The sequence below is a fragment of the Camelus dromedarius genome, chromosome 16, assembly GCF_036321535.1.
Source record: "Camelus dromedarius isolate mCamDro1 chromosome 16, mCamDro1.pat, whole genome shotgun sequence".
NCBI lineage: Eukaryota > Metazoa > Chordata > Mammalia > Artiodactyla > Camelidae > Camelus > Camelus dromedarius.
In genome coordinates, this window is record NC_087451.1 from 19,531,157 (window position 1) to 19,653,052 (window position 121,896).

General features: G+C 53.4%; 8 protein-coding genes, 1 long non-coding RNA gene, 7 other non-coding genes and 1 pseudogene across 32 annotated transcripts in view; 9 read left to right on the plus strand and 8 right to left on the minus strand.

The window, feature by feature from the left end:
- The window catches only part of GUCY2D (guanylate cyclase 2D, retinal), a 15,749-nt gene extending 7,974 nt beyond the window's left edge, over window positions 1-7,775 (plus strand). Inside the window, exons 8-19 of the mRNA XM_031467696.2 lie at window positions 1-94; window positions 193-349; window positions 862-1,011; window positions 1,631-1,779; window positions 2,330-2,493; window positions 2,587-2,779; window positions 3,039-3,213; window positions 3,481-3,579; window positions 3,668-3,762; window positions 3,895-3,980; window positions 4,161-4,271; window positions 4,818-7,775. The exon at window positions 1-94 is cut by the window's left edge and continues 113 nt beyond it. Of these exons, the coding sequence (XP_031323556.2) occupies window positions 1-94; window positions 193-349; window positions 862-1,011; window positions 1,631-1,779; window positions 2,330-2,493; window positions 2,587-2,779; window positions 3,039-3,213; window positions 3,481-3,579; window positions 3,668-3,762; window positions 3,895-3,980; window positions 4,161-4,254 (1,456 nt within the window). The 3' untranslated portion in view covers window positions 4,255-4,271; window positions 4,818-7,775. The remainder of the gene's footprint in view (window positions 95-192; window positions 350-861; window positions 1,012-1,630; window positions 1,780-2,329; window positions 2,494-2,586; window positions 2,780-3,038; window positions 3,214-3,480; window positions 3,580-3,667; window positions 3,763-3,894; window positions 3,981-4,160; window positions 4,272-4,817) is intronic.
- Window positions 7,776-10,232: 2,457 nt separating this feature from the next.
- Window positions 10,233-13,939, plus strand: LOC116157681 (uncharacterized). Its single transcript, XR_010384482.1, has 2 exons — window positions 10,233-10,683; window positions 13,564-13,939. It is a non-coding gene; the product is annotated as an uncharacterized LOC116157681 (long non-coding RNA).
- A 4,983-nt stretch (window positions 13,940-18,922) lies between these two features.
- Window positions 18,923-29,534, plus strand: ALOX15B (arachidonate 15-lipoxygenase type B). Its single transcript, XM_031467695.2, is given in 14 exon segments — window positions 18,923-20,273; window positions 20,360-20,549; window positions 20,851-20,932; window positions 23,435-23,557; window positions 23,824-23,927; window positions 25,177-25,349; window positions 25,575-25,721; window positions 25,822-26,025; window positions 27,074-27,160; window positions 27,304-27,473; window positions 27,663-27,784; window positions 27,881-27,981; window positions 28,059-28,229; window positions 28,610-29,534. Coding segments are annotated over 14 exon segments (2,007 nt in total). The 5' UTR covers window positions 18,923-20,120; the 3' UTR covers window positions 28,790-29,534.
- Window positions 29,535-33,029: 3,495 nt separating this feature from the next.
- Window positions 33,030-41,831, plus strand: LOC105103065 (polyunsaturated fatty acid lipoxygenase ALOX8). 7 transcript variants are annotated; one of them, XM_064495225.1, is made up of 6 exons: window positions 33,030-33,349; window positions 33,612-33,807; window positions 34,855-36,564; window positions 37,984-38,359; window positions 38,475-38,644; window positions 40,069-41,368. In XM_064495225.1, exons 3-5 carry the CDS (start codon window positions 36,397-36,399, stop codon window positions 38,570-38,572), a joined length of 642 nt encoding a protein of 213 aa, XP_064351295.1. In that variant the 5' UTR covers window positions 33,030-33,349; window positions 33,612-33,807; window positions 34,855-36,396; the 3' UTR covers window positions 38,573-38,644; window positions 40,069-41,368. The 7 variants fall into 7 exon arrangements, with proteins under 7 accessions (XP_064351295.1, XP_064351297.1, XP_064351300.1 ...); XM_064495227.1 differs by lacking the exon at window positions 33,612-33,807 and having other exon boundaries at window positions 33,030-33,403; window positions 40,285-41,368; XM_064495230.1 differs by lacking the exons at window positions 33,612-33,807; window positions 40,069-41,368 and adding an exon at window positions 41,740-41,831 and having other exon boundaries at window positions 33,031-33,403; window positions 38,273-38,359.
- On the minus strand, window positions 41,413-53,452 carry ALOX12B (arachidonate 12-lipoxygenase, 12R type). Its single transcript, XM_031467691.2, has 15 exons — window positions 53,306-53,452; window positions 52,042-52,246; window positions 48,581-48,662; window positions 48,380-48,466; window positions 48,144-48,266; window positions 47,714-47,817; window positions 47,223-47,395; window positions 46,845-46,988; window positions 45,462-45,665; window positions 45,127-45,213; window positions 44,636-44,805; window positions 44,070-44,191; window positions 42,176-42,276; window positions 41,802-41,972; window positions 41,413-41,622 (listed from the first exon to the last, which is right to left on the minus strand). Exons 1-15 carry the CDS (start codon window positions 53,450-53,452, stop codon window positions 41,443-41,445), a joined length of 2,100 nt encoding a protein of 699 aa, XP_031323551.2. The 3' UTR covers window positions 41,413-41,442.
- A 6,246-nt stretch (window positions 53,453-59,698) lies between these two features.
- On the minus strand, window positions 59,699-79,625 carry ALOXE3 (arachidonate lipoxygenase 3). Its single transcript, XM_031467680.2, has 15 exons — window positions 79,368-79,625; window positions 78,531-78,735; window positions 77,336-77,417; window positions 76,679-76,798; window positions 76,253-76,378; window positions 73,669-73,772; window positions 72,946-73,118; window positions 72,096-72,239; window positions 71,788-71,991; window positions 71,609-71,695; window positions 70,982-71,151; window positions 70,306-70,427; window positions 66,262-66,362; window positions 65,517-65,687; window positions 59,699-60,593 (listed from the first exon to the last, which is right to left on the minus strand). The coding sequence occupies exons 1-15, from the start codon at window positions 79,512-79,514 to the stop codon at window positions 60,414-60,416; spliced, it is 2,136 nt and encodes a 711-aa protein (XP_031323540.1). The 5' UTR covers window positions 79,515-79,625; the 3' UTR covers window positions 59,699-60,413.
- Window positions 79,626-80,715: 1,090 nt separating this feature from the next.
- TRNAK-UUU (transfer RNA lysine (anticodon UUU)) lies at window positions 80,716-80,788 on the plus strand. Its single transcript has one exon. It is a non-coding gene; the product is annotated as a tRNA-Lys (tRNA).
- A 573-nt stretch (window positions 80,789-81,361) lies between these two features.
- On the plus strand, window positions 81,362-81,433 carry TRNAQ-CUG (transfer RNA glutamine (anticodon CUG)). The gene has a single exon. It is a non-coding gene; the product is annotated as a tRNA-Gln (tRNA).
- Window positions 81,434-81,849: 416 nt separating this feature from the next.
- TRNAL-UAG (transfer RNA leucine (anticodon UAG)) lies at window positions 81,850-81,931 on the minus strand. Its single transcript has one exon. It is a non-coding gene; the product is annotated as a tRNA-Leu (tRNA).
- A 150-nt stretch (window positions 81,932-82,081) lies between these two features.
- Window positions 82,082-88,116, minus strand: HES7 (hes family bHLH transcription factor 7). 4 transcript variants are annotated; one of them, XM_031467686.2, is made up of 5 exons: window positions 87,532-88,116; window positions 86,559-86,625; window positions 84,499-84,594; window positions 83,843-83,930; window positions 82,082-83,522 (listed from the first exon to the last, which is right to left on the minus strand). In XM_031467686.2, exons 1-5 carry the CDS (start codon window positions 87,981-87,983, stop codon window positions 83,080-83,082), a joined length of 1,146 nt encoding a protein of 381 aa, XP_031323546.2. In that variant the 5' UTR covers window positions 87,984-88,116; the 3' UTR covers window positions 82,082-83,079. The 4 variants fall into 4 exon arrangements, with proteins under 4 accessions (XP_031323546.2, XP_031323547.2, XP_031323548.2 ...); XM_031467687.2 differs by having other exon boundaries at window positions 86,992-87,674; XM_031467688.2 differs by lacking the exons at window positions 86,559-86,625; window positions 87,532-88,116 and adding an exon at window positions 85,487-86,444.
- On the plus strand, window positions 82,436-82,522 carry TRNAR-UCU (transfer RNA arginine (anticodon UCU)). The gene is given in 2 exon segments: window positions 82,436-82,472; window positions 82,487-82,522. It is a non-coding gene; the product is annotated as a tRNA-Arg (tRNA).
- TRNAG-GCC (transfer RNA glycine (anticodon GCC)) lies at window positions 87,232-87,302 on the plus strand. The gene has a single exon. It is a non-coding gene; the product is annotated as a tRNA-Gly (tRNA).
- Window positions 88,117-94,299: 6,183 nt separating the features above from the next.
- Window positions 94,300-94,381, minus strand: TRNAS-CGA (transfer RNA serine (anticodon CGA)). Its single transcript has one exon. It is a non-coding gene; the product is annotated as a tRNA-Ser (tRNA).
- Window positions 94,382-94,817: 436 nt separating this feature from the next.
- On the minus strand, window positions 94,818-94,891 carry TRNAT-AGU (transfer RNA threonine (anticodon AGU)). Its single transcript has one exon. It is a non-coding gene; the product is annotated as a tRNA-Thr (tRNA).
- Window positions 94,892-95,513: 622 nt separating this feature from the next.
- Window positions 95,514-110,290, minus strand: PER1 (period circadian regulator 1). 6 transcript variants are annotated; one of them, XM_031467677.2, is made up of 23 exons: window positions 110,210-110,290; window positions 104,502-104,921; window positions 104,283-104,381; window positions 104,040-104,194; window positions 103,832-103,953; window positions 103,541-103,742; window positions 103,336-103,387; window positions 103,112-103,254; window positions 102,652-102,730; window positions 102,468-102,574; window positions 102,139-102,292; window positions 101,945-102,053; window positions 101,727-101,858; window positions 101,398-101,503; window positions 101,139-101,304; window positions 100,921-101,051; window positions 100,547-100,723; window positions 99,694-99,927; window positions 98,292-98,902; window positions 97,657-97,843; window positions 97,271-97,460; window positions 96,786-96,936; window positions 95,514-96,378 (listed from the first exon to the last, which is right to left on the minus strand). In XM_031467677.2, exons 2-23 carry the CDS (start codon window positions 104,774-104,776, stop codon window positions 96,115-96,117), a joined length of 3,846 nt encoding a protein of 1,281 aa, XP_031323537.1. In that variant the 5' UTR covers window positions 104,777-104,921; window positions 110,210-110,290; the 3' UTR covers window positions 95,514-96,114. The 6 variants fall into 6 exon arrangements, with proteins under 6 accessions (XP_031323537.1, XP_010994795.1, XP_031323535.1 ...); XM_010996493.3 differs by having other exon boundaries at window positions 101,139-101,310; XM_031467675.2 differs by lacking the exon at window positions 110,210-110,290 and adding an exon at window positions 106,406-110,169 and having other exon boundaries at window positions 101,139-101,310.
- A 1,890-nt stretch (window positions 110,291-112,180) lies between these two features.
- On the minus strand, window positions 112,181-116,013 carry VAMP2 (vesicle associated membrane protein 2). 3 transcript variants are annotated; one of them, XM_031467690.2, is made up of 5 exons: window positions 115,890-116,013; window positions 115,260-115,380; window positions 114,631-114,789; window positions 114,484-114,535; window positions 112,181-113,871 (listed from the first exon to the last, which is right to left on the minus strand). In XM_031467690.2, coding segments are annotated over exons 1-5 (351 nt in total). In that variant the 5' UTR covers window positions 115,892-116,013; the 3' UTR covers window positions 112,181-113,854. The 3 variants fall into 3 exon arrangements, with proteins under 3 accessions (XP_031323550.2, XP_031323549.2, XP_064351306.1); XM_031467689.2 differs by having other exon boundaries at window positions 112,181-114,016; XM_064495236.1 differs by lacking the exon at window positions 112,181-113,871 and adding an exon at window positions 113,879-114,384.
- Window positions 116,014-121,270: 5,257 nt separating this feature from the next.
- On the plus strand, window positions 121,271-121,471 carry LOC116157678 (NADH dehydrogenase [ubiquinone] 1 beta subcomplex subunit 1-like; annotated as a pseudogene).
- The last annotated feature ends 425 nt before the right edge of the window (window positions 121,472-121,896 follow it).

A 121,896-nucleotide genomic window follows, 5' to 3' on the forward strand; every position in this document is an offset into this window, starting at 1 on the left:
CTGTGCCCGCGGCTCCCTCCAAGACCTTCTCGCCCAGAGAGACATAAAGCTGGACTGGATGTTCAAGTCCTCCCTCCTGCTAGACCTCATCAAGGTGTGCGTGTGGGGGTGGGACTGGGGTGGGATGCAGGGGGGAGGAGCCGGCAGGGGAACCACGTGGGCTGGGGCTGCCTCTTACGCCACCCTTTCCAGGGAATAAGATATCTGCACCATCGAGGCGTGGCTCACGGGCGGCTGAAGTCACGGAACTGCGTGGTGGACGGAAGGTTCGTGCTTAAGATCACGGACCATGGTCATGGGCGACTGCTGGAAGCGCAGAGGGTGCTACCGGAGCCTCCCAGCGCGGAGGGTAGGATTCCCCGGCTGCCTCCTGCGCAGACGAGCGTCCCCCGCATCCCCATTATTTCAAGGGCCTCTCCTTTCCTCCTTCCCTCGCACTCTCTCCATCCCACATCCACTGAACTCGACTCCTGCCGCGGAAAAGGTCTTGTGACCTCTGAGATGAGGAGGGTGGGGTCTTTGACTGGGGGGCGGGGACTTGTTAGGGGGCGGGAGTTGTGCCTGAGGGGTGGAGTTCCTGCCCTTGAAGGGGGTCTGCTCTTGCTAGGTCTTGTGCCCAAGAGGCTGAGTCTTCTCTGGGCTCTGCTTTGTCTAGAAGGTGGGGCCTATTTGTAAGGGTCCTGCTTTGTGAGATCTGTTTTGGATTTCTGGCAGATTCTCCTGAGGATAACTGCGGGAGGGAGGTCCAGACTCAGGTTAGGGGTTGAGCCGTGTGAGCCTGGGTTTTCTGGTGAGAGTGGGAGTCTGTCCCCAGCACCCCCATGGCCATCCGCGTGCCCATGCCCCCTTTCCCAACCCCAGACCAGCTATGGACAGCCCCGGAGCTGCTTCGGGACCCAGCCCTGGAGCGCCGGGGAACGCTGGCCGGCGACGTCTTCAGCCTGGGCATCATCATGCAGGAGGTGGTGTGCCGCAGCGCCCCCTACGCCATGCTGGAGCTGACCCCCGAGGGTACGGTCGCCCCTCGCTGGCGTCTGGGCTGGAAAGACACCCTGCTGTTAGGCAGCACCGGGCCAGACCCAGCCTCACTCCCTGCTGAGGCTTCTGTGGACCTCCCTTAAAGCTGGGGTCTGAAGGGTCAGGGCGGTGGGGAGCCAAGCATCAGGACGGGTGGGGGTTGCTTTTCAGCACCCAGACATTGGTGGTTTCCTCTGTCCTGACCCTGGACCCAACCTGTTTCCCCAACCATCAGAGGAAACTCCTCTCTGGTTCTTATGGGCCCCAGGGAGGCAGCAGGATGGGAGGAAGTGGGAAAGAGAGCTTGATCTAGTTCAGATCTATATTACTTATCATCTATAGACCTCAGCAAGCTACCCGATCACTCTAACCATCACTTTTCTTATGTGCAATAAATGTCAGTATTTTTGCCTGTCACCTCTTACTGCCCCTGCCCCTCAGGGTTCAGGGTCCTCAGCAACCACCTCCCACATTACACTTCCTACACCTACTGAAACTCTTATTTAAAGGACCCCCTTCCAGTCCACTCATCTTGAGCTTCAGCAGTCAGGCCAGAGTCAGAGGTGGCTTCTGTTCTGTCACATCCCCTCTCTTGGTCTCTTCATGCCTCCAGAAGTGGTGAAGAGGGTGCAGAGCCCCCCTCCATTGTGTCGGCCCTCAGTATCCATGGACCAGGCGCCCATGGAGTGCATCCAGCTGATGAAACAGTGCTGGGCAGAGCAGCCGGAACTTCGGCCCTCCATGGACCGCACCTTCGACCTGGTTAGGAGCTGGGATTGGGCAAGGGCTGGGCTGGGCTGGCCACTTGCCAGCAACCTGGGCCAAGGGGGTAGGGTGGGTGCTGCAGGAAGGCAGGCTGGTGGAATCTCTGAACTTCCAGGCTACTTCCTAAGGCGGTAGCCTGAGGATGAGGGGTTTGGTCAGGGCAGAGATAGAATGCGGGATATGGAGGCTTTTGGAGTGGGAGTTGGAGATCTGGTTGGGAGAAATATTTAATTCAATTCAAATAGCATTTATTGAGTTTGTGTTTGGCCTAGTGTAGCAGAAAGACCCTTGGCCTGGGAATGCAAAGACTGGGCCAGTTCCGGTACCTTGTCAACTACTAACAGAACAGCTGACCTCTTGGAACCCCCATTTCCCATGGGCTTTCTAATAATGTGGGGAAACACTGTGCCTGGCACTGGGTGGCAGAGGCTTGGTGAGCACAAGATGAATGGGGGTAGGGGCAGAGGATCAGGCATAATATGGCCTCACGAGAGGGACATGGCAGCCCACAGCCTCAGCTGCCCCACCAGCTTCCTCCTCCTACTAGTTCAAGAGCATCAACAAGGGCCGGAAGATGAACATCATTGACTCAATGCTGCGGATGCTGGAACAGTACTCCAGTAACCTGGAGGACCTGATTCGAGAGCGCACAGAGGAGCTGGAGCTGGAAAAGCAGAAGACAGACCGGCTGCTCACACAGATGCTGCCTCCGTGGGTGCCAATGTGGAGAGGTGGGTGGGGAGGACAGCTGGAGTCCAGGCAGACTGGTGGCCTCCAGGTAACCTTCCCACCTGCCATCCCCAGGTCTGTGGCTGAGGCTCTGAAGATGGGGACACCTGTGGAGCCCGAGTATTTTGAGGAGGTGACACTTTACTTCAGTGACATCGTGGGTTTCACCACCATCTCAGCCATGAGTGAGCCCATTGAAGTGGTGGACCTGCTCAACGACCTCTACACGCTCTTTGATGCCATCATTGGCTCCCACGATGTCTACAAGGTGCGGTGTGTAGGGGGCAAGCCCTCTTTTAGCTTCACTGTCTTCCAGCGCTTCCTACTCAGCCCCCAGAGCCCTTGCCCCAGGCCACCAGCACAATCCTCTTTCTCAGCCCTCCTGTCCCTTATGTCTTCTGCTGGTGCCCAGCTCAGCCCCACAGCTGGAAGGCTCCCCAAGATCTCTGCACTAACCCCAGTTTAGGCCCCCTGACAAGGGACAGTCACATCTGTGGGGGGTGCTGAGTACTGACTTCGCTCCTCAGGTGGAGACAATTGGGGACGCCTATATGGTGGCCTCCGGGCTGCCCCAGCGGAACGGGCAGCGACATGCAGCAGAGATCGCCAACATGGCTCTGGACATCCTCAGTGCCGTGGGCTCCTTCCGAATGCGCCACATGCCGGAGGTGCCTGTGCGCATCCGCATCGGCCTGCACTCGGGTAACTCCCCGCCCTCCCAGGTTCCCCAGCCCATCTCCCTCTTTAGGGCAAACTCGTGGAGTGATGGGGCGGGGGCTGGTCTTGAAGCCGCCTTTGCCCACCAGGCACTCCTGTGTAACTAGGAAGGTGTGCTTGAGAATGTTTCTTTGGGGAGTTGGTGGGGCTTATGGGGTGCTAGAGCCCCCCTGAGCCCCAGGTGCCAGCCTAGCCGCCGGCACGGCCGGCTGCAGCGCGGGCCGCGCCCGCCAACCCCGCGCGTCTCCGCAGGCCCGTGCGTGGCGGGCGTGGTGGGCCTCACCATGCCGCGGTACTGCCTGTTTGGGGACACGGTCAACACCGCCTCGCGCATGGAGTCCACCGGACTGCGTGAGTAGGGCCGGGCGGGGCGACGTCGCGGGCCGAGCCGGGCGCGGGAGTGGCGTCCCCAGCTCACACGGTCCCCCTGCCGTCCCAGCTTACCGCATCCACGTGAACATAAGCACCGTGAGGATTCTGTGCGCACTAAATGAGGGCTTCCAGACTGAGGTGCGGGGCCGCACGGAGCTGAAGGTGAGGCCCGGCTGGAAGACACAGCTCGCCCCGCGCCACCCGGGGTCTCCCGCTTGCTTCCACTTAGACCTCGAGACCCACCCGCCCTCGCCCCGGCCCGCCTAAGCCCTCTGCTCCCCCGTGTCTCCCCAGGGCAAGGGCGCCGAGGACACGTACTGGCTGGTGGGCAGACGCGGCTTCAACAAGCCCATCCCCAAACCGCCCGACCTGCAACCCGGGTGAGGATCCGGCATCCCAGGCCGCCGAGTTACAAGCGATGATGGATCCATCCGAGTTGGTCCCTCCATCCCCTCTTTCCTCCTCCCTGCCGCACCTGACCCCGCCAAAGCGGGATAACCTGGGCCCTGCCCTCCTGCTGTGTGTTCTCCCTCCCTGAGGCCGCTGTCCTTTTGTCACAGGGCCAGCAACCACGGCATCAGCCTGCAGGAGATCCCTGCTGAGCGGCGCCAGAAGCTGGAGAAGGCGAGGCCGGGCCAGTTTTCCGGAAAGTGAAGCCCGGCCTGGGACAGGTACTACCCACTCTGCTCCCACACCCAGCTGCCCATCTCCCCTTACGCTTCCTGGAAGACAGGCGCCCCTTCCCCAGCCTGAGGACCTAACCCTGCCTGTGGAGCTTCTGATTTAAAACAGGTGTCCCTATCCCTGTCTGAGTTAGTGAGCCCAGGCTGGTTCCTAAACCCAGGGATTTCCCCTGGGAGGGAAGCACCAACTGCAGGGATTCTGGCTCAGCAGGTCTGGGGTGGTCCAGGAAACCAGACCTGAGATGCCGGTAAACATGACCTTCTGGGACGTCTCTGACCCCCTCCCCCCACTGCATTAACCAGTCCCCCACCCACCCCACGCCCTGTGGGCCGGGCCCTGCATGAGAGACTGAACTCTAGGGAGCAACTTGCACCAGAGGACGAGTTGAATGCTGCCCTTAGAGTTCTGTTACAGCAGAAACCCTGCCCTCTGCCCTCCTTCAAGAAACTCTGATCCATGATTCTTCCCTACAGAAGTGAACCCCCATGACCCCTTTCCACAATTTCCCTCTGAGACACTCCTCTTTCCCTCAGGATTATTCTAGAAGATCCTTTTCCTGAAAGTTGCTGCTATAGGTGACCAAGAGTCTGGCTAATACCAGTGACTTCTGTCCAGCTCGGCCTCAAAGGATTCTGGGCCTTTACAAGAGTTGGTTGCGAGTCAGCTGTATGACCTTGGGAAAGCCTCACGCACTCTCTCGGCTTGGGTTCCCATCCATGCTGCAGTGAAGAGTGGCCTAGGTGGTTTCCACACCCCCTTGACTCTGACAGCTGAGCTTCAGAATGGTTGGCCTTGGGATATGGGGCACTGGGCATGTGGCCTTCAGCCCCAGTGACCCTGAGCCCATCAGGGGATGTTGGGGTGGGGGATTCTCCACTTTGCAGGGCCTCTCAAGGCCCCAGGAGGGAGGATCTGGGATTGGATGCCCCAACCCCAGAGAAGGTGGAGATCTCGTGTTCCACCAGAGCAGCTGTTGTCATGTGGCCTGTGGATTCGAGGGTTTCTGTTTAGCCACAAGCATCCTTCCCTTCTCCATCCCCCACCAGTTAGAAACTGGCTCCTTCGCCTGGGGTATAACCACATAACTGGCCCAAGTGCAGAGAAAACTTGCTTCAAGGCTTTGGGGAAAGAAAGGGAAACAAATCGCACCAAACCTCTACTAACCAGAACACCCAGGAGTGGTAGTGTTCTCTGTTGAACTGGGCGCTGCTGAGCAGGCAGTTGGACAGAAAATCCTCCCTGCTTAGATCTTTGCCACAAGCGTCAGCCCCTCCCAACCTGGTAAGTCCCCAGCTGAAGTTTCTTTTGTGGACCTCTGATGTTCCAGAGCCTGGACCTTGGCATGTTGAACTCCAGGTGTCCTTCACCATTGCTGCAGACCCTGGCAGAACTTAGCAGCAGCTGCAGCCACCCAGGCTGCCACTCGAGATAGTGAGCCTCCAGTCCCTGGAGGTGTGCAGGCAGGACTGGAGACATCTTTGAGCAGGGATAGAACCATCAGAGGGAATTCTAGGTGGAAGGATGAACTAAATCCTCATCTTGCCAAATGTGTTCGTGGGCCAGCAGCAGCAACGTCAGATGGGAGCTTGTTAGAAATGCAGAATCTCAGGCCTAGATGTATTATGTCAGAATCTGCATTTTAACAAGTTCCCTCAGAGTACTTATATGCACATTACAGCTTCCAGATCACGGAACTAAATGATCCCAGGATCCCTAAATCTCAGAATCACTAAGATTTCATACAAACCAGGCGAGAAACTAGCCCTGAGACTTGTTTTCTATGGTCAACAGGGTGGTTTGGGTTTGGGGTTGAGCTAGCAGTTAAAAATCAAGAAATAACACATTTTAAAAATGTCTACCAAGTTCCCGTCTTCTCTGAAATCAAAAACCCCACACAGGGGCAACTGCTGACTTCGCGCTGGAGCTAAAGATGGACCATCCCCTCATCCCCTCTCTCCAGGGTTTCACTCTTCCATTCTCACAGTGCCCACCACTTCCCTTGGACTCCAAGACACCAAGATCTTCTTAATATCCCTTATGTAACAGTCTGGCATCTGTAGGCATTGGAGCTCAGGACTCTGGACTGGCTGATGTTAGGATTACAGGCGCTCCTGGAGGTTGCTTTGCCTGACTCATGAATTCTGCAAGCTTATAGTGGTCTTCCCCTCCTTCATAAAGGCAGAGAAAGAACATAAGAAAACCTAAAATCCAGCACTTGTAGGTTCTGGTTACTTAAGGTGGTGCTGCTATAGTGAGTAATATAGTACAATTTATAAAAAAAACATTTTTCACCGAGTTTGGAGATGATGAATTAAAGATTTTTTTTAAAACCCTGATGTGCGCGCACACACAGACACACAATTTATTTTTTAAAGTATGTACATTCTTAACCATCTCTCTTCAGATTTTTCTCTGTACTTAGGTCCTAGGGATTGAGGGCAGGCTGCACTGTGGGCACTGGACCTGACAGCCTTTTCCCTCCTTCCTTCTCCTCCCTGGCCCCGCCCTTTCCTCTCCTTCCCTCCCTGCCTGCGAGGGGCCTCTGGTAGTTAATGGCCTTGATTGAGGGGCGCTTCAGGAAAGAGTTGTGCTGGAGGATTAGCGTGAACTGGCTGGGGCAGGGCACCCCCCAGAGGGCAGGAGGAGGAGCTGGGGCCCAAACTCAGTCTGGGGCAGAGGTGGGGCAGGCAGGGCTGAGGGGGTCTCTTCTCACCCTCAGCTCCGCCTTGTTCCCAGGACTCCATCTCAGATAAGCATGTGATGTGACTGGGGGAGAAGCTGGTAAAGGAGGCTGTCCTCCTCCCCCGCTGGGAGAACTCAGGGCCGCCCACCCCAGAGCTTACAGAGCTGGCAGGAGAAGAGAAGGGAAGTCATTCAGCCTCAGTCTCCTCTCTGCCCCTGGTCTCTCCCTGCCCCGCAGTTTCTCCCTGCCTTTCTCCTCCTTTTCCATGGAACCTGTTTTCCTAGGCCCCAATCTCCTAGAGCCCTGCTGCCCAAGTCCTCTCCACCTCGTCACCCTGCTGTTCCTGGGACCCAGGCAACTCCCAGCTCAGAGAGCACCTGACTTGGCCACTAGGCACTCCTCACCCTCGGATGTGTTTACACTGCCTCTGCCTGCTGGCCAGTGCCAGGAGCCCACGCTTGGGGCTGTCCCTGCCTTCGGGATGGCCCTCTAGCAGGGCCCAGGGACGGCCAAAGCAGGAACCTCTCACAGCTGCTGCTGCTGCTTTCATCCCAAAGCAGGGACGCCACAGCAGGTCCCGGGGCTCCTCTGGAGCCTTTTGTCTGTGCTGCTCCTCAGGGTCTGGGCCCTACTCCCCATCCCCATCTGCAGGGGATCCCAGGCACCCCGACTGGGGAATCTGTGATGCTGTGTTGTGGGGCTGTGTCCACCGGGCTCTTCTGGACTGTGCCCTGTGGACACCAGGCCGTGTGCCATGGTGTTGGGTCCTGGTGGGGTGGGGGCTGAAATAAAGGTCTGCTTTCTTCCATTTCGTGATATGTGTGTTTTGTTTTGGTTTTTTTTTTTTGGCCCCAGGGGGTCTGAACACCCCCATCCCTGGAATGTTTGAACCTGGCATTGCTAGGGAGGGCTTCAGATAGGGGTGAACCTAGAGATGACCTAAGCAGGGGGAGGTGAGCTGGGGTCAACAACCCCCAAGGAAGCCCTCTGCTCAGGGGGTCTGCTCTGAGAGAACCAAGCAGGGAGGCCACAGACTTTTTAGGCTTTTAGAAAAGACCAGGGTGTCTGAGGCTCCAGAAATGCGTGGTGTGGCCTCATCCCTTGGTCGTAGGCAGGAGAGAGGAAGGTAGAAAGGCAGAGCTCCTCTTTGGGCCTGGCCATGACCCAGGACCCATGGAAGACTGAAGGAATGGGGCCCCCAAATGGAGAAGGTAAGGTCCACTAGTCTCTGAGCAAGACCTCACCAACAACCCTCAATCCAACTCTAACCCTTCAAGAGTCTGCCACTGGGCCAGCAGAACAGGAAAGACCATCCCAAAGCCACCCATGGGTGACCAGCTCGTTGGTTATCCATTGTCTGCGAGCCCAGGTATCCTGCCCCAGGCTCAGTGTTTCTGACGTGATGACTCGTGCATGTTGGAGACTCTGCCTTACTAGCATCCCTCCTGCTCAGTGCTGGGCAACCATCCCTGCCCCACTCTCAGTCCCCAGGAAACTGAGTGGAACTGACCCCCAGACCTCCCCCTCCAGGCCTGCCCAGTCACTCCATACCTCTGGCCACAGGGATTGCCTCAAGGACAGGCAGGTGACCCAGGCCAGGCAAACAAGTCTTAGTGTTGAGAAGCTAGAAGCCGAGGGAAGAAGGTGTGTCTTTTCTCTGGGGTTGCTGAGAGGATGGGTCGCTGGGTGGTCTCATCGCCAGAAAGACAAAGAGCAGAACTGACAGATGGGCAGAGACTAATCTTGTGGCCACTTATTTTAGCTGCTACACCTTGCTGGGCCGAAACAGAGCCAGCTGTTTGAGTGCCACAGGTTGGCAAGTCGTTTTCCTTGCTTAAGCCAGATTGAATTGGGTTTTCTCTTCTTTGCAGTCAAAAGTATCCTGATAGACACTTCTCAAGAGGATTATGGAAAGCGGTGGGGGTTAGACTGGTTTAACAGGAACAAAAGGCGGGGGATGCTGGCTTGGGAGAGAGGAGGGACTAAAGGATGAGTGTGGGAGGAAAACAGTCTCTCTCCAAGCCCTGACTCCACCGAGAGTCAGCCAGGGCCCTTCCCTGCGGTATGAGTGTTCCTGAAAATTCCGTTTACAGGGAACCTCACTGGGGAAGAGGTTAGGACCTGGGACGAGAAGATGCGCAGTCTTGGAGCCTTGTCAGGACTCTGGTGCTGACTCAGCATTTAGAAGGTAGTGGAATCTTTCAGGTCCTGCCCCAGAGGAGATAATGCGAGGGGGACCGAACTAAGCTCAGGGTGGCACTGCCCGGCGACATCTTTACCAGTTAGTGACTCGACCTTGACAAGGAGATGAGAATGGGACAGATGGCCCTCCTCGCTCCCGGAGGGGGAAGGGAGTAGAGAAACTGGGGAGAAGGACATGTTGTCACCTCCAACAGAGACATTCCACTTTACCACCCACCCCTGAGCCTGGGTCATTGGTCCTGGACTGAGAGAGGGACAAGCCATTCAGGCATTTACTCATCCTGTCACAGGGAATATTGACCCTGCCATCTAAAAAGATCCCCATACACTGTCTCTAATCCCTGTGCTCGCTGGGTGGCCTGGGCCATGGGCAGTGGGAGTATAGATTATGGCTGGGCCAAGTTCCACAGACTCTCAAAGTCCTTGGGATGGGGGTGCAGACGGGGTTAGTGGAGCTGTTTGTTGGTTTCTCTCTTTAGGACGTGGGGTACTAGGACTTAATTCATGCTTTCAGCCGAGGGCCCAGTTCTAATTCCCTGGCAACAGGAAAAGTTTCACTCAACACCTGGCTACAGCAGAGTTAACATGCACTTTATGAATGGGTTACACAATCAGCATTTTTTAATGCCAAACAAAATTACCTTCTGTTATATACCACCAAACTCTCACAATTTTTTCATCATGATGAAATGTTGGTCTCTTTGATTAAAATGTGCTCATGATGGCAAGTTCAACAAAGGGCTTTCCTTTCTGCTCTACCTCATCACCCAAACCACCAAGCTAAGCTAATAAACGTTCAGAGTCATCCAGCTGATGGTCTGACTGCACCACCGTTCTCTGTCATCAGCCCGCCCAGCAGCACATCATCTCCTCAGGCTGCTCTCTCTGTTCTGACCAGCCCTCCTGAGCCCTGTGCCTCCTGCAGAAGTTCCCTGTTACTACCGTCAATGTCCTGTCTGATTTAGGGCCATGTGGGTTCTCATGCATGACGTTGGCAGGTCCTCCGCTTTTGTCCCTGAAGTCACCCCTCCACCCCCATGGTTTAGCCTTTATCCCAGAAGGAATGGGCACCCAGAGCTCTTGCCACACTCTCTGCCAGGGTGGGTGGTGCCCCAGTTGAAATAAGGCCTTCAAGCCAGTAGTGGCATGGGGCCTGCGTGGAAGACTCGGGATCAGCTTCAGCAGACACTGAAAGGGGAAGAGGAGGGGCCAGTACTGAGGACTTCACCCTCAGCACTGCCCCCAAGGAACAGAGGTCTTCCTGGCCCTTGGAAAATAGGCCCCTATCTGGTCTCCACCCTGGTGGGCTCCTGGGGCCCTGGGACCAGGCTCAGGGCAACGGCCACGTACACTGAGGTGGTTGAACTGGATGATCATGGATGAGCCCAAGACCAGAGCTGACCCTTGAAACTGGTCCTTCCAGCAGTCGGAGCCTTCCAGAGAAGGCCAGAGGACACACCGCGTGATGACGCAGCTGTACAAAGTGTTCCTCCAGGAGCCAGAAAGGAAGCAGGGTAGGTGGAGTTTTGTGTTTCTTTCTTTGAAGAAGGGAGAGATTTTTGCCTGTCAACAACTGATTGGGAGGAGTGAGTGGGGTGAGAGGCCCTGGAGGGGGTTCCTAGGGAACTGGGTTCCTCTGTCCCGTGGGGGTGGATCGCGGTACAGGAGGTGGGATTCCCTAGGATGGGAGGAGGGAAAGCCCTGGCCAGAGGACTAGAGCAGGACAGGATAGGCCTGGGAGTGTGCACATTCGTGAGTTAAGTCGCTTCAGGTTCCAGAGATTTCCACTCCAAGTGTCTATTTTGGAGGTCACCTTCCGAGTGTGTGGGAGGAGGGGGAGCACCGTTTTGTTGGGTGCTTCCTATGGGCCAGAAGCTGCACCCAGCAGTTGAATACCCTCAACAGCCTTATGAGTCAGATACTTTTATAGCTCCATTTTACAGATGACAACCTTGAGGCTCAGAAAGGTGGTATGACATGTCTAAGGCCACCCAGTTACTAAGTGCTAGTCAAGATTTTAATTTTCCCAAGGTCTTAAACTCTACAACTATTAGCAAAGAGGCAAAAAGTGATGGGAGCAAGTCCCTGAGGAGATGGAAGTAGCTTTAGACAGCAGTACGCAAGCCTTGTCCTCTGAGGCAAGAGGCTGGAGCAGGAGGGGAAGAAAAGGCTGCCAAAGAGCTTCCTGTCCTGTGTCCTTGGAGTTGTCGCAGACAAGGATGGCCACATGTCTGCCAATAGCAAGATGAGTGGGCTGGGGAGTCAGGGGAGGATTTGAGGTGACTTTGGGGAAGTTGGGGGGAGACCCTGAGGAAAGAGCCACTCTCTGGTGTTAGGTGTGCCAGGCCTCAAGGACCCAGCATGCAGCGCCAGGTGGTACTAAGAAATCAAATAGCACATGTACACGAGGAGATGTCACGGGGATGGGGGAGGGGAGGCTCAGGAAAGGCAGGGGGTGGGCCAGAGGTCTAGGGCCTAAAGGCAGCCCTCAGGCCAGTTCAGCCCTTACTGTGGGCAAAGGCCACTTTGTCCCCAACAGGGAAGACCCCCAACACTAGGCAAAGCTGACAGGGATTTCGGATAACTCGCGGGTTCTGGCCGGCACAAGTCCCACTGCGACAGAATGAAATCTACTCGAGACTTTGTGGAAAGTCAAGAGAGTGCGAGGGAGTCGGGCAGACAAGTCCACCGAGCCTCTCTAAACTCCCAAATTTATTGTACACACTCACAAGAAAGAATCACAAACACACGCGTCATGGAATGCAAAGATTTCAGAAAAAGCAGGAACAGGAGGAGATCATAAATTATACAGTGAGTATGAAGTCTTAACCTATCTTCAAGGCAGCCAAGGGGAGAGGGAACAAAGTACATTCCTCAGGAATCAGGTGTAAGGAGTTGATTACAAAATCACAACACCAGAAGGCCAGTTCCTCCTGTCTAAAGGTTACAGAGTGTCTAAGGAGCGAGAAAAGCAAGCCCCAGTGTTTACAGCTAAGGGCGTAGGTGGCAGCTTTGCTTCCCCACACTAGCAACCTATGCCTTAGATAAGCAAAGCGTTTATAGCAAAAGGACGCAGGGGTTTTGTAAAAGCAGCCTCAAGCTAAACGTCAACTATGCAAGCAAAGCATCGTCTCTGCTTTTCACGGCAAGGAGACTAGAACGTGGCAGGCACCTACGGTGCCAGCAAGGGGAATGGAAAATCTATTAACTAAGCATATTCGTCTCAAAGGTCATAAGCGGCTGGGGTTTCAAGTGTATGAACAACTTGGGTTCATCAGTCAGGGAGACGTATAAAGGAATCACCAGACTGCTTGCAGGAGTCAGTCCGTCACCCAGAATCGGAGTCCGTGGATTGGCTGAGGCCCCACGATGACACCCAGTTGTCATTTGCCCTAGTGTGGCTCCGCAGCCCCAGCTCAGGGGCCAGGAAGCGGAAGGGAGCGCAACCAGAGCATCTGGTCCAAGGCAGGCTGGCGGGAGGATTCAGGGCGCTGGGGAAAGGGCAATGAAGTGCCCAGGCCCCAGGACAACAAGGAGCTGGTCCCGGAGAAGATGCGCTGTGTCCAGTGAGGCTGTCCTTGCCAGGTTCCCCTTCGCCTTCTCTCACTCACCACCTCTGTGTCACCTGCTACACACCAGCACTGATGGGGTCAGCCTCCTTGGACGTCAGTGCAGGGCAGGGTTGTCAATAGGTGCGCCCACGGGGAAGCCAGCATTTCCTCCAGGTTCTCTGTCAGCAACTCTGTGCTAGACACGTCAGTCACGGTGCCCCTGAGGCTCCCACCCGTGGCCACACCCAAAGCAAACCTTCGTCCACAGCCCCGTTTTGTGGCTTCCCTTCTTGTTCTTTGGACATACCTGTGGTCCTCCATAGATTGCATGTCCTGAACTGCAATTCTTTGCTGTCCCCAAATGAACCCATTCTGCTGGTAAAATAATGGGCTGTTTTATTTTTAAAGTCAACAGTCCCTATACCATATGTCCTTAAACTAAACCCTGATATCTGAAATAAACCCTGATATCTGTAGGTCTCTTTATTCACATCCCAAAGAACCTGGCTGACTTAGCCACTTTCCCTTGGGCAGAACAAAGAAACACAGATAGGTTCTTACTATTTAACTCCCGTTCTCCAACATCCTGTCATGATGTCATGATTTTGTGACAGACTATTCATAAGGACTTTGCTAGATTAAAATGACGTTGTTTGCTGCTCCTCCCACTGAAAGATGAGGTCTAATTCTCCGCCGACCTGGAATCTACGCTGGCCTGCGTGACTCACTTAACCAATGGAATGTGTCAGAAGTGACATTCTGGGACTTCCGAGGCTAGAATATCATAGGAAGCTCACCGAGTCTGTTCCCTGACCTCGTTACACACTCTTCTCTCCCGCACAGCCTCCAGCTCAGCGTCTCACCTTGAACGGGCTCAGAAGGTACACCTGCTGAATGAATACATGACAAGGATGATCGTCCCTGACCCACTGACCCGTTCAGCAGGATGAGGGGCAGGAAGTGGAAGAGGAGAGGTTGCACTGCACAGAACAGACAGAGGCATCAGATGCTCTCAGTTTAGGGCCCCATACGCAGGTGTGGTGGCAGGTGGGGTCGACAGAGCACTTTTCTCACCTCCATCTGACTAAGTCTTGCTCATACTACAAAACAGTGTGAGCATTCTTACCTGAAGGAAGCCTTCTCTGACATGCCCCACTCCCATGTCTGAGATAGACCTCTGTACCAATCAGGATTCTTCTGATTAAAAGAATTCATTTTTTTTTTTTCGTGCTGAAACCCAGGATTGAGCCAGGGACCTCAATTTTGTTTTAAAGGAAACTTTTGATTCATGGAACCAAAAACACCATGAGTATTACATCTCCCTTCAGGCATGGCTGTATCCAGGTACTCACATGAGGAGGGGGCGTATAAGTCCCTCAGCTATGCTGGCCTCTGTGTTACCTTCAGTCTCACGTGGGCTGTCCCAAAATGGCTCCAGAGATGGCCAGCTGTGGCTTCAAGGCTTACTTATATTCTATCATTTAAGCAACTCTTAGGAAATGAAAGTACTTAAAAAAAAATTCCAGCAGCAGCAACAACAACAAAAATCCCAGGGCTGATTCTGACTGCCCTGGACAAAGTCACTTATTCTTCCCTGAATCAGTCCCCAACTCAAATCTGGGCATGTGGAGCTCATGCTCACGCCTGGAGCCAGAGGGTGAGCCAGCTCCACGGTGTCCATACCGCCTGAGAACAGGGAAAGGATTATTCTCTACAGGAAAACGAGGAAGCTGTCACCAGAGTAAGGGCCATGGGTACTGCCATCCACACACTGTCCTTTATGTTCCGCGGGCCCTGGGGTTTTCACGTCAAATCAGGAGCTGCTGGAGAACAAGGACTTTGTCCCGTTTAATCCGTTCTCCCCCAGCACCCAGCACAGGACCTGACACAGGAAAGTCCCCAGGCCCCTCTCAGCTGATGACTTTGTCCACATCCTCCTCCACCCAGACGACAGCCCTTCCGTGACTGCACCCAGGGGCCCTAACCCCCGTGGACGGTGTGTCTCTGCTCTGTAGTGAGTGTGCTCTGTTGCCTGGCCTTGGTTTCTCCTCCTGGTGCCAGCCCCTCTCAGGTCCCTCATGAGACCACCCTTTCCCATTCTCAGCCATGCAGTTTGAGCGGGACAGACCCCATCAGCAGTTCCAGGGACACACCTTGGTTGGTGTGTGGCCAGGCCGTTTATGATGCCTGTCCTCTTGCTCCCTGTCGATCCCCTGCTCCACCAGGCCCTGCTTCACACGCATGACTGTCCAATCCTCTTAATTATAGGCTTTAATCGATAACTGCCTGCGTGCGTGCGTGCCCCCTGCCCCTGCCCTGGTTTCCCTGGTAACTCATGAGCCAACCTGATGTCAATTCCGCCTATAAATGGTGGCCTCCTCCTCCCCCAAGTAGAGAAGACTGTTGCCGCGGCCTGCGTGCTGTCTGCCATGCACTGTAAGGAGTTACTCCAGGACCTGTAGGACCCCCTGTCTGTTAAGCCATTGATGTCTCTGTCGCTGTCTCTGGGCTCTTTCTTCAGTCTCAAGGGTGGGCAAGAACAAGGCCTGCAGGCCTGCCGGATTCAGCCCAGCAGTTGGCTTGAGTCACCCAGTGGGTTCCATCTTCCAGGCCACGTTGGTTGGTTCAGGGATCTCAGTGTAGCCCATTTGGAGCAATGAGAAAGGAGGCGGTGAGAAGACATTTGGTGGAGTTTTGAAAAAGAGAAGCATCCCCTCTTCTACAGGGGCTGCCAAGCAACTCCCTGCTCCTCTCCTGATGGGTGTGGTGGCCGCTTCCCTGCCCTAAACCAAATTTAGGCTCTACAAGGAAGGGAGGAGCGAGGAGGGAGGAGGGAGGAGGGAGGAGGGATGTCGATGGGCGGTTCATTACCGCGCACCCTCCTCTGGCTACTTCAGTAACAATAGCCAAGTGTGTCGCTCAAGTCAGTTCCTGGGCGAATTTTCTGTGGTTGAAGGGGTGAAGGTCCTGCTTGTTGCACCTGTGAGAGGCCAGTGTCCCCGCTTGGGCTCTGGGTCCTGCACGTTTCACTTGCGCAGGATTTTAATTTGGAGATTAGCCCTTCTCCCTCCTGCATCAATTTCCCTCCTTCATTTCCAACAACATAAGCACTGCCTTGAGGGCAGCGGTTTCAACCACGGCTGCAAATCAGAATCACCCGGGAAACTGTGATAACTACTACTGCCTGCGCCCAGTACCCAGACGCTGGGGCAAGGCCTGAGTATTGTTTTTTATACCCCTGATAGTTCCAGTGTGAAGCCAAGATTAAGAAACATTTTAAGAAGAATTGCTCATCTTGAAAACAACTCTCCTTGGATGTCATATGCTCTGTTGTCGCCCCATTCCTCTGCCCCCTTCACAGCAAAACTTCTTAAAAGAATATTTCCTCCTCACTGTTTCTACTTTCCTACCATCTTTTTGTCATTTTTGCAAGTTTAAAAAACCATCATTGATGAATATAAAGGTAAAATTAAAACGAATGCAAACATTTCACAGGAACCTACAGCTTTTTGTTATCGTTCGATCTTCTCATGACCCCTCACAGCTAAGAGGACAGAATTGTTGCCTCCTTCAAGGTACATTCTGCGTCAGCAGAAAAAGACAGAAAACAGCAAAAGGCAGTGGAAGGAGGGGAATTAGAGATGGAGAAATGCAGCAGGTTGATTTTCTAAGTCATTCTGGATAAAACTAGATTTTAATACAGTGAATTTGCCCCCTCCTGCCCCCAGTTCCATGTAAGTGGCAATAAAGGGATTTTGTTTTTTATGGTGCTGTGGTCAATGAAACATGCCCACAAATGCTTTCCTCTTCCATCAAGAGTCCATTTCCCCACCCACATTGACTCTGAGCTGACCTGTGACTTGCTCTGACCAAACGAATACATCTGAATTGGTGCTGTGCCCGGTCCTGGCCTTGGCCTTGAGAGACCTGGCAATTGTACTTCGGGCTTCTTGGAATGCAGGTACCACGGAGGCAGAATTACTGAATGATGAGAGACCATGTGGAGAGCAATGCCCCGCCAGCCTGCAGCCATCAACACATGATTGGCTGAGCCGGTTTGGAAACTTCAGCCCCAGCCTATCTCCCAAGCGACTGTAGCCGTATGTGGGGACCCCAGCTGGCACTACACAGAGCCCCACGCAAATTGCCAGGTGTCAGAACATAAATGATTCTTTGTGTTTATAGCTGAATTGCACTGTACAATTGACGTCGCGTTGCATGATGGTGAAGTTACAGAACACCTGGGCAGAGACAAGATCCTAAATGCTTTTGGAGGGAACATCAGGTCATTTGAGAAGAACCAGGGATCCAAACAGCCTTAGGCTGTTTTATAGCAACATCGTTTCCCGGGAAACAGTGCTCGCAAAGTTCTGAACAAAAATTATTTTCACTCTATCATTCAAAGGTGTAGATGGATTCTAGGCATTTCTAGACGTGCAGGGTCTTAAAAACTGCTCCTCCCTCCCATATACCCTTTCTGAAGTAGCTTTGAAGGGTACACTGCATGGAAAGGAATGACAAGGGTTGTGCGAAGGCAAGAGCCCAGGATGACAGCTAAATAGCAGGCTAGAGAGCGCACAGTGCAGACTGGAGACAGCCCGGGAGTATTTGATGTGCCCGAGTATAGATAGAGGTGGAGAAATTAATAAAAGTGTATAGAAAACTAGGCAAATAGGGGAGGGTATAGCTCAAGTGGCAGAGCGCATGTTTGGCATGCATGAGGTCCCGGGTTCAATCCCCAGTACCTCGTCTTAAAAAAATAAATAAGCCTAATTAAAGATTTCATTCTTTTTTTATGGCTGAGCAATATTCCATTGTGCGTGTGTGTGTGTGTGTGTGTGTACACATACATGCATATATATACACACACCACATCTTTATCCATTCATCTAATGATGGACACTTAGGTCAGGAGGTCACTTCTATCTCTGGCCATCATAAATAGTGCTGCAATGAACGTAGGGGTGCGTATATCTTTTCAAATTAGTGCTTTTGTTTTTTTCAGAAAAATACCCAGAAGTGGAATTGCTGGATTGTATGATAGTTCTATTTTTAGTTTTTTTTTTTTTTTGAGGAACCTCCATACTGTTTTCCATAGTGGCTGCACTGTAATTTTGGTGTGTTCATGGGAGGAGGTGAGCTCAGGGTCTTCCTACTCCCCCATCTTGTGGGTTTCTCTTTAACAGGTACAGAGTTTCAGCTTGGGATGATGAAAAAGTTCCAGAGATGGATGCTGGTGATGGTTGCGTGCCAAAGTGAATGTACTTGACTGTCCTGTGAGTGAACTGTACATCTGAAAATTATCTAAGTGGTATGTTTTATGTTATGTGTATTTTACCATAATTAAAAAAAAAAGAATGGGTGGTTTATAAAATCCAAACTTTTTACCCAGAAAAAAATATTTTCTACAGCCATGTGCATCCTTCTCTCTGAGGATACAAATTATGATTTCTTTGAAGTAATCTTCTGCTCCCCGCATTATCTGTCCTTTCAATTCTGTTTTTATACTTATCTTTTTGATAGAAGCCTTCCTTGAAGATCTGGTGATCCTTGGCCATTCATTCATTATTACAAGTGAGGCAAGAAAAGCTGATTGGAAACTGTGTGAACAAGGCTTATCAACTGGTGGGCTAATTGGCAAAGCCGTTTCATTGGGGGGCCACATATGACACTTGGGCTGGTCAGTTCATCTAGCGAGGAGCCCTCCAGTCTTACCTGGGAGGGGGGTTGTGGGGGTACTTGGCCGCCAACATACTTGGGACAGTTCAGGGAAGGGGGGTAGAACCCCGCACTGTTCAGTGTGTAAACTTTCACCTCCTCCAATTTTAAATTTGGTGTCCCACTCTCAGCTCTAGCGGGTGTCCCCATCCAAACTCCCTGTAGGTCAGTCTGTCCAGAAAGCGAATGTGTTAGGCTGGGGAGAGGTCTTCTCCTGCTGGCTGTGTGAGGTGCAGGGGAAGAGGAGTCCTAACTGCATCGGATAAATTCTGTTTTCAGGGTCAGCTGTGCACCACGCTCAGAGCATCTGTCCCCAAGTTTCTAAAATTCGGGGGGATTTTGAGGCAGGAATTGACCAACTTCTGGGCCTTTACCGTTCTCCTGTCTGTTAAGTCAGTCACTGATACCTGCACACTCATTTTCTTGTTCTTGCAGGTTTACGACTTAAGTCTGGTTTTTAGTGGGGTTTCAGGAGCGTCAGGGTAAAGGCATGTGTGTGTTTAGCTGGAATTCTATTCTTAGTCACACTTCAGCTCACCCCAGTCTGGCTCCCACCGCCATCACACCCTTGAAATTGCTCTGGGTAAGGTCCCAGATGCAATGGTGGGATTCTGTCGAGTGTCAGGGCTTGGCTGCACAGAACTGAGTTGATTCCCTCAATCAAACCCAAAGATCTCCTTGACTGACAGACCCAGTGATCAGTTCTCTGACTTTCTCCTATGCAGCCTCTTAGCATATGACACATTTGACCAGTCTCTTCTTGACTTCCATGGAACACCCTCTCTGGGTTCTCCCATCCCACTGACCCCTCCTTGCTGGATGTGCCTCCTTTGCATGACTTCCGAACATCAGAGAACTGTGGGGCATGGCTTGTTCCCTGTCCTCTGTCTACAGTCTCTGCTTAGTGGTCTCAGCCAGCCCATGGCTTAGATGCACCTGTGTGCCGATGACTCCCAGGAGCACATCCTCCAGCCCTGTGCTCTATGCCTGGCTGTGGTTTCCCCACTTGGATGTGCGGGGGGCATCTCAAACCGTATTTCCAGACCAGAACCCCAAGTCAGTTACCTTCCCCCCACACCTTGCCCCCTGATCTCTCTCTCTCCTTCACTGCACTCCTGCCTTGTTTAGTTACTTATTTCCTCTCACACTTGACTTTTTAACCTGCCAAAGGGCAAAGGCTGGGCCTTGCCTGAGCCAGTATTCCACGGCACCTAACATAACACTTGGCATGTAGCTGGTTCTGAAAATTATTTACTGAAGGAACTCAAATAATGAAGGTAGTCCGAGAAGAGTTTGTAAAAAGTGGGGATTTGGTCCTGCACAGACTATGAAAGGCTAAGAAGGCAAAGAAACAAAGCGGGGGCAAACGAACCTCTGAACCCCCTGGATCCCAACTCTCTGGCTGTGCCCATCACTAAAGATTCCCTTTCCAGAACCTCAGGACACCTAATTCCAATGTGGCCCAGCCCAGCCCCCACCTGCATCCCTCACTTTCTGCCTCTCAGCCCCGCTCTCCCGGCCCTGAGCCAGGGCTTGTTTTTGGAGGTGGCGATGGGGCCCCAGGGGAACTGAGTCAGTGGCAATAACCAGCCTCACCCCACCACTGTGGGGCGGTGTGTGTTCCTGCTTTCCCCATTGTGGGGTCAGACCAGCAGTAAGGGAGCCAGACTCTGGCTGGCACCATGGCTGGGTTGAGAGTGAGAGTGAGAGTGTCCATGGGGGAGGCCTTCGGGGCTGGCACGTGGAACAAAATATCTGTCAGCATCGTAGGGACCCAGGGAGAGACTCCCCCATTGCCCCTGGATCATCTAGGCAAAGAGTTCACTGCGGGCGCTGTGAGTGCTTGGTGGGGACCGAGAAGGGAGCAGGAGGGAGCATGAGGGACGATCCTCTTGGGTACTAACATTCCCCGCCACTCCAGGAGGAGGACTTTGAGGTGACACTTCCCCAGGACGTGGGCTCGGTGCTGCTGCTGCGCGTGCACAAGACGCCCCTGGCGCTGCCCTGCCCTCTGGGATCCTTGGCCCAGGACGCCTGGTTCTGCCGCTGGTTCCAGCTCATGCTGCCCCAGGGCTCCCCACTCCGTTTCCCCTGCTACCAGTGGCTGGAGGGTGAGGAGAGCCTGGTGCTGCGGGAGGGGACCGGTGAGGGGGGCTGAGAGGGAGGAGGGGGCTGGTGTGTTGGGGGAAGGCCAACGGGAGTGGATAGGTGAGCTGGTGGCCACGGGGACACACAGGGGAGGGGAGCTGGGGAGGCCGTGGGGAGGTGGAGATGGCAGTCTGGTGTGGGAGAAACTGTCCTTATGGGTGGAGGGGACCTGGTAGGAGGTGGCTCGAGTGAAGGGGACAGTGGCTGAAGTCAGAGGTCAGAGGGGTTTCTCTGCCCTTCTCGCCCGCTCCGCTCCTTCCACAGCGAAGATCTCCTGTGAAGACCACCACCCTAGGCTCCAGCAACAGCGTGAGGAGGAGCTGCAGGCCAGGCGGGAGATGTATCGGTGAGGAGGGGGCTACTGTGTGTGTAGAGGGGTCCACACACTGGTGCCACTGGTGGTGGTGCTACCTGGAGCCCCTGCCTGGTCCTCTGTCCCTTCCCATCACAGCACCACCCTGAACTCCTTAGCAAGGCAAATTCTCAGACCTACTGAATCAGATATCGGAGTGGGGAGGGCAGCAATATTGGTGGTTTTTTGAATATAGTTGATTTACAATATTGTGTTTCAGGTGTACAGCGTATTGATTCAGTTTTGTGTGTGTTTGCAGATTATATTCCATTATAGGTTATTACTAGATATTGGATATAATTCCCTGGGGTATATGGTAAATCCTCATTGCTAGCAACATTGTTCTAACAAGCCTTCCAGATGGCTCTTGCCCACTCAAATTTGAAACCCACTGCTCTAAATGCCTCACTCTTGCTGGCATCTTTCTTGCCCTGGGGCTTTTTGGAACATCAACTTGTGCCCTCTTGGAAATACGCAGAATGGGAAATACGCCACCTCAACCCCCAGGAAACTGATCCTCCAGCATGGGCAAGGGGTGAGAAAGGGGGGGGGCTCTTTCTCTGCCCTGGGCTCAGTGTTGTTGGAAGTCAGCTGGGAGAGCTGGGTCCCAGAGGTGCCCCTAGAAGAAGGCGGAGGCTGCAGAGGAGCTGGGGTCGCTGGCCAGGACTCCTGAGGCAGAAAAGCCAGGGATCACACTCAGGAGTAGATTTGCAAAAGGCCAGGGTCTGGCCAGCTGGGCTGCAGGCTTTCACTCTGGGTCCCTGGGGTGCAGCAGCTGCAGGCTCACTTGGCTCCTGGTGAGTCCATGTGTGTTGTGAATTACATCCCCCGGAAAACCGCTGCGCTGGGTCTGCCAGCAGCCGCCCCAGGTGAGGGAACAGGTGGAGGGAACTGTGTCGGTGGGGTGGCCTCTCTTCCCTTCTTATCAAAACAAAGATTCAGGAGTCAGAAGACACAGGGCCACTCATGGCCCTGCCGAAAGGAGCTGTGAAATCTTAGGCAAATTATTTAACCCTTTTGATCCTTACTTTCTTCTGCAAAAGAAACAAAGATACCAGTCTGATTTGTGTTATTGGCAAGAACAGATGAGAAAAATGGTTAAGAATGCAGCTTGTCAGGTGCCACGCCCTGCACAAAAACGTTTCCTGTTTTTCAAAACGTCTCTCAGCTGCTCCAACTGGCTAGACCCTCAGTACTTAAAGTGAAATCTCACATCCACCTGGGAGCTTGTTAGAAATGCAGGCTCTTGGGCTCACCCACTTTAGGCCTACGAAATTATAATCTGCATTTTACCAAGATCCCTTGGGGGAATTAGACTTTTTTTTAATGCTTAATTATTTATTGATTAGATGATACTCTCACATGATTTAAAATTCAGTCAATACAAAAGGGAACACCATGAAATGCCTTTCTCCCATTGCTGGGGGGAATCAATTTTTTGTTCTGTAAAATTTGAGAAGCAAAAGAAAAAAAAACAATAAAAATTAAATTGAAAAAAAAAAAGTTTGAGAAGCAGGGTTTGGCCACCACCTGGTGGCAGTGTACTTTAATTGCAAACTGTTCTCTGAAGTTGACTGTTCAAACCCAGAGGCAAAGATTGAATGAACCAAAGAATGAATGAGCAAGTGAATGAGAGGACCACTAGCTGGGGGCTTCTCAGCATTGCAGGGACATGATTTTACCATTTTACCCAAAGGTCTTCAGGCTGTGTTGCTTGCTAGATAAAGAGATTTAGAGATGCTTTAGGCCAGGCCAGAGTTAATTTATGGGTTCCCTCAGGCTATGGAGGCTGAAGGGCCTCTCTGTGGCATCCCTGCCAAAGACAACTCAAGCTTTCATGCCTTCCCACCTTCAGGACAGCCTCCCCTCTGCGAGATGCATCTGTGTTAGTCAGGAATTATGTGCTTGCAAGAACAAAAACAGACTCCAACCAGCAGATAGAAAAAAAAGGATATATATCAACAAGTCACAGAGGTACTCACAGAAGTGAGGGCTGGAAACGTAGTCAGATCTCTTAGGCCAGAAACCAAGGTGATTCTCTCCCTGTCTCTGGAGCCCCCTGTATGTTTCTCTCTCCTGCTTCACTTTTCTCTCTCTCTCTGCAGAACAGCTTTCTTTGGTTCCCAGTCCACACAGTGGAAAATAGCCATAGCTAGCAGTCCCTATGTTTACATGTTATAATCCAGATATCCAGAGAGAAATGGCCCCTCTGGCCCAGCCCCAATCTCCAGTTCCCCGGGAAGGACTCTGACCCAGCTCTGGCCAGGTGCCCAGCTCTGGACCAATCACCTGACCAGGGGAGAGTCTCACTGTGGGAATGTGGCAGCTCCCCCTGCAGCCTTATGGGTGGAGGGGAAGGACAGAGGCTGGGAAGGCCCCTGCTTTTTGAAGGGGACTGGCTCTTACCAGGGCCACCAAGGGGTCTGCCACTCCCTCTCCTTAGTCAGTGGGTTCCCTGTGGCTTCTTGCTGACCGCCTTCCTTCTCCTCCCTCCAGCTGGAAAACTTACAACCCAGGCTGGCCTCACTGCCTGGATGAGGAGACCGTAAAAAACCTGAACCTCAACATCAAATACTCTGTGACCAAGAAAGCCAATTTCTACCTGCAAGGCGGCTCTTTGTGAGGACACCCACCCTCCTCTGCCCCTGGGCCTCAGATGCCCTTGGACCCCTGCCTTCTGCCCTCCCCTACTCAGCTCCCCCATCATCAGGGATATGGGTCAACAGCCCCCACCTGGGCATGGCCTCTGCTCAGCACCTATCCCCACAGGGTGATGGGGACCTCAGGGGCGGTGACTGATCCCAGGGGGGATGAGGCTGGCCAACAGGGGAGGGTCTCCCAGGGCCTCTTGCCTCCCCCTCCCCACCCTTCACAACTTCTGGCAGGCTGGCCGAGCTGAAACTCAAGGGGCTGTGGCACCGCAAGGGGCTCTGGAAGAGTCTGAAGGAGATGACAAAGGTGTTCAGCTTCCGGAAGACGCCAGCCGTTGGTGAGCAGCTCGGGCTGGGGTTCTGAACCTCTTCCCTGGGCATCAGCTCTCGTGGCTGTCAAGAGCCTCAGAAAACCAAGTCCCAATTCACTGCGTGGCCCTGGGCAGGCCCCTGACTTTCTCCCCAGACACAAAAGTGGATATGTACTGGGGGCAGCGCTGACTCCTTAATGCCTTTTAATCCACCAGACACGCGTTGGGCTGCTACATGCCGGTCACTGGGTTAGGGGCTGTGGGTAGAGTCCTTGTCCCCACAGGGCTCGTAACTGAACATGCAAGGGGACATTAGGCTCAAAATCAAATAATGAGTTTCAGTTGGGAAACCTGCTCTTTGGCTCTGATGAGAGTGTGTAAAAGGGGAGGCCTGCCCCAATCCAGAGGGGGGGTCCTGGAAAGCTCTCCAGGGAGGTGACCTTTATGCTGAGACCTCAGAGTTGGGCAGGTGTTCACAGCACTGAGCATGGTGTGTTCAGGGTCAGGGGGCGGTGCTGGAAAGGCCCTGAAGACAGAAGGACCTTTGGGGGAGAGAAGGCTGCTGTGGCCAAAGGGCACTGAGCCAGGGCAGGAAGACAGGAGGCGAAGCAGGGGAGGTGCACGCGCCCGGGCTGTGCGGACTGTGGAGGCCATGGCAGGAACTCCGGCCACGCCATGGGAGGCTTCAACTGGCAGCCGGCTGGGGAGTAATGTGGCCAGATGTGCTCTGTGCAGGGTGGGCTGTTAGGGGACGAGAGTGGAAGCAGGAGAAACAGTTATAAGGCTCTGGCTGTGGTGAGCAGAGGATGGGAGCCTCAGCAGGACCGTGACAGCACAGATGGAGTGGACATGCAAACCAAGAGCTACTGAGGATGGAGGATCATGGGGACTTGACGGGAGGTTGGGGGCTGCCAGGAGGTCCCCAGGCTCTGCCACAGGCCATCTGGTGGACTGAGGTGCCATTCCCAGGATGCCAGGCAATAGGGAAGGGAGTGGACTGAAGCAGGAAACCATGTTCTGCCTTGGATAAGCTGGGTTAGAGTCATGGGGTTGGGGACAGCACGTAGGCGGTGGGACAGGTGGGCTGGGGACTAAGATTTGCTTTTTGGCAAATGAGCAGTGACTGAAGCCGAGGGGTCAGAGGAGGTCACCCTGAGAAAGGTAGAGCCAGAGAGGAGAAGGTAGCACAGGATGGACGTGGGGAAGCCACCGCGCCAGTCAGGGGGAGCCCTCTAGGGGTTGGGGTGACCCGTCCCATCTCCCCTTCCCCCTGCAGGGTACGTGTTTGAGCACTGGCAGGAGGACGCCTTCTTTGCCTACCAGTTCCTGAATGGCCTCAGCCCGGTTCTGATCCAACGCTGTTGCTGCCTCCCAAAGAACTTCCCTGTCACCGATGCCATGGTGGCCCCCATGTTGGGCCCAGGGACCAGCCTGCAGGCTGAGCTGGAGGTGAGGGGCACAAGGGCCCAGGCTCTACACACCCCCATCTCAGTCCTTCAGGCCCATCCCTACTGGAGAGGAACAGCACTCACTTTTGTTGAGGACCTACTGTGTGCCGCATGCCAGGAATACCCTCTCCTGTGCAAACTCTTCTCCTGCCCCCCCCCCAACTCCCATACTCCCCACCTTAAGAAAAGCTAGGTGGCAGCCCTGGATCCCCTCTCTCTCCCACAGAAGGGCTCCGTGTTCCTGGTGGATCATGGCATCCTCTCTGGCGTTCACACCAATGTCATTAATGGGAGGTCTCAGTTCTCTGCCGCCCCAATGACCCTGCTCTACCAGCGGCCAGGGTGTGGGCCCCTGCTGCCCCTCGCCATCCAGGTCAGCAGCTGGGTGGGGGGCAGGGCAAGGGTGGAGAGAGGTCTGACTGAGTGGTTGACAGACACTCAAGACTGCCTCTTCCCACTGGCCCCTCCTCTAGCTCAGCCAGACCCCTGGGCCTGACAGCCCTATCTTTCTGCCCACCGACGACAAGTGAGACTGGCTGCTGGCCAAGACGTGGGTGCACAATGCCGAGTTCACCTTCCACGAGGCCCTCACACACCTGTTAATGGGGCACCTGATAGCCGAGGTCTTCACCCTGGCTCTGCTGCGCCAGCTGCCCCATTGCCACCCACTCTTCAAGGTCAGTGACTCGGCAAGATGGCCCAGACTGTGCCCCACGCCTGCAGTTCCCTGTCCCTCAGCCGGCCCCTCGGACTGCCTCTTCCAAGCAGCCTGTCCCCAGGTGGTCCTGTCCTTCCAGGCCGGAGTGCTGAGCTCCCACCCTGCTTCAGCAGCACCTCCCTGCACAGTGCCCCTGAGTCTCTGCTTTCCTGCAGGCCCTGAGCTGGGGTGAGATGATGGGGACTTGGGCAAGGCAAGGGACCACGTGTGAGAGCAGACTGTGCCCCAGGAGAGGTTCCCTTCTTAGGGGTGCTCAGGCCAACAGCCATCACAGAAGCCCAGCTCCAAGGAAAGGAGAGACCTGAGGATGACAGATGCCAAAGTGTGAACGTGGCTTTGACCAATAGCTTTTCTGCAGATAGCTGTGGGGGGCAGAGGGGCAGAGACATGGCTCTAAGGTGGGCTCTGCTAAGCCTTCAGATGGCCCAGATTCATTTCCTCCAGGAACCTGGAGCATCTCCTCTATGAAGGGTGGGATTTCCCCCCACGCAGGGCCCACGGCTGCTCAGAGTTTCTGATTCTTGCTTGGACAGTCTCCTGGGTCCTGGATGCAGGCCCCACTCTGTCCTCTTCTATCCAAGTTGATTCTTCCTGACAGTCTGCAGCTCCCAGGGCTTGGCACTCAGAGGTGGGCTCTGGGGGATGGTTCCATGTTGCTAAGCCCTCAGATCCTAGTTTTCATGGTGCTTTGCCTGCCCAGGGGTTAGGAAATCCCAGGATGCCAGAGCTGGGGGGACTCAGCGCTTATCCAGCTCAGCCCTTTCTTTTGCCTGGTGATCTGATGCCTAGAGAGAGGAAGGCGCATGCCTGAGGTCACAGAACAAGATGCTGGTGGACCCGAGCCCCCGTCCCTGGGCCTGGAGCCGTCATCCCTGTCCCAGGCTGCCCCTCTTGTCCCTGTCATCTCTTTCCACGGTGATTTAAAGGACTGGATATGTCTGCGTGAGGAGGTCTGAGGCCAGAGAGACACAGGCTTCACCCGGCTGTGCCTTCTCTGGCCCTTACAGCTGCTGATCCCACATACACGGTACACCCTGTACATCAGCACACTGGGCCGCGTGCTGCTCATCGCCTCCGGGAAGGTGGTGGACAGGGTAAGGACTGCTTGAGGGAGGGTGGGGGCGGGATATTCCTTCAATAGGAAGAATCTGGGGTCCTAGGGTGGGAGTGGCCCTGTCTCCCTATCAGTCCTGCCTCTGAGGCAAGGGCTGCGGCACCCAGGAGTCCCATCTCCCAGTCCACAGGCCTTGGCCTTGAAGGTTTGTCTGAGCTGATACAGAGGCACATGGAAGAGCTGAACTACTCCGCCCTGTATCTGCCCGAGGATATCCGGGCCCGAGGAGTTGAAGACATCCCGGGCTACTACTACCGAGATGATGGGATGAAGATCTGGGATGCAGTGGAGCGGTGAGGGGGTCAACCCCAGAGAGCTGGGGTTTGGGGGGTCAGGCAGGAAGACAGGAAGAAGAGGGAAGGCTCAGGGAGGCTCCCCACCAGGAGGAGGGCTGGACATTAATGGCGCTGGGCACTGGGCAGGGGCACTCCTCAGAGAGGGTCAGGGTTGACAGCTGGGACGGAACCCGGTGCACCTTGCAGCTTTGTCTCCGAAATCATCAACAACTACTACCCAAGTGATGAGTCTGTCCACGATGACAGTGAACTCCAGGCCTGGGTATGGGAGATCTTCTCCGAGGGCTTCCTAGGCCGGGAGAGCTCAGGTAGGGGGACCTCAGTTCTTCCGTCCTGCCCTCAGGCTTCTGCATCCTGTCCTCAGGACCCCGGTAGCCCCATTCCCAGCCCAGCTCTCTCTGCAGGTCTACCCTCCTCCCTGCGGACACGGGAAGCCCTGATACAGTATGTTACCATGGTGATATTCAACTGCTCGGCCAAGCACTCTGCTGTCAGTGCGGGGCAGGTGAGAAGGGTCAGTGCCAGGGCGGCAGGATGGAGTGAGCCCGGCTCCCAGCCTCACTCTGCCCTCTTGGCCTTCAGTTTGACTTCGGTGCCTGGATGCCCAACCTGCCGCCCTCCATGCAGCTGCCACCGCCCACTTCCAAAGGCCAGGCAAAGCTGGAGGGGTTCCTAGCTACCCTCCCACCAGTCAATGCCACGTGTGATATGATCATTATCTTCTGGATGCTAAGCAAGGAGCCTGGAGATCAAGTGAGTGTGGGGCTGAGGGCCAGGCCAGGCCAGCTCTGGGAAGAGAGGGAGTGTTGCTTACCCTCCCTGACCCAGAACCCACTCTGCCATCAGACCCCACTGAACCTTCCAGGGGATCACACGGGTGTTGGACATCTCACAAGGAGGATCAAATGGCCAAATGAGATGATGCAGAGTCACCCTTAGCTGCAAGGATGTGTGATGTGCTCCAGGGTGGCTGCCCCCTTTAAAACTCCACTTTGAGCTTTCATCCCTGACAGCCGCCTGCAGTAATCTTCACTGTCCGGGGGGCAGGGGCGTGGATGAAGCTTCAGGTCCCCCAGCGTGGACAGCTAAGGTGGATCCCAGCCCCTTCATCCAACCTTGTGTTTGGTTCCCAGCGGCCCCTGGGCACCTACCCAGATGAGCACTTCACTGAGGAGGCCCCGCGTCGGAGCATCGCCGCCTTCCAGAACCACCTGGCCCAGATCTCACGGGACATCCGGGAGCGGAACCAGGGCCTGGAGCTGCCCTATACCTACCTGGACCCTCCCCTCATCGAGAACAGTATCTCCATCTAAATTCCCTGGAGAATAGGGCCCGAGGTAGCACCCCTTTGACCCCATCACTCTCGGCTACCTTTCACCCAGAGTAAAGGACTCCCCAGAAAACCAGGCCCCCATATGCCTCTCCTGGGACAATCAGGCCTAACGTCACTTACCCCCCACCCATAATGAAACAGAAACAGCAATAATCCAGAGAACAGAGCCTCATGGGATGGTACCACTATGCCTTTTGAAGGCTCCAGGCCTCAAAGTGCCTGCACACTCACAGCCCCCTGGAAGTGTGCTGTGGGGACTTTAACCCTGCCCCTGATCCCACTGGATCTGATGGTCACCTGACTCAAGGGCAGTCCTCCTCCAGACTGTCCAGCAGCGCAAGGAGTGGCCTGTTCAAAAACTGCCCAAGAGATTGGTGGTGACCTGTGGTCCCAGCTTTAAAATAAACCACTCACTGAGAAAGGGCCATGGGAAGCCAGCAAGATGAGGAGGATGTACTGCTGGGACATGCAGGCAGTGCCCACATGTGCTTTGTAAAAGATGTGCCCCAAAGTTGAACAAAAGCCTTGCGTACTATAAAACAGTTTCCATTTCCAGAGACTTAGGCAATATTATATCATTCTAGATTCAGTCATATGTTGCTTTCTAGATTTAGTCTTAAATGATGGAATTCCAACATTTCACATACATTCTTTAATCTTGCTTTTCTTTGTTCTTGTTCCAACTCAGTGAGCTTTCATTAAAGCCAAAAATGTGTCCCCTTGAATTCATGTAATGATTTCCTTCTCTGTCTCATATTGCAGGTATCAGAGCTTGGGTTTTTCCGTTTCACTAGTTGTTATAAAACAATGTGGACAGATGCAATATATATTTGAATAACTGCATCAGCATGGCCACTGAAATAAGCAGAACAATGCTTCAGAAAGAGCAGTGCTGCCCGGCAGGCAGAATGTGAACTGTCCTTCTTTACTGAGAGTCAGGGTAACCCCAAGTGATTCGGAGATATAAAGCTGTTAAACTTCTTTGGTTTAAAACAATTCCTGCTAACTCAAGCAATCAAAGAGTTTATGGAAAAGAAACTGAGTGCCTTGAGGGACTACAGAAAGGGATAAACCACTTAAAGAAAGGGATGAACAGAGTAAGAGCTCAACACAGTCCTCAAGAAGGCCTGGAAACCCGGACATTCTGGACACAGGGACCAGTGGGCAAGCTCCCTCAGGCACTGCTGTCAGAATGATGAAGTTCCTACCACGTTTCGTCCTTGAATTATTTGCCTCGATATTCACATTCCATGAAGGAGAGTCTGTTTGACTTAACTTGGAGTGGCAGAAACCACCGGTGGCTGTGGGGAGGAGGCGTTTGGGCTCATCAGATATCGCAGGCACTTCCCAACATTTCCCAGGCTACTTTGCGGTTTGGTTGCGGCCACATGACCAATTCTGGCCAATGGCTTGTGAGAGGAGTGACGTATGTCACTTCCAAGATGAGGCAGGTAAGAGCTGGTGTGCTGCCTCCATGCTTCTCTCCCCCTTGAGGCTATCTCAGAGGCATGTTCCACAACATATGAGCCCGTCCTTCCCTCCGTCACTAGGCTGTAAGCTCATGAGGACAGAGTTCATAACTGCCCTCCACACTGCAGGTGCTAGGTAGGGGCTGAATGGAGGAATTAATACACAAATGATTCCTAAAATCCTTCTGTGTCCTTTTTCACTTACCTGTGTGCTCCTCTCCTAGATGGTGAGTTTCTGGAAGGCAGGAACTGGGTCTCATTCAGCTTTGTATGCCTGGTGCCCTGCTTTGTGCTGACACATGAGAGATACCCAACAAAAGTCTGTTTAATGATGGATGAAAGGAAAAATGGATGAATGGATAGATGGATGGATGGATGAAGTAGTAGAGTAGAAGGTTGTTACAGGTAACATTCACCTCTAGGGGATATACTGTTCACTCTTCAGAATGGTGGTCCCCTTGGCTTAGGTGAGGACTTCCTTATGGACAATGAGACATTGAACATCCAGACCCCAATGTCATGCTGTGAGGACCCCCACCCCAACTGTGCTTTCTAGCCACAGGGGAAGGACTGGGCCCCTCTTCACCACCAGGACTCCTGCCTCCACTATCCCAGGTGTTTCACTTCGGAAATTCAGGAGTCATGGAAAGAGGAAAGAGGCGGGAGTGTAGGGTGGAAGGTCCCAGAAGAGCCCAGCTTACCCCCTGTCAAGAGTCCACAACTGGGTAGAGTGAGTCACCAGGGAAGGAGGAGGACAAAGGTGTGTGTAGGTAGCAGCAAAGGGGTAGAAAGCGAGATGCAACTCTAAGACATTAGCACGGAACAAGGTTGATGAGACAATTCAGACACAGGGGTTGTCAGACATAAAAATTAAAGGCAAGTAACCAATGGAAGCAACTATTTGCAACAAATAGTAAATATCTGAAATATATAAAGAGCTTCTACAAATAAATAACCCAGCAGAAAAAAAGGGCAAAGAACATAACACAAAATTCACAAAAGGTGGCTCATAAAATAAACCTAAATGTCTAATAAACATGCGAAAAGATATTTAACCTCACTGGTCATTAGTGAAGTGTACTCAGAGTTGTCAAGGGTGTGAATCCACAGGGCCCTGGTTAAACAGTGTGACAGTGTAGCTTTGGAGGAGAACTCTTTGGAAGGCTCAATCAAACTTCAGAATAAAAAAAAAAGGGGGTTTAATCCAGCAAAGCACTTACAAGAAAACGTCTTACTGAAAACTCCCATATTTGCATAAAGAAATGTTTACAGTGATGTTCTATGCAATGTTATTTATAGTAGGGGGAAAAAAACTTTTAGAAATGTAAATGTCTGTCAGAAAGAGAATGTTAAATTAGGAAACAATTCTACTGAGAAAAATAATGTAGTTAGTAATAAAGTCAATCCTTAAATGCTGACATAGGGAAAACATTGATGATGTATTGTTATGTAGGTGGAAACTAGTCACACAATGATTAGCATGGTATGATTCCTTTTATCGTTAAAAAAAAAAAAAAAACTAAGGGGGTGGGATTGTATAGCAGGGCCACCATGAGAAGTAAGGGAGTGGGGACTTTAAACTGAGAGAAGAATCCTAGATAAAGAGATCAGTTTGTTTCCTGATACACTCACAGAAACAGCCATGTTAAGAAAAAAATATCCAAAACTGATCAAGAGGAACACTGCCTAACCTTTCAAGGATATTTAGTTTTCTAGAAGAATGTACTATTGCTTGATTTTGCCATTTATTATTAATAAAGGCCTCAGTCTATGTGAAGTTCATGTAACTTGCATCTGGTAGAGATGGAAATGATTTCTGCTCAGTTAAAAAAAAAAAGAGGGGAGAATTGAGTGAGGGCATTATCTAGGGATAAATAGATTGCATAATCCTCAACCTTTTTTTAAGAGAAGGTATCTTTGTCTTAACGAATTGAAGAAAATCAAAGCACTGAACAAAAACAGTCAATGAAAACTTATGGCTAGTTTAAACATTTAACTATCACATAAATGACTTGATTGTTATAACACAAAAAAAGAAAATAGATTACTTCATTAGAGATGAAAATTTATATGCATATATTTTTATTAAAGATTATTGAAAACAACAACAACAAAAAAGATAACTCCAAAAGTGGCAGTTTATTGCTTTGTAGGACATTAGCTAATTTGGTATCTTACCCAGCAATCTTATCCTAATTTTTTTTTTTATGAAATGTGCCTACAAATATGAGCTCCTCAGCTATTCCCGAAACGAGCATTACCACCTTGCTGAGTTGAATGACTGTGTGTCATTTGACTTTGACTTGGGTTCATTCTAAATTGTATGATCAAGTGTTTATTTTGAAAGCTACACTGACAGGCTGGGGGGGTGGGGGTGGGTCCCAGCCTTGCCGTGCCTAGAGCCTGCGTCTCTTCTTCCCTCCTTGCCAGGTCGCCTTCCAGCCTCGTCCTGTCCCGATCTTTGCGCGCGCCTGCTCTCTCCCTGATCCATGCTGGACTTCTCGAATGCCTTGGATCACTATCCAGGGAGGAGGGGCAACGGATCTCACCCCTACTGAGAAAGCGCTGAGGATAGGAACGGAGGCTACAGGCGCAGAAATGGAAAGAGGGACGGGCTGGCAGTGGGAGGACACGGGCTGACTCAGTGTCCGCTACCTGGAGTGGTTTACGGGGACATCCCCCTCCAGGGCTGGGCTAGGACTGGGCGGAAGCGCAGAGGAGGAGACGCCCAGAGCCTACTCCCGCGACACCCGCAGCGGGGCGGAGTCATCGGGAGCAGCCAAAAGCAGACCCGGGTGCCGAGAGGCGGAGGCCAGCAGAGGCTACAGCGAGAGATGAGGTCCGACGGCGGGCTCGGGGCGAGGGCCTGGGCGGCGGGGAGGTGCTGGGCGGGTCCCGGGATCGCACCGCACCGGGAGAGACGCCGCCAGGGCGCAGGCCACCCGGACCCCAGCCTGGTGCATACGCATCCCCGCCACCCCGACGGCTCTCAGTCGCGCAGCCAGCCTGCCCCCGCCTCGTCTCCTGCAGCACCTCAGACCCCTCGACGGCAGGCCATGGGCGAGTATTGGGTGCGTGTGGCCACCGGCTCCTTCCTGGGCTCGGGGACCTGGGACAACGTGTAGGTGAGCCTGGTGGGACCCAAAGGCGAGAGCCCTGCCCTGCGGCTGGATAACTTCGGGAAAGACTTCAACCGTGGGTCGTTGAGTGCGGTGCCGCCGGCCTGGCCCCCGGGACACTCCATCCCCCAACCCCCACCTCGCCACGACCCTCCTCCCTCTCCCCTCCCCCCGAGGAGGAGGACTTCGAGACGACGCCCCCTCCCCTACCCAGGACGTGGGCCCGGTGCTGCTGCTGCTGCGCGTGCACAAGACGTCCCTGGCTCTGCCCAGCCCGCTGGGATCCTTGGCCCCGGACGCCTGGTTCTGTCACTGGTTACAGCTCATGCCGCCCCGGGGCTCCCCGCTCTGCTTCCCCTGCTACCAGTGGCTTGAGGGCGAGGGGAGCCTGGTGCTGCGGGAGGGGACAGGTGAGGGGGCACCACGGGCTGGGGCCCAGGGAGGCTAGTGTGGTTGTGGGCCAGGGGAGGGCACCGGTGCGCTGATGTGGCCACAGAGCGGGAGGAGGGGAAGGTGGAGGAGGGGAGACCACCTCGTGGTGATAGAAGGTGCAGGAGGGGGAGGAGCAGCTGGGAGAAATTACACTTATTGGTGGGAGAAGGGGACCTGGTAGAGGGACCAATGGTGGGGAGGAGGGAGTGGTTTGGACCAGAGGATCAGGTAGGGACGCGGTGGGGGGAGGCGGGTAATGAGTGGAGGAGGGAGGGGCTAATGGGAAAGGAACAGGACTGTGAAGCCAGGGTAGGGGAGGCAGGCAACTCCCCCTCCACCCCCGCACAGGTTGATAATGACTAGCACCCTCCCTTCTCTTCCCTCCAGCTCTGCTCTTTGGCCCCCTGTTGGCCTCAGCTGTGGAGCTGGGTCATTGAGTGGGAGGGGCAGGGAGCAGGCTGCCGCTTGCTGAGGCAGAGTCTGCCTGGGATGGGAGCAGGAGTGGGAAGGGGTTTCTCTATCCCTCGGGGAAAGCAAGAGGCCAATGGCTGACCAACATTCCAGTCCAGATGTCCCACCCCAGAGAAGAGGAGGGAGAGAGGCTGGGGTGCTGAAGGTTGGTCCAGGTCCCCCTCACTCCTTCCCTCCCCCAGCCAAAGTTGTCTGGCAAGACAGCCACTGTCTGCTCTATGCCCAGCACCAGGCAGAGATTAAGGAGAGGCAGCAGAAATACCGGTGAGCAGCTCAGGAGAACTTGGGGCTGGCAGTCCCTAGAACCCCCACTTCCTAGCTTTCTGGCAACAAAGAGGCTTGCTTGCTCCTGCTTGCTGAGGTCAGCTGAGCCTCAGATCTGACCAAGAACAACACACCTGTGAGGAGCCCCTGTCCTGGGATAATCTTCTTCCAGAGCCTCTAGTCCTAAAGCCCTCCCTGCACAACCAGGCCTGGGGGCCCAGCCCCTGTTACCCTTTCCCATCCTGAAGGGTGTGGTCCAGGCACCCCACTCCCATCTCTGCCCTTTACAGGTGGAGTGAGTTTCTCCTGGGGATACCCCACTGCCTGGATGCTGAAAACCTCAAGGAGCTTGATCCCAACCTGCGTTACTCAATCACCAAAGAAATCAACTAGAACGTGAGCCCACCTGCCCTGCCCGACACCTCCCTCGCTGCACCCCCATTTCCCTCCCAGGCTCTCCCACTCATCATAGGAACATCGCCTTGAAGCTGAAGGGACTGCTGGACAGCCAGCGGCCCTGGAGGAGCCTGGATGAGATCCACCGCACCTTCATCTTCTCCAAATCACCCGTGTCAGGTCTGGGTATGAGGGAGACCAGGTGGCTGCGGCAGGGCCAGAGGGTCTGCAGGGGTCACCTTAGAGGACTGAGAACCCGAGAGCTAGACTGAGAACATTCTGGAAATCACAGAGCTCATCCTGCACTGCTGCCCATTCCCTCCCCTGTCCTTCACAGAGCCTCATTTGTGCCCTGAGAAGGCATGCTTTTTGTCACCTGGGGGGAGGTTGGTCTCTGTGTAGGAGGAACAGGTGGTAGGGGCTGAGGGACCCAGAGAGGATGCTCGTCCCAAATGTCCCCTCTCAGGATAGACTAAGGCCCACTCTTCGAGGAGTCATCCTCACCCATCAGGGCTTCAGCAAGAATGGCCAGGAAGTAAGTTCTAGGAACTCCGCTTCTTTGTCAAGGCAAGTTCAAACACCTCCCAGCAAAGCGCTCTATCTTTGCCGTCTCCGAAAGTCTACAGCCTCTCTCCTGTGGCTGAATTGCGGTCTGTTTGCTGGTCATCCTCCTCCCCTGACTTCATAACTACATCTTCAAACTGTTCCCAACACTGAGTTGTTCTGACAACTGGAAACACCTGTCCTATGTATATCCTCAGAAATCAGATAGATTTTTTCCTCCCAGCAGTGCTGCCTACTTGGCTGGGGCCTTGTGTCTTGCATGCAGGCTTGAAAATCAAACTAAGTTGAAGGATTCAGGCACTTCCACTCTCCAATATCCTTGTCCCCCAGGGCTGCACTGTGGGTCCAAACCATACATGTTGTACCTCGGTTCCAAAAACACTAGCCACACCCCCGAGGTGATGAAAACTCTCTTTCTGAGTGATTGTTCTGGTTTAACTAAGTATCCAGACTGTCCTGTGGCTAAAATGCAGGAGAACAGGACATGGGCCTGGTGAGTTTTAATTTTAACAGAGAATTAGAAGGACCCCAAGAGGCCAAGAAGGATGGGCTCTGCTGGTATCTGGCATTCCTCAGTCTTCTGATTCTCTCAAATTCTGCCCGAATCCCAAATACAGTCAGTGCACATCACAGAGCACCTGAGGCTTCCCTCAAAGTGGGTGTGGCTAAGGGAATCGGTGACTCCTCAGGAAGAACCCAGATTCTGATCCCTTGTTTTCTGAGAAACCACTCACTAGTTAAGTCATCCACCCAGTTGGGGTAGGAAAAGGGGAGCATCCGAGAGTGACTGTGCGGTGGCAGTGCTGGAGGCTGGGGACTTGTGTCCTTGGGCACCAGGGTGACCCTCTCCACACCCACCCCCTGCAGAGTACATGTTTGAACTTTGGCAAGAGAATACCTTCTTTGCCTACCAGTTTCTGAACGGCCTCAACCCAGTTCTGATCCAGTGCTGTCACTGCCTCCCAAAGAACTTCCCTGTCACTGATGCCATGGTGGCACCTGTGCTGGGCCCCTGGACCAGTCTGCAGGCTGAGCTGGAGGTGAGGGGTGCAGGGGTCCAGCCAACCTTCCACCACCTCCCAGTGCCTTCAGGAGCCCAGATGCCCTGGCTCCCAGTCCCCCAGATCCCTTCTCTTCCACCCAGCCGTCATCCTCTCCTACCCCTTTCCCACTAGCTCAGCCACTCCTCTGAGTGCTCCTCACGGCAGCGAGGGGGTTGTTCTTCGAGGGCAAAGACTGAGGGGGCAGGGCTGAGTGGGGAATGCTCTCTTCTGGTGCTTTGCAAGGCTCCGGGCATTTGGCAGGACCCCACAGCTCAGAAACGCGACTCTCATGGTTACTGAGGAGACCGTTCAGCTGGTCAGCTAAATGCTTCCCAGAGCTGCCATCCGCCCCAACCCCCATCCCTGGACTACTGGGATGAGAGGTGCCCCAACCCCAAGAGAGTGCCTTCTGCATCCAAAGGTGCTGTCCTCCAGGAAGGCTCTCTCTTACTGTCTGTCCTTGAAGCTTGGGCCTGGCTACAGCAGAAGCACCTCCAATATTTGGGCGACAGTCTCTTTCTTTGGAACCAGAAGGTGGCTCTGGGCTGGGATCCCCACTGGCTCCAGGGATGAGCTTCCTTTAAGTGAAATCTCTGTGGGTGCAGAGTAACTCCCCCTCCCTCCCTCAGCTTCCCAGGACTGCACAGAGCTGCCCCCTCTCTAGCCCTCCTCTCCATCCTCTCCTCCCCCAAAGGGCTCTCTGTACCTGGTAAACCATGCCATCCTCTCAGGCCTCCCCCTCAATGTCGTTAACGGGCAACCCCAGTTTATGAGTGCCCCCTGACCCTGCTGCACCAGCGCCCCGGTGGACCCTTGCTGCCCCTCGCCATCCAGGTCAGCAAGGCAGAGCCTTGGGGAGGTGCGGGGATATGTGGGGAGCATATCATATGCTGAGGATGACTGAAAGGTTTCCCCTCCCTATGCAACTGTTTCAAGTGCTAACCATCACGTACCATCCTATCCTACCCAGCCCCTCCCAGCCTCTGCCCCACACAACTGGGGCTCTGCCTGACTTTGTGCTGGTACAAGGAGCCCTCAGCTGGGCTCTGCACAAGTGCCAACAAGGTGGCCTTGGATCGCTTCGCCTCTCAGCGACTCCACTTCCTCTCTTGCTGTACTAGAAGTGATCACAAGAAACTCTCATATGGTGCTGAGTGTGAACCCAGCACTGTTCTAAGTACTTGACTGGCATTAATTCATTAAATCCTCAGCAACCCAAAGAGAAGAGGATTATGATCACCAACCTTATTTTAGAGATAAGAAACCTGAGTCACAGAGAGGTTAATTAACTTTCCTGAGGCCACACAGCTAGTATGGGAATTGACCATGTGATCAGCCCCATGGACATGGTGATGGGCCACACTTTCTGCAGCCAGTTTCTGACTGACACCCCCTCCCCTGTGCCCCCGACTCCAGCTCACTCAGACCCCTGGCCCTGGCAGCCCCATCTTGCTGCCCTGTGATGCGGCTGAGGACTGGCTCCTGGCCAAGACCTTGGTGCAATATTCAGGATTCCTGGTGCACAAGATTGTCATGCATCTGCTCCGAGCCCACTTTGTGATGGAAGCCTTTTCTCTGTCCATGCTGTGGCAGCTGCCCATGTGCCACCCCATCTTCAAGCTAGGGAGGACCAGTCCTCTCAGTGCCAGGAGCCATGGGGGACCTGGAGCTGCCTCATCTAACGTGGGACTCTGGTTCTCCCCAGCTGCTCATTCCTCATTTCCGCTACACCTTCCACATCAACATCCAAGCCCGCACTGGGCTCTTTGCAGCAGGAAAGCTCGTCCACCAGGTCAGGGCCCTGGGAGGCCTGGGATCCTGGTGGTCAGCAAAGGGGGCCAGGAAGGGGCTGAGGTTTGGTCCTGAGCCCCCTGCTCCTGGCACAGTTGGCTCTCTGCTCATTACAGGCAACATCACTGGGACAGGTGGGCTGCGTGGAGCTGCTGGCCAAAGGGCTGAAGGCTGTCACCTACCGCTCCCTCTGCCTGCCCCACCACCTGGCTGATTGAGAGGTTCAGGACCTTGTCCACTACTACGACCGAGATGATACACTCTGGATCTGGGTGGCCATAGAGAGGTGAATCTCCCTGGGGTCTGAGCCAGGGAGGCCTGGCTCTGAGCCTCGCCCTCAGCTACTTCTCTGTCAATTTGTTCTTCAACTTCCCCCCACCTTCTGCCAAAACACACTGCTGTCTCACAGCACTTTCCTGCCGCCTCTTCTTTCCCAACTGTGTGACCTTGGGCAAGTCACTTAACCACTCTGTCTGTTTCTTCATCTGAAAATGGGGCTAATAAGAGACCTACCTCGTAGGTTAATATTAGGATTAAATGTTAGGACCTAAGCACAAATCTCAGGTGAATAGGACAGGCTCTTTGAGCATTAGCTATTATTATTATTAACCCCAAAGACAGTCTCCACATCTCTAGACTTTCCTTCTAAATTTCCCTCACTGGAGACCTCCTTGGAATGTACCTCTGGCCTCCACCCCCATGGCCAAACGTTCTTGATATCTGGCCTCCTCGTGGGTCCCCATTCCTGCCATTACCCAGCATAACAACCCTCCCCAGGTACTGGAGTCTGTGAGAGTTCTGCTCATGCACCTCATGGGGCTCTGTTTTTGGCCACGAGGAATGCAGCATTCAGGCGGCATCTCATCCACTCTGGAGTTTGCCTTCCCTTTCCACTCTTCCTCCTCAGCACACATGGAGCCTAAGGAGGCCAGGCACCCCGATTCTTTTTGTCTCTGTATCCAAACACTGCCCCTTCTTCAAACCCAGCTCATGCCCACCTCCCTTTGAAGTTCTCCGGGACTCCCCCCCAGTGAACATCCCTAGCTGGAGCTGCCTGTGTCAAAACCCTTCTTAGCCATGGATCATAAGCCCTGCTGTGACTGGGGGTGGATGCCATGGAGAGCTAGGCAAACCCCAGTCTGCCCTTTGGGAACCGGTCTAGGAAAGGACCCAACTAGCCCAGTCCCAACACAGAGAAGTCTGGCATCTGATCCTTCTCCGTGGCTTGATGTGGCTCAGAAAACTGGGTTGCAAATGCCTGCAGGGCCAGCAAGCAGGAAGGAGGGTGGGCAGAGACTGTGGCCGGTGGAGAACTTACGTTTGTCTGATGGGGAGAATGGCGACCCAGCTATGACAATAGCCAGAGCTTTAGATTTTTCTAGAGAGACTGGACATTTTCTAATATTTAAATATTGGCTATTGATTCAGCTTGAAAAAGAAACACAGAAAACCTCGGCAGCCAATCAAAACATACCTACAAACCAACTATGGCTCTCAGGCCCCTGGTTTGCACCCCCTGGTGGAGACTGAGGCCTCTAGGTTTGAAGCTTAGCTGGGCGGTTCATATGATGTGTATTTGGCCATTTTCTTTCTCTGGCCTCAGTTTCCTCCTTTTGGGGCAGCTGGTCTCAGTGGTCTCTTCCAACCCACATCCCTGGGCAGCACAGGCTCCCAACTGTTAGTCACCATGTACTCCTGATCGATCCCCAGCTTGGTGTCCAACATTGTTGACATCGACTACCCGGACGACAGTGCAGTGAGCAAGGACTTGGAGCTGCAGGCCTCAGTCGGGGAGATCTTCCAGGAGGGATTGCTAAGCCATGTGAGCTCAGATGAGCATCCCTGTCTGCCGGCCTCGAGACCCCACTTCTCTGGGGCAGCAGGTCTTGGGTTTCAGCTCTGTTCCTTCCATCTGCCTCCATCCAGAGGTCCCTTCCGCCCTGGACAGCTGCACTGGCCTCATTGAGTATCTCACTATGATCGTCTTCAACTGCTCAGCCCAACATGCTACCACCAACAGTGGCCAGATGAGGGTGTGCCAGACTCGGTGGGGATAAGTGGACATAGCAGGAATACTGGCATTCCTGTGCTTACTGAGTTTGGGGGGTCAGTTTGATTTCAGTGCCTGGATGCCCAATATTCCCCACCACCACGCAGCTCCACCTGCCTACCGCCAAAGGCCAGACAAACCTGGTGGCCTCACTTCCTGAGGTGGATGCCACGTGCCACACCCTTGTGCACCTCTGGGGTATCAGCGACAACACCAAGGACACTGTAAACAAGGCCTAGGGTGGGGATGGGAGTCGGCTTCTCAGATTCCAGGAGAGTGGGTGGGGTGATGAAGTGGATCACTTGGAAGGTGCACTTAGCAGGTTGGGCTCCTCCGTGGGCAGGGCCTGGAGTGACATGTTGCTGGGGGTGTGGTTTAGGATAGCATGGGTTCCTAGTAGGTGGAGCTTAGAGTGGTTAGGGTTTCAAAGGGATCATGACTTGGGTGGTCTAGGTTTAGGGTGCTCTTTTGGCTACGAGGATGGGTGATTTATGTCTCAAGTTGGATGAGTCTTGGATGGTCTGAGTTCCTAGGTGGACGGGGCTTGGGTGGTGGTCTATGTTCTCTGGTGAATTTTCTGGTGGTCGGAGGTCCTCAGTGGTCTGGATCCCTAGGTAGGAGGACTTAAAATGGATCAGAACCGCGGACCGGGACATCGCGGGGCGGGGGTCCCAGCCTTGTCTCCTTTGATCCCCAACTGCACCTGGGCACCTACTGAGCACTTCACAGAGGACTCCCCGCGCAGGAGCATCGCCTCCTTCTAGAGCCGCCTGGCCAAGATCTCACGCGACATCCGGGAGCGGAACCGGGGCCTGGAGCTGCCCTACGCGTGGTCCTGGACCCCACGGTGGGGAACAGCATCGCCACATGAGCGCATGGCGCGCCCCAGCCCCAGCGCGCAGCCCGCGGCGCCAGCCCTGCCGCCTATGCCCCGACTAAACGTCCACGTGCACTGACAGACCCAGGGCTTGTGTTTGAAGTGATTTTATTGGAAAACAGGCGGGCGCAGCAGGGACGAGGTGGGAAGGGCAGCACTAGATAGAAATGCTGTTCTCAATCAGCACGGGGTCCAGGTAGTAGTAGGGGATGGGGAGGGACTTGTTGCGCTGGCGGATGTCGTGCGAGATCTGAGCCAGACGTTGGCGGAGGGTCTCTATGCTCCTCCGTGGGACCTCCTCCACGAAGTGGATGTCGGGGAAGTGGCCCAGGGGCCGCTGTGGGCACCGAACCAGGAAGTTGGGACCGAGCGGGCCCCTGCCCCTCTGCCCTTCCCTTTCAGCAGCCTCTCTCTCCCTGCCTCCTGCCTTTGACACCTCCTCTCCCACTGTCAGCCCTCAGCTCCCAGCCTCCTGTCTCTGCTCAGAGTTCCCCGCTCCCCGAGGCCCCATGGCACCTTGTCATCCGGCTCCCTGCTGAGGGTCCAAAGCACCAATAGGACGATGCATGTGGTCTTCACATCCGGCAACGTGTCCATGAAGGTCTCCAGAGTGGTCAGCCCCTTGGCCTGTACTGGTGGGTTCCGCATGGATGATGGGAAGTTGGGCATCCAGGAGGTGTACTCCAACTGGAGGTCGGGGAGAGGAGGGATTCCCCGTCAGAGAGCACCCCAAGACTCTTGGGTTTCGACTGAGATTGGGACTGAAGCTGAGACTCTCGTTGAGACAGATCGGGGCTGGCCTGGGGATTATGCTTGAGGTTGGGTTTGAGTTTGGGGCTGGGACTAAGGTTAGGTCTGGGGCTGGGGAGGGGGCTAGTGAGCACAGGTACCTGCCCCGTGTTGACAGCTGCGTGCTTGGCAGAGCAGGTGTAGATGACAATGGTGACATATCGGATCAGCTCAGGCACAGTTCGCAAGCACGTGGGGAAGCCTGAGGGGCAGGGGAAAGCCCCGGCAGTGTCAGTCTTGCCCTGGTCCTGGCTGGCCAGCAGAAGGCGTGACCAAGCCCAGCTCACCCTGTCCCTCCATCACTCTAAGCTGCCACATCTGTGCCCTCATCCTGCCTGCTTGGCCTTCCTGGGGCCACAACCTCACACCCCGTCCTCAATCCAGACCACGAGACTTGGGGAGGGGGTTCAACTGGCCTTGGCCAGATGTCCTTGGGGGCTGCTCCAGGCACCTGCCTGAGGTAGGGCCCTCAGGTCTCTCCTCCAGCTCCCTTAAGGGGGCCTCTCTGGTCCCAGGCCTCAGCTGGGGAAAGGCTTTAAAAATCCTGGCTTTCCCCATCCTGACTCAGTACAGCCCCCCCCCCACCCACTGCCCTCCTTTCTTTTGAGACTGCATTCATGTCAGGTGGATTTCTCAGCAGCTGATACTTGGTCTCACACCTAACTAAGCTACTTGCTTCTGTTTGCTGTGTCCCACCTGAGCAGCTAGCCCTGGTTGCCATGGTAACCCCAGGTTCCAAAAGCCAACATTCAAACCAGACCCATCATCTTCCTCCCAAAACTGCTCCTCCGTCTAGGCCCTCAGTTCAAGAAATGACACACACCATCCACCCAGCTGCAAAAACCTGAAACCTAGGAGTCACCCTTGGCCCTCCTCCCCTCACTTAGCCCCCACCAGTCCCCAAGTCCTGTCATTTCTGTCTCTCAATTAGCCCAGGAATTCCCTTCTTCCCACCACCCTCACCCAGATCAGCTCCCTATCACCTCCCTCCGGGGCACCACAGCAGCTTCCCAAACTGTCTTCCGACTGCCATTGCAGCCTGATATTCTAACTTACAGATCTCATCTCCAACACTCCTCGCTAGCTTCCTCTGGACTCGGAGTAATTCCAAACTCCTCCACCAGGCTGTGCACCCAGCCTCTGCTCCTGGCTCCAGCTTTATCCCACCGGAGCCTGCCGACTCCTACCCTAAAGCCCAGCTTCAGGGACCTGTAAGCAGTCCCAGAACTCACTACACTCACTTGGGCTTTCGGGCGTTTCCACCTGCTGCTCCCACCTAGAACTTTCCAACCCCATCTCCCAGTTGACCTCCCATCCTGCAGATCTTAGCTAGATGTTAGCCGTGGTGTCAGACCTCAGCTAGATCTTAGCCTGCTGCTACTCACTCCCACTCCCTACCCGCCAGCCCTCCCTGTGCCCCCTCCCCGGCTTCCCCACAAACTGCACCAATCCTGCTATAGTGTGACTGCCTGTTGATGGTGAGCGGACCTCCCGCACAGACTGATCAACCTGAAGGCAGTGCCTTCACCAGCTCCTTCCCTTTAGTCTCCCGCATAACCAGTACAGTGTTTGTCACATCACAGTTGCTCACTGAATATTTGTTGAGTGAGTACCCAAGTGGCATGTCCTCAAGATGCTCTCTCTGCCCCTCTCCTGGAGCCCACCAGCTCCCCACAGCTCCCCTGCCTCCAGTACACGTGGCCCTTTCCTGTTTGAGCTCATGCCCCACTTCTTAGCCCACAAAAGTTTGTTTCCGAGATGGGGGACTGGGATGACCCACAGCCCTTGAGCTCAGACCAATGGCCAGGCATGCTTTCTTCCCCAACCTCTCCGAGATATCCCTGCTCAAGGGTCCAGGGAAGAACCCTGTCCAAATCCTACAGCCGTAATTTGGCCTCCTTCAGCCCACAGTGAGACTTGCTCCAGTCCAGCTTGGGAGGGCCTACCCCACAAGCCCCAGGTCCCTGCTGGGTGCCCAGGCGCCCAGGTCCATACCTGAGCTCTCACGTCCTAGTAGGCACTCCTTAAATATCTCCTGCACCCAGGACTGCAATTCTGGGTCACCCTCCACGGCTGCATCACATGGGTAATAGTAGGTGATGATCTCTGTCACATACCTGGCCAGGGGACAGGGCCTCAGTTTGAACCCTTCCCCGTCCTCCCCCATCATGCTTCTCCCACCTCCCGCAGGATGCCCCAACCTTGGCTGACCCAGAGCAGCCCCAGGCCTGTGAGTAGGCAGAGGTGGGGAGGGTGGCTTGGTAAGATCAGAAGATACTCAGAGCACTCCTAATGAGGGTCAAGTGAGGTCCACAGGCAGCACAGAGCCCACACAGGGTCTGGCCGGCCGAGGACTGGGGCCAAAGCAATAAAGGGGTTCACCAGGGCTCCCTAGGCCCCACCCAGAGTATGAGCACACATGTGACCAACACAGACTCCAGAACTTATCCCCAAGACCAAGCCCCTGGATGGCACCCCTGGTCCTTAAAAGCTCCCCAGGCCCCCATCCAACATCCCAGGGTGTCCACTCTGAGTACCACCCTCTGCTGCCCTGACCTCACCTCTCCAGCGCATCCCACACTGCCAAGCTGTCGTCACGGTAATAATATCCTGGCAGGTCCTGAACCCCACGTTTCACAAAGTCGTTGGGGAGGTAGAGGTTGTCGTAGGTGATCTCTGACAGGGCCCGCACCATCACCTCCGCAAAGCCAGGCAGCCCCAGGGACATGCTCTGTTAGGGACGAGGCAGACACTAGAGCAATGGGGTCCCTGAAAGTCCTCCCCTCTGAGCATCACTCCCCTTTCACACAGTCTAGTAAGTGCTTCTCGGATCCCCAGCCAGCTTCCCCCACCCCAGGACTTCTCACAATCCAGGCCAACACACCCAGCCCCCGCCTCTGCACCCTTGTAGATACAGCCTCCGCCTTAACTGGTCCCCTCCCTCCGTGCCCAGTCATGATCTAAAGACAAGTGGGAAATCCTGCTTTTAGTCTAACTGCAAAGGCCAGAAGGAAAGCACGTGTCTTGCCGGGGTGGGAGGCAGAAGTCTTACCCTGGCGGAGATCCCCCCCTCATTAATGAGGACAGCCCGCCCGATGCTGTTGATCTGGATGGTGAACCGGGTGTGGGGGATGAGGAGCTGTGAGGAGAGCAAGGAGGGTTAGGAGAGAGGACTGAAGTCATCCCCCCAAGAACGTCAGCACCCCCATTTCTGCAACATCAGACCCCCTGACTTTGGGAAGTCCCCACCCCAAGCTCTCTCTTGTGGATCCCCAGGTGCCTCTCCAAGTCTAACTGAAGTCCTTCTGACTGCTGAGCGAGCCAGGTGACTTTCTGAGGTGGGGTGAGAGCGATGCTTCACAGAGGCCCCTTCACCCAAGCCCTTACCTTGTAGAGGGGATGGCACATGGGGAGCTGCCTCAGCACGGCCAGGCTGAAGGCCTCAGCGATGAGGTGGGTCTCCAGCAGATGGGAAATGGCCTCGTGGCTGTAGAACTCGGCATAGCGCACCCACGTCTTGGCCAGCAGCCAGTCCCATTCGGAGTCGCTGGGCAGGAAGATGGGGCAATTGGGCCCAGGGGTCTGGCTGAGCTGCGGGTGGGGAAAGAGAAAGGTTTATGTTAGAGCAGAGACCCACATCCACAACAAGGGCCCCCACTACAAGAGGGAAGCAGAGGGGAGTCCAGGAGGTAAAAACTCCACCCCCTACACTCCAGTCCCTCTGGTCCTCTGAGCACACCAGGGCCTTTCCTCCCTCCTTAGATTTGCTCTTGCTCTTCCCTCTGCCTGTAGTACCTTCTCCCTCTTTCTCTACCTGATAGCTCCCACTCATTCTCAAGAATCAGCTCAAAAGCTGCCTCCTCTGAGAAGACTTCCTTATCTCAACTCCATGGCTGCCATATTCAGCTGTGCAGGTTGTGCACTGCACAAGGGTACCTAGCCCCCTGGGGTTAGGGGGTCACTGAAATCTAGTCTACACTGTTCCTAATGAGCTAGGAGCATTACAGCTTGGCTGATCCCCCCTAGAGGGGTGCCTTTGTCTAATTTATGCGTGATCCTGATGGAGACCTTTGGGAAGTAAGCACCTTGGATTCCTTTCCTGCCAGACCAGACTGTCAAGGCAGTGGCTAAGACTGATTAGTACAGCTTTTCTAGCAGAGGCCTGGCCCACAAGGGGCATTGTTTTATCAAGTGGTTGGATGAATGGAGTCAAAGAAACAAGCTTGAGCCAGCAAGCAAGCGCATTCCCATCTGGTTATTTGTACGCATATAGACACAGCACACACACTCTACCCACTGGGGCTTACACATGAGTGCACCCACAGGGACCCAACTTCATGCATGGGCATAAAGCACACAGCAGCAGCACACAGATATGTAGGGACACGCAGGGTCTCAGCCCAGTACTTACAGCCAGGACCATACACCAGGCCCACCACTAGCTACACACCCAGAAACAGACATATGTAAACATAGGTGTATTCTCAGATGCACACACAGGGATACACACTCACATGGGCACACATACTTACACACAGATGTGCAACTCACAGAAGCACAGTCCTTCACAAACAGGTAGGTGCACACACAGGTTTACGTGCACATACACACACAGGCTGACCCACTGACTATACACTCACACAGATAGGGGTATACAAGTACAGACCAGGCCCCCAGAGTCACACAAGTACACACACATATTCATGCACACACTGAGGCTCACCCACTGGCAACACTCACACAGCCACCCTAGGCCTGCACCCCAGGCACCTGGATGGCGATGGGCATCAGTTTCCCTTCCGGGCCAAAGTGCAGCAGGCACAGAGGGGCGCAGTGGTGCTGCTTCCGGCCGTTGAGCTCAATGGTGGGGATGCCCTCCAAGATGCGATAGTCTGCCAGGTAAATGTTTCCCTTCTGGAGGGAAGCCATGATGGGTGGGCAGATAGGCACCAGCACGCGGTACCCATGACCCACACCTTGGATGCAGGGTGCCCTGGCCCCCTGGTGCCGAGGTTGCCCAGGACCCAAGCTGGGGATGCTGGAGGTGGGGAGGGGGGACTCTGCAGGGCGCCTAGGTGGGGAGAGCCGGCGATGCGGGGTTGGAGGGGGGAGGCAGACAGTGGGGGTCAACGCAGGAGCAGGCCCCACCTCCAGCTCCGTTTGTAGGCACGTTCCCTCGCCCAGAAACAGGGCCACCATGTCGTCTGTAACGGGAAACTTGTCTGGGATCCTCGTGCAGCGGCAGAGCAGGCCTGGGTTGATGCCATTGAGGTACTGATACCCAAAGAAACTGTCCTCTGCCCAGTGCTCGGCCACGTACTCTGGGGGGACAGGGTAGGGGAGTCAAGACGCGACCCGGTCCCCCTTAGGACAGAGGAAGGCAATGGACAATCCGAAAAGACTCGGGGAGGAAAACGACGTCCCCAGCCTCCAGTTGGGCAGCCGGAGGGGCCTAAGGCGACATTTCCCAAGGAACCGCCAGAGGGCGCGCCGCCTGAGCGAATTCCTGCTCCAGGTTCGCTCCGCAGCTCCCATTCCACGGCCCGCGGTGGAGTCCTGCCTCCTGCACGCGTCTCGAGTACCTCTGCCAGAGATCGCTCTGCTCCCCCGTGTTTGATTCAGGATGCCCCACCCCATACCGGAGATGATAGACTTCTGGGCAGGGAAAATTTTCTTAATGTCCTTCAGTCTCTTCCACGACTGTTTGCAGTCCAACAGGCCCCGGAATTTGAATGCCACTGCCCTAGAATATGGGATTCCAGGGGGAGGCCATCAGAGAGGCTGTCAGGTGCCCTCTGGAACGGAGACAGGGCTGCCCCACTCCACACCACCCCCCAGAGCCTCTGGGTCTCTGAGTCTGGGGAGTCTCAGGGTCTCCCGGTTGCACAGCCCAAAGCTTTTCTACGCCTAGGTCTCTGAATGTCAACTCTCAGGTTCCCTATGCCTGTCTTTTCAGCTCCCTCTGCCCTTCTGGCTATTCTGACCTCCAGGGCTGTGGTGGAGGCAGGCATGGTGGATGGGGCAGTCTTTACAGGAGGCCTCATCCCCACCCCTCACACACACACTCACATGGGTCCCAGGCGGAAAAAGAAGGAGGCCGTCTTGATGAAGGAGTAGCGGAGATTTAAGTTCAGGAACCTGATGGCCTTAAAGTTGATGAGAATCGGGAATCCTGGGATGTAGCCATTCCACCTGTGGGGAGGAGTGCTGGACTGGGGCCAGGCATCTGGGGTCCAGGGAGCGGCGAGAGGCCAGGGCCTACGTGTCAGCCCTGGGAGGGACCCTTGGGCAGCCACGGGTCTTACTCAGGTCGGTTGGGGTTTTGCCGGACAGGAGGGCGATAACTGGGGATGTCCACATAGTTGGGCAGGCCAGGAAAGAAGACCCTCCAGCTGCAAAGAGAAGCTGAGATGGTGGGCCCTACCACACACAGCATCCCTGGGCACAGCGGGCACAGCCATCACTGGCCACCTGACTTCCCACAGCCCCTGCCGCCCTGCCCTCACTGGTAGAAGTCCTGTTTGGCTCTGAGCTCCTCCTTTCGGTGCTCCAGAAGGGTCGGAAGCGTGTCATCTGCTGTTGTCTTTCCTGTAGGGAAACCAACAAGGAAGCTCAAGGTCTGACCCCAGCCCCTTCCTGCCCCTGCCTACTTCCAGGATCAGAATTCAGGTTCTGCCCCCAAGGTCAGCTCTTGGGGGCCCAAGTCCAAGGATGGGGAAGGCTTATCCTGGGAGAGAGAGGGTGTGTCTCCTCCCCAAAACTCAGGTGAAACGGTCATGGGCCACCCTTCTCCCCATCGCTCTACCCTTTAAGGGGTGCTCTGCTGCTGCAGGGAAGTCTCTCTTCTAGACCCACTGAAACATGAATACCTAACAGTTTTTTTTAGCCCTTACTAAGTACCAGGCACGTTCTAAACACTTTCCTTATGTCAATAATCCAATCTACACAAGAACAACATGATGAGGCAGGTGGCTATTACTGTAGGCTGGCAATCCCATCTCCACAATTCCGAAATCCAAAATAATCCAGAATCAAGTCTGTTTTTTTCACAAGGTAGGCACAAATTGCTTGGCTGAGAAAACCTGCTCTAAATTTGCCTGAGCTATGTACAGTCTTTATTCAACTCACTTGATAAAACTATTTAGAATTTTTGCTGCAAAAATATTAGTATATTTGATTAGGGAGTGACCTGATGGATGTACTACATAATATTTGGAATATATGGTGTGTGTGTATATAGAATATATTCATATATGGAGGTGCATGTCTATATATCCATACAGGAGGCTCCCCTCCCATCCACGGTTTCATTTTCTCCAGTTTCAGTTCCCTGCAGTCAACCTTGGTCCAAAAATATTAAATAGAAAATTCCAGAAATAAATAATTCATAAGTGTTGAACTGCGTGCCGTTCTGAACAGTGATGAAATCTCATGTCCTCCCTCTCCATCCAGTCTGGGATGTTAATTATCCCTTTGTCCATCGTATGCACACTGTTATCAGCTGCCCACCTATTAGCATAGGGAAAAAACATAGTACGTATGGGGTTCGGTACTACCTGCGACTTCAGACATCCACTGAGGGTCTTGGAACGTATCTCCCAAAGATGGGGGGAACTACTGTATATATTTCTGTTGGAGGAGGTCATTGAGAGGACATGACCCCTGGCTGACCCTATAGCTGGACACAGGCAATCAGAGGCTCCTCACCCCTCCCCTGTCCTTGGAATGTACATTCTGACCACTGTCCCCACAGTGGGGCCCATTTTCAAGGATGCAGCCTTGAGAGAGCACTGTGTTGTTGAGACCTTTTGGACAGTATATGGACTGAAGCCAGTTAAGGTGGCTGTATAAATTTTTAAGATTCTGGTGGGCAAGTGCAGAGATCTACTCATCTGTGGCCTTACACTCAAGGCAACCTTGTAAGTAACTTCCCTTGCTTACTTAACCTGTCATTAACCAATCTGGGATAGTCTGCCTCTTTCTTCATTCTCTCCTTGCCATCTGTGTAGAGGAGCCAGTCTAGGAACCATCAATTTCATATATTTACATTATATGTGTGGGTGTGTCTGTCTTCTAAATGAAATGTGAATTCCGAAACACCTCTGGCCCCAGCAGTTTCAGCAAAGGGACTATATGGTTGTGCTCATTTTCCAAAGAGGAAACAGTATTAAATAGAAAACGGTGCGCTGGGACTTGAACCCAGGCAGTCTGCTTCCAATCACTCACCTACCACCCACTAACAACCACCAACATTTTCCGCCTTTTTAACCCTCCTTACAGAGGTTCTCTTACTGGCTTTTCACATCAGCCCTATGAAGTAGGTTCTGCTGTTAGCCCAGTTTTACAGACAGGGACACTGAGGCTTAGAAGAATTTGGAAATGTGCCCAGATATCTAGGAAGTGGTGAAGCTGACATTCAGATCCAGGCCTGTCTTTCTCCAGCATCCTGGCAGGTCGTTGCAGTCTGGCATGTCCCTGTCACTGCAGCCCCATCACTCTCCTTCACGGCCCCGTCTGCCACTTTCCTCCTTCATCTGACTCAGCTCATGTTGTGCCTGGGATGAACACGGTCCCGTGGAATCATGCGACCCACAGACCCAGCTGGGCCTCATCCCAGGTTGGGAGCCTCACTCCTTGATGGGCCCAGCAGGTGATTCAAGTCTCCCTGACCGGGTATTGCATGGCAGCTGCCCCACCCAACCCTATTCCTGCCTGGCTTCCCAGCGTCACCCTGCCTGTCCCCTGTGTCCATGCCACTCAGATCTATCACTGTGGGAAGAAGCTGTGAAGCCCCGTGAAACCCCCTCCTTGGCCTCCCTAACCTCCACCAAGCCTGCCTCCCTCTTGCCTGCCTCTCCTTTCCCCAGCTCAGGCCCCATCCCCATCTCCCAGAGAAAGGCTCTTGCCACAGGGATATGAGAGATGGAAGAGGGGTGGTCAGCCTCTGGGAGGAGGAGCTCGTGGCTCCCTCGGCTCCCTCAGCCCTGCCTCCCCTCCCATCCACTCAAGGGAGGCCAGAAGAAGCGTGGCTGGTAGAGCCAGGGGCAAAAAGACAACAAGCCTGCAGTCCCCTTGGAGCAGCCACACATTAGCAAGCTGATCCAAGCCCACCAGACAAGGGCCCTGGCAGGGGCAGAGCTGGGCCCTCAAGTCCCGTCCCTCTTCCATAGCAGCATCCGAATGGTGGGGAAAACAGCTGGGCAGCCCTGATCGGCCACCTCGGAAAACCCCAACAGCCTGGACAGGTAACAGGGCCTCAGCCTGGATGGTGATGGGGCCTTACTGGATTAAGGGGGGCATTTTGGAGTGACAGTGAGTCCTGTTAGAGAAATAAGGTGTCCTTTTGGGGTGATTGGAAGTCCTTTGGAGCAATAGAACATCCCATCGGTCTAAAAACTGCTCAGTTAGTAAATCAGGGAGTCATGATTCGGTACAAGTCCTCCTGTTATAAAGCCACAGAGAACTGTTGAACCAACAGGGCTTCTTAATGAAGTAACAAGGCAGCAGATGGAGTAATGGGCCATCCTATTAGAAGAACAAGGCATCGTGCTGTAGTAACAGAACCCTGCTGGAGTCACCAGGAGATTTTTTTTGAGGAGCAGGACATGCTGTTTGGCAGAAATAGGGCATCCTAGCAGAGTCCTGCGGTCTTTTGAGAGGAGCCAGGCATCCTGTGGGCGTTGAGGGAACTCTAGAGGTAACGGAGAGCCCACTCTGGGAACGCATTCTGTGACCAAACCCTGGGGTATTGAGAGTGGCCCCAAGCCTCATTCACCTCCGCTCCTCCAGGCTGCAGCCCCCAGCCGGGCCCAGAGGGTGGTGTGTGAGAGCGGCAGATGTTCCTGAGAGTCCGTGGGGGGCTGCCTGGCAATTGGCTGGCTGGCTGGCTGGTTGGGAGGCGGGGGTGGCCATGCTGGGGTGACCAGGCCGGAGCGAGGGGCTTAATAGTACGGGATGGGGTACCTGCCTGTAGCCTCCCGGAGCACCAGGGTCTCGTAGCCATCCAACCACTGGTAGGCAGGGAAGTGGTAGATGCGGCCACCGGGCGCACAGATCTGCACGTAGTTGCAGAACCAGGACTTCTTGGGGAAGAAGATGTAGCGTTCCTTGTACAGGCGGATGATAATGAGCTCCCCCAGGTCCTGCTGGCACCGGACTGTGTACTCGTCCACCTGGGAAGGGCACAGAGCCAGCTCAGCGGCCAGGCCTCCTACCAGTCTGGCCCTTCCCCCGGGCCCCACTCATGCTTGGAGAAGCTCATCTCCCTGAATTGGGGTGACCTGATCGTTGGGCTCTCCCCCAACCCCTCCAATCTGCCTGACTCCTGCTGGGGCCACCTACCCAGCCCCTCCCTCTCTCCACCCCCAGCTCCTGAGATCCCCTCCTTCCACCCTCTTCTCCTCAACCTCCCGAGGCTGCAGGAGCTATGTGGGCCCCCAGGGGCTAGTATACAAAGGGGTCCAAGTGGGATCCAGGGCCCCTCAAAACCCCTATAGCCTTAGAGTGGGCAGCACTGGTCCAGCCAACCCCTTTATCTCCCACTTATCAATGAAGATGTGAAAATTCAGAAATGGCCACATAGATAAAGTGACCTATTAAAGTCACTTTATCTATGTGGAGCTGACTCAAAGTCAGCTGAGGGCCTAGCAAAGGGAGCTTCCCATCATAGAGCAGGCAGGTCACCACTGGACGGGCTGGTCTGATGCCATGTAAGTCACAGAGAATCCAGTGTGTATTGAAGCCAGTTACATTGCAGCTTGATTTAGGAAGGGTGAGTAAGAATGGGAGAGAGAGGGATGAGAGAGAGGGGGAGAGAGAAAATGGGAAAGGGATGAGGGAAGAAAGAGTGGGAAATGGCTGGGAATGATGGATGGCGAGATAAAGGGGGTTGGAGAGGGTTGAGGATGAGGGTTGTGGGATGAATGATGACAGAGAGGAACAGGGATAAGGGGTCAAGAAAGAAGGAAGAGGCGAGAAAGAGGAAGGGACAGGGATGAGGAAAGACCCAAAAGGGCTGAGAGGTGACAGACCAGGGGAGTAGGAGACTGGGAATCATGTCTGGGGCCAGGGACATCCCAGCCACCCTTGGAGCCCCGCTGATTTCAGACCTCTCTCAGAGCTCCCCTGGCTCCCTCCCTGCATGCCTCCATCCCGCCCCATGCTCCAAAGACTCAGATACATACACATCCATGTACGCACATTCACACGCACACACTCCCACACACACTCACCGCACCAGTTGCAAAGTCTCTCCCAAAGTGGTTCAGTAGCTTCTTATGGCTTTCTCCTTGGGTCCCCACGATGGTCAGAGAGATGGAGTCCGTGGTTCCCGACAAGGCTTCGGTACCTGTGGCCACCTTGACTTTGTATGTGGCCATGGCTGCTCTTCAGTAGGCAGGAAGGGGGCTCAATCGCAGACACTGTGAGGGTGGGAGGGGCCGGCGGGATGCCGCACAGGGCCCAAGCCAGGCAAGGGAAATCAGACCGAGGGAGGAATGGAAAGTCCAGCCTCCCGAGGTGGAGGCTAAGCAGGGACCCAGAGCCTGGAGAAGCCACTGCCCTTGATGCACAGGACCAGGATGGGGGCACAGGACGGGAGCCCAGCAGGCTGGGGTAGGGCCGTGCTCCTGGCCCGTGAGCTGGTGGTGTCTGGGCTGTGAGCCCTCTGGGAGCTGATAGAGAGGAACAACAGGCAAGGCACTGGGCCTACCTCCAAGAGGGCGGGTGGAAGATGACTTGGTTGAAAGAGGCTTCAGGGCTGAGGAGCCAGTCCAGCCTGAGCCAGGGCTCCAGAGAAGTTGAGGGAGAGGGCAGGGTGGGGCCCTCACATCTTTCTCAGCCTAATTAGCTCCTTCCTTCTGGCCGCCCCAATCTCCTGCAGCCCTGGGCAACCCTGCGAGGCCGGGCCATGGGCAGGGGATTACCTGCACTGGTTCAGGGGCCCCTCAGTGGGTGGGGGCCGGAGGAGGGGATGCAGCATAAACTCGATGTCCAGCTGGCCTGCTGCCTTGCCATTCCTCTCTGGGAAATGGGGAAGGTAGTGGCTGTAGCAGGAAAGCTGGCCCATCCTTCTGCCCCAGGGCCCAGAGCCCATGATAGGAAGCGGGGGTGGGGGTGGGGGGGTGGGTGTTGGAGTTAGAGCTTGGGGACCCTAGGGCACAGAGAGCCTCCAGGAAGAGAGAGTCAGGGATGGGAGGGGGTGGGTAGCTACTGCTTCCTGTGGGGCCAGGATCAACTGAGGAGGGACTGGGATTGAATACAAAAGTAGAAGACAGTTGGAGTGGAATTTGAGGCGTAAGAATTAAGCTAAAGAATGGATATATAGTTTGTGGTGTAATCAAAACATAGAATTCTATCCAGCAATAAGAGAAAAACCCTAAAACATTAAAAAAAAAAAAAACCCAAAAACCTGCAACAGGAATGAAACTCACAAAGATTATATTGAGTGACAGAAGCCAGATATGAGTATACCCTCTGTCATTCCACTGATAGAAAGTTCAAGAACAGGGAAAACTAAGTAATTCTTATAAAAGACAGACCTGTGAGGCGTCCTGGGATAGAATACTGACTGAGCACCTACGAGGGGGGCCACACAGGGAGATAGAAATGTTCCATACCTTGACCTGGGTAGAGTATAAGGCACTGTTTGTATTTCACTGTATCCATGTTATCCCTCAATTTTGTAAAGTACACACCATTACCCAAAACAAAAAGAAACAAAAAGAATGCAGCTAGGAAGAGGGCGGGAGTCAGGGCTGAGCTCCAGTGGAACTGGGTTTGTTGGGAATCAGGTAATTCATTCCTTCACACCTTCATTCATTTAGGAGATGTTTTTGGCGCAGGCACAGTGTTTCAGACGCTGTTCTAGGCACTGCAGCTACGAAGGAGGCACACAGTGCACACAAGGGCAAGCAACAGTAAACAGTCATTTGTGCGGTGTTGTTTTGGATAGTAAGTGCTCAGAAGAAAATATACCCGGAATGGGAGGGGGACTGGGATTGGGGGTGAGTTTCTGATAGAATCACAGAAGCCAGAGCCATGAGGACTGAGGTGGGATCAGGCCCTGGGTTAGGGCTGAGTTTAGGGAGGCGCTGGGATTAGCATGAGATGATGAAAAAGGATGAAATTCTACACTCAGCAGCTAGCGTTTGGGACCCAAGGAGAGTGATGTGAGGAGAGAATTATGCTCTCAGCCCCTTTTCTGGACCTGCCCTCTTTCCTTCTGCCTCCCAAGGGCAGCCCCTGCCAACAGGAAGCGCCAGCCCAGCATTCCTCCCTGGTGGCACCCTTCCATCACCATCAAGGGAAGGTCTCACAGTGTCTGGGTCACATAAGGGTGGAGGAGGGCAAGGATTCTGAGATGAAGAGATGGTTCCAGTAGATTTGGGATGTGGTAAGAAATGGGGAAGAGATTGCAGTTCAGGTTGAGCTCAGGGGTAGGGATGTGGTTTAAGTTTGGGAGTGAGAACCCAAATCTCATGTCATGCCCAACCCCCCACCCCACCCCTGATCAAGCCTGGCAGACAACTCACCTTTGGGACAATGACATCATCCTTTCACATGGCGCCCACACCTAACTCAAGGGTCTCATCCCCCACCACGTTCCCCTTTGATCTCTTCTGTCTGGGACTAGGTGCCTCTCATTCATTCATCAGCAGACTGTGGAGCCCTGCCTATGTTCCCAGCACTGTGTGAGGCCCTAAGAATACAATGTAACCAAAGTAAATCCCTGCTCTCCCTCATGGAGCTTATATTCTAGTGAGAGAAACAGACCATATTAACTAATTACCAAGTGAATGAAATGCCATGATAAAGAGTGATAAATGCTGAAGAGAAACTAAAAAACAGGGAAGGATAATATAAAGTCTAGGGGAGCAAACTTTAGAAATAGAGTAACCAGGGAAGGGCTCTTTGAGAAGGGAAATTTGGAATAAAGACATGAAGGAAGTGAGGTCAACTCCTTCCAACCACAGGGCCTTTGCACATACTATTCCCACTCAACCTCTTGGACCTGAATAATGTTTCCTCTTCCTTCAGATCTTAGCTTGATAATTGCTTCATCAAGAAAGGCCAGATTTAACTCTTAATGGCTCTCACAGCACTGTAGCTATCATCTTTGATTGATATCTGTCTTCCCCACTAGATTAGACTGCCCATAACTTGGATTGGTTTTCTCCCCACCTCCTGGCACAGTACCTGGTAACTGGGAGACTCTTAAAACATGGTTCTTAATGGTTCCATGGATTAGTGATGAGGAGATCAGGGTTGGAAGCTGAAAAAATGACTGGGTTGGAATTAGGGTGAAAATTCAGAAATGAGAGCTAGATAGGGGTAAAGATGAGGTGAGGGGCAGGAAGTGATGTGCAAAAGGGGAATGGGTTAAGGGGATGGAGGCAAGACTGGGGAGAGGCTGGGGATGAAGGTCATGCTGATGCTATGGGTGACTGGCAGGGCTGTCTTATTTGCCTGGGCACAATGCCTGGGCTCTGTTCAGCCACCCTGATGACTCTTGGGTGATGCTAAGAACCTGAAGATGCAAATTTCCTTCTTAAGATGTAAATTATATGTAAATCTCTCCAGTCTCCTGCCTTCTACCCACTCCCCATCCCTTGAAGTTATGACCCCAGGGGGCTGCTAAGGCTCAGTGAAGACCAGGGCCAGTGGAGGGGGAATTGAGGCTCAGGGCATTGGGAAACTGCACCTCCAGGCCCCTCTGGGATGTAGGGTCCTGGAGCAGCAGAGGTGAGAGGCCCAGCCTTATCCTTCTAATCCAGTGGTAAGATCACTCTGTCTGGGGTGGAAAGGAGGTAGGGGTATACAGGCAGCCTGGAAGGTAGCATGGGAGGGGACCTGGGGGAAATGGAGGGAGCTGATGGTGTAGAGGAGTTTGGGTGTCACCACAAACAATGGGGATCTCTCTCCATTCCCCAAAATCTGCCTCCTCAAATCATAACCCACCATCAATAGGTCTCCCTCCAGCCAGTCCCTCTGTCTCAAAAAAAAAACAGGAGTGGTGGCTCTGGGTTTGATCAGAGCTCAAGGTGGGAGTGAGAATTGGGGTCCCAAGGGAAACAGAAACAGAGATGGGGATTATGAGGACGTGAACATGGCCGGGGACATGGAAGAGATTAGGCACGAGGATGTAGATGGGGCACTGCCCAGTTACAGCCAAAATGTGGATGCACGATTCTGGGTAGGTGCTTGCTGGGCTGAAGAACTGGTTCTCCTTGACCAGGGGTGGACCTGGAGAGCAGGAGAGGCCCCTGGGAAAGATGCAGGCTCACTGGGTGGCTCACAATGGGCCACCCACACAGGAAACTGAGTCCTCACTGCTGGGGCACCCCTACCACCACCACCCTGCAAGGCTCAGAGCAACCCCTGGAGCTCCACTCCCACTAAAACAGAGGGGAAAAATCAAATCAGGTCACTCCCCTGCTGTAAGCCAGAGCTTAACACAGTGTTGCACTTGGAATCAAATCCAAGGACTTAACTGTGGACTATAAGATTGTGCATGACTCAGCTTCTGTCCACCCCAGGTCACCTATTCCAGCCACTCTGGCCTCAAACACATGCCCTTCAAGTCCCTTGCACTTGCCCTGTCCTGCTTTGTAACACATTTCTCACAAGCTGTTTTGAGTGTTTTGTTCTTGTCAACCAAGTCTCAGCTCAACTGTCACCTCCTTAGAGTGGCCTTTTCTGATCACCTGACCTAATGCTTCCTTCTCCCCCGAGTCATGCTAACACACTGCTTGGTTTATCCGCTGACTGCACTCGCAACCAGCTGAAAGGATTTGTTTATGTGTTTGTGTATGTGTTTTGGGTCTGCCCCTGTAAGCCAGTGGAAGTAAGGATCATGCCAGGGGAATTCACAGCTGGTTCCTGCAGTACCCCTCACATAGCGTCTAGGGAGACAGGAGCCATGAGGCAAGCACATGGAGACCATCGATGCTGGAAGGGATTTTCCGTTTATATGACAAATCAGGGCCACTGAGGCTAAGGGACTTGCTCAAAGCCAGCTGCGGAAAGAGGGCTGGCATGCTTCCCTCTACATCATACTGGTTGCCTTGAAGACTGATGGAAAAGCACAGAGGCGTCAGAGGGCAGGCTGGGGGAAGCCCCCTTTCTGACAGGAGCTTTATTTACATGAGCCCCTCCCCACATCCTGTTCCCTGAAGTGGCCAGAGCCCCCATAGAATCCTACGTGCATGCGGCCAGGTATGTCTCCCTAGTAAATCTTCCTCCCAGCTGGCTTTCTGGGAAACCTGATTCCAATGATCCTCACTGGTCCTGCCATCTCCGGCTTGGGCGCATTTTTAGGATAAGCATGTCTTCTAATGCCAACTGTGGTGAAGGCCAAGAAATGTGTTTTCTTGGAAAGCCAGGCTGCCTGAATGTGCCTTAACGTCACAGCAGCGTATCCTGGTCAGCCTGTTCCAAGTCAAAGCCCAGTTTAAGGGGCCACCTCATATCCAGTCTCTGCCACAGTCCTCCTGGCCACAAGGGGGCGCCATTGGGTATTTCTTCATCGTGGATTTTGTTCCAAGATGAGAAAAGTCTGGTGATTTTGGCTACAGTCTCAGGTTGAAATCTACAGGTGATACATCCCCAAACATGCCTCTTCATGCACAATGTCATGAGAATCCTCTTCTCCCAGTATCACAGGTGCAGGAGGTGAAAATCTGACCTTTGGCAGAGCCAAGGGCTGCCCCACCCTCACCCTCCAAGTACACTGGACTGGCCAGAGAAAGACTGTGACCAGGGTTTGGTCAGGTACAGAATTTGACTCAGGAGGCAGAGGAGGTAAGGGGAGCTGGCTCTGAGGTCTGGGGAAGCAGGAAATTGGAAAGGTTGGGTGACTGTGGTGAAAGATATGGATGACTGACTTGAGGTCTGCACAGATCTCTGTTTTTAAGGGCTACAGGGCTGGAAGGGAGGACATCAGACTCCCCAGCTTACCATCTGTTTTAGTCAGAGTGGGCTAGATTATGCTGCAACAAAAAACAATCCCACAATCTCAATGGCTAAACCTAACAAAAGTTTATTTCTCAGCTTGGTGCCCAGCTCAGGTCAGCAGGGCCTCTGCTTTAGTCCCTCAAAGACAGAAGCTGATGGAAGTGCCATCTCAACACATGCGTCTTGAACAGAGAAGCAGAGAGATCTCTGGAGAGTGTGTGCCACCAATTAAATGCTCCAGACTGGAGATGACTTGCATCCCTTCTGCTCATAGCTTGTTGCCCAAAACTCATCCATGACGCCACCCATCCACAAGAGAGCCAGAGGTTGAGTCTTCCATGTGTCCAGAAGAGGAACCAGATCTCAGTAGCAAAGCTAATAACTCCCACACCCAGAGGCTGGATTCTCAGGCTTTTCAAAATACCTAAATTTTAGTATTGGCTCCTTGAGTCTGGATATCCCTTCATCTCCTGATGAATGACACACTCTGGGAGGTAAAGGAATGTAGGGCCTGGCTAGGTGGTGGGTTGAGCTGGGAGGTTTCCTGTCTCCAGAGCAGCTGATCCAGGCATTCATTGCTTCTCCTTCCTTCTCTAATTCCCTAGTACCCCATCCACCTACATATACACACATACCAGAATAAAAATGAAGTGGGAGCCAAGTACGTTGATTTTTATTGAACTTATCAGACTCAAAGACAAAAAGTGTGTGTTGGGGGGGAATGATAGTGAGGATAGGTAAGAGCTGGGAAGAGACTCCCCCTACACATACCCAAGGCGGGGAGCCTGGCCCTGAGAACTCCAGCTAGAGATCCAGGCTACCTGGGCTCTAATTCTAACCCTCCCCTTAAAGATGCTGGGGTCAAAGTGGACCACATGGCAGATTCAGGGCACACATCCTTCCTTGCCCAGTTTACAGGTTTTTCCAGAGAAGGAAGTTGGATTGAGTTGGTGCTAGGCTGGGAGGAAAGTCTAAACAAAGGGGAAAGGTGAGAGAAAGAGTTTTGGAATCGGGGAGGACTGGGAAGGAAGGCTCAGAGTCCCAAGCTGGGGGTCCCAATGGGAGGAGGTAGATTTTCAGAAAAAGGAGTAAGCTAGGTTTTCACAGGAGGCTGCCCAAAGTAAGGTAAAGGGTGATGGGGTTCCTTCCTTTCAGGGGGCATGTTCTGCATTTGACTTTAACTAGCGTCTTATCTTGGGTACTACTGTATTGGTCCCCAGCTCAGGGTCCAGGTCATATGATGCTAGAGCCATGTAGGGTGGAAAAGGTCCGCATGTGCAAAGAATGTTCAAGTTGACGGAGAACAGGGAGGATGGAAGAGCCTGGAGGACCCTAAGAAGCCGGCCCTCCTCATGCTTGGGCTTTCCGCGTGGTAGGAGGAAGGGGTTAAATGGAGACGCTGTTCTCAATGAGGGGAGGGTCCAGGTAGGCATAGGGCAGCTCCAGCCCCCGGTTCCGCTCCCGGATGTCTCGCGAGATCTGGGCCAGGCGGTTCTGGAAGGCGGCGATGCTCCTGCGCGGGGCGTCCTCGGTGAAGTGCTCATCCGGGTAGGTGCCTAGGGGCCGCTGGGAGAAAATCGGGTGCGGGAAGGCGAGGGGGGTGGGGGTGGGGGGTGTCAAGACAAAGTTCAGGACAGGGTGGAGAATAATAAAGGACCACGTTTGCCAACAAATATAGTTAAGGTGGCGTCTAAAGGCGTGACCCAGCCACGGCTCCCGTAAACACAAACTCTTCCAAACCCCCAAACCACCACTCCAGCAGCCTGCACAGAGCAGCCCGGACACCCGCAGCCCACAGAGTGGGGCCCAGAGTGGGACCTAAGTTTCCTGCTTCCTCTGCTGGGAACCTTCTGACTGTGACTCTTGACTCTGAGATTCAGTTTCTGCATCTGAAAGTGGATGAATTGGCAGAGAAATCTTTTTCTTTCTTTCTTTCTTTTTTTTCTTTTTGCCTAGAAAATCTTTAAAGGTCCCTTCCAGTACCTGGGCCACTGTTTTATAAACTGAAAGAACACAACCACATTCATAACACAGCTGAAATTAACATGAACACACTCCAGCGAATACACCCAAGAAAACACCAATTACCTCACAATTTCACAAAAGTCAACACCTGAAAACAACCAAGTGGGCGGCATCTCCCCAGTCAACAGACATAATGAAACTTTTCCCAGCACAGTCACCAGCGCTACACTCTCATACTTGACAGCGTAGCCAACCACAGCCAAGAAACACGGCAATGGACTTCAGTCAGTGCCATCGTGTGGCAGTACGGGACTGGCCTCTGCCTGACCACACCACACACCCAGTTCACAGTTCATGGGGCCAGCTTCCTAACCAGCACACACTGCTCGTTTAAAATAACCTTCATACAATGTAACTGTTGCCAACAATCTTGATGTTTTTAGAAATTCTTTGTCTTATATTATTGCACCAGCAAAGCCTTCCAGAACAGTGTTAAATCACAGCCTTGTTTTCTTCTCCCTGAATTTAATAAGACCCCTATTGACCATAACTACAGTGTTTTCTTTTGTTTTCCGAAATATATTTTATCAAAACTCCGTAATGGTGTTTCATTTTACAGGGAGTTTTTATTAGTAATGGCTGTTCACTTATCAAATGCTCTCTCAGCCTATAGTGAGATGATTATATGCTGTGTTTCTTTATTGATGTAACAAATTATATTGTTAGATTTCATAAGGTTGAACCAACCTTTCATTCCTTTCATTCCTAGAATAAACTAGACTTCATCATGGTGTGTTATTCTTTTACTATTTACTGTTGGCCTTCATTGGCTGATGATACGTTTTTGAGATCATTGTAGCTAAGTGGAACCAAGTTTGTGATTTTATTTTCTTAGTTACAGCTAACAAGTTGCAAGCGCTTTAGTGAACCATCACAATGGCATGACAATCCTATAAAACAGGTACTCTCTTCATATGCACTTTACAGATAAAGAAACAAACTGAGGCTTAGAGAGGCTCAATTACATATCCAAGGTCACATAGGTGGGAAGTGTGGATCTGGGACTCGAACCCTCTCCCAGAGACCCACCTCTCTTCTTAAGAGCACTGTCTTTGCCAGGTGCTGGTATCAGGGTTCCCAGCAAAATGATTTGGGAAGCTTACAGGTTTTTTTTCTATACTTTCAAGAGTTTGAATGATTTAGGACTGACTTGTTTATCAGAATCTCCCTTTACAAGGAGAGAGATCGGATCTCTCACAACCTTTTCTGTTTATGTATGGTTTTCATCGCTTCTGGTGTTTTTTTTAGGTTTTCCTAAAAAATCATTTATTTCATGTGGGTTTCCCAAATTTGTTTGCATAAAACTGTTAAGTAGTATTTTCTTCTAATTTTCTTGGTCTTCTCTGTATGTGTGGCCCTGTGCCTTTTCCATTCCTAACGTTGTACGTTTATGTTTTTTTTCTTGATTAGAATAGTCTCTAATTCCTTTATTTTATTGATCTTTTCAGAGAATCAGTTTTATGTCTTATTTACCAGATTAACGTCTAATTTCTGAAACTATAGTGTCACTATCAATGACGCAAAACACAGAAATATGACAGACTGGGTTCAAAGCCTACTTACTAGCTGTGACCTTGGGCAAACCACCTAGTGTCTCTGAACCTCACTTTTCTCTCCTGTAAATTGGAGCTACCATTTATTGAACACTGTGTTAAGCATTTTAAATATAGCTCCTTATTTATTTTGTATTTTCAAATAGTGCACATAAGGTGTCTGATTAACGACTGCGACGTGATGGACCCTCAAGAAATGACAAATATGAGTATTGTTGTTGTTAGGACTTTCCAGGTGAAACTTCCCACTGACTTAGGAGGAGGGAACTCTCCACTCTCACACTCTTGAGTGCTCAGCCCTCTCCACTGTGATACTGTGATTTATAATAAGAAATATATATTTGGTCTTTCTCCCATTTCCGGCACAGAGTTCCTGAAACGCTTACAATTTTGTAAGTGATAAGAGTATTGAAGGTATCTTTCGTTATTCATAATAAGCCCTTTTCAACCACACCTGAGTTTCTGTTAATGAGGTGCTCCTGGAAAGCCCCTAAGGTTGGAGACTGGTTGTCAGGGGAGTCTACCTTGTGACTAGAGAGTTAGAACTTTCAGTCCCACCCCCCAACCTCTGGGGAGGGAAAGGGGTCAGAAAGTTGAATTCACCGCCAGAGGCCAATAATTTGATCAATCAATTGCGCCTACGTAATGAACCATCATAAAATTCCCTAAGTATAAGTTTGGAGAGCTTCCAGGTTGATGAACAGCGGGGGTGCTGGGGAGGCGATGTGCCCGGAGAAAGCAAGGAAGCTCCGAGCCCCTTCCCACACACCTGGCTCTATGTATCTCTTCCATCTGGCTGTTCCTGAGTTGTATCTTTTTATTTTTTATTTATATGTTTCTTTTCTTATAAGTTAAAGCTCTTTTTAAAATTTGGGGTTTTTTTCCTTTTTTTTTTTTTTTGGTTGGGGGAGGTAATTATGTTTGTTTATTTTTAGAGGAGGTACTGGGGATTTAACCCAGGACCTCGTGTATGCTAAGCATGTACTCTACCACTGAGCTATACCCTCCCCCCTGTATCTTTTTAAAATAAACCAGTAATCTAGTAAGTAAACTATTTTCCTGAGTCCTGTGAGCTGTTCCAGCAAATAATCAAAACTGAGGAGAGGCTCTTAGAAACCTCTTACAGCTGGTTGGTCAAAAGCTCAGAGGACAAGCTGGACTTGTGATTGGCATCTGAAGGGGGTGGGGGGGAGTGGAGGAGCAGCCTTGTGGGTCTAAGCCCTTAACCTGTGGCATCTGTTGCTGTCTCCAGGTAGAGAGTGTTAGAATTAAGTTATATTATGGGTCCCCTAGCTGGTTTCAGAGAATTGCTTGGTGTGGAAACCACCTCCACACATTTGGTGTCTGGAAATATTGAGTGAGAGTGGTGAGAGTAGTAACAGAGTATTCTGTGAGTAGACAAAAAATAGATTTTTTTTCCTTTATAATGACAGAAATGGTCTCCAAAGCCTTGGGAAATGGGACCAGAGGGGAGCAACATCCAAGGACGAGTTCCTGCATTCCCCGGCGATGAGACAGTAAGTTAAAACTTGTTAAGGAGGTAAAACATCTGTGCCAAATGGAATCAAGCGTGAGAAATGAGGATATTCCATAATTGCAGAGGACTTGGGGACTGACGAGGAAGGCAGAGGCATGACTGATAACCTAGTGTGTAAGTGGAGATGATGGTAATTGATGATTAAAGGGCTGCTCCCCTGGCCTAGCCTAACTAGCAGCCTCCTCGCTGACATTCCTGCCTCCAAAGTTGCCCCTCCCACCCATCTGCACAGCCACAGAAGCGCCCTTGCTAAAGCACGAATTTAGCCATGTCACCCCTGGCTCAAACTCTTCAGCAGTTCCCCTTTGTCCTTTGAATAAATACTGTGCCCACAATGAACTGTTTGTGCTCCTACAAACACACCAATAGACTCTCACCTTCACTTCACTTCAGTTGATAGAGTCCTTCCTTCTGCCTAGAAACTAACCCTGCCCCTCCTTTGTCTGCTAAACTCCTACTTGTCCTCAAGATTTCATCTTAGATGTCACTCCCTCCAGGAAGCCTTCCCAGGTTTGCCCAGACTTGGTCAGGTTCTACAGGGCCCCATCCTTACCTCTGTCACTAGACAGTAAGCTCACAACATCAAGGTTCCTAACTGTCCACCAGTTAGCACATTGCAGGTGCTTGAGAAGTACACATTGAATGGAGGAATTACTGAATAATTCCTACCTCACTGTGCTGCCCTTTTCCACTTCTTTGTGTGTCTCATCAACTAGACCATAAGATTCTTTTTTTTTTAATTGAAGTATAGTCAATTTACAATGTTGTGTTAATTTCTCGTGAACAGCATGGTGATTCATTTATATATATATATGCATATATATATATACACACACACACACATATATATATATAATATATATTCCTTTTCATATTCTTTTTCATTATATGCCATTACAAGCTATTGAATATAGTTCCTTGTGCTATTCAGTAGGACCTTGTTTGTGACCATAGGCTCCTTGAAGGCAGGAAGTTCTCAACTTTATGTGCCTGGTGCCTAGCACTGTGCTGACACATGAGAGGGATCCAGCAAACATGTGTTGAATATTTGGGTGAAAGAATGAGGGATTGATGGATGAATGGTGATGGATGAGTAAATGGTTGGATAGGCTGATGGATGGACAGATAGGTGGATGGATTCATAAGCTGGTGAGTTAGATGGAAGTTGTGCCCCCACCACTGAACTGGTATTTGCTTCAATGTATGTCTTTGGGGATCACCTATCATTTCCTGAAGAAACTGAAGAACCCCAGGCAGCTCAGTAGTGGGCATAAATGCCAGCAGTCAGCCCCCAAACTCCCTGGAACAGCTCCACCTCCACTAACCAGGCCCTGCAAACTACCCTCCACCTGCAGAGCCCCCCAACATACACACCTGATCCTTGGGCTCTTGGCTGACCAACCAGAAGAGGAGAATGTTGTTACAGGTGGTGTTCACTTCCGGGAGAGTGTCTAAGTAACTCTTCAGGGTGGTGGTCCCCTTGGTCTGGGGCGGGGGCTGCCTCATGGATGATGGGGCATTGGGCATCCAGACCCCAAAGTCATGCTGTGGAAACCCCCACCCCAGTTGAGTCAGCTGGCCAGATGGGGAGAGCCATCTCCCTCTTCAACATCCCTGTTCCTGTCCCCACCATCCCAGGTCTTGCAGTTGGGAAATAAGGGGGTCATGGAAAGGGAAGAAATGGAGAGGTATAAGGTAGAAAGGTTCCAAAAGGGTGGCAGGAGCCTGGCTTACCCCTAGTCACTCCCTGCCCAATGCTCTAGGACTGGATGGAGCAAGCCATCTAGGAAGGAGGAGGACCCAGAGTAGAGGTAACTCTAGAAATGGGCCATGGACTGACAAGCTATGCAGAGCAACCTGCTCGTCCACCTGGTTGTGTCTCATCCATGGCAGGAGCCCATCAGTTCTACTCCCACCTCAGCCCCACTTGAGTCACCATTACAAATTTGGACCCGGCTCCACTGCAGTCATCATCCGACACCAGCCCTTCACTCCACCCAATCGCCATTCCAACCCCAGCCCTGATTATAAACCCCCATCACCCTGACCAGCTCTGTCCATTGCTGAGCCTAACGCCGCGTGGCCCAGGGTCCCCCAGGTCTGCCCTCTGCAGTCTCACCTGCCCACTGTTGACAGCGGCGTGCTGGGCGGAGCAGTTGAAGATGATCGCAGTGAGGAACTTCACGAGCTCTCCTGGGCTGCACAGCCGGCGTGGGAAGCCTGAGTGTGGGGGGAGGAGGGTGTGGATGGAGGGGACCAGATTCTTAAGGGCAGCTCAGGGCTGGGGCTCACTGCAGGGGGAGAGTGAAGAAGTGCAGACTGAACATTTGGCCGCCACCATCTTTAGACTAGGATTAGGGTTGGACTGAGGTTAGGGATGGTCATCACTAATGTGTGGCCTCTGAAGTGGGTGCTGGGATCAGACCAGAAAACGCCCAGCCGGCAGAGCTCACAGCAGGAGAGCCAGGTCCGAGGTGACAGCCAAGCTGCCTCTCCCTGACTGCCACGGCACTTCTGTCTGCAGCCCATATTAGTGCTTAAAGATTTAACTCTACCCAATTCACCGAGATGTGTCCATGCGCTTAGGAGCAGATCACTCGCTGCGGGCTTTAGTGGCAGAGACAGACAGCCAGAGAGGGGGCCGCTTTAAAACTCACAGTGATGAAAGCAGAAGGAGCTTTAAGGCTAGGGCTGAGCTCTTTGAGGAGAGGGCAGGCAGGGCAGTGGGGCTAGTGTGGTTCAGGAGACTTCCCTGGAGGAAGAGAAGGGGCCCTCCTGAGTTGAAGAATGGGTGAGCTTTGAATAGAAGGAAGACAGAGGAAGACATTTTTAGGCACGGCCCTTGGTCTTCTTTTCTCTGTACCTCGCTGGTCCCATCCAAGACTGTGGCTTTCACCACCTCCCACTGGCTGATGACTCCCAAATTCTCATCTCTGACCCCTGAACTCTAGACTCAGCAGGGGGCCCCAATCTGCACTGCCACCTCTGCCTGAGTGTCTACAAGGCATCTCAGATTTAATACCTAGAACCTAATGCTTGACTCCCTACCCTGACACTCCCCAAGCCCATCTCTCTGACAGTGGCCCCATTTCAGTGCTCTTTGTCCAGTTGCCTGGGCCAAAATCTGCACACTCGTGCCCCTTTTTGTCCCATACCACACAAATCAGCAAATACTTCGAGAAGCTGGTCTCATCTCATCACCCCTGTCTCCAACACGTCACTCCTGGGTGAACCTGACTGCTTCCACCTATGCTCGTAACAGCCCGTTCTTTACACGACAGCCAGAGCGAGTGATTCTTCAGAATCATAAATCAACTGTGTCACCCTGAGCTAAAATCCACTAAGGGCGTCCCCTCTCGCTTGCCTCACCAGGGCCGCACTTGATCTGGCTCTCATTCCTTCTCTAACTTCTTTTCCTTCCCTGCTTTTCTCCTTCTCACTTAACTCTTCTCAGCCACACAGTTCTTGTGCCCTCCAACCCACCGGCACACTCCCACCTCAGGGCCTTTGCACTGACCCCACCTCTGCCTGCACACTCTTACCCAGTTACCCACAGAACTACCCTCCCTTCCTTCACAGCTCTGTCAGACGTCACCTCCTCAGAGAGGCCTTCCCTGAACACCTAACTGAAATAATCCCCCTACCTCAACATGCTATATCCTCGATGCTCTTCTGTTCTTCTTAGCATTCATAACCACCTGATGTATTTGCATGTTTATATTCTGCATCTCCTCACAAGAATGTTAAACTTCATGAAGGCCAAGATTTTTGTCTGTCATGTTCGCTGCTGAAACCCAGCACTTGGAACAATACTTAATAAGTATTAAGAGGCCAGTAATTACTGGTTGAATGAAGTGAATGCACAAGAGGGTAGGAAACCAGAGTGGGAAGGCACAGGGCATAAGCAAGATGAGGGGATAGGAAAGGGACTTAGTCGGAGGTGAGACTGCTGCCATGTGCCAGGCCAGGTGATTTCTGGGCATATTTCAGAGGATTACAGGGGCGGTGGCCCCACGGAATTGGCAGGTAAGCAGTGAGAGGCTGGGAGAGGTGGGACGGGTTAAGAGGTGGCTGCCACACTGCAGAAGTAGTGAGAGGACTGGGACTAGGGTGGTGACAGTGGTAAATGACGGGGACAATAGGATTAGCCACCCAACTGGATTTGAGGAGGAAGACGTTGGGGAACATGAGTCAAGGTGGCGCCAAGGCTTGGAGTCAGGATGACGGGCAAGAGGCTGATGTAACAGAGCAGGGAGTGAGGTTTGGAGGAAGGACTGGGTATCTGCCTGGGAGTATGTGGGAATTTTCAGAATGTTCTGTTCCTGGTTGATAGTCTAACCTTGAGGACTGGAAAAAAAAAAAAGCAAAGAAATCAGAACATCTATGGGATTTTTGCTGTAGCTTGTATGGTTTTTTTTCCCTTTGAAATATGGAAGCAAAAGGCATGCCGACTAAGGTTAATGAATGAATGTGTTGTACTGGTTGGAAGAGATGTTTGTCAGTCTGAAGAATGGTCTGATGTATTAAATCAGAGGCAAGTTGAATAAAGAAAGATAGAGTTGATTTCCCTCTGGGTCTTAAATAGAAAACAAACAACCCCAAAAAGAAAAATGGCTGGCCGTGGAGGAGAAGCAGTCAGGATCGGGACACGCCTGATTAACAGTAGGTTTGCAAAGCACAGGGAGGGGCCGCCCTTTAAAAGACCCAAAAGAGATGTGGCTGCCACCACCTTAACCCAGAAATCATGCTTGGCATCAGTAGTGAGAAAACCTGATATCATGTGCCTCCCAGTATGATGTAATGCAGAGAACACAGCATCGCCTGGGAAATACTCCTGCCAAAAATATTTAACCTCTAGATATTACTTCTGGTTGACAAAAACTACAGCAGGTCGAGGAACAAGATGAAGGACATCATGAGGAAGCAGTCTGATAAATTCGGAAGGTGAGACTAGTCATAGGTTTCCAGTAACCCTTGTCAGACATCATGTGATTTATAAAAGGGTAGAGGGAGCTGTCCTAAAGTAAGAGGGACCTTAGAGTCAAAACAAACAAATGTGTTGTGTGGCCCTTGATTGGCTCCAGAATCAACCAGATCAACTGGGGAGAATCCGACGAATGAGGAAATTTGAATATGGAGTGGTAAGAGGATGGTACTGACGATTAGTGTCAGTTCTGTTAAGTGTGACGACTGCACTGTGGTTCTGTAGAGAAGCTGGGTTTTTTTTGAGATGCATACTCATTAGAGGTGAAATATGAATATGTGTACTTCACCATAAAACAGTTCAGCAACACACAAAAGCAACAGCTTAACCAAATATGGCAAGATGTTAGGAATTGTATCAGGTGGTGGTAAATGGGTGTTCATTATGTTATACCCTCTACTTTTCTGTATGTTCACATATTTTGTTTAAAAAAAAAAGGCTTCGTAGGGCTGTCAACAGCTGTTCATTCTACTTTGGGGTGACCTGGGTCCTCCTGACACCTCCTCCCCTGGGTCTCCCCAAACATGAATTCCCCTGGGTGGCCACCAGAAGTGCTAAGTCAGCTAAAAGTCACCTCCTCCCTGGAGCGAAGGGAAGACTTTAAGGAAGGAAGGATGGTCTGGGGCATCTGCTAGCACTGAGGTTAAGCCAAGGAGGCCTAAGAGGCCACTGGGGTCGGTGGGCCTCTCAGGCAGCGTCGGAAGAGAAGAGAGAGTTAGGGGCGGGTGACAGGCATAAATAAGGTGGAATCAGGCAACGGCAGAACCGAGTTACTCCATGAAACCAAAAGAAGTGAGAGAGAGCTTGGTGGCTGGAGGGGCATCAGAGGGTATGAGAGAGGGTTCCAGAATTCTCTGCTTGAGGCTAGAGATGGCTCCTACCACATGATGCAACACATCCACAGACCTCAGCAAGCAGAAGTGAATAGGCGGTACAGGTCAAGCAGGGACAGAGGGGCACCGTGTAGTGGCTGAAAGCAAGGGTTTTGAAGACGTTGAGAGCCGGCTCTGGTTCTTGCCTCTGGCACTTACTGCCTGTGCAGCCTTCTCTGTGCCTGTTCCTTAGCTGTTTGCTGGGGCTAGTTCAGAGGCTGGTCAGTGAATAAGAACTGAATCATGGTGGAGCTGGCAGGGGCACAGGGTCATTGGGAGTTTGTGGTTGGACGATGAGGGGGAATACCTGAGCTTTCCCGGCCCAGAAACGCCTGAGCAAAGATCTCGCCAACCCAGGCCTGCAGCTCCGAATCCTGCTGCACAGACGTGTCACCGGGGTAATAGTAGCCCACAACTTCTGAGACAAAGCTGCAGGAAAGAGGCATCTGTGCTGCACTGGTGACCCTGGGCTCAGGCCTAACCCAAAAACCAAGGCCCAGTGCCGCCCAGGCTGGGGAGAGCCAGACGCCCAGAGTCCACTGGGAGTCCATGGGAATTCAGCAGGGATCCCCAGATCCAGTTGAAACCCCAGTGTTCCGGCTTCCCTCAAGTCTCACCCCCTCTCTGGACTCATGGGTGCTAGGGGAGAGGGCACCGAGGAGAGCCTGACTGGCTGCATCGCCTCCCCCTCAGCACCCAGGACAAGGGAAGGCCTGCTCTCCTGGAGGCCCAGCCCGCACCCAGCTGCTGCCCCTGCCCTGCCTCCCCCGGACACCCCGTCCTTCCCTGCCTTCCATGCATTTACCCACCGCCCAGCCCCTCTCCAGCCCACAGCCACCTGCCATTCACAGGGAACCCCAACCCCAACTCTCACCCTGGGGGTGCCTCCAGCACCCAGCCCACATGAGCCCGTGGGTCCACACTGCCCCTAGGCCCGGAGGCCCTAGTGGGGCCAGATTGACCGCAGGTCCCCAGGTCCACACCTCTCAATGGCCACCCAGATCTTCAGCCCATCATCTCGGTAATGGTAGTTGGGGATGGCCAGGACTCCGCGGGCCCGCAGGCTGTCCGGAAGGCAGAAATTGGTGTAGGTGAAGTGGGCCAGACCGGTGCTCATGAGGTAGAGGAGGCCTTGCCTCCCGATGGATGTTACCTGAGGACACAACACAGCTCGGCTCCCAGGCCAGCCCAACCCCCACCCCCGTGCCTGGGGATGAGATGGGGCTAGAGACTTAGCAGAGGGGATTTTTCAAAGAGTCCCAGACCGCAGATCAAACACCCATAGGGGCATGACGAGGGCCACGCAGGGTCGCAGTTCTGCTATGTACCTAGGAGGTAATCCTTAGGTATTTGGTAACTAGAAGAATGGTAGGCCTGGAGGGGAGAGCCAGCATAGGGTCAGTGGGAGCTGTGCTCAGGCTGGGGATGCCCTGTGCACCTCAAGGAGCCTTTGGAACCAGAGGCTGAGGAGGTGGGCCCGGAGGGTGAGTTTGTGGGCGGGGCTTGTGGGAAAGGGGCTGGCAGGACTGGGAGATGGACAGGGTTTGTGGGCGGGCAAAGAGGGGCCCCAGGGCCGGGGTTGGGGTGGGGGCCCAGCAAAGAGGCCGCACTTTGTCCACAAGGCCCTCAGGGTTGAGCAGCGTGGCCCGTGCAATGGTGTTCACTTGCAGCGTGTAGCGAGTGTGGGGAAGCAGGAGCTGTGAACGGGATGAGGTCACAGGAGCCGAAGGTCAGGGGAGAAGGTGGCAATGGTCCGCTCCCTCTGGCCCCCACCCAGGGTCACCCAGACCTTGTAGATAGGATGGCAGAGTGGCAGCTGACGCAGTGTAGCCATGGCGAAGGCCTCACACAGCAAATGCGTGCACAAAAAGTGCGTGTTGTTCTCGTGCACCAGGAACTCAGAGTTGCGCACCCACGTCTTGGCCAGCAGCCAGTCCCAGTCAGAGTCAGTGGGCAGAAAGATGGGGCTATTGGGCCCAGGGGTCTGGCTGAGCTGCGTCCAGGTATAACAAAGGGGTGAGGCTCAGGACTGCTAGTGTGCCCCCGAGACCCTGCCCTCGAAGCCTGGCCCCCACTCTAGTCCCCCTATAGGCTCACCTGGATGGCCAGGGGCACCAGCGCCCCTTGGGGGTTGAGCCACAACAGGCAGAGCGGGGCAGCCACATACTGTGTGCGACCATTTAGGCAGTGGACCGGGACCTCGGCCAGGATCCAGTAGTCTGCTAGGAAGATGTTCCCCTTCTGGGGAAGGCGCACCTAGGCTTAGAATTTCCTTCCCACCTGTGCTCTGCTTCCCTCTGGGTTCTCTGCCCATTCCCATCCCCTCCTGGGCCTCAATAATGCTTGGTGCCTGCACTAATGGCCAGCGCCGAGTACCCCAGCCTTCCCAGAATGTCCAGAATGAGGTCCAGCTGAATCCCTCGTTGTGCAACCTCTCACCTGGCTTCCCGGCTCGGACAAGCCAGCATCCTCCCCCCATACCTGGTCTTTCCTACTCTCAACTCTGAAGACTTCAGTGTGTTCAATAACAGCAAAATCAACACACAATAAGAATTCACCAACCACATCTCCAGTCTTCTGGAGGATGCCTGAGGGATCATATTTTCCCTCACCTTCAGAGTTCCCAGTTCTCCAGGACTGTGCCTGCTGTGTCAACTGGCACTGCCTTTGGCCTGTTCTGAAAGTGTTCTTCAGCACCTGGGATCTTGGAGGCCTAGGAACAGGGGCAGGGCCTCCTCCTCCAGGCTGTCACGCCCAATCATACAAGGTCAGCAGGCCCCATCTGAGGCCTCAGGCCTGAGCCCCCTCTGGCCCTCACTCATGTCTCGCATCTGCTCTACTTAAAAGGTGCAAGGCTAGGGGATGAGGCCTGCAGGCTGGATGCAGTCCCAGCACCCAACCCTTACCCTCCACACCCACCCCTTTTCCCTACTGGCAACACACCCACCTCTAGCTCTGTCTGCAAGCAGGTCCCTGGTCCCAGTACAGGGGCCACCATGTCATGGGTGACAGGCAGCTTGCTGGGCAAGCTGGAGAGGCAATGGAGCATGACAGGATTGACACCGTTCAGGTATTGGTACCCAAAAAAGTGGTCTTCACGCCAATGCTCTGTGACATACTCTAGGGGACAAGAGAGGGGGGCCAGCTGGGCTGGAAGCTGCCTCCCTAGATCATGCTCTGCCCGACCCTTTGCTCATCACTGTGGTTTGGCCTCTCCTCCCAGTGATCCTATGAGTAGGTATAATTACATCTTCATTTTAACACTGGACACTGTAAGCCGAAGAGATGGAGTGACTTGCTCAGTTGAGTGGCAGAGCAGGGATCTGCACCCAAGTCTGGCCCCAAAACCCAGAACTCTTGGTGGCAGGGGTAGAGGAAGAGAGGCAGTGCGTCAAATTAGGACTCCCTAAATGATCCTTGACCCTCTCCCAGGGAAGCAGAGTATCTCTCTGTCCCCACTCCCCTATTCTTGTCCCCTCTCAGAGGAAGGAGAGATGGATTCCTGAGGGGAATTCGGGAGATTGCCATCAGTGAAATCAGGACCCCCTACCACTGGAATCCAGTAGTCCCCCTGAGAGGGCTGGAAGAGGGCCCTTTCCCAGGATGGGGCAGAGGGGTCTGAGCATGGGGTAGCGTGGAGGCTGGACATCTCCTGCCTGCTTCTGCACACCTGAAGTGACGGTCTTGTGGCACCGCAAGATATTCCGGATATCACCCAGCCTCTTCCAGGAGCCCTTGCGGTCCAGCAGCCCTCGAAGCTTCATGCCCAAGGACCTGTGGGTGGGGAAGAGAGCGTGGGGCCTCGGGGGTGAGGGCTGCCTAGGGCTCTGTGCCCACAGCCTAGAGAGATCCAACGAGGTCAATGCTTAGAGCTGGGGTACCTAACAGTCCACATGGGAGAAAAGTCTGGAGGCCACCTGGGGCTTTGTAGGGATGACCACGCAAGTGTGTTGTGTAAAGATGGTGCAGGCAGCACAGACAAGTCCTCACTGGCGTTTCGGCCTGCTTTCTCCAAGCTCCCATCTTGTCACAGACCTTCACTGGCTCCGCTCTGCCCTGGCTGCTAAGGGTGCCTAGGAAACTCCCCACCAGACAATTTCTACCGACCTTTGGCATTTTTCTCTCGCCCTGTGCAGTAACCAAGACCAACCCACAGCCTTCTCAATAAACATAGCCAGTGATGTACTTTGCACTGTGGACTGGTAAAAGCGGGCTTGGGCTGCGCACTCTTCACTTCGTGGCTGTCTTTACTATTTGCATTTTTTTGCAATGAGCTTCTGTTATGTTATAATCAGGAAAAAATGCTTGAAATGAAGTGTGCTTTCTCCCCTGTCCAGGGCTTTGTTCAAGCTGTGCCTCACCTAGAAAACCATCTCCAACATCTCCACCTAGTATGAAACCCATCTGTCCCATGTATGTTTTAGATGCAGAGTCCCTCGTGGAGCATGGATGGCCTGATTGCTGCACCCGACTCCAGCCCCAAACACACGGCTTGTGTGTACCTTTCACAACATACTCATCACTTTCTTTCGTTAGATTGTAAACTGTTCATTACATCACTCCCTTCATTATATCAGTGTATTCATATCAACTTCTTTTATACTATGGGCTCCTTAGGGCCAGGACTGGGCTCTGTATGCCTTGACATGCTCAGTTCATAATAATCATTCAACAGCTAGCCAAGTCAAAAAAAGGAACGGAACATAAAGCAGATGGGTTTGTGGCAGTTGGTCAGTAAGGTAGGCTGTGGAAGGATGCTGATGTGCTGGGTAGAGTGTGGGCACCTGGAGAAGGCAGGGGGGCATTAGTGACCTGACAAGCCAAAGGGACAGGTTCCTACATGCTCACTAAGCTGCTCAGTCCTCCTTCCATGAGCCTTTGCTGAGCACCTGCCCACTTGGGCTCCAGGAGATGGGGAAACTGGGTGGGAGCTCGGTCATTAAAGCAGAGGCTGAGGAGGCAAGAGAGGGGAAACAAAAGGCCTTCCTTTTCCAAGGCCTGCCGCACACGTCCTTCAGGACACCCTGTAGTCGCCCCACACTAAAGCCTGGTGATACCTCCCCATAAATGACCAGACAGCTACCAATTGCCCATCGGCCCTTCTCTGAGCCCCACACCAGCTGTCCTGGTCTCCTAGGCGCTCCCTTGCATAGACCAATATATCCATCTGGGGACCAACTCAGATGACTCTACCTTCCGAGACGCTCCTCTGGTCCCTCAGCCCTGCGAGGGCCTCCCAGCAGGTCCTTGTCCTGAAGTCAGAGCCCTGGGTCTGCCTGTGTGCCCCAACCCACTGCAGACGTCCCCAAACTACCTGCCCCACATCACCTCTGCACCCTCTCCCACTAGTCTTTCTCCAGAAGAACAATTCTGGCATCAAAGCCCAGAACATGAGGATCCAGCTCCTTGCTCCAGCCTCCTAGCACAACCACTGCACAGATGGCTGAGCCCCCCACTCCTCCCACCTCACTACAACCTGGGTCTGCCCAGGACCCACCTTCTCTCCCCACCTCTCTCCTCTCCCCAGCGCAAAGCTTCAATCCCACCTATCTCCACAGCAGCCACCTCCTGGCCCCCTCTGACCCCCACCTCCTCTAGGCACCAGGTGTCAACTGTACCCCCTCCAGCCACATTACACTCAGAGCCTCAGACTTGAGCTGCTCATGACCCCTCCAATTGCTAATTAACCGTACTCTGTGTCTCCTGCGGAGACTGTGAGTTTGTCAGGGCCAAGACTATATCCTCATGCTGCTACTCCGTAACATCTATTGAAAGATTATTTGTGCTGTGTGTTAACTCATTAAATTCTCCCCCATCCCTATGTGTAGGTATGAATATTATTGTCATTTTACAAATGAGAAGAGTGTTTAAAGGCTAAGTGAAAATCAAGGTCATACAGTTAGAAAGTATTGGTCTGGGAATTGAACCTGAGGTGGCCTGACCATCTCCTTAAAGCTTAAGGGCTGGGCCTCTCTGGTCCTACTCAGCGTGGTCCCACCAACAGTGCCTGGGACCATGCTCTGCATAGAGTAGGTGCTCAGTGAATCCTATTGGTTTGAAAAATGGAAAGAGAAGGGATGACTAAGGAGCAAAGAGAAGGTGATGGGGAACTAGAGAATGGAGTTGCTTTGAGGAGACTGGGGACAGGGAGAGGGGAGGCTGGGGGCAAAGAGGGGGAGAGTGGGGCAGAGATGTGGATGTGCATCAGAGGAGAAGGGAGAGTGAGTGGAGGGCAGAGAGGGCAGTGGCCTCACGTGGGGATGGCATTGAAGAGCAGCGACGTCGTCTTGGTGGCCGAGTAGCGAATATTGGGCTCCATGTACAGCAGGGACGGGATGTCAATTTTCATGGGGAAGCCGGGCAGGTACCGATTCCTGCTGCTGGGGACCGGAGAGGGTTGTGGGGCAGTTCAGAAATCAGTCAGAGGGACCCGCAGCCCCCTCCCCTTAATTCCTTCCTTCTCTCCTTCCCCAGAGTCCCCAGGCCTCCCCTCACTCCCCTCACTCCCCTTCTTTCAGCCGGACCCCTGGGGCTATCCCTGCCCAATTCTGCTCCGGACACTTGAATCAAACTGCACTTGCCAGTGATCCGACCTCTAGGCTGCCCAGGCCCTGTCCTTAAAACAAACCCTTCACATCACACCCTGCCAGCTTCTTCCCTAAACCTCAGTCCACCCTCACCTGTTGCCCTGGTCTGCATAGGGTGTCGTCTTGGTCAAGGCAAATTTCTTATCTGATTCCATCTCCTCAAAGCTGCTGACGTCTATGATGCCCGGGAAGCCAGGGGCATAGACTTTCCAGCTTCCAAAAGAGGTCAGAAGTGGTGAGTGAAGCTTGGGGTAAACAGGAGCCTTCGCTTTTAAAGACATGACTTTAAATTAAAGCTCCCCCAAACCACCCACTTTCTGGATAGGTGACAGAATTAAAGGGTTGTTGTTTTTTTTTTTTACCTGAAGGTACTGGGCTTCAGATCAGGGTCACACTTGAGGGTGACATGAATGTTCAGGCTGATGTAGACTTGGGTTTGTATTGAGATCAGGAGCATGGCTGGTTTAGGGGTGAGGCTGAGGATGGGCTGAGATTGGTCAATACTAGGGTCATGTCTGACACTGGGATCGAATCCAGGATAGCTGGGGACTGAGTGTGGATTCACTGATGATATTGGGCCAGTTGTTGGTACTGGCATTCTGGATCTGGACTTGGGTAGATTGAGCTTAGGTTTAAATGAGGGTCCTGCTCAGGAGTGGGCCCCCAAAGTTGAAACTGAGGTCAGAGTTAGTAACAGTCTGATTAAGGATGGGGTCAGAGTAAGAAGAAGTGAAATTAGGCCACCCTCACCGGTAGCACTCCTGTCGGTCCTGGAGTTCACGTTTCCTGTGGTCCAGAAGGAGAGGGAGGGAGTCCTGACAAATAGTTCTTGCTGTGGGGAATGAAAATCACTCATCGAATAAGTCTTTTTTCAGACAACACCTCCTCTAGCATACTTTGCCTGAACCCCCACCCCTTAAACCCATCCCTAAGCGATGCGGGTGTCCCACGTTCTTTGTGCATTAATCAGTAGAGGGTATTCAGGACAACCTCTCCCCCAAATTGCAACACTCTTTCTGATTGTTTTCATGTCTGTCTCCTTTCTAAGCCTGTAAAACTCCTTGGGGGAAGAAGTCATATCATATTCGTTTTTTGTGTTCCCAGCATCTAGCCTGGTGCCTGGCACCGTGCACTTAACATATACTTGACAAATGAACGAATATACTTTGTGAAGTGATGATATGGGGGTTTGGAGTGAAGTCTGTGAAGGACTCACTTTGTTACCAAGGGTAACATTCACTTGCCTCACCTTGACCTAGAACATCATCTCTCATCCCTAAGTCTCTTTTCAGCACTCAGACTAGCTCTAGTCTTGCCTCTCGAGATGAGACAGCTCAGGAGACATGGAAGTCCAGAGGCTAAAGATGCTCAAGCATCCTTGAAAGACCCCCTAGATTCAAGAAAGAATCTGACCAGCACCTCACAGGGACTTCATCCAAACCAGAAAAGCCAGTAGTAGTGGCCAGGGCCTCTCCAGCTAAATTTTCTAAACATTCAGGGCCTCTCTCTCTGTTGAAACCCAATACCTCAGCTTGCAGGTGAATTCCTCTCAGAGGAGTGGACTATAGGGGAGGGCAGAAGGCATGGTGAGCAAACCACAGTCTGTGTGTGTTCGTGTGTGTGTCCCTGAGCGGTATGTGTGTGTGTGTGTGTGTGTGTGTGTGTGTGTGTGTGAGAGAGAGAGAGAGAGAGAGAGAGAGAGAAAGAGAGAGAAAGAGAGAGAAAGAGAGAGAGCATGGGCATCTAGCCTCTGTATTTCCAGAGGGGGAAATACTGCCCAGAAAGCCCCTGCATTTCAGAGTGTTAGGAATTTATTTTTTCAGAACACCCTGAGTTCCAGTTACCCTAACCCCAGCCCTATTCCCTCACCCTGGGCTCTGAGAGCCCACCCCTGATCCCAGCAGAGGCCTCCTGCAGCCCAGGCCAGCCCCTGTCTCTGGCCCACCTGTTCCTGGTCGAAGTTCTATGGTACAGTAACCCTCAATCCATTGATAGCAGGGAAAGTGGGAAAGGGTACCATCCGGGGCAGTGACACGGATGCGGCTGCAGTACCAGGAGTCCGTGGAAAGGAAAGCGTAGCGTTCCTTGTGTAGACGCAGCAGCAAGAGCTCACCCAGCTCCGCTGAGCAGCGCACCTTGTACTTCTGCACCTGGGGGGCCATGAGAGTGAGCAGATGAGAGGCAAGGAACTGCCAGGGTCATCCTTGCACCTTGGAAAGTGTGTCTACACTTACACCTATTTTGGCATATAAAGCTGAGCTGCCTTTAACCCATGTGGTGCCTTTGCATGAATTAGAAAAAGACAGCCTTCAACTGGGCAGAAGCAGCCATGTGGCTGCAAGGAGCCCTGTGTGACCAGAGTGGATTCTGGACTTCTACTTGCCTGGCCTGCTTGGAGCCCCCACTGTGTGTAGGCCACCAGCAAACAATCCTGGGGCCTGACAGAGGCAGGCAGACCCCTTCCAGGGAAGAGGAAACCCAGGTTAAGAGAAGGCAAGCGGCTTTCCCAAAGCACACTTTCAATTACTGGAGGAGGAGCTAGGAAGCCAGCAGAATTCTCCTGAGCCCTGGCCCAGGGCTTCTTTTTCACAGCCCTGTCTGGGTACAGTTTATCATCCCCAGGAAAGACAGGTACCACAATAGGGGTGGTGACCAGGGCAGGGCCAGCATCCTGAGTTCTGCAGGATTTGATGAATCTTGGAGGAAAAACCCTCCTCTCCGTGAGGGTCCCCAGCTGGCCCTGCCTTTCGGGGTCACTCCTCCCTTGCTCCTCTTTACTCACCGATCCAGGGGCGAAGTCCCTGCCCAGGCGATCCAGCCGCTGCTTGGGGCTCTCACCACATGTGCCCACCAGTGTGACAAAAATGTTGTCCAGTGTGCCAGCCATCAGGTAGGAACCAGTGGTCACACGCACACAGTACACGGCCATGATGGGAAGGGAGGAGGGGTGCCTACCCTGGCAGCCAACTTGGAGAATATGAGCGGCAGGCCAAGCAGGGCTGGGCTGCTGGGCTGCTGAGCTGCTGAGCCTCTATGTGAGGGTCTGGGGGGCAGGTTAGGCCTCTGAGGAAAAGCCCAGCTTTCTCTGGAATGCTCTGGGGCTCTCTCATCCGAAGTTCCAGGCCTCTGTGGGAGCTTGCTGAGGGCTCCCTTTCCCCGCCCACGGCCTTGCCCCATAATAGGTGTGTGTTTGCCTCTGGCACAGCCGGTTCCTCTGACTGGCAGGACCGGGTTCACCTAGATGGATATCAGGAGCCCAGGTCCGTTGGGAAAGGAGGGACCAGATGCCGAAAGGGAGACGGGGATTAGGTGACGCCTGTATGATTGGGACACTGCCCTCCTCCTGATCAGCAGCCAATTAATGCCCTGGGACCCTTGACTGCCCACTCCCCAACTTCCCCCCAAGACCCTTTCCTCCTCTCTCTCAGCCAGAACTGGGCACAGGGTACCCACATTCTTACTTGTGAAACACCCATGTGAATCACTATACACAAGTGAGCCATACTCGTCCATAAATCACTAAAGCCACATTCAGGTGAGTGGCACACGCATTCCTGCACACTCCATACTGGTCAGAAACAACCCTCCTGTTACCTCCCAAACTCAGCACACACCCCCCCCCCCCCCCAAATTGCCCTGTGTGTCCCCGGGCTTAGCACGCCTGGTCTCAATCTCCACCTTGGACTAGGACCAGTCAGGAGACCGAGATGGACTCCAGGCGCACAGCGTATGAAGGCCCCATGAGGCATTCTTGCCGATCCGAGCCTGCCCTTGGCCTTGGGGCGATGGGCAGGAGCCTGGGTGCCTGGGGTGCCTGGGATCTGGGTCATCCAGACTGGAAAGAAACCTCTCCTCAAGGAAAGCTCGCGGCCGCAGCGGCCCCTAGAGGCCAGTCCCAACACTGCACCCTCCCAGCCTCTGCCAAGCTCAAGCCGCAGAGTCCTAACCTGTGCTATACCCCGGGGGAGTCCGAGAAGGCGTAGTCACCGGCCACTGGTTTTACCGGCTTCCTCCAGGTGCCTTTTGGGGTTCTCTGAGCCCATGAATACAATACTTACTTTGTTCTGTAAGTCTGGATCAAGAGGAACTGTGAAACTCTTATGGACAGTAGAAGGTCTTCTTAAACACGAGCCCGGATAGCTCAGTCGGTAGAGCATCAGACTTTTAATCTGAGGGTCCAGGGTTCAAGTCCCTGTTCGGGCGAATCGTGTTCTTTTTTTTCTTCCCCTCCACCGGTACATTACAAGTCTGTGCTTTTGAATACATTAATATTTGTATTCTTTTGAACAAAACAGAGGAAGAGTAAGACAAATATTGTTACTTGGCTTTAAAAGGCAGTAATATTACGGGCGTCAGGGTTTTATTCACAGGTAGAATGAATGACAGCATAGGGAAAGCAGAGATGATTTAAACATACGCAAGCCATACATGCGAATTTAAATTTTCTAGTAGCCACGTTAAAGAGAGTACAAAGCAACAAGTGAAATTAATTTTAGTAATATTTTATTTAACCCAATATATCCTAAATCTTATTTTATCAATCAATATTTTTAATTAATGAAATTTTAACAATCTTTTTCTACTAAATCATCTATTAAGATGTATATTTTATACTTACAGCATATTTAAATTAATATTTCAGGTGGTCAATAGCGGTATACACCCTATCTGGCAACTACTTTTATTTTGTTTCGTCTTCTGGGTAGAAAAGTAGAGAAAAACGCGCAGAAGAAATTCAGTAATATATATACTCTCAGAAGATGTTACCAGGAGGTGGGTTCCATGGTGTAATGGTTAGCACTCTGGACTCTGAATCCAGCGATCCGAGTTCAAATCTCGGTGGAACCTTACGCTTTTTTCCCTTTATTCAATACCAATGTGTTCTATTGTATTATTCGTTAGTTTTGTATATAATATTCCCATGTTCCGAGGAATCTTTTGAATTTTTCACACGAGATAATTCGAGCCTCTAGCACACTGTCAAGAGAACATACAGTACTAAATACATAGCAAGTGGCACTCATTTTGACAGATAAGAATGTTATTTGAGGACATGTTAAAGTCAAGATCAGTTATGAAGATACGAGGTTACTTTGCCAGTTTCCATCAGGTCTTGGTTTGGGGCTGAGATGCAGATCTAGGCTTTGTCTAGAATACCAGAGAGAGAAGACGGTGAGACTGCTACCAGGAGTTCTCATAAAATGGAGCGATGTCCCCAAACGGGCTTTGATGAGGGTGCATTGACAACGAGAAAAACTGTGGTCTGGCAGCGGTGGGATTCGAACCCACGCCTCCGAAGAGACTGGAGCCTAAATCCAGCGCCTTAGACCGCTCGGCCACGCTACCTGCGTGGAACAGTTTTCTCCAGGCAGTCCTCCTAAGAGACTAGAAGACAGAAGTGGTGCTATAGATGGTTGTATTAAATTGGTTGGTCTTTGGGAGCCATTGAAATTCCTCCGACCGCGGAGCAGCGGATGGTAAAACATATAGACCAGAGGAAACAGACACTCAGAAATTTGCAAACAAAACAAGTTTATTTTGATGGGTGGGGCCACATCTGGGAGTGGGGTGAGCCTGGACTGGAAGCATCCCCCAAGCGGGCAGCCGGAGCTCTGTACTCGCTCGCTCATTCATATTCAGTTGCTCTCTCCCTGTTTCTTCCACCCTTGCATGCCCGCACTCCCACCTGGTTCTCGAGCTTTGCACACGCTACCTCTCCCAGGCAGGCCTCTGAAGTCCAAACCACGCGCGCCTGTCACGCCCCGCCCAATTCCCTCTCATCCCTCCCCTCCCCCCGCCCCTTTCCCATTCTAGTACCCGTAAGCCGTCAGACGCCACTGCCCACCAGGTGGCTCTGTGGCGCAATGGATAGCGCATTGGACTTCTAGTGACGAAAGAGCGATTCAAAGGTTGTGGGTTCGAATCCCACCAGAGTCGGTTTTATTTCCTTTTCTTTTATCCTTTCCTCTTTATCTGGCTTTTTCTCAAAGGTTCCCATCCATTCTCCCCCTACCCTATCTGTTTTCCATCTAGTTGCAGTCCCGACCTCAGCCTCCGCTCTGCTCTCTTCTTTACTTACCTGTCTGCCCCGGAGCTTGGGCGAAGGAGAGCAGGACTGGGGGGCGGAAGACAGAAGGTGAGGGAAAGTGGGCGTGGACGCCGAGATAAAGGCAGGCCCCTGGCTCGGGGACACACCGGGATTTAATAACCACTTTATTCCATGCACTAGGGACTCGGGAAGGGACTGGGGCTGGGCCGGGAGCAGAGGGTACAATCCTAGACACAAGGTGGGCAGGGAGAAGGGACAGGAACCAGGGAAATATATATTTATATAGATACTCTAATATAGACCACATCTCACCCGCGCGCTGCGCCCGCGCGCCCCGCCGCCCTCCCCAACACCTCCTCACCCCGACGCCCGGGTCCCTCTGCTGCCCTCGGGCTGGAGTCTCTACCTCCCTCCCCCAGCCCCTACCCCCATCCGCCCCCAAAGCTCAGGGCCAAGGTCTCCAGAAAGCGGGCGGCGGGAGCGGCGGGGCCTTGGGCGCCCCGTCTTGTCTGTGAGACGGCGGCAGTAGTCCAGTGAGAGGGGCCGGTGCGCCGGAATCCCCGGCGCGGGGGGAGCAGGGGGACGGGGACCATGCGCAGCGCGGGCTAGGGGGGCCCTGGTGCACTGGGGGGCGCTGGTGCAGCGCAGGGCCAGGCGCCGGGGCGGCGGGGTCCAGCGGTGGGCGCGGCGCTTGGGGCCTCGGATCTACCGGTTCCGGCCGGGGCAGCTTGGGGCGCAGGTAGCCGTGCAGCGCGGAGAAGAGCTGGGCGCGGGCGGCTGGGCTAGCGTCGTGCGCGAAGGCCGCCAGGCGAAGCAGGCACTCGCGGAAGCCGGACAGGTAGCAGCTGGCGAGCGCCTCGGCGTCCTGGGCTGGGGACCGGGGAACCCCTGGAGCCGCAGCAGCGGGTGCGGCCGGCGGAAGGACCCGCAGGCAGGGCAGGGGTCCCAGCCAGGGTGAGGGAAGGGGCAGGGCGCAGAGATACCAAGGCCGGACAGGCGCACAGAGACAGGAAGCCAGGTGGACAGACAGAGGGAGAAAATGAGGGAGACAGACAGACACGCGTGGGTGTTATTATTAACCTCGCCTCGGAGCACAGCCTGCCATTCCCCAAGCCCACCGTCCACCGCAGTGTCTGCCCCATCTACCCCTGCCCGGGCCCTGGTGAATCCCCCCTCCCTCCCTCCGCTGCCCCACCCCCGCGCTGTACCCGGGGGCTCCACCCGGCTTCGCTCCCTCAAGTAGCCCACGGCGAACTCCAGTATCTCTGCTTTCTCCAGCTTCGGGTTCCGGAGGTTCTACAGACGGGAGGGGAGGGCGCAGAGACAGAAAGGGGTGGGGAGAGAGGGGGAAAGTGGCAGGGGGAAGAAGGGAGGGGGGATGCAGGAGCTGGGGGTGCCCCCGGAACGCGTTTGTGTGCGGACCACAGAGTGCGCTACCGAATGAATGCGGAGTGGAGATGACCAAGAATAGTCTTGGCCCAGCCTGAGACGAAACTGTCCAACCCAAGGGAATGAAACCAACCCACAGTATGAGGAGGGGATTCGAACAGCAAACCTGGGAAATGAAATTAACCACCCTGCTGGCTGTCTTGGGGACTGTGGGGGAGAAGGAGAGGGAATTTATGGCCCCAAATTGACTGACCCTGGGAGGGAAATTTACAGAGCCGGGTATGGAACTTACAGACCCGAAGGGTGGCGATGAAGATTGCGTTCTGAGAACGAGATGGGGTCTGGGATGGGATTCCAAGGGTCAGGATGCCTTGGGGCCAGGGTCGCCAAAGCAGCATATGTCCCCACCCAAGTGGGAAGCCCTGAGACGCGAGGACAGGATGCTTGGGGGTCCAGTGATGGCGGAAGAACTGACCTGGTCCCGGGTCCGCTCCAGCAGCAGCAGCCTCAGCTCTTCCAGGCTGCGGTTGATGCGGTCCCGGCGCCGCTTCTCCACAAGCGGCTTCAGCATCTGCGACCAGCAGGAAAGGAAGAGCGGGCCGACCCCACCGAAACTCAGCACGGGGGCCGTCAGGATCCGGCCGCTGGGATAGTCCGGCCTCCTCCCCTTCCCTAAGATCCCAGAGAGTCTAGGGCCGGGCCCATTCGAACTCTGTCCACTCCCCCTCTAGGGTCAATTTCTGTTGCTCGCCTCCTCTCTCTCCTGGGTCTTCTGTATTCTGTCTGGTCCTTCCGTCTCCCCTCTCTATGTCTCTCCTTCTCCTCCTCTTTTCTCTCTACGTCTTCTACTCGTGCAGTCTTTCTCTGACTCAGTGGAGAACTTTGGGGGCCGTCTTTGCGCCCAAACACGTGGGCCGCAAGATGCCGGGCAGAGCTGGCGGCCCTGAGTGTAGGAAGGGAGATACCCCGCGACCGCGCCTCCTCTTCTTCCTCTAACCCGTCTGTGCGGTCACCATTCTCCGTTGGTTCTAAAATCTTCCACCAGTTCTCGGACCTTCTCTTATTTTGCCTTGTGCCAGCTCCGGCTCACAGCAGGCGTGGAGCAAGTGCCTATCCTCTCCGCTTTTTTTTTTTCCCCCAGCTGTCCTCCCTTAGCTCTGTGCTCCTCTTGCTTACTTTACTCAAACTCTGACCCCCTCCCATGCCCTCCAGGCTGCAGTGTGTCAACTGCCATTACCCATACCCGAGACCTCTGCGTCGGCCGCTCAGCCAGTTCCGGCTCTGACACTGACCCCTTCTCCATAGTTTGCAGCTTCCTCTCCAGTTCCTGGCTCCTCGGGTTCCCCATGATCCTTTCCCCTTTCCAGCCCAGTATCTCCAGCCACTTCCCTGACCCTCGGTCTCAGGGACACGGTCCTCTGACCGGCCCAGGGACCTCTGCTCCCTCCCCTCCCGCCTCTCACCTTGGGGCCATCCCTATTCTCTGCTCGATCCCGGGTGACCATCGCTCCTCCGGACCCTGATGTGGACCGAGTCCCTGCTTGCCTTGCGCCTTATATCTCGCAGACCCCAGAGTGGTGGTAGCGGGCAGGGGGTAGAACCCGGACCCGCCCCTTCGGCATCCGATCCCGCCCGCTCGACCCAGGGCACGAGGCGCCCGGAAAGGGGAGGAGCACAAGAAGGAGGGGAAGGAGTGGAACTGGCCTGGGAGTGTGGGAAATGAGGGGCCAGTGCAGCACCGGCTGGTTTAAGGACCATAAGGCTGTATAAAGAGGCGGGACCCAGCTGAGGGGAGGAGGTTATTAGTGGGAGAGGGAGTTTGAGTAGTTTGGGGATAGAACACAGGAGTGAAATTCAGAGTTTCCCCCATTCACTGTCTCAGTTTTCTTGGGAGGTCATTGTATCTCCACTAATCCTGAAATAAAAGTTAGCACCCCTAAGCCACCAGGCTGGATCCTATACACCTTTCCCCAAAATTCACCTCCTACTTGGGATAGCATGCCACCTGATTGTGCCAGCTGGATCCACCTAATTCAACTGGGACTTTGTCTGGAGGTGGGAGAGAAGCTTTTTTCGATCTAAGTCAGCCACATTCGATTCCCCCAACATCTACATGTCCAATTGTGTGTACTGGGCACTGGTCTAGGCTGTGATTTTCATACTCAGATAAGCACTGGAGGCCTAACTTGTCCCTGCAGGATCTAGTGGGAAAGATGTGTTATCAACTAGCTATTTTAGAAGCACAGTGAAGTAGGTGCTGAGGGAAAGGGTCATCCTGAGAGATGGCTGGACTGAGGCGAAGGAAGCCTCAGGGAAGGGGAAGCAAGGCCTTGAAGTACGGGTAGGAGGTGGAGAGATTTTTCCACCTAGAAGTATCTAATTCAAAACTAATTATTGGAGAGTCAGGCACATGGCTGCCAGGACACCTGACACAAGTGTATTCGCATAGCTTGCTGCTGGGGACCCCTCCTGCCTATAGGGGAGCAAAAAACAGGCAGTTTTCTTAAAGGGGACAAAAAAGGGATCAACACCCACCTCAAACCAAAAGCCTGAGACTCTGAAGAATGATGCGTGAACACTTGGAGACTTCAGGACAAAGTGCCTGAGAAGACAAAATCAGAGATTTAATGGGACAGCAAGAATGCCAGGGACAAGGACACAGAAAGACAGGGTTGCAGACCGAGCAAGAAGATAGCTGCGAAGTCACAGACGGATGGGGCTCCACCAAGCCTTCTCAGTGCCTGTCCAGAGCTTGCTTTTTTTTTTTTTTTTTTTTCACGGAGCCTGCCTTGACAAAGTCCGAGCCAGAGAAACATAGACTTTGGGGAGGGCACTCCCATTTGGAATCAGTGAGCCTAGCATATCCCACCTCCCGTACCTGAGCCAAATGGGAGCACAGATGTGTGGCCGCAGAAGCCCCCACTGCCCCCGTCCTTGGGAACCTGGGCTCGGGCTGAGTTTTTCTCACCTGCACGCGAGGCTTGGGGCCCTGGGCAGTTCGCACCCGGGTGTGGGGCCGCCCCTGGCCATATGGGGCGACTTTATGGCCGGGTGACCGGATCCGGGCGGGAGGAAGGATGGCCTGGCGCTCCACCCACGTCTATTGGAGCCATTCCTTTGCGGAGTCTCTGGTCTGTAACGTGTGCCTGGGTACGGGCCTCAATTCCTTCCATACTGAGGTAGAGCTAAGGAGGAGCTTCTACCGGTTGCATTGGTGGTTCAGTGGTAGAATTCTCGCCTGCCACGCGGGAGGCCCGGGTTCGATTCCCGGCCAATGCAGCACTAATACCTGTTTTTCCTTTACCCAAAAATATCTTTTCTGATGTATCTGAGAAGCATCTTTGTTTATGATTTCTACCAAACATTAATAATAATACTTTTTTTTTTAACTCCATCGCAGAGTTTTAGTCTCCGGATCGAAACCTGAATTCCGAACGTCCTCACACTCCCATCCTCCCAGCCTGTGGTTCCGCTGTCCACACCCCTCCTTCCGCCCCCCTGCCCGCACCTCCGCAGGCGTGATCCTGAGAAAGGACCAGGAGCTCGGATCCCTGCCCCGGGAGTCCTCTCAGCCCTCCGCGGGGGAGGGGCGCGGTCCTCCCGCCCCGCAAGCTCTGAGGCCCTTGCTCTTTTTTCCTTTCTCTTCCTCTCTCGCTCTCTCTTATTTCCTGTTTTCTGAAGCGCGCATTCTATATCCACAGTCTTGGCCTTGTTTGTCTCGCCGTCTTTCTGCGTCTCCGCTTTCCTCTCGGCGTCTCTATCTCTGTTATCTTTCACGTTCTTTTCAGGACGTACAGCAACTTCAGCGCTGGGTCTCTGGGTCTTTGGTGGTCTCGGCATCTCAGGCTCCAGGTCTCTCCAGCCTCTGCGTCTCTCACCAGGTTTACGTCTTGGCCTCTGGGATCGTCTCTTCAGGTCTCTGTCGCCTCCCGGCCTTCTTCGCTCCCACGCTCGGGCCATCCCCTGGGAAGCTCGCTCACACCTCCAGATTCCTGCCACCTCTCCGCTCGCCCCTTCCAGGCTGCTTTGATCCCGCACGCGTCGTGCCGGCGGGCGGCCGGGCTCCCGCCAGCTGCCGCGGCCACTTGTGAGCAGGGGCGGGGCAGCCCGGGCTCCCAGGCTCGCGCCGCTGGTTTTCCGCGGTCTTCCGGCGCGCTCGGCCTCCCTCGGCGCCTCTCCTCCCGGCACAGTCTCTCTAGCTGCTGCCCAGGCTGCTGTGGGCCCGCGTCTCTGGTTCGCTAAAGCTGGGTCTGGGTCTTGTCTGTCTCCGTGCCTCTGTCTGGAACCCGCCCTGGGTCTGTGTCTCTGTCTCTGGTTCCTGCCTCCTGCCTCTTCCAGCCTGTCTGCTTCATCTGGGCTAGGCTCGGGGTCCTTTTTCCTCGTCTCTGGATTGTGTCAGCGACTGGGAATGCTCTCTTCTCAAACCTAAGCCGTGACAGTGGCCCCCTAGAAGGATTCTATACAGCCATCTGGGCATCTGTATGTCTGTGTGCGCAGCCACTATACTGAATCACTAAGCCGCTGTTTATGGAAGGCCTCCTGTGCACCAAGCGTTGTTAGGTATTGAGGGTACATTGGGTCTGGGCTCTCCTGACACTTACATTATAGTGGGGGGAGGGGAGACAGAAAATAACTAAGAAAGCAGAAAGTAATATAAGATGATTATAAGGGTGGGGGCAAGGGGCAACCAAACATGGCAATGACTTGAGAGTGAAGGGCTACTTTACTCTGGGTAGTCAGAGACAGACTCTGTGAGGAGATGATATTGAGCCAAGCACAGCTCATGAGTGCAGACAAAAAGAACAAGTGCAAAGGCTCTAAGGCAGGAACAGGTCTTGGTGGTGAGAGCTTAGAGAGAGAGCGCCAGGATACCCAGGACCAACAATTTGGAGTGTGGCAGAGATCAGAACGGAGAGGCAGGCAGAGCCCAATCACAGAGCCTTAGAGGCTGTGGAAGGAGTTTGGATTTTAGTCTAAGTGCAATGGGAAGCAAGTGGCGGGTTTTAATCAGGAAAATTATATTCACTGATTTATGTTTTAAAAGATCACTTTGGCTGCTATGTAGAGAATGGAAGCAGGGAGGTAAGACAAGATCGTGGCTAGTACTGAAGTGGTGGCCTTGGAGAGAGAAAGTAAATGGGTTACTTCTGGGTTTTTGGCTTAAATAGCTGAGTGGATGGTGGTGCCTTTTACTGAGATGGGAAACACAAGGGGAGGGGGAAGGAAAAGATCTGGGGAGAGAAATCAAGCATTATACATTAAGCCCGGTTAGTTGAAACCCACTCAGACATCCAAGTGGAGGCTACAGGTAGGCCAGGGATATACGAGTTGGGGGATCAGAGCTGGAGGGTAAACATGGAGATGGGTGGCTTAAATGCAATGAGACTGGAGCACCTAGGGAAAGAGTGTGGAGAGAGAAAAGAAGAGGCCTGGAGCATCCCAACACTTAGAGGTCAAGTTGAGGAGGAAGACTTACCAAAGGCGTGTCAAGTTAGCAGAGAAGTAACAGAAAAGCCAAGGAGGGAGCAGCCAGGAGCACAAGAAAGAGATAAGGTTGCTACAGCGAGCTTGATGCTGGTGGGAATAACCAAGAGGTGGGGGAGGGTAGACCTCAGTACCAGGTGCAGAAATTGGCCTCAGGTGGTAGGGAAGACTCCTCACCCACAGGGAGATGGGGAAGACAGAGACTGTGGGTTAGTTAGGGTGTGGGAAGAATGAGGCAGTTTCCCTCTGGTTGCTCCCATTTTCTTTAAGAAGAATGAACCAAGCTCATTGCTGGAGGGGAGAGAGTTTCCAGGTGGTCTGAGGAGAAAGAAGGTGTGAAATGTTCATTTTGGAGAGAAGGAAAACAAACCTTCTAGGACAGAATAGAATTTCTAGGCATGTTGAGGGTCCATTTGAGATGTGGGATCATAAATTACAATTTCGGAGGTGAATTCACCGTGAAGCTAATGAAATTCACACTTCAGGACCCCTCACTTCCGCAGGCCTCTGTGAGGATCCTAGCAACGTACTCACATGGCCATACGCTTCTGTAAAATTTGCAAAAATAACATATTTTTAACTGCAAATGGTGAAGACCACTGTCTCCTTTCACTCTGACTTCCCCTCTTTCCCCCTGATGTTGGAGTGGCTGTGGGCATCTGGGGATATGTTAATGGTAATATGGTTACTGTGGTTTCCAGTTACTTCCACATATAGTTAAGTTACCCAGCCATCCTGGTGTGGCAATAGCTTCCAGAAAACTCCTGTGACCGTCACTAGGCTTTGTGCCATGAAGGTGCAAAGCCAGAGGGCACATGTGAGATGAATGCATCCAGTGGCTCTTGTCACTCTAAGTGTGTGGATGGTAGAGGAGAAACGAGATTTGAAATACAGAGAGCCAGTAGCCAGTCTGTAGAGAGTATTTCAGAGGTATGCCGGCAATTAATTAATACCAGTAAGTTACTTTTCTGGACTTTGTGACCTTTGTGGCATCTGTCAGCTTTTTCAATTTGTAAGTTGTTTTGATCTCGTTTCATTCTAAACATCACTTTTTGTGCCTAATTTTATATTATTTTCTTTAAACACCCGCCCCCCCCCCCAAAAAATCCCAATTATATACACTTCATTCAGTCTCCCAAAACCTGAGACCAGTTGGCCTGATTGGATGATTTTCTCCAACCCTCGCTCCTCTGGAGATGTGTCTGTGAGGGAGGCCCTCATGTCCTCTGCCAGGGTTTCTGAGGGTATGGGATGGGGGGGGTCTCTGTGTGGATGGCACCCTCTGTCAGCGTGGACCTGTGTGTGCATCCGTTTGTGGTTGTGTCTGTGTACGTGGTACGTGTATGGGTGTCTGGGCCTCCAGCCTCTTCACGGCTGCCTCTGGGCTTGGGGGAGGGGAGTTCGTGTCCCCCACACGCTGGGGCCCTAGGGAGGCGGGCAAGGACCTGGGACAGCACAGCTGGCCTGGTGGCCTGCTTCCCCTCCCCCGCTGTGCTGTCTCCCCAGGCCTGGGTTCCAAGGCTCAGCTCCTCCCTCTTTGTTCTTCAAAGAGGAGGCTGGCTTCCTGGGACCCCCTGGGTCCTGGGTAGGGGGAGTTCCTGGAGGGTTGGGACCTGGGGGCTGGGGGTTGGGAAGTGGGAGGCCCAGGCCCCTAGGCCAAGGGAAGAATCAGGATAGAAGACCTCTATAGAGCCAGGAACAAAGACAATAATCGCTGCCCTTCTGGGGCCAGCGTTCTTGTCGGGGAAACAGTTAAATGACTACTATTCAAAATGTATCCTTTGTCAGTTGGTGTACGTGCTGTGGAGAAAAGTGAAGCAAGGAAGGGTGAAGAGTGGGAGTTGTAACTTCAGATGGTGTGACCAGGGAGGGACCCACTGAGAAGGGGAAATTTAAGAGGTGGGGGACGAGCACTCCAGACAGAGGAGAGGGACCGACTGGCAGGAAGGCCTTGGAGGACAACCTGCCAGGCTTGTCAGAGGGACAGAGAGCAGCAAGGGGAGGAATAGGCTTGGCTGGAGTGGAGGTGGCAAGTACAGGAGTTGTAGGAGGTGAGATCAAAGTAACAAAGGGAGAGGCTGACTGTGTAGAACTTTCTAGGCCATTGCAAGGACTTTGTCATTTCTGAGTGTAATGTGAAGCCTTTAGAGGACTTTTCCCCACTAGCTTTTTTGTTTTGTTTTGAGAACTTTTAACTTTTGTATAATTTCATACTTTCAGAAAAGTTACAAGACTAGTACAAGGAACTCCTATATACTCTTTTCCGAGGTCTGTTAACTGTTTACATTGCTCCATTTGCTTTATCATTTCTGTCCAAATATAATAGATACAAAGTGTTTGTTTTCTGAATCATTTGGTGGTGAACTGAAAACTCCAGGCCCTTTGCCTGTTGTTACTCAATGTGTTTTCTGAGAACAAAGACATCTGTAACATAATAGTACATAATAGTACAACTATCAATGTTAAGATACTAAAATTAATATAATACTATCGTTTAATGCCAGTCCATATTTAAATTTGCTCAAGTGTCGCTGATGTCCTTTATAGCTCTTTTTTCCCAGTCCAGGATCCAGTACAGGATCCCACACTGCATTTAGTTGTTATGTCTCTTCAGCTTCATTTAATCTGGAAGATTCTTGATCTTCACAGTTTCAGAGTTCAGGACGGTTACTTTGTAAATGTCCTTCATTTTGGTTTTTCAGATGCTTCTCCACATTTAGATTCAAGTTACTCATGTTGTGTATTTTTGGTGGGGAGATCACCACAAATCATGTCAGAAGACGCATGTCACTTTGTCCCAATACTGGGATATTGACTTTGATCACGAGGTTCAAATGGTGTTCCCCAGTTTTCTCCACCATAAAGTTATCATTTCCCCCTTCGTAGTATTTAATATGTAATTTGTGGGAAGATATTTCAATAACTCTTCACCACTTGTACCTTATCAAAAGTTCACCCACTAGTTTAGAATCCATTGATGATTTCTAACTCCCGCACTCCTTCTGTATTTTTTAGTTGGCAGTAAGAGTTTTCTCTTTTCCTCCCATTTAATTATTTATGCTGATATGAATTTGGATTCTTACTTGATTCAGTACATTAAAATTCATTCACTGTCGACGTTTTAATGCTTAGATTGTCCCAGATTTAGTCAATGTGGGCCCCTTTAGCATTTTTTCTCTTTCTTCTTTTTGTTCTCTTTTCTTGTGGTTTGATGACTGTAGAGTTACATTGGTTTGTGGTTACCATGAGGTTTTGGTATAGAAATAAATATATAGATATATAAATTATATACACACACACACACACATGTACATATAACAAGATTGTTTTAAGTTGCTGATCTCTTAATTTCAAATGCATTTTAGATACCCTGCAGTTGTACCCTTCTCCCTTCACTGTTACTTTTCTTGTTTCTAGTTGTGGCCCTTTCTTTTTTTTAACCTAGAGAAGTTCCTTTAACATTTGTTGTAAAGCTGGTTTGGTGGTGCTGAATTCTTTTAGCTTTTGTTTATCTGTGAAACTTTTGATCTCTCCATCAAATCTGAATGACAGTCTTGATAGATAGAGTATTCTTGGTTGTTTTTCCCTTTCATCACTTTAAATATATTATACCACTCCCTTCTGGCCGATAGAGTTTCTGCTGAAAAATCAGCTAATATCTTTATGGGAGTTCCCTTGTATGTTATTTGTTGCTTTTCTCTTGCTGATTTTAATATTTTCTCCTTATCCTTAATTTTTGTAAATTTGCTTACTGTATGCCTTGGTGTGTTTCTCTTTGGGTTGATCCGGTGTGGAACTCTCTTCATTTCCTGGGCTTGGGTGACTGTTTTCTTTCCCAAGTTAGGGAAGTTTTCAGCTATTATTTCTTTGAATATTTTCTCAGGTCCTTTCTCTCTCTATTCTTTTTCTGGGACCACTATAATGCAAATATTATTGTGCTTAATGTTGTCCCAGAATTGTCTTAAACTGTCCTCATTTCTTTTCATTTTTTCTTTTTTCTGTTTTGCAGTAGTGATTTCCACTGATCTGTCTTCTAGCTCATTGATCCATTCTTCTGCCTCATTTAGATTATTGTTGGTTCCTTCTAGTGTGTTATTCATTTCAGTAATTTCATTCTTCAACTCTGGGTATCCTTTACAATTTCCAATTCTTTGAGAAAAACTTCACTCTGTACATCTATACTCCTTTTGAGTTATCTGAACATCATCATTACTCTAAACTTTCTCGGAAAAATTGCTTATCTCGTCATCACATTTCTTCTTCTGGGATTTTGTCTTGTGCCTTGGCCTGGAAGATGTTCCTCTGCTGGTGTGTGTGTGTGTGTGTGTGTGTGTGTGTGTGTGTGTGTGTGTGTGTGTGTGTGTGTGTGTGTGTGTGTGTGTGTGTGTGTGTGTGTGTGTGTGTGTGTGTGTGTGTGTGTGTGTGTGTGTGTGTGTGTGTGTGTGTGTGTGTGTGTGCGCAAGAGAGAGAGAGAGGAAGGAGGGGACGGGGGAGAGAGGGAGAGAGAAAGAGAGGGAAGGAGAAGGGGGAGAGAGAGAGAGCGGAATCAGGGATAATTCTAAGGGTTTTTTTGGTCTGGCTAACAAGAACTAGAATTTCCGTTTACTGAGGTGTAAAGACTACAGGTGAAGCAGGAGTTGGATGTCCGCAAGAGGGCGCTCGCGGACAGATCCTAGGTGGCTGAGTCTCTGATACTCTCGGAATAAATGTGGGATCTGTTCCAAGGGAGGAAAGCACTAGAAAAACAAATTGCTTCATTCACCGGAAGTGGTGGTGATACCAAAAGTACTGACGCTGTGAGCAGGATTCGAACCTGCGCGGGGAGACCCCATTGGATTTCGAGTCCAACGCCTTAACCACTCGGCCATCACAGCCGCGTGCGGCCTCGGGCCTGCGCAACTATAGCTGGCTATCAACACGCCCACCACTAGCCGGCACCGCCCCACCACCTTGAGACATCAGTGCGCAGGCGCCTCTGCTGTACGGGCCGCACCTCCCTTCGTCAACTGTCAGCCGCCTTTCGGGAGTGGCAACTCCAGTTCTCCCACAGTACGGCCTCAACAAAATGGACCCAAATCTGAGTCCAGGATCCCATACCCTTGAAGGGAGACAAGGAATGCCGCTTCATCTTCGTTCATGAAAGCTGGAGCCAACCTCCAAATGCACATTAAAAGTGCTCGGTAACGGAAACTCAAATACTAGTGGTTAGGAATGGGCTTGGTAAGAAGAATCTTTCTAAGGGGGCAAGAGAATGGCCTTGTTGAAATGCACCTTCTTCGCAGCAATAATATACAACACCTATTCTGGTTCAGGCACCGCTGGGATTCGAACCCAGGATCTCCTGTTTACTAGACAGGCGCTTTAACCAGCTAAGCCACGGCGCCGGCGGATGCCCCACACCAACTAGATAGGGATCAGCTGTTCGTGCGCGCCAGTAACTCAGAATTGACCAATGTAATGGTGGTCGCGGATCCTCAGTGATCCATCCCTTCCAAGGTTTCCCCTTCCCTTCCCAGGTTCTGAGTCACGGGGTTAACTTCCACGCCTCCCTTTTCCCACACCTCTCGACTACAAATGGGAGCGTGACTCCCCGTCCCGAGCCACCTACACCGGCCTGCTGAAGGGCTTTCTTCTGTGTGGTGACAAAGCAGTTGAACACCCTCAACTGCTTCAGAGCATCACGGGGCTGAGTGGGCCTCCCCCTCCCGCAGGCGCCAGTGACCCATGCTGCAGCCTGCCTAAGCCCTCAGCCACACGTCGCCTCTCATCTCCTTGCCAGACGGAATCAGCTGAGATATGTTCGGGGTCAGAGTAGGCTTTGAACTAGGTGGAGAGTTAGCAGGCTCAGCAAGGCCTCTGAGCTGAAAAGGGTATGGGGAGAAGGATGTGGGTCCTCAGGGGAGGGAATGGCTCACTCTCACTACAACCTTCCAGGAGGCAGGACCACCCCTCCCCACAAAAAGCGCCCCTCAGCCAACCCCCAAACTTCATTCCACAAAGTCCTGGTATTTTTTTTTCTTTTTGTATTAAAAATAGTAACAGACACAATATCAAAAACACAAATGCCATCGGTAGAGGGTACAGCTGAGAACTCCTGGGTCCCACCTGAGGGGCAGCACCAGGGACTCCATGGTCCACCAACCTCCCCCACCCTGGAGCAGCTAGGGGTTTGGACCGCTGGGTCCTGCTTGGGCCTCAATCCCTCCTCCTCCCGTCTGGGGAAGAGGTGGGAGAGAGGGCTGTCTCCCCCAATAAATAAGTGCAGCCCCAACCCTTGGGGACAGGGACTCCGGCTCAGCTAGGACTTGGAGAGACCACTTCAGCAGCTTATCAGCAACCTCGTCCAGGGGAAGGAAGGACTCCTCACCAGGGATGGGAAGTGAGGCTTCACTGGGCTGGGCTTGGCTGAAGAGTTCCTCTCTCTGTTCCCTAAGAGGCCGGAGGCAGCCTCTGGATCCCGGGCTGGTGATGGGGGTCCTGCCCCCTACAGCAGGAGAAGCTGGGGCAGTTTTCTATTGGTTGGTCCAGCCACATCTGAGTTCTGAGAATCGGGACATGGAAGAAGGAAGCTTCTCATGCACTCCCAGAGGCGGCCCCAAAATATAGTCTAGCTGGTGCCATTTTCTGTGGCAAGTAAGGCTGGACTGAATGAGCTCCCACCTTGTTCCTCTTCCTCCATGGCCAGGTCCTGAGAGCTCGAGACCCTGGCCCCAGTTTGGGCCAGGGTCTCATCTCCACCCTCACCCTCACCGCTACCACCCTCGCCTCCACCCTCCTCCATGGGCTCCAGCCCCAGTCCATCCATTTCTGAGAAGAGTGGGTCATCAGGGTGGCCAGGGTCTTGGGTGCTACTACCGCAGTCCACACAGGCCTCGGAGGAAGAAAGAGGATGAGGAAGTCAGGCAGGGTTCTCACTGCTGACCTGCTACCCCAACTCCCCTTGTTCCCCAGCCCAAGAATACTTCTGAAGTACTCCCAAGAAACACGAGTCCACGTGGAGGTACATGGGGTCAACAAGACTGGAAAATGCATTGTACCCTGTATCCAGACCCCAGGCTGTATGGGACAGTCACAATGTACATAAGCACAGAACTGGCCCAGAAAAGGTCTACAAAAGCTCACGTGGTTTAACATTGTATAACCTAGCAGGAAACCTAGAATTAACATCCTTCAGAATTAATGACCCAGGGCAGTGAGGGGATCAGCCCTTAGCCTCTGTCCTTTCAACTTGAGCTCAATTCTTTCTTCTCCCTTCTAGCCCAAGATTTGTCCTCTCACCATCACATCAAGGGCCCGAGGCAGCTGGCCCTTCCGGACCCAGGAGTGCACAGCACCCAGTTCCCTCCGCTGGTCCTCCGAGAACCGAGGCTGCTGCTTCTGCATGGCCCGGAGACGCTCCCGATCCTGCTTCAGCACAGAGGCTACGTCCCTGCTCCAGGAAGGGGTTTGGAAGGCAGAGAATGGGAGCTGGGGCCAGAGCCCACAAGGATGGTATGTTTCCCCCATTCCAACTCCCTACCCACTGTCTCATGTTCCTCCCCTGAACCGGTGCTCTGGGAGTTCAGGCCTTCCAAGACCAGGAAAGCTGCCTTCAGCCTCAGAAGGACTAATGACGGGCCTCCAAGGGGCGGGGGATAGAACAAGAAAACCCCAGGGCAGAGCCACATCCAGAAAGAAAACCTCAAGTTAGCTGGGGACTGAGGGTGGGCCGGCCTCCCCACTCTTCTGAAAGGGAGGCAGAGCATGTCTCTCAAACTCCTCACCTGGAGGGTACCTGGTAGGTCATCATGACATGCTGGTCAGCATTGGCCATGAGCAGCCAGATGGGATCTTGGAGCACGTACTTAATGACCTGGTCCCCAGGCTCAGCCCTGGCCTGGGCAGCCCCAGCCTCCGCCTCGGAAGAATCGATGCTTCCGAAGTATTTGCTTGTGTGGCTGCTCTGACTGCTGCCTGTAGGTAGAGGGTGGGTAGCCAACAGAGTCAGGCCAACAGGCTCCCCACCAAGCCTCCCTTAAGGTTACAGGTCCAGCCCACTGGGCTTAGGAAGCAGGGCATGGGCCCAGGCTGCTCAGCTAAGGTGGGGCCTGGCCTCCCAACTCCCTAGTCCTGTCCTACCCTGGGAAGGGGTGGAGTGGGGAGTACTCACGTGTGATGCTAGCTGAGGTGCTGCCCCCCTCATGGGAGCCTGCCCCAGATCCTGAGCCCAAGCCAGAGCCCAAAGAGCCCGAGGCAGCAGAGCCTGTGCCAGAGCGAGAATCCTCCTGCAGCAGCAACTCCAGCAGATCGCTGGAGCCCGAGAGCGCATCCTGGTTGGAGGACTCAGTTACCTCCACCTGGAGGAGGGGAAGGAGGGGAGGAGGAAGGGGGGACATGGAGGGATTAAGGGATCAACACTGAGGCTTCCCTTCAGCTGCTGCCACTGGTTGGGGCACCCAACCCAAGTGGTCTCTTCCCACTCCATGACAGTGGGGCCAAGATGAGTGAGAAGAGAGCTGGCGAAGAGTAGGGATGTGACGCTGGACCCTTTCCAAGTGGCAGATGCGCTCTCAGAAGTTATTGGGATGTCCTCGCCACCTGTCAGACAGACAGGACTGTCCCCACTTCACAGATGAGGCAGCGGATTTCTGCCTCCTCCAGAAATTCAGCTGGGGTCTCCCACCCCATGACACCATCCTCTGGAGACACCAGACAGGTGGGCGTGGGAAGAAGTGCAAAGGCAGGAGCAAGGGTAGGGAGGGCCACGTGGGGGTGGGAAGAGCATGGGGAGGGGTCAGTGCTCACCAGTCTGGCATCTGGCTCAGCAGCCTCCTCACTGGGAGGCGGAGGCCCAGCACTGCTCCCAGGGCCCCCTGTGACAGCACCCCCCTCAACACGGGGGGGCTCCTCAAGCTGCAGCAGATTTAGCTGGAGCGGGGAGCTACACCTCGAGTTGAAGAGTGGAGAGTCCGGGCAGTGGGGAGGGCTGGGCGGCAGTGCAGGCAGGGGTGGAGAAGGGGAGTGGGAGGCAGGAGTGAGAGGCCCCTCGGCGGGGGCCGGGGATACCCCATAGGGATAGCTGGATGGGGTAGGGAACAGATAGTTAGGGAGCACCAAGGCCACCATTGGGGTCACCAGAGGGGCAGGGAAAGCTGCAGGAGGCACAGAGGTGGGGGCAGGAGGAAGAGACTGGGGGCCTCCTCTGGGGGAGAACACTGGGAGGGAGTAGGGCTGGACCACAGCTGGGAAGGGTGTGGTGGTCGGTGGTGGGGGCCAAGGGGCAGAAGGGGGCACAGGAGAGGGGTGGGAAACATAGCAGGGGGCTTCAGCCCTGGGGGTCTGGTGGTGGCGTGAGCGCTTGGCTTTGGATCGGCAGTGGTGTCGGCGGCCAGGGGGTGCAGGGCCATGGTGGCAGCCTGTGGGGAGAGACTAGGGTTAGCAAGGACCTCAACCTGGGGTCAGTGCCCCTGCCAGGCCCACTGCTCTGCCACTCTGATCAGGGAGCCAAGGAGAGGGCAGGTGAAGGCCCTACAGAGAGTCTGGCTCCAGGCCCACACATAACAGAGAAGACTGTGGGGAGGTGGGGGAAACCTTCAGGAAAGAATCACAGGCGGCAGAGATAGGGGATTTATTGACAAAGAAACTGGGGAAAGGAAAGGTTACATGAGAGGTCATGTTGGGGGTGTGCAGAAGACAGAGGCATGCTGGCAGACAGGAGGAGGCAGGGTAGGTCCTTGGATGAAAGGGCAGGTGGCTCCTGTCCATCTGCCAAACTCCCACAGGCACTGCCAGCCTGGGCGATCCTCCTGCTAGTTGGGGCGTGCTCTGCCTCGCTCACGATGGAGCGAAGAGGTGGGCAGGAAAAACCAATCCTGAGTCCCGTGTCCGCCTGCAGGGGGCCTCCCTCAGGCACCTGGAGGGCTGCCATCCGCCCTTGAAGCCCTGACCCCACCCGGAGTTGTCCCAGCCCTCCTTGCCACACAGATCTCTTAATCAATGACACAAGAGTCCTGAGTGAGCACACTTCCTGCCCCTGCCCCCAGGCTGGACCTGGAGTGGCTGACCTGGAGCAGAGCACCCTCGCCTGCCTGGCTCAGTGCCAGCCCCCAGGCTGTGCTCCGCCGGCTGCAGCCTGGACCCCAGCCCAGTGGAGAGAGGACCTGTCCCTAGGCAGGCTCAGGGAGTGCTGCATGGCTGCCTCACTCACCAGGGGCTGAGGGAGTCGTGGAGGAGCCCTTGAGTCCACGCAGCCTGCTGAGGTCACGGAAGCGGCTGAGGAAGGCCTGCTCCTCCTTCTGCGTGTGCAGGGACAGCACAGCCTTGGTCAGGCCCACCGGGCGGTAGGCATCTGGGGCTGGGTCTGGGGCTACCATGGGGCTGGGGGCTGGGCTGGGAGCTGGGCCTGGAGGCAGGCCAGGCAGGTCTTCCATCATGATGATGTCTGAGAAAGATAAAAGGAGGAACAGGTCAGAATCACCTCGGGGTTAACACAGCTACACCACACCTTCCACATCCAACAGCTTAGCCAAACCCCTGGCTTCTGCCCCACAGCCAAGCCTAGGCCTCATGTACATCTCCTGGCGGCCTGCCCACCAAGGACTGGCTCTGAGCCCTGTTCTCCGTGTGAAGCTGTTTCAGGATAAGAAATGGTACTCAGGTCCCTCCTGTGGCACAGCTCTAGGACGACACCCCCATGACTCTCCCTGGAAGGGAAGCCCACCCCTCGCCCTTCCCTCACTCATTTTCCAGGTCAAGGCCCAAAGACCCTTCAGTGATTTTCAACAGTGCCACCTTCAGACCCTCTGTGGTCAGCACCTCAAGGTTGAAACCTGCACCCCAGGTTTTGTGTGAACTGACAGAATACAGGAAGCAGGATGGGGACAGACAAAGTGGCAAAGGCTGGCGGGCAGGGTGGAGAGCAAGAAGTGGCAGCCCAGAGCTAAGACAGAGGCCTCCTCCTCTCCGTTAGGGGACAGAGGGCGGGAGAAGGCAGGCGGGAGGGAGCTCTGGCTGCGGGACCCAGTGGAGCCCGGGCACTGCCCCCTCAACCACACCCATACCCGACTCCGGGGGCTTCTTGTCTCCCACATGGACGATGGTGGAGCTGAAGCTACACTGACTGGTGACAGACACCACACTCTCCGCCTTATTGGCCAGGGCGAGCGGGCTCAAGGTGCCTCCCACCACCGGCTCCTTCCGAGGGGCGGCCCCCTCCCCAGACAGCACTGCCGACGGATCTGTGCAGAGAAACAGTGCCAGTTACCCCATTGGGAGGCTAGGAGAGGAAACCCGCGAAGGGGTGGGGTCGGACTGATGGTAGAGAGGAGTCTGAAGATCTGAGGCTGGGAGGAGGTAGCAGAGTGGAGTGGAGCCCAAAGGCAGGAGTGTAGAGACACAGGGCCAGAGTGCGAGGACCGCAAATGAGTGCCTTCACCTTTCTTGGTCCCCACAGAGACAGGGCTTGGTCTCTGCTTGTCGTCATCGGAGGCTGAAGAGGCGGTGCAGGAGGAGGAGGAGGCGCATTTGCGCTTGGTCGTGCTGGGGATGTTGCAGCTTTCCAGGTACCTGGAGAAGCACCAGAGAACGTGAGGGCAAGGCCTGGGTGGGGTGGGGCCAGGGCCCAAGTAGGAGGAGAAGCCAGGATGGCCGTACCTGAGGATGCTGTCCAGGCAGTTGATCTGCTGGTAGGAGCAACTGGAGGCTTCTTTCCTCTCAGCCTCCTCAGGGGCCAAGGCTAGTGGGGCCTGGACTGGAGCAGGGGCCACCTCCAACTCTGGGTCTGAGGCTTGGCAAGGAAGGGTCTTAGCCTTGAATGTACCTGTAGCTGGGCCAAGGGGAGAAAAGCTCCTCTGGGTTGGGGTGAAGGTCAGGGGACCCCCAGGTCTCCTCACCCACACTGTCACCAACTCACCAGGGATGCGGGGCCGGGGCAGAGGCCTGGCCCGGGACTCAATAAAAACCTGCTGCCCCTGATGCTTCACCAGATGCACATCCTTACAGATCTGCTGGAAAGTCACCTGTGGGACAGAGCAAGGCAGTGGGCAGCACAGGGGTGCCTGGCCGGGCTCAGGGCACAGTGCAATGAAAACGCCCCAGTGGGGACGCATGGAGGTCACGATGTGAGCGGGACAAGAAGGAAAAGGAGGTGGACGAGGCAGGGCTCCTATAGGATTGGCAATGCTGACTCTGAGGACCAGGGAACAGGAGGTTAGAGGGGTGAGGTGGGAGAGGGAAACTCACCGGGGCAGGAGGCCCAGGTCCCTCAGCATCATCTCCATTGCTGTCACTGGAGGAGCCAGGGCTGAGGAGAGGGCCTGGGGAAGTCACAGGGCCGACTCCACAGAGCCCTGTGGGGCTGGGGCTGTGCACAGGCTGAGGCAGGGAGAGCAACAGGTTAGCTGTCTAACACCCTGGTCCCTACCCTTCCTCATCTCCCAAGCCACCCCCTCAACCCTTACCTGTAATAGCAGCCGGTGGATCTGCTCGGAGAGCTCCTGGATGTCAGGGTCCAGGGACAGAGCGGGGCTGGGGGCTGGGGGGGTGAACACATCCTCGTTCAGGGGTGCCCTGCGGGGTAAGGAAGGGTGAGTCAAGCCCTGCCTCCTCCACAATGTCCCACCCCTCATGCCGGCTCCAGGCAAGACCCACTTACGTGCGTACTTTGTGACGGCCCAACACAAAGGCCACCTTACGGCTCCAGGGATGCACAAAGCCAGCCCAGCTGGTATCCATGGTGACATACTCCCCATTACGGGCGCAGAAGCGGATAGGGGAGTGGTCAAAGGGCTGGCCAGCCAGCTGCAGGACTGAAGGGAATGAGAATGAGGTGAAGGTCAGTGGGATGGAGAGATGAGCAAGGTGGAGGGCCACCCCCGACCCAGAGATGTAGAAGACCAAAGCAGTAAGAGACAAGACCACCAGGGCAGCTGTTAGGAAGCCCTGGAGACAGGGGGAAGGGAGAGCAGGATGAGAGGAACTCACTCTTCTTATGGATGGCCAGCATGAGGGGTCGGTCCTCAGGATGCAGGAAAAGGAGCACTGGGGCCCCCAGGAGGTCCTGGGGGAGGTATCCCAGCAGTGGGGCAGCCCTGAAAAGAGAGGAGGCATCAGTGTGGCCGAGGCCTCATCCTTGACCATCCCCTTTTCCTCCAGGTCCTGCCCTCACCTTTCATCCACATCCTGGAAGAGGCAGCTAGGCGTGTGCCGTGTGGTGAAGATCCTCTTGTCGGGGGGAATCCGAGGAGCTGAAGACAAAAAGCGTGGCCATTAGATTTCATCCAGAATGGTCCAGCTCCTCAGCCCTCCACACTGTCTGGGGCCCAGGCTGGCTGGCAGTCCTTTCCACACCTCTGCCTGGGCTCTCTGACCTATAAAGTCAGTCTGGACCATCCTTGTGCCCCATGCCAGTAATAAAACTGAAAACCAAGGCACTCTTCTTTGCCCTCTCCTAGCTCAGAGATGAAGCTCTAAAGAAGGATGCAAAATCTCATCCTTACAGTATCTTCCCTATTCCAGAATTCTAAGAGCCTGAGTTATGTCTCTCAGACTCATGTCCCGCTTTATCCTCAGCCTAGAGAGGCGCCCTTCCTCCTACCCAAGCCAGGCCAGGCCCCTGTCCTGCCCACCTTCGTAACCAGAATGGATGCGCTCTGCAATGAGCAGGCAGCACGGCTGTGCGGGGGCCCCGTCCGAGACCCGGATCTTGGTCACATACGGGGTTAGGCGGAATGGTTGGTATCGAGGCCCTGGATCCCGGTCAGGACCTCCTCTAGCGAAAAAGAGAAAGAGGCATTAGGGACTCTCAATGAGGGGTCAGTAGCCCTCCATTTCAAGGCCATGGCCCACATACCTGATACGGCAGAAGACAGACTTCTCCTGGGTGAAGTCCTTGAGGCCTGAACCTGTGACAGACCAAGAAGGCAGTGAGCCACAGCTCCTCACCCCCTCCCTGGGCTGAGAAAAACCCAGCAAGGAAAAGCTTGGGTCCCTGGGCCCTCATGGCAGGAGCTTCCCGGAACTGTTCATCGATTCCCCCAAGCATCTGGGGACCTCACCTGCCGAGGCCCCAGTGCCCCAGGTGGGCAGGCGAGATGGGGCAGTGGAACCATAGAAGACGCCCACGTCCTGGGGAGCCAGGAGCTCTGAGAAGCGGGTGCCTCGGAACACATCCCGCTTGCAACGCAGCAGGAGCCCTGCCTGCTCAGAAATGTAGACGATGCGGCCTGTCAGGAAGGAGACAGCCACGGAGAAGGTATCCTAGGAAAGAGAGTGAGGACAGGCAAGTTCAGGAACTGTGGGAGTGGGCCAGGGGTGCGTCGGGATGCAGAGGCGGGGGCCACACCAACCTGGTTGCGAAGCGTGTATTCAGATGTGATGTGCTCCAGCTCCTCCAGAGTGTAGGTGGACATGTCCATGGCACAAGGCTCACCCTCCTCCAGGCTCCACTGCTGGTAGTATTCCTGGTTGGCTGCAAAGTGAGGGCAGTGGAGCACTTAGTGGCAGACTGTCCCACAACAGTAGCCCAGGACCTGCCTCCCAGGAAGCACCACTCACCCTGCACCTGCTTGACACAGGCCAGTGCGTACTGTAGCGTGGCCAGGGTCCCAGAGCGGCCCTTGCCCCTGCGCTCTGGTGGCAGCCGAAGCTTGAGCTCCCGCAGTGCCGTCATGAGTTCCTTCTGGGTCCTTGCCCTGGCTGACTGTTCACTGCTGCAGGGCCCACAGGGAGAGAGGGAACAGAGGCATTAGCCCCAGAGCATGGCCCCCAGCCCTCTCCTCCAGCCCTCACCCCACAAACCTGCAGCCACTGGTAGACGGGTTATCCTGCTCTGAGCTGGCACTCAAGAGGCTGTAGGCAATGGAACTGCTGGGTGGGGATGGGCTCTGAGAGTTTGTGCTAAGAGAGAAACAACAGGGCCCAAGGTGAGGGGGAAATGTCCATCAGCGTGAGCTTGTCTCCCAGCTTAGCTTGCACACAAGACCACTCCCAGAACCTGCAACACACATCCATACACACCTCTTGCTGCTCTCAGTGGTCTCCAGCAGGGCCGAGTCCTTGCCATTGCCGGAAGAGGAGCTATGTGAGCTCCGTTGAGATGCACCTCTGGACTCGGGCCCATTGGACTCATTGCCGCTGGAGCCATTGCTGTTGGCGTCTGTGTCATCAGCCAGGCTGGGGCCAGGACGAGGTCGATGCTGTGGAGGCCGAGGGGATGGGGAGCCTCCGGGACAAAAGGGTTCCTCCGACCTGGGGTCCCCTCCCCCATCAGCCCCTTCTAGGGGGCCGCTCATATCTGGACCATGGGGAGGACAGGAGGAGAACAGGTAAGGTGGAGGGGCCACCACGGATGCACAAAGGGACCGGGTGGCCTAGCTGGGGGAGTGAGGTGGCCGACCCAAGCCTCAGAAGGTTGAGAAGTTCTATCACAGCCAGAACCTGAAGAGGGAGACCAGGAAGGAGAACTTAGAGAAAGCTGGGCAGTAACTTCACAGTACCTGCAGGCTTCACCCAGACCCTCTCCTGCCGGCCCCCACTCCTGGGACCCAGGCTAATTTGCTTCCTGTCCCCATAGGGGGACCGCAGGTGGGAAAGGGCCTCTCTTGGTCCTACCCACACATCGTCTCCCAGGGAGGCCTGAGTAAATAGAACCTAAGCAGACGACTAGAACTACGACTGTGGGCCAAAGCCTAGACACTTCCCATCCCAAAATTCCCATCAAGCCCCTACTCCGCCTGGGACTTCAAGGCCTCACAGCAGGCGGTGAGCCTGTAGCCGCCTATATTTAGGCCTTTGGGCTAATTTTATCTGGGGGCGGCGACACCCCCGCTGCACATGCGCGCGGACATGCGCGGCCCCACCACGCGCTTCCGCCGCCGCCGCGGTCGCCAGGGAAACCGACGTCAGCAGCTGAGCTCAGCGGTTGCCAGAGAGCCCACAAGAGGGCGGGAGGGGCGACCCCTCCCCCATTTCCCGGCGGAAGCCGGGGAACGACCCACTCCCACACTGGCAAGCCCGACCAGTGGTCGCCCACCCCTACTACATCCCGAGTCCCCAAAGGATCGGGGAGCCGTAAGAAGAGGGGCGGCCATAGGGGTTTCAGGAGCTGGCCTTGCTCCCCAGGGCAAAACAACCACCACCGCCCTCCGAGAAAAAGCCCACCTGCCTGACGTTAGCCTAGATCCCAACCATTATAGTCACGACAACACAGCTTCCCTTTTCCAGACCCTGCATCCTCTCCCGACCCCCAAGACTGAAGCCGGCACCTGCCATTGTCAGGAACCCAGGAATCCTCTCTCCTCAGTCCTCTCCTTTTCTGTGCACCCCACCCCCAAACACCTCCCCCAACCGGAGCAAATTCAGCTCTGAGCGAAAGACGCACAACAGCCAGGGGATAGTTCTTCCCCTACTCCCCGTCCAACCACACCCCCAACCCCAAAGCATTTTCTGAGCTTTAGGAGAAAAGGGAAGGCTGTGGCCAACAGCAGGAACTAGCACCGGGAACGGGATGTTCCAGCCCGAATCGGACTGACATCACGGCCGGCGGGAGGCCAGGGATTGTAGGGGGAGCGCGGGGAGCGCGGAAAGCCAGAAGGGGTCCTGGAGCCGGGGCAAAACCCGGCACCCTCGAGTGACAAAGGCAGCAGGGGGGATGCCTGCTGAGGATCAGGTGTCGGGCTGGGAGAAATGGGAGCCGGGGGCAAAACTGGAGGTAAGGTAGGCGGGTCAGGAGTGAGGACGCCCAGTGCAGGGTTGCCAGGAACACCTAGGTCTCCAGGGGCAGAGGGTGGACAACGGCAAGAAAGGCGGATTATTGGTGTGCCGTCTAAGCGTCCGGGCCGAAAGCTGCCCCTCAGGCTAGAAGTGGCAGCAGTCCGGCTCCGGGCCGAAGAGCCGCCCCAGGTGGCTGCGGAAATCCTTACCTGGCCGCCCGAGCGCACTCCGGACGGCTGCCCGCTGCCGTCGCAGCCCGCAGCCGCGTAGAAGCTCCGCGGGGCCAGGAGGCGGGTTGCGTAACGCCAAGCTCTGCCCCTCATTGGCCTCCTGCCGGCAGAGCCGCAGGCCCGCCCCCGATTGGCTGGGGATCTCGTCCCGGCGCCCGATTGGCTACTGGCCCCCCTGAGGTCAGGGCTGTGTCACACACACGGGCGCACGTGGATCTGGGTGCTGGCGCTGGGCTAAGGGGCCTCAGATACCACTGCCCAGCCAATGGGCGCAGTACGCCTTGCACAGTTAATAATGTAAGGGAGGGGAGGGGAGGTAAACTGCCCCTCTTCCGGGAAAATACCTGGGCCACAGTAAGTGTTTAAGGGTGGTCCACTTTCTGAACTGACCCGTCTTGCAGAATAGGACACCTTGATCTTGCCAGGGGTGGGTAAAAAGAATGCAGACTTTAGGAAGTGGACCTGGATGACATGGCTGACCCCTGGGAGGAGAAGGGGAAACAGAAATCCAGCTTGGCCTTTCCTGGGTTCCCCCTCCCCAGCCTTGTCAGCATAATAAAGCCATTTTACCCAACCCCTTTCTCTGACACTTCAAATTCTACGGACAGCCAGGCGGGCAATCGAGGGTCCACATATAAGGGGGGTTGTGGAGTTGAGGGGAGGATGCAAACAATGGAAGGGACAGCCAGAGCCAGCAGGAGCTGTGAAGGGAAACAATGGCAGGTGCTTCTGTGGCCAATCAGAGAAAAGGTCTCCGGGCAGCCTACGTAGTGACTCTTCTCTTCTGAGGATGCAGCCACCCACAGTTAGGGCTGCCCAAAAGTAGGGGCCAGGAAGCCAGGGCTGCAGGGGAACAAAGGGGGTGGCTGAGAGAAGAGACACTAGACAGAGGAAGGTGGGGTAGCAAGGGCTTCAGATCCCCACTGCTAGAAGAGAAAGCCAAGGACTTCATCATCTGTCTCCTTCACTGTATTCCCCAGCCCGCAGGACAGAACATGACACACAGTAGGTGACCAATAAACATGTGATTTTGTTGTAAAACAAAAATAAACACGATAGCTGGGGGAGGAGGAGGAACCTCAGCAATGTAGAAGAGGCTGGAAATTATTAAAAAAAAAAAAACAAAAACAAAAACTTTTTTTAAGAGGCGAAGAAGAGAACACTGAATCCTAATTTTGGGGAATAAAGTACTACCATGGGCCCGGAGAGTTGTGGTTACACAGACCCCCTCCTCCATCCAAGACTGATGAGTAGTTCCTCTCTGGGTTCCCTGGAAACGTGGGTGGCAAGTGAAGAGGCCCCCAAGCTGATGCTGACATAGTCAGCTGTGAGTGCACGCCCCTCACTGTCACGTGGCCTAAGCTTTCCTTAACAAGTGTTCCCCATGGAGGGTGCGGGGGTGGGCAGGGCAAGGGCTCTGTGGAAAAGCTGGACACAGGAAGATTATAGAATAACCAAAAAACAAACAAACAAACAAAACAAAACAAAATAAACACAGGAAACAAAGGATTCAGGAGACTGGATTTTTGTCTCTCCTTGAAATGTACCCCCAACTCAAACGCTGTGTCCGGTCCCTTGTCTCCTTTTCAGACAACTCTTCTCTAGAAATATCGTTTTTCTTCGATCCCAGGACTTTAGATGTGATCTCCCCTGACACAAGCAGTCCTTGCTCTCCCACCTCCACCTCCATATTTTTCTTTCGCATAGACAAAAGGGTCTAGCGCCCCAGCAGCCCCCACCGGTTTTCAAGGCCCTGACCGGGATCCTGCCTCACGGTCCCCACAGTAACCAGGCCCTGCTGCCGTCAATGGAGGAGAGGGGGCGGGAGACAGCGGTGACGTCAAAGCGGAGGAAGGGGGCGGGGCGAGGCAGCCGGGGAATGTGGGGCAGGGAGGCTGGAGAGGCAGCGGTTTGGGAGGCAGCCAGCCCGGGAGGGCGGCGGCCAGCGCACTTGGGAACATCGTGTTCTTTTGGCTGGTGACCCAGGCCATGCACCCAGCCTGGGCGCCCCCCCCCCAACCCAACGACACCCGTCCTGTCCCAAAGCCAGGGATTCCTGGAGAGAGGATTAGGAGGAAGGGGTTCTCCCCCACCCCAGGCCCGGCTCTCTTCTGGAGACTCGCATCCGCCCTCCCCTCAGCCGGTTCCTACAACTCCTGGCATTCGCTTTCCCCTTCTCCTGGACTGTACACATCTGCTGGCCGGGTCCCAGAGTTGGAGGCCCAGGTTCTGCAAGAGAACACGCACCTTTGCTCCTTCCCAGAGGCCTCCTTCAGAGCTTGAATCTCTTGTTATTATGACAGCAGAGAGAGGGAGGAAGGGCAGGGAGGAGCATGAGTCTAGGATGAGGAAATTGAACTGGGACAGAGCAAGTGGCCCAGCGTGGTGCCTGGATCTTGGGAGAGGGAAAAAAGGGAGGAATGAGGCTTTGGGGCTGGTGCCTTGAGACCAAAAGAACACAGGAAGAAGGAAATGAGAAGGCAGTTACCAAAACTTGCAGAAAAACTTGAGAATAGTTCCCAACCACAATCTTTCACCCTGTCAGTTATTTTGTCACCCTACAGCCATTTTTTTAGCTTAAAAAAGGTAAAGACATGAACTAGGGATTGTGCTGAGCACTTTACATACATTATCTCATATATAATCTTCAGAGCAATCCTGTAGCATGGGAATCATTATCCCTATTCCACAAGAGCAGCTAAGGCTCAGAAGTTACTTAACTTGCCTAAACGGTCCATAATATGTTCTTAGGCTCTTTAACAAATAGTGCCCAGAGTTCAAATCTGAGCTCTGATAATGGCTTGTCATTTTAGCTTCTATCCTTCAGGAACCTGTGAGGTGTTACCAGCTCTGGGGAACCTGGGCCTCTCAAATATCCAGCTAATTCTACTTTGGTGCCTCAAATAGACTCCATCCAACTCCTCCTCTCCCTTGGGACATTCAGTTTGCACTCTCCACACACTTCAAATCATCCTAGTCCCAGTTTTTACATGCTCACAAAGTCCTTTTGATCACCCTAGTAGCCAATAGCCCCAGATTTCCTAGGAACCCCACTTTCTCACTCTTCCACCTTACCGCAGGTCACTTTACCACAGGCCGGATTGCTTGTACAGATACCAGAACATCCTGTTGGTGCCTCCTCACCTCCAGGAGCTCAGGGAGACACATGCACAGCCAATCTGCATCCTCTCTCTCAAGATCCAACAGTTGCTACCTCACCTTTACTCTCAAGGATGGCTCCTAGGCCCAACCCCTCCCCTTTACACATGAGAAAGACATCCAGAGCCGTGATATGACTGGCTCAGGACCACACAAACCATCACACCACCCTTTCTCAAATCACCATGTCAACCCTTTGGTACCCTCCCATCTGTCTTACCAGGGCCTCTCTCCAGCCTCCGAACCCCTGCCTCTTTCAAGTGCTTAAGGCACCTCCTCAAACAGCAGCCACCCATTGGAACGACCCCCACCTGCTGTCAGGGGTCCTGTCCCCCCGTACTCCTTGGGAGCAGAGGTCTTAGCTCCCTCAGTTCGCTGATGCTTCTAAGCCCCTTCCCCCAGCAATCAGGGGTCCAGGTACTGTAGAGCGGTGAGAGATCTGATGTCAGTACTCCTCTGGAGTTGAGTTCGCGGTTCCTATTCACCTTCACCGCAACCATCACAGCTCCCACAGCAGCAATCACGCATTCGCACGATCCCCGTCACCGCACTGCATTAAAACCCCTCCTGATAGAAAAACCCATACTGACCGCCGCTCCTCTACCCCAATGCCGGAGCACTCACCGCTCGGCGTGCACGCACAGCCCAATTTCTTCCCAACAAGCATCCGGACACTTGGACTCGCTCCTCCAGGCCCGCCCACCAGCCAGATGCCACGCCCCTCAATCTTATTGGCCTAAAGGCTCCAACCCATGCCCGCGCCGCGTGCGGGCGCCCAGCCCCCGCCCAGCCACCAATGGCACCGCCCACTGCCGTCATCTTCTCATTGGTCAGCATGCCAACCAGCAGTGACAGATCCACGTGCGGGTGGGGCCGCCCTAGCGCGTCAATTGGACGTCTGGTAGAAAGTCACGCCTCCATCCACATCAGAAGTTCCCATTGGCTGTAGCAGCATCCCCGATCTGCCTGAATTGGTGACGCAAACTCCAGTCCAGCTCCTCAGATTTTCTCATAGGCTGATAGGGCTAGGAGCTGTAGAGGACACGTGCGGGCGGTCTCACGCGGCAACTTGTTTACCTAGAGGCTGGGGATTTTCCTTGACGACACGTTTACCCGACTCTGGAGTCTGCGCAGGCGCAGGGAGCGTGACCTGCACGCAGGCGCAGATGTGAGCGGCGGTGGCTTTGGTGGGGGGCTCTTTGTGAGGTGTTCCGGGAGTGACAAGAGACCCTCCGCGCTGGGACTCCGGAACCCAGTTTCTGAAGCTCCCTGAAGCTGGAAGGTGCAAGCGAGCCGTAAAGTTAAGCGGTCTTCAGATCTCAGTGCCGCATAACGATGACGACGATGACGATGATGGCGATATCCACCTCCCAGATTATTTTCTGTGGGCCAGGCTATGCGCTTTTCACAATCCCGGAGGCGGCGGCTCACCCACTTCCTTCCCACCGCCTCACAAATGAGACCGCGATCCAGACAGGTTACATAATCTATCCGGATTATCACACTAGTTTGTAATGGGGTCAAGATTTGAACCCAGGTCCCTGATACTATAAAGTTGGGTCCTAGGACCTACGGGAACTCTAAACCTCTAAAAGATTCAGTAGATGAAGCTCGAAAAGGCCCTAAGCAGTTTGGAAAAATTGTAAGGCCTCAACAGATGGTGGGCATTATGACTGTGTACCTAATTATAAAAAACATTATCAGTAGGACCAAACTGTAAATTGTACAAAAAATTTTTTCTAAATTAGACACCTTATTAAATCACCAAGGTTAAAAAAAAAATCAACTGGGTCTGTTACAATTGCTGAGTCAATCTCCAGGGAAGGGGCCTGAAAATCCATTTTAAATAGCATTCATGGTAATTCTTCAGTGCTGACAAGTTTGGGAAACACTAAGTTTCTGATGTGCTGAATCCTCATGCTGCAGCCGAGAAAAGTGGGCCCTCTCGAGCTCAGTTAACACACCACCCACTGTTGAAGCGCCTGCGAGCAGGGATGCTAGGGTGCCAAGTAAGGGGCAGTGGGGCATCATGGAGCTGAAGATTAAGGGAGTTCAATGTGGGATCTAGAATCAACAGTTGGACAACACAGTGCAGGGGGTGGCAGGCCATCTATAAGCCAGCTCCACATCACACTCAGCTGGGTCTCTCTGAGCCATTTTGTTCAGTATTTATTAATCCCTTTTGGATGCTGGTACTATGCTAGACACAAAGGGGGAGAAATGTTTTACAGCTGTCCTACTTCGCCTAGGAGTAATGACCACGGGAGCAACTGCAGAGCACCTGCGAGTTAAATCAAGGGGTAGAAACGCGTCCAATAAACAGCAGGAGCATGCCCGCAGGGAAAGGGGGGAGAGCTGTGAAGCCCAGACCTCGGGGTGCACCAGGCTGAGACTCTAGGATCATGAACACTTCCTATTATCTACTACTGGTGCCCCATCGTGGCCACTTTGGGTATCACACTTTGCCCTGCCCAAGGTCAAGCCTCTTGGCAAAGCTTAGTCCCTTCCAGATGTATCTTCTCAACCTTCCTGTTTAACCTGCAGATCCAATACCCTTCCCACTGGTTAAGGAAAGATCTTAGAAGAGACGCCACCTGGTTACTCATTACACATTTATTGTACATTTTCACAATCTGGATGCGCCACAGAATTGGGGGCATGGGGTGAGGGAAGGGGGGGCAGGGGACACTGGGATAATATGGGGGGGTCTAGAACACAGCACCCCCACCCCCAGCATCTCTCCCTACCCTTTCATACCACAGCTTAGATCTCCCCGTTCCCCCTCCACACAGAAACCTTGGGGGGGGGGGGGGGAGAAAGAGTTCAAGGGGTCCCCTCCAGTGGCAAGTTAAGGGACTGCACCCTCAGACCCCTAAAATTGTGCCATTTTCAAAAAATGAGACCCTTCCTTTATCACTTCACCTAAGGAGGAGACAGCTCTCTCTGGGTTTGACCGCCCTGGAGAGGGGCAAGAATCCACATCTTCCAGCAAGTCCCATACACACATTGGCAGTGTCTAGTACCCCCGCCCTGAATTCAGAGGGGGCAGTCAGAGGAGCTGGGCAGTGATGGGGCAATACCCCCCAAATTAGGGAGGAGGGTTTTCAGTCTAACCTCCAGCAGGGGTGGGGCCAGAGATTTCAGGCAAGAATTAGGGGGATTTCTCTGCCCTGCCCAACTCCTCCCCAAGGCAGTGATGACCCCTCACACACTGGTAGCCACCTCTCCCAAAAGAGATCAGATTGTGGCCAACCCCTCGACTCTCCTGGTGGGAGGAGGAGGAGGCAGCAGATCAGGCAGATGGGAGGGAGGGAGACCCCATGGGAATGTCAACTGTGTGCCCCACGTGAAAACTGGGGAGCAGGAATGTGGGGAGAGGCTCCAAGTGGCAGAATTATTGGTCCATCATAACACACTGAACTCCAAGACACTTACACACCAGCTGGGGGGAGGGAAAGGAAGGACAAGAGGTTTGGAAAATGGGAGTAGGGGAAGCAAACTGGACTAGAGGGGCTAGGAGGGGGCAAATTTGGGGGGCCAGAATAGCCTGGCTCCCCAAAACCCCAGGCTCCCCACCATCTGCAAGTAATGTCATGCAAATGAAAGTGTGATACAAGGACCAACGGGGACTAACTCAGTAAAAAAGAAACAGACTGAAAGAAAGAACAGAAGAGTGATGAGAGAAAAAAAAAGGGAAACCAAAAGGGATGTCAGTATGCAAATAAATGCTAATTAACATGCTGGAAGCTCCCAGAAGACCTTGGGATTCTTAGGACCAAGAGGAACCAGTCTCAGAGCCTCCCAATGATGCAAAGAAGATGCACCTAGGGAGCCCTGGACAGTTTTTTGTCTTTTTTGTAGGGGGTAGAGGTATGGGGAAGGCCAGGGTGGGAGGAATGATCAGCTAAATCCAAGGGAAGGAGGAGAGGAAGAGGGACTATTGCATAGCAGATGCAAATGAACGGATTTGGGGCTGGACAGGAAGAGAGGGAATGGGAAGAAGGAAAAGAGAAATGAGGTGACGGGATCTTTAGGAAGGGGTGTTAAGGACAACCGGAAAAATCTTCTAGTAATAAAACTACAAACAGACCAAATATATATAATATTATATATGTATAAATAACAGCTGGCTATTTACAAGGGGGCACACACACGACACACACACACGGATCCAGGGGAAGGGGGCTGGAAGATATGGCTGAGAGGTGAAGGAGCGGCTGGGGGTAGGGGGAGAGGCCCTTCTCTGGGCAGGGCAGGCTCCTCAGGGGTTTAAGAGCTGAAGTAAACTGTAGAAAGGAAAACAGAAGGAAGAAGAGGGAGAGGGGAGAAAGAGAAAGAGAGAAAGCAGTGTGTCAGGCCCGGCCCTGCTCCCACCTTCCCCACCTCCCAGGTGGCTGATGTCCCTTCCCCTCTTGGCTTCAGGTCCTCCATCTGTAAAGCAAGGAAGCTGGACAGGTCGGTTCCAAGATCTCTTCAACTCCACAGTATGGCCTTGGGGCCACAGACCCATAATCCTCTGGGCCTTTGAGATGACAGCTCTCAAACAATAGGGTGTTGGCTTCCTAACCATTTCTTCAAGCCCCTGGGTCTGTCCTGCTTTCCCACTCCCCATTCCAGGATTCCCAGACTGGGCTTTAGGCCCTAAGAGTCCTCAAGGGAGCAGTGGGGATCCAGTAGCTTTCCTATTTCCAAAAATCTTAACAGAAATTGCCCAGAACCAGGCAAATTGCAAGCTAAACAACATCAAGGTTTTGGGATCTAGGTGACTCAGAACTGCCACTGGCAGGCATATTCGCTTTCTGCTGAATAGCAAAAACAAGATTAAGACCTTTTTAAGACCCAGATCCAAAGGGCAAACCTCTCCAAAAAAGGGCTCTAACCACTCCCACCCTACTCACCGATGATGATGATGAGGATGATGGCGCAAATCACTCCCAAGATGATCATCATCTGGGGGTGAGAGGAGAGGGTCAGTGAGACAAACCATGGTATACCCATTCACCAACCAGTCCTCCTACTGCCCTCCTGCCCGTCTCCACCCTTACCTTGAGGTTTTTCCACCAGTATTTACGCTTGAGCTTGGCTGCACTTGTTTCAAACTGGGAGGCCCCTGCCTGCAGTGCATCCGCACGGTCGTCCAGCTCCGACAGCTTCTGGTCCCGCTCCAGGACCTTGTCCACGTTCACCCTCATGATGTCCACCACCTGGGGGAGGAGCCCACAAGGCAGGGGAGTGTGCCAAGGCCCACCTTAAAGGACACTCCTCGACCATGACCCCACATATGGAATATGCACCCTGATGTGGCCTGGCTAACACGCCAAGGACAAACACAGAACATACCTAGCACGCGTAGGGACATGCAAGGAGCACACATCAGGGGCATGCTGGTAGCCAAACATCTCAGATAGCGTAGCAGCACCTTCTATTTACCAAGCCTCAAGCAGCCTGCCCGTCACCAGAGCACACCCACCCAGGCTGAAACACCCCAAGCTTGCAAGGCTGACTAACACCCCAGGGCCTTTCCAAGTGCAGGCTGAAGGGACAGGGAATGATATGATTTTGTCCCCAAACTCATTAGCGTAAACTGCTGTCACCCTCAACCCCAGATGGGCCCCGACACCGGCTACCAACCCTCAGGGTCCTTCTCACTGCCTTTCACATCCCCTACACTCACCTCATCCACCTGGGCCTGGGTCTGCTGCAGTCTCCTGTTACTGGTAAGGTTTGGAGGTGGCGCAGGGGGGCCTCCCTCCCCAGCCGGGGCGGCAGGGGGGGCGGTGGCAGCGGTAGCCGACCTGAGGGGCAGGGTCTGATTAAGACTCAGGGCCTGGAACCCTCGGCCCCGCAGCCAGGGCTCCGCCCATCCTCCTGTCCATCCATCCCTCCCTCCCTTTCTCCTTCCCGCGAGGAAGGCCACCTGATGGGAGCCCTGACCTCCGTCCCGGCCCGCAGGCGAGTTGCTGCGTGACCTTGAGTGAGGCCCCCTCCCACTCCGGGACTCAGTTTCCCCGCCCGTCAAATGAGGGCGACCTCACAGACAAGGTCCAGGTTGGACCCGAAATGACCGACAGCAGCGATGACAGGGGCGGGGCGGGTGGAAGCCAGGTCCATTCCCTCCCGAGGCCAGCGCCCGCGCGGCCAGCCCGGGACGCGGGGCTCTCCCGCCGCCCGCGCGCAGTCACGGGCGCCGGCCTGGCCGCGGGGCGCACGCGGCGGGGCGCAGAGCGCAAGGCGAACCCTGGGCCTTGCCCCGGCCCAAGGGCGGCGGCCAGAGCGGGCAAGTCGGCGCGGGCGACCGACTCACATGGCGGGGGCTGCGGGCGGAGGACTTGGCAGCGGCAGTGATGGCGGCAGCACCGGCGGCTCGCGCTGACTCCGACTGGCGCTGGATGCCCGGGACGGGAAGATGGCGGCCGCACGTCACCCACATCCGGGCACTGCGGGCGGGGGCGGGGCGCCGCGGCCGACTAGTCGGCAGCCGAGCCGCGGGGGCGGGGCGCGCAGGGCGGGGATAGCGGCCCACCGAGCGGCGGGTTCCGCGCCGCGCCGCCCGCGAGCCCCAAACCTCACGATCACTGCTGCCCCACACCCACCGCCCGCCAACCGGGTCTGACCACAGCCCTCTCCGTCGCCCCCGCGCCTTCTCTTCTGCCCCTAAGGGTATCCCTCAGCCCCAAACATGTCCTCCTCAGTAAAATCCATCAACTGGTCCGCACCCACCTAGCCCCAGGTTTCAGCCTGCCCCAGGCCCCAGTTGACCCGCCTTCAGCATTGGGAATGGGCAGGGGGTGGGAAATCAGAAGGACAAGTACAGGTCCCGGGGCTATGCGGATAGCCGGGACCCTGCTGCTGACATGGGTTGGTGGTAGTTTGTCCTCAACCCCTCGCCCCTCAGGTGGATGTCTCAAGGGAGGTCTGAGGCCCCTGGCTGCTGAGGTTAGGAAGAAAAGAAGTAGAAGCCGCCCCCTCCCCCCAGTCAAGTAACGGCGGTGTGGAAACTGCACCTCCTCACAGCTGGGGTTCAGACCAGGGGGTCCTTGGCAGGCTAGGTCTGACTGAGGTGGGGCGAGCTTAGGACCCCAGGAGAAGCGCAGGGGACTGCCCTGTGGGGCTGATTCACATGGCTCCAGACAGGTCAAAACCTACCTAGCTCTGCCCTGGAGTTGGGTAAGCTCACAGCAGGAGGAGGACTCAGCCTCTGACCCGAGGCACAGGGCCTGGGCAAATGGACAGCAGTTTTGCTTATTTTGTTTCGGTTTTTCTTTGGGGGGAAGGACAGGTGGTAGGCAAGGGCGGCATCTGCAGTACCCAGGCACATTGGGCGGATTGGCCTCATAGGTGTGACCTTGGACAGCTCCTGTCCTGTTTCTGGACCCAACATATATTACATGTTTAGGTACTACATGTGTATTTGTTAAATGGCTTGATCTGTGACATGGTAGGAGATTATCCACGGCCCCTTCCATCCCTGACTGGTCCTCTAAACAGACACAGCAGCAGACACATCCACCCCACTAATTCCCAGTAGGACTGGCCTCACAGGAAGACGATGGGAACAAGTGAGCTACCTGTCCAGTGGGGTGGGTCAAGACAAGCCTCAAGAGTGAAGAAGGAGGCATCTTAGGAAAGGCCTGGTGGCTCTGGGGCAGGAGTGCTCACCGCATCCCTGGAAGAGGGGCAGAGGAGGCTGTTGGCTTTGGTCTCCTAGACAAACAGGAGCTGGCTTCTTTCTTCCCCCACCCAGGCTTCCCAGGGCCTCCGGGTGTGACAGCCTCCCCCATGCAGCACCCCACCCCCTCCCAGCAGAAGCCAGGGAATGGCTCTGTCACCAGAGGTGTTGTTTCCCAGCTGTCTGGGGGAGGTGAGTGAACAGGGAGTGTGTGTTGGGTGTGGGGACTCAGCAGATGTAAGATAGGATCACTAAGCTCCCTCCCCCAACTAGGAGCAGCCACTTCCCTGGTCCTTTTGCATTGACACAGAATGTCTGGGTGGCTCAGCCTCTGTGAAAAGGAAGAAAAGAGCAACTTCCCTGATGGTCTCAGATGACGCTGTAGGGGGGCTAGCTCTTGCTTTTTGGCCCTGAGACGACTGTGCTTTTTAGCCAGAGAACAAAGATGCCAGATTCCAAGCTTTCAAGTTCAAAAGTCCCAGTGTCTGGGTCTAAGACAGGTAAGGCTGGAAAGAGGTACAAATGGGCAGAGCTCCCCACCCCCACCCCGCCCCACCACCCTATACACTACCAGGGAAGAAGCTATTGGAGGACCAGACAAGATGTTAGGCAGGGATTTAGGAGTGATCCTCATTCCTCCATGGCCAAGTCTGGGGGGATGTGGAAGGGACAGAACCCAGAATAAATTAGGGGAGGCAAGGCCATGGAGTGTGGCTTGGAAAGCTGGCACATTGCTACTGCTCTCAGATTCTGGAGGCAGCAGGAGCAGAAAAGAAATGAGAGCACATATGATCCACGGAGGTGGGAAACCCAGGAGGATTTATCACCAATAGAGGACTCTCACGGAGCAGTCCTCCCCAGCCGCCCCACCTATGCTATGGTGCTAAGGAACTCCTCAAATTTGGATCAATAGTGGAGGCAGGAGAAGGGGTGGGTGCGGAAACAGAGTTCACCTGAAAATGACTAAGAGAATGTTTTCTGCAAGCAGGTAATCGTAGAAAATAGAGATAAACTGAACTAAAGAAAAGTAATATATTTGCATAACTGAGATCCTGGCTTCTATATTTACCAGCTTCTGGGGTTGACAGCTGAATCTCTGGGCCCCACCCCCAAGGTTCATTCAAAAGATGTGGGAGGGGACTCAAGTTCACTTCTAACAAGCACCTCCAGTGATTCTCATGTAAGGACGTGGAGAAAACCCAAAGGTTTTCTCTTGCTGTTTTTTTCTTCTTTTAACAACTGACTTAGAAGTTGCTGTGGAAAGGGGCCGGGTCATTGCCACACTGACGCATGAACTTGCTCCATCCACATGAGTCACACCTGACCAAACTAGTAATTAATTTCAGAGAGCTTGTGTGTCCTTCAACACAGCATGTAAAGAAGAGGCCTTCTAATTAGGAGCAGAAGCATGCCTCTGGGAATGCTGCCTGGAATGGGGACCATGGGGCTAGCTCCACCATCATCGCATCAGCTATTCAAACCCTGTGATGTCTGGCTTTGCCTTCTAATCTGGAAGGCTCCAGGGGCTGCCTGCCAAGCCCTGGGCTCCTGGAGGGAAGAGAGACTACCAGGTACCTACTGTATACAAGGTGCTTTACCTGAGCTCAGTGTCTTAATTACACAAATAATATGACTGTATTCTCCTCAAAAAACATTAAAACTTTCAACATAAATCTGAGGTTCCCTTGGACACTCTCCAATTCATTTGTCTTTTTGTTTTACTTTCTGAAAGTTTTCTTGTATTCTCCTTTTTGGGAAAAAAAAACATTTTTTGTTATATATATTTACCTATTTTTTTCTACTATTCTTTATCCTTAAATAAAGATGGATGTTGATTTTTTTTTAATTTCCAAAATGCAGTATCTTCTCTCATCTCCCTGAGGATAATAATTATATATATTTTTAAAATTCAGTATTACATTTTAAACTAGGTATTAGGGAACCACCAAAATTCAAAAGGTAGAAGAGAATGTACAGCGAACTCTTGTTCTGAGTCACCCAGGAGCCCTGCTCCACACAGCTGCTGTCTCCAGTCTTGCAAATCTTCCTGAACGACTGGACTGGTGCAGAGACCGATATAGACATGGAAACTTTTTTTTCTCTTTAAAACTACAAATGCTAACAGTCTATATGTATTGAGTTTCCCTTGCCATTTTTTTAAACTTTCCAATTAAAGATTGTTTTTCCTCCTTGTGCTTAATATCTGTTTCTTCCAGATTTCTATGATGGCCTTTCTTTCTTTTTTAATATATGGGAGGAGCCTCTCTTTCATTTTGGAGGCTTTCTTTGAATGCTGGTTGTTGACTCTCTATTAATATTTAATAGGTTAATAGGGAGCCACCAAGAGGTTAAGTGAAAGCTGTGTGTGTGTGTGTGTGTGTGTGAGAGAGAGAGAGAGAGAGAGAGAGAGAGAGAGAGAGAGAGAGCATTCATTGACTGTTGGCTTTGCTGTAGGACAGTGGAAGTCTTTTCCTGCAGACTCCCAAATGTTGACAGGTTGCAGGCTTTCTCCAAGGCCCTTCAGTTTTTTGAAAAAAATATCCTCTATTCCATATCCCTGCCCTGCGTGTGTGTGTGCTGCGGGGGGGGGGGATCTAGAGCAGAGTGGGGGTTTCTTTTTCTAGCTTTAAGCCTCACCTCTGCTGCACCTTGGGTCCCCAAGTCCAAAGCCTCCCAAAAATGGGCGTGCGGAGGGGTGGTGTATGTGACTCAGGTGTGAGAGGGGAGGGAGCCCCGGGGGTCTCAACACTTTGAACACAGGCTCTCGGCCACCCTGTGTTCAGCCAGGCTCTGACCTGGGGTCTGGGGACCTCTAGGATCTTCGGGCATGGTATCCTGCTCGGTCTGTCACCACCCTTAGGCCATCGTCCAGCCTCCAAAGCCTTGTTGAAATCTTTTTCTCCACGGCTGTTTTCTCTCCTGGTCTTTACGTCCTTGTAGATATATGCTTCTGTGACTCCTCTTCTGTTATTCAGTTAAGTTTTGGACAGCAGAGAAGACAAATGCTCCATGTTTAACCAGAAATCTCACCAGTTTATTTAACTAGTTCCTCAAGGACTAGCTTTTAGCTGTTTCCAATGTTGTTGCTGTTATAACGTTGTTATAAATACCTCCCGTGACAATCCTATGAGGTAGGTACCATCTTGATTTTACATTGGGGAAACCTAGGCTCAAAGAAATACCCTGATGGGTTTTTCTCTTTTTAACTGGTTAGTCTTTTTTTCTTTTTCATATATAGAATGATGTCTCATTAAAAATTTTTTTTTGTATAAAACATAGTATACATACATAAAGTGATAACATTCAATCCATGTCATTCTCCCTGCTCAAGTACCAAGCACAGTGCAGAAACCAGGCAGGCAAATGAATAATGAATGATGGTGAACCACTGTCTCAGCAAGAAGTGTTTTAAAGGAGAACCCAGCATAGCAGGCAAATGGATTGCTACTGGTGGACTCCTAGGCACCTGTTTGGGGAGGAAGGGTTTGGGCTGGTGAAGCCCTGATCACTTGCTACCAGTGTGGCCAGGGAGCCAGCCCCTGTCACTGCAGCAGGGCAGGCCCAGGCCTCAGGCCCCTGGGAAGCAGAGAAGTGTGGGCATGGGTGGTAGGGGAACCTCACTGGGGCCCAGTGTGAGCAGGACAAATGTAGGCAGATGGGTCTCCCGGGACTGGGAGCCTGGGAGACTCTTGGCCCCATGCCCTCACTCTGCAGCCTTCCATTCATTAGAAATTCACTGGGGTAAACAAGCCCCGCTATTAAATGCTTTCTGAATTGAGTCAGCTGATCTGGCCTGACAACCAGAGGTCTTGGGTTCTGGTCCCAGCTGTCCCTGTCTGCACAATGTCCTCAGGCAAATGGCTTTCTCCTTGGGCCTCATTTTCCTTACTTGTTAAATGAGGCCTCTTTCACTCTCCAATACCAGGCACCATGCTGGCACCAGGAGCTATGATCATACACAGGAAAAGAGATCATTAAAACATGGGGTGGTTGCCACTGCCCCTGGTCATGGGGTCATTGTTGGCTCTGAGGCCACAGCATTCATGATGAGCTTATTTCAAATTGTGTGTGACCGCTGGGTATATATACTTGTCCCTGTGGGATTTGTCTTTGGATGTTAGCTAGAAGAAAGAATGATGAAAAGCTAACTGCCTTCCAGAACAAGTCTCTTATTTAAAAGGGAACTGAGGCCCAATGAAGAAGTCACTTGGAAGTAAAGGCTGTGACTGAATTACAGGATGTTCACATTTTTTAAATTATCAGAGAAATAAAAACATATTATTTAAAAACAACAAAAAACACAGTGTGTTTGCCAATAATACCCCAAGAAAGCTAGAGGGGAAAAAAAGCACCCATCATGATCTTTGATGGACCTGGAGGTCAAGACGCTTGCTGACACAGCTCAGACTTCAGCCAGAAAGGAGACTGCGAGGCTCACATGACTGGAATGTAGCTGGAAACAGCAGGGTCCAGGCACTCACATGATGTCATCAGTTACCTGTTTCTGATTCCAGCTCTGCTTGCCTTTGACTTTGCTTCATTACCAAACAGGGATGAAAAGCAGCTGCAGGCTCACTTTCTTTTAAAATATAGGGGTTTTTGTTTGTTTGTTTTTAATGAATGTGGCAAAATTTCAAAAGAG

Bases quoted from the DNA above. Each gene is read 5' to 3' on its own strand.
- LOC105103065 (XM_064495227.1), top strand. From the start codon at position 36,397: ATGTTTGAACTTTGGCAAGAGAATACCTTCTTTGCCTACCAGTTTCTG. The intron at 36,565-37,983 runs GTGAGGGGTGCA...CCCCGACTCCAG, and splicing joins GTCTGCAGGCTGAGCTGGAG to CTCACTCAGACCCCTGGCCC. The intron at 38,360-38,474 runs GTCAGGGCCCTG...TGCTCATTACAG, and splicing joins CAGGAAAGCTCGTCCACCAG to GCAACATCACTGGGACAGGT.
- ALOX12B (XM_031467691.2), bottom strand. From the start codon at position 53,452: ATGGCCACATACAAAGTCAAGGTGGCCACAGGTACCGAAGCCTTGTCG. The intron at 45,214-45,461 runs GTAAGGGCTTGG...CTCTCCTCACAG, and splicing joins TGTGCCATCCCCTCTACAAG to CTCCTCATCCCCCACACCCG. The intron at 42,277-44,069 runs GTATGGACCTGG...CCTGCCCCTCAG, and splicing joins ACTAGGACGTGAGAGCTCAG to GCTTCCCCACGTGCTTGCGA.
- ALOXE3 (XM_031467680.2), bottom strand. From the start codon at position 79,514: ATGGCCGTGTACTGTGTGCGTGTGACCACTGGTTCCTACCTGATGGCT. The intron at 73,119-73,668 runs GTGTGCAGAAGC...CTTGTCCCCTAG, and splicing joins CCACAAGACCGTCACTTCAG to AGTATGTCACAGAGCATTGG. The intron at 72,240-72,945 runs GTGGGTGTGTTG...CGCCTTCCCCAG, and splicing joins GCTTGCAGACAGAGCTAGAG to AAGGGGAACATCTTCCTAGC.
- HES7 (XM_031467686.2), bottom strand. From the start codon at position 87,983: ATGGCCCGAGCGTGGGAGCGAAGAAGGCCGGGAGGCGACAGAGACCTG. The intron at 83,931-84,498 runs GTCAGTTCTTCC...TCCCGTCTGTAG, and splicing joins TGGAGCGGACCCGGGACCAG to AACCTCCGGAACCCGAAGCT. The intron at 83,523-83,842 runs GTACAGCGCGGG...CTGCGGCTCCAG, and splicing joins AAGCCGGGTGGAGCCCCCGG to GGGTTCCCCGGTCCCCAGCC.
- PER1 (XM_010996493.3), bottom strand. From the start codon at position 104,776: ATGAGCGGCCCCCTAGAAGGGGCTGATGGGGGAGGGGACCCCAGGTCG. The intron at 104,195-104,282 runs GTTTGTGGGGTG...TGGGCCCTGCAG, and splicing joins CCGTCTACCAGTGGCTGCAG to CAGTGAACAGTCAGCCAGGG. The intron at 102,575-102,651 runs GTGAGGGCAGGA...CTCTCTTTTCAG, and splicing joins TTCCAGGATGTGGATGAAAG to GGCTGCCCCACTGCTGGGAT.
- VAMP2 (XM_031467689.2), bottom strand. The intron at 114,790-115,259 runs GTGAGTGTAGGG...CTCCTCCCCCAG, and splicing joins CCCAGGCCCAGGTGGATGAG to GTGGTGGACATCATGAGGGT. The intron at 114,536-114,630 runs GTAAGGGTGGAG...TCTCACCCCCAG, and splicing joins ACTGGTGGAAAAACCTCAAG to ATGATGATCATCTTGGGAGT.